The 139191-nt window shown below is 43.6% G+C and overlaps 3 protein-coding genes across 3 annotated transcripts; 2 read left to right on the forward strand and 1 right to left on the reverse strand.

Annotated features, from left to right (window-relative positions):
• Positions 1 to 12999: 12999 nt before the first annotated feature.
• On the reverse strand, positions 13000 to 75243 carry epx (eosinophil peroxidase; the record flags this gene model as incomplete). The annotated part of the gene is made up of 16 exons (XM_083764070.1): positions 13000 to 13063; positions 13401 to 13503; positions 23328 to 23492; positions 27424 to 27635; positions 29754 to 29991; positions 48801 to 48971; positions 50831 to 51089; positions 52744 to 52904; positions 57055 to 57439; positions 58640 to 58846; positions 61112 to 61241; positions 67877 to 68009; positions 69682 to 69860; positions 71082 to 71169; positions 73192 to 73258; positions 75238 to 75243. 16 exons carry the CDS (start codon positions 75241 to 75243, stop codon positions 13000 to 13002), a joined length of 2568 nt encoding a protein of 855 aa, XP_083620196.1.
• Positions 75244 to 95902: 20659 nt separating this feature from the next.
• On the forward strand, positions 95903 to 119964 carry LOC310857742 (hepatic lectin-like). Its single transcript, XM_083763600.1, has 6 exons — positions 95903 to 96009; positions 96168 to 96239; positions 97137 to 97223; positions 118265 to 118398; positions 118984 to 119087; positions 119791 to 119964. The coding sequence occupies exons 1-6, from the start codon at positions 95904 to 95906 to the stop codon at positions 119957 to 119959; spliced, it is 672 nt and encodes a 223-aa protein (XP_083619726.1). The 5' UTR covers position 95903; the 3' UTR covers positions 119960 to 119964.
• Positions 119965 to 131735: 11771 nt separating this feature from the next.
• On the forward strand, positions 131736 to 135316 carry LOC310857686 (putative protein PTGES3L). The gene is made up of 7 exons (XM_083763474.1): positions 131736 to 131891; positions 133027 to 133140; positions 133302 to 133368; positions 133835 to 133933; positions 134261 to 134350; positions 134694 to 134756; positions 135061 to 135316. The coding sequence occupies exons 1-7, from the start codon at positions 131854 to 131856 to the stop codon at positions 135067 to 135069; spliced, it is 480 nt and encodes a 159-aa protein (XP_083619600.1). The 5' UTR covers positions 131736 to 131853; the 3' UTR covers positions 135070 to 135316.
• Positions 135317 to 139191: the final 3875 nt, after the last annotated feature.

The following is a 139191-nucleotide window of genomic DNA, read 5'->3' on the forward strand; positions in this document are numbered from 1 at the left end:
CATGGGCTTGTTTTCATATAAGTAACTTTCAGGGGAGATGTGGTTAACTTGACCAATGGTTCATGTGAAGGACCCTCAGATTAATATGTTGTTAAAAGGATTGGTGTTGTTGAAACGTTTTCATAAATATTCAAGGCAATTTCTGTGACTTATTTTTGTGGACTTGGCCGCTTGTTTCTTTAAATCTGGCGACTTTTGCTGAAACTCAATGCAGTCAGAAGGAACATTCATGTTGTAAATTGAGTTTGATCAGAGCAAGAGTGGAGAGTCTTCTGTCCAGAGCATCATGTGCCTAGGGCAGTGCAAGTGTTTTGTGTCAATAAAGGACAGTTTTAATGCCAGGGTGCTTAGCTGGAGGAAATCAATAGCCTACAATATATTGGCAAATTAATAAAATTATTCATGCTAAATGATCTATCAAACTAATTGTTTCTGCTGTTAAACTATGATTTAATTGGATGATGAGCTGAGCTGATTGTGACAATAGGGTCAATATAATTGGAGGAAATAAATAAATGATTATAAAAAATCAGAAAAAACAGATCTGATATGGTATGGATGCGTGGATTATATGCCTATACATGGATGGTGGCAGTATAAGTGCATAATGGTGCTTATACAATATCTCAGAAATATGGGAAGTGTTCACTTCTAACATTCACAAAAACATGAGTTCTTGTCATTTTGTAAACAAAAGGGCAGAGCCATGGGCTGTCCTTTTATAAGGAGGGGGAGGGACTAGGACAAGTGGGTGGTCTTAAAGGAGGAGGCGGAGGGACTGGATTAGGTGGGTGGTGCTACGGTTAAACTCACGCATACCTAATGAACTGGTGGGTGTGTCCACATAAAGCTATCATTTTAACAAATACTGTACACTTTTTTGAAAAAATTATACCTCATATACACCTAAATACACCTGATGATCATGTTTAAGTGTGGAAAAAAATCACGGCACTCCATCTTTAAGATTCATTGTGGAAAGTTTCATTGTGATAGGACAAAAGAAAAGAAAAAAGCCCATTAGGGTGTTTAGTTTTCTCGAGGTATTAGCACACATCTTGAATTGATGAGAATTAAACATATTTCCACATCTAGGATTTCTTAGGACTTTTAGTATGTTATTCTAGACACCTCATAGAAATAATATCTGTTGAAAAAAAAACTATTTTAATTAGTCTGATTTTTGGGTCTAAAATGGGCTAGATTGCCTGGACTAGTAGTGATTTGATGCTACTGTATATGCTTGTCATTGTCACTTGGAAATAAAGGCGTGCAGTCCATTTATGCCTTTTTTTATAATATCATAATCACATATGCCGCATCACCGCATGCGCTCCCAAATCCAGGTGGGGTGAAATCCATTCGTGGCGGAGACGTCGGCGTATTACAACTCGTCGTGCCGTATTAATTAATACGTCGAAAGGGCATGCCTTTTGTGGAGAACCTGCAGGGCAGCAGGCCTTTTTACGCACGCAACGTGCCCGGCGATCGGCCCACGCGCCCGGGCCCGGCACCACCGCGTGCGCCTCGCCGGCCCGGTTCCGTGGAGCTCTCCGCCGTCTCCAGGCGAGCCTGCATTCCCGAGCTCTCACCTCTTTTGCGCACCGAAAAGAGCAGATCTACCCCTGGGGGGGTCCCCGTGGACCGCACGTGTGTGTGTGTGTGTGTTAGAGACCTGCAAGCCCGTACCGACGGGGCCCGGCCCGACTTTGTCGCTGCCCAACGGGCCCAGGGCCGGGCAGGCTCACGCGCCGTTATATAAATTTTCCGATGTGAATTTCACCCAGACTGGACTTGCATCAGCAGCGCGGCAGCATGCTCCATAATGACGTGACAATAACCCCTCCGCAGTGTCCGCACACACACAAGCCACAAGGCAAGCACACTAAAATCTGGTCAAAACTATAAAGACTTTGAAACAACGTGTTTTACATTCTATCTCTCTCGCTCCGCGCCTATAAACTCTCGTCCTCTCTCTCTCCTAATTATTGTTCAGCGCAGCTGTACACACACACACACACACAGAGTACTAAGTAAGTAGCCTATAGGCTACGGCTCTAAAAACATTAAATACTGCGGGAGCATTATTACCACACTGGATTTGTACATTGCAGAAACTGCAGATACATAACGTAAGTGTTCTTATTATTGTCCGTCTACTCTGGGTTTTATAATGCAGCGTGAGTCCGCGATAGCCGATCTGCAAGCTCACAACGCGTTGCGCTGATTGACAGTGCACGTGCAGCAGCTACTGTATAAAATTATATTTAAGTAGGCTACTTTTTAGTGTGATGTCTGTGTGTTATTGACTTCTTGTTCCTTAATGTGGGTTTATCAGAGCGATATAGTGCAGCTGTGAGTGAGTAGCTGCTGCTGCTGCATCCGTGCACCAATAGAGCGACCGCGGCGGCGGCACGCATGCTTGAAATATTAAATAAAAATATGTCGGGCTTCCGGGCCGGGCCCGGGCCGTTTCTGGACTGTACCAACGGGCTTAGGGCCTTAACTCCACGGGCCCCGGGCCGGGCACGGGCCTATATTTTAGGCCCGTGCAGGGCTCTAGTGTGTGTGTGTGTGTGTGTGTGTGTGTTAAATGTGGTCATTTAAATGTAGGCCTATTATATATACACGCACCATACAATCACCTATATTATATAATGTGTTATCGCATACAAATGGGCAATCAACATATAGCAGCACCCCCCACCAGCAGATGTATATAAACATGGCACTGCGCTTTGATATTGAAATGGACTGAGCTGTGATTGCGCCGTACTGCACCGGCCTGTGGCCACTGGCCTATTATGCCTATAAATGCATATCATGCCTGTTGGTGAAATATAAACATCTAAAATGGTTCAGTAATAATTAGCATAAGTTATTATTAACGAAAAACATCTAATACTATTTTAAATTGGTCTAGTAAAGTTAATAACTAATCAGAAGCAGCAACCATTTTGTTTCAAACAACTGAACTAGACCAATAAAATAGTAGGCTAGTATTTATGTTTTTCGTTAATAATAATACATGCTAATATTATATATATATTTTTTTATATATATTTTTTTTGCGGCTTACACCTTTATTGATTTTTTTTAAGGGACAGAAAGTAGGCTGACAGGAAACGGGAGAGAGATGGGGGGATGACATGCGGTAAAGGCCGTGTCGGGTCCGGGAGTCGAACCCGCGACACACCGCGACTGGATCACCAGTCCGGTGCCCAGACCGTTACGCTACGGCCTGGGCCTATGCTAATTATTATTGAACGGTAAGTACGCTGGTATGTACGCTATGGTACACTATAAGCTTTTATATCTGTTTATTTTAAGCATGCGCCGCTGCATTCTGTCAGAATCTTGTATGTGTGTGTGTGTGTGTATGTGCACACATGTGTTACACATGATGTGTGCTATATATGTTATAGCTCTAGAGACGCAGAGACAGAGACATATTTATTTAAAATCATCCTGGCACGTAGGCCTATAGACAACGGCGTCAACTCCGCGGGTGCGCAAGAGCCGAAGCACCCGCTGGCAAAATAATAAGCCAATAATAATAAGTTGCGGGGCGGGTGCCTTAAAATATATAGGCTACTTTAAGGTGGGCACCCACTGTCGTTATAGGAACCTTCTGCCCTTGCCTATAGAGCCAATGAACGGAGCGCATCTCTCTCTCTCTCTCTCTCTCTCTGTGCGCTCTCTTTCTTGCTCTCTCTCTCTGCGCGCGCTCTCTCTCTCTCTCTGCGCTCTCGCTCTCTCTCGCTATCTGCACGCTCTCTCTCTCTCTCTCTTGCTCTCTCTCTTGCTCTCTCTCTCTGCGCGCGCTCTCTCTCTGCGCTCTCTCTCTCTCTCTGCGCTCTCTCTCTCTCTCTCGTTCTCTCTCGCTATCTGCACGCTCTCTCTCTCTCTCTCGTTCTCTCTCTCTGCTCTCTCTCTCTCTCTCTCTCTCTCTCTCTCTCTCTCTCTCTCTCTCTCTCTCTCTCCCCCCATCTGCTGTGCACATGCAAAGAGCGCAGGTATCCAACATTGATAAACTGGTTCGCTATTATGCCACACATCCGTGCAGTAAAACATCAAAGTCCAGTAGGCCTATAGTCCATTTATCGACAATCCAGCAGCACAGTAGCATACAGTAGGCCTATTAATCATCATCAATGAACATGTGTCAGCCGCTGTTGTCAAACTGCCCCCCCCCCCCTATCTGTCTATCTGCATGCGCTATGACGCACAGAACGCAATGCGAGAACTCAGTCTTTTAGGCCTATACTCTGTCTGAGTGCGATTACTTTAATAAAGGTTGTACTTGTAGCCTATATTATCCGCCTAAGGCGAGCAGTGTTGGGTGTAGCGGCGCTATTAATAACGGCGTTATGTAAGGGACTACTTTTATTGGTAACGGAATAAACTAACTAGTTAGTTTTGCAATTTAGTAGTTAGTTACTTAGTTACTTTTCCAAAACATTAGTCCCGTTACTATAATGTGTCCCTGTTCATTTTGTGTGCAAGATTTAAAAATAATAAAGCCCCGACTGCCCGGAGTCTATTTCTCCTGCCTTCATATCTGTGTGATTTATCTTCCCAAGCCCCAATGCACAGCGCATAGTAGCCTACTATACATCCTGCGTCTACTACATCCTGTAAGTTCACTTAAGAAATAAAAGTATTGTTACAAGTAGCTTTTATTTTGAAGAGGAAGAGGAAGTTGTTTCGGTTGTAGCCAGCTACTATGACAGTGCCGGTGGTGGTGGTGGAATATACTCTATGCGGAATAATAATAAGCCAAAGTAAAAACAGCATGCGTCTTTGACTTAAACAATGTAGGCTAAACACTTTGGAATTACGTTATACATGGTAGATCCTCCGTGGCTGCGTCATTAGGTGAGTACTAGTTTAATGAATTGTTTAAGTTTAATAGTAACATTCATCATCAATGCCCCCCCCCCCCAAAAAATAACAGGTTACAGGATTCTCATTCCGTTACTGTCTGTCACTGCCTGCAAGGATGGCCGCCGTGCCATTTCTTATAAACTATCTAGTTCATACGTGGGTCCACGGTGGTGGTGGTTCATGCGCCGCGGTGCGCGCCGTGGAGAGGGCATCTGTGTGCGCTGTTGGCTGGTTGGAGCGCAGCGCAACAGCCTTTCTGTCCAGTCCTACATGTATAGACTGGCGATTGTGGCGAATTATATTCGTTAATAAAGAGAGAGCTGTAAAGGGGATATTGTCTATGGTCAGTTCATGGTGTGTATCATTCTCGTTTTTAACCATAGAGTTAATTAGGGCCGTAATAATGCGGCGCAATGATGGTAGGCAGTAGCCTAATAGCCTACAATGTAAACAACCTGCGCAAGCATTAAAAATGGGTTTTAATTGTCTGGTAACGGAAAATAACGGAAAATAATCTAACTTGTTACTTTTCTCAGAAGGTAATCTGTAACGGTAAGGGATTATTTTCATGGGCAGTAATCTAGTAACCTAACGACGTTACTTTAGAAAGTAACGATGCCCAACACTGAAGGCGAGTCATTTAGACACAGACAGACAGACAGACAGACCTGTCAATGCGCTATACGAGCGCGGTGAGCTTTGATGATCGGCTAAATTAATATAGCCTTGTATATAAATTCATATGTCCTTGTAGGGACCCCCCCCCCCCCCAAGGGTCCACATGGGGTGGGGGGGGGGAGGCACACGGATAGGAGCACAAGCGCTCAGACTGTATAGGTGCGAGAATATAGTTGCACACATGGCTACACACACACACACACACACACACTCACACACTCACTCACTCACTCACTCTCGTCGCTCCTATGCGGACCTCCGTGATCCCCCAAGGGTCCACGGGGACCCCCCCACCCCCCCAGGGGTTCACGGACAAGGGTCGGGCCATCCCTCCACGGAACCGGACTGGCGAGGCGCACGCGGTGGTGCGCCGATCCCCGGGCACGATGCGCGCGTAAAAAGGCCTGCTGCCCTGCAGGTTCTCCACGGGGAAAGGCAGCATGCACCCTTTCGACGTATTAATTAATACGGCACGACGAGTTGTAATACAGCGACGAAAAATAAACCGTCAAGGCGAATTATTATCAAACCGCCGCGACCTATAATAAAATACGTCGCGAACGCCGACGGATTCATAAATAGCCCAGACGAAAATAAAGCGTTGGGGCGAATTATTAAACCGTCGGGACGAATTAATATTTAAATAGCGACCTATTGAATAATAAGCCACGATGGAAGATAATACGTTGGGACCTACTTCTCCACCCCGAATGGATTTCGCTGTCTCTCCCCAAATCATATCATCAAGTGCACTCGCATAACAACAATAACAAATAGAGCACTGTTTGATTAAGCACAAACTAATACATTGTAAACATGTTATATTGTTTTTAATTGCGCAATTTTAATAACTTGTAAAGTTGGAAATCTCTCTTTTTTTTTACATACACATACCGTTTTATATTAACATTTTAGGAGTGAAAACATATGTTTAGATGCTTGTGACAGCGTGTCAGCAGTTCAGACAATGCTGCTCCGCTTGTGTACGACAGAAAAACAGACAACGGACAAAACGTACGACAGCTCCCGACCAGACGTGACTTTTTGTCCTACTCAAGTTCAATTTCAAGCTTTGCCGGAAATGGTAAATGTCGAAAATGTCGGTAATTTTGGCGTGCACCCATATTTTGGCGTACGCACGGTTGATACATGAGGGCCAAAAAGCCAAGATGGTGTGAATCGCATGTGTTCATTATTCTCACTAAGAAATGCAAAGAACAACATTTTGAATTGAGTTTGAATGTTCTGAGAGTATTGGATGCATATGGTGGTGTAATACTCCATGTTGTGTTAATAAGTGATACATTGATTGATTGTTTGAAGTATGTATTAACAGTATGCAGAATAGGTACATTTCAAGCACAACTCAATACAAAAACTGTTAACTGTGAGTGGACGACACCATAAAGCATTACACTTGTTTACAACAGGGTCCACCATTTTCAATTAATCTGAACATGTACGTACAAATGTGCACTTTTATATAACAAAAAGCAGATAATCTTAATAAAAGGAGGTAAAAAGGGGAAATAAACTATACAGTGAGGGGCAAAAGGGGGTGGGGGAAGGTCTATATTAGTCTGACAACACTGTCCATGTGTTTGATTGATTGATTGATTGATTGAATAGTTTATTGAACATAAATGTAAAATAACAATCACACCCGTGTGAAGCGAGGGGCACTATTCTCATCATTGAGGCCTCGTATAAGCCCCCGGGGTTTAATTGTTCTAATGTCTTTATTGTATCTTCTATAGGTAGAGACCTCGTATAAGCCGCCAGGGTTTCTTGCCTCCTCCTGGCACTTTCCTTTTATTTATTATTTATTTATTATTATTGTCTCCACCAGGCCGAAGGATTGATTGATTGAAATCTTTATTAACAGTTTGTAGAATTTACAGTACATTTTAAGCACAAACTCAATACAAAGACTGTCAACTGTGAGTGGACGACCCAATTAAGCATTACACTTGTTTACAACAGGGTCCACATTGTTCAATTCATCAAAACATTTAAAGACATACAAACATTTAGAGACATACAAATAGACATTTCTCTGTAGGTAAAGAACAGAACAGGAATTCATCATATGGGAAGCAAAAAAGGGAAAAGATACTATATACAGTGAGGGAAAATGGGGTGGGGGGGTGGGGGGGATTCAGATTTTACAGAGGCCAGTTTCGAATTGCAGCCATCCGTAGGTGCCCTTTGAGAGCGGTTTTGAAGGAGTCAAGGGATTCACATGTCTTAATGACTGTTGGTAGGGCGTTCCACATTTTGGTGGCATAGGAGCGAAAAGAATTTAGTCCCTTGTTTGTGCCGAATCTGGGTTGTACATGGTTTGTTGCACTCCCTCTGGTGTTGTGGGTGTGGACTTCGTTTACATTAAGGAAGTATTTAGACAGGTACATGGGTATCTTGGTGGTGTATCGAATCTTGTGGACCAGACCCATTGCAAGATGCTGTACTCTGTCGTCGACCCTAAGCCATCCCAGCCTGTCAAAGTGGGCAGGGGTGAGGTGGGTTCGGGGGGTGAGGCCAAGTAGGAGCCTGACCAGTTTGTTTTGAGAGGTCTGGAGCCTTGTTTTAAGGGCCTTTGAGGTGCTGTGGTACCAAGAGGTGGATGCATAGTCAAAGAAACCTTGTACGAGGGCTCCTGTTAAGGTCTTCAAGGTGTTTTTGCTGACCAGTGAGGAGATCCTGTAAAGGAATCTTGTTCTTTGATTGACTTTTTTGATTACGTTGGTGGCCATTTTATCACCGGAAAGATTGGCCTCCAGGATGGAACCTAGGTAGGTAATTTCATCTTTTCGTGTGATAATATTGTCACCCACTCTAACCAAGAAGCCATCTGCCTTGCTGAGTTTACTATTTGATCCGAAGAGGATGGATTCAGTTTTTCCCAGGTGTAAGGATAGTTTGTTATCAGCGAGCCAGGTGCAGATTCTACCGAGTTCAGAGCTGAGGGTCTTTTCAACCTGCAGTTTGTTCCTGTCCGAGACCAGCAGTGCTGAGTCATCTGCGAACAGGAACAAGTTGCAGTCACAAGCTGAAGTCATGTCGTTAACATAAATTAGGAACAGTAAAGGCCCTAGTATGCTTCCTTGTGGGACGCCACAGCTCACTGGGAGGGGAGGGGACAGTGTTCCGTTCACCTCCACCATCTGTTCTCTCCCCTCCAGGTAGGATTGCATCCAGCTCACTGATGTGCTATCAAAACCAATAGCTTTAAGCTTGTTAACCAGTATGGAGTGGTTCACGGTGTCAAAAGCCTTTTGGAGGTCCAGCATGACCATGCCGCAGTATTTTCCAGCATCCACCTCGTGTTTGATGTGGTCGCTCAAATAGAGGAGGCATGTGTCAGTGGAGTGGGATGTTCTGAAACCAGATTGGAACTCGTACAGCAATTTATTAGTGGCAAGATACTTTTCAACCTGTTCATAGACTATTTTTTCCATCACTTTCGAGATGGAGCTTAGAATAGAAATAGGGCGGTAGTTGCCGGGTTCTAATTTACTCCCTTTTTTGTACAAGGGGGTTACTTTGGCCAGTTTAAAATCTTGGGGGACCTGTCCCTGTTTGATGGAGAGGTTAACTATATGGGTGATGACTGGAGCTATGGAAAAGGCTGAGTCTCTGAGAAATTTGGAGGGAATATTGTCATGGCCAGTGGCCTTGTGGGGTTGGAGGGCACTCAGTTTTTTAAGTACCTCCTCGGTTGTTACCATTGGGAGGCGTACTATCATCCGACAGAGGTGCGCTGCGGGTCGGGAGAGGGTTGCGGTTAGGTTTAGGTGTCTGCCCCGGGGGAGGTTAGGGTTAGGGTGAGGGAGGAGGTAGGTTGTCGTTCGGACCAATGCTCCGTCGGACAAAAGGCATGCACTCGTTACCATTGCCATTTTAAAATCATCTTTACAAACACCAAGGTTTTTGTAGAAGGCTGTGATGTGCTCTACACCAAAACGCCCAGAGTGGGAGGGCAGTTTGCTAACCAGCTTTGTTGCAATGTTTGTAAAGAAGATGTTCAAGTGGTTGGCTACATCGAGTTTGTCAGTGATGAGGGTGTTATTCGATTTGATGTTTATGTTAGTAAACCTGGTTTTTAGTTTCCGACCACAGCCTAGTTGGTTGTTTAGTAACTTCCATAGCTCCCGAGGATTGTTTTTGATTTCCTCGGCTTTATCATTGATAAAGTTACATTTGGCTGATTTGGTCATGGCAATTACACCGTTTCTTAGCTTGTTACACTGGGCTTTTAGGTTGCACAGTTTGGTTTGGAGATCACTGTCGAAGCGCTTGCACTTGGCTAGTTTGGACTTGCATTTAAGAAGTTCAGAGCATTTGTTGTCTCTGGCTTTCATTGCAGTCAGTATGTCCGAATTCATCCATGGCTCCGAGCGGGTTTTGACCCTGACGGTTCTCAAAGGAGCCATGATGTTTAGTACTGATGTAAATTTGGTTTTAAAGCCAAGCCATGCTTCTTCGACTAGTGGGCATGGGGGGAGAGTATGTTTTGCACTCCGTCCGTCCGTCCGTCCGTCCGTCCGTGTGTGTGTCCGTGAGCAGCTAATCTCCGGCACCGTTAACCCGGTCGATGCCAAATTTTGCACACACACTCCCTGGATGCCAACGATGAACCTCTGCCCCAAAATTTCCAGAACGGCCTGTTATAGCGCCACCAGGAGGCCGCTTTGTGCAAAACAAGTTTTCGCACAGTACACCTACAGACTTTTTTACTTTTGTTGCCCTTTTATCCAACCACCAGATGAAGGCAAGCTGCAATGTCCTACATTCCTATCCTGGTGGAGACCTGTGCCCAGAAGGGCACTTTTTCTAGTTTTGTATGTTTTATTGTATTGTTCTATATGCTGCTCTAAATAAAATAAAATACAATAAAATCAAAACCCAGTGGGGATTATAGGGTTAACCTCACCTCAGCAAAAATAATACATAAATCATAAAAACCATTATTTGGCAATAGGCTACTACAACAACTGACTGACAGTATAAATGAAAAGGTAAAAAATACATATAGGAGAAAAAAAAAAAAGTGTATTTGTGGGGTGTGGAAGGCATTGCATTGTTCGTTTTGATTCATCAAATGGTTTCTAAGAGTTTATTTAAAATTATTTAGTGAAGTTAGACGTATTACACTACCATGGTGCCCCCTAGTGGCCGTTTATGGTATGTGCACCATGCACGAAAGTTAGTGTAAATCACGCATATAACTGATTTTTGCTATAGGCCTATTACTGTTTTCATATGTTTAAATTTAAAATGTAATTTGCTTTGTGTGTTGTGAGCTTGTAGGTCTGCTATTTTCACTACTTCTTAAACTTTTTCATTGATTTATTCATGGAAATTATAGTTTTGCAGCAGTGCTTCTCAAGGTGGGGTCCGGGGACCCCCAGGGGCCCTTGGGGGTGTTTCCACGGGGCCCCTATAGTGAAAGTAGTTAATGCAGCAAATAATTTAAACCACTTTATTGGTTGTGCCGCGCTGCGAGCTTGCAGTGACGGATCAACCCCTCTCAAGGCTCTGGCGCCAAATCAAAAGGCCCTACATGTGATTCAGCCAATTCATTAATTAACATGCATACGTTTACATATGACATAAATTAAACATCAAAACATTAAACGCCATTGACATTGACATTGAAAATGTATGTCATATCATGTAAACGAGCAAATCAGCTAACCAATCACAGGCAACAGGCATTCTGATTGGCCAGTATGAGATGATTCCTGATGATGTATGATGACAAGAGCACCCCTTACTTCACATGAGTGTGATTTTTCTTTAATGAAGTGATATGAAGTAGGGGCTGGAAATAATATGTCAAAATATTATATCACTATCTTTTCAGCAATTATCACAAAATAGTGATATTCATCATGATATCTTTGTTTTATGCTAATACTTTGTAGATAGATAGATAGATAGATAGATAGATAGATAGATAGATAGATAGATAGATAGATAGATAGATAGATAGATAGATAGATAGATAGATAGTAGCGAGTCTGCGTGGTGGAAGGAGGTGGTGGGGGGACAGATCTTTGCCTTTTTTTCGTTGCTCATTATGCAGGTCACACAATGACCACTGACTGACTGATATGAATAATCCAGCCAGTTCGGTCATTCGTATTATCATTTACGCTGCGCACACGCTTTTGTAAGAAAACGCTAAGCAAGGGTTGTTTTTGATGAACATCAATCCGTCCACTCCATGTGTGTGTGCGCGCGTGCATGCACGGCTGCACACTGTTTCACCCACGTTTGGTTAAAAGTAAGAACTTCAAGAACTTTGAACATTACAAACTTTGCAAATAACGTGTCGGGGTCCAAGCAATTCCTTCTGAATCTGTACTATCATGCTAATGCTATCCCGCTGCGTTCGCTCTGTCTTCTTTTCTGTCTGCCGCTGCTGACAGCAAGCAGTGACAGGGGAAAGAGCAGCGACACAGGGAGGGGCGGGCGGTGGGAGAAAACTCAGCAAAGGGGACAGATCTTTAAATGAACGCCGCATTGAGCCTCGACACGTTGTTAGCTTGAAGATCTGCTCTTTTTGGCGAACTACACCGCCGTACTACAGAATATAAATTTAGGTATAGAACTGCGACTATAGATGTGCACTTGCTGTATCAGAGCCTTTTCTTGATCACGATTGAACTGTAAAATTCTGTAGTCGCACCGGTGCTACAAATTGAAATTGACAACTCACACGGTGCTATTTTTAGTAGCATATGTGAGTACCTATAGTCGCACTGTCGAGCCCTGCTTATAGCAGCTTTAAGTTCAAGATGGAGTGCCGTGATTTTGTTTGCCCTCCCTATAACACATATGTGTCAAACTCAAGGCCCGGGGGCCAAATCAGGCCCGTGAATGAATTATCTTTGGCCCGCGGGATGATATTTAATTAGTATTAGAACTGGCCCTCTGGTATATTGCACGGACCACCATAATACTACAAGTCCCACAATGCACTGCGAGTGCATTGTCACACGTGTATCGAGAGCCCGCAAGCATGCGTCTTCTCTTCACTATTGATCAGCAGTGAAAGTATATCACCGTGTGTTGAAACACAGTCCGGCCCTCGACTTGTACCAATTTCTTTATTTTGGCCCACTGTGTATTTGAGTTTGACATCCCTGCTATAACATGATCATCAGGTAGCTGGCTAGGAGGGCGTATTTTCCTTTTGTATTATTTATTTATTATTAAAACAAAAGAAAAGAAAAAAAATTACAGAAAGTGTTAAAATGACATTATTTTTGTGGCCACACCCACAAGTTCAATATGTAGGCCTATGCCTGGTTCTCAGATAAGCACCACCCACCTGAACTTAACTCCATAAATAGACATAGAAAACAGAGAATCACGGCACTCCAAAGAACAATACAATTCTTGACACATGCTTTCATGGAGGATCCTTTATGTTCCCCTCTGGCAACAAGCAGCGCCGCTCATCATCTGCTCTCGTTTGGGCGGGAAATATCTGGAGAAAGAAAAAGAAAGAAAAAAGGTTCGGGTCAACAACGTTGAAATGAATAACACTCTTATCGGTAGTCATTTTTGGCGAGACTTCAACACGCTACAGGCTACACACAGATGCGTGTGTGGCGGCCGGGTGGAAGCGACATGTGTCCATGCAAACAAAATATTTTGTGGGTAGGCCTATGCGTTTATTTGGAAGGGACGGCTCACATTCATGGACACCACACATACATATACAATAGACTGGCACCTTGTAGAACACAGCACCATTCAAATGAATGAATGAATTAATTAATTAATTAATTAATTAATTAATGCTACCATACGGTACACGGTACCTTGTAGAGCACATGAGCATGCTGACCAACACTGCCACCACTCCGGCCACTGAGATGACGGCAGAGACCACCGAGACCACCGACACAGAGGAGCCCCCTGACGCTGTATGGACAACATTCACACAGTGATGTTAAAGAGAGCAGAGCCCCGGCGCTGAATGGAGTGGTGGAATAAGTAACACTTTTTTGAGGGGCGCTATAGCCCCTCCCCTATATTCACCTATTAAATGCCATTGACAATGAATAATAATAATAATAAAACTTTATTTGTATAGCACCTTTCATGACATGAAATGCCGCTCAAAGTGCTTTACAGAACAATGGAGAATAAAAGAAAAGCAGGGCAACGACATTAAAAAACAAGCAGTAATGCAGTACAGTGAGGACATGAAAAATAAAAAATACAAGATCAATTAAAGGCAATGTTGTAGAAGTGGGTCTTGAGCTGAGCTTTAAAAATGTCTACAGAGGCTGCCTGACGAAGGTACAGTGGGAGCTTGTTCCATGCCGACGGCCCGTAGAAGCAAAAAGCTGCTTCCCCGTATTTTTTAGTCGCCATTTTTTTGGGCAAAGCGAGCAGGACGGCAGTGGAAGACCTTAGGGGGGCGGTTTGGGACATATTTAGGCAGGCAGTCATGTAGGTAGGAAGGTGCGAGACCATTGAGAGCTTTATAGACAAGTAAAATAATTTTAAAATTATCCTAAAAACAACCGGAAGCCAGTGCAGTGATGCCAAAACTGGAGTAATATGTTCTCTCATCTTAGTTCTAGTTAAAACTCTGGCTGCTGCATTTTGGACAAGTTGTAATCTGTCAGTTGTTTTCTTAGGCAGTCGTGAAAATCATTTAGCCTGTTTAGTTTACATTTTAACATGTGGGAAGAATGTGAGTTTTGTTCATTATTTAGCATTTGAAAAAACATTGAATAAAAGTGCAGTCATCACAACCCTATTGAAACTAATTAAACACACCTGAGTACCCCTCATTCCCTCAGAGCAACACAACCTGAACAATGACTTAAAGACTTAAAGATGTCCAGGTTTACACAAATACAGTTGTTGCTGTTATTGTGTCTCTGTTGTTAATGACAATGTAATCGTGAATAGAGGATATGATTATTATTATAAAGACAATGATCATTTATACTGATAATTAATAATACTGTATTTATACTGTATTAATTAATAATACTGGTTCTGCACACAGGCCTACACATTACACAATGGGCTATGAGAAGGCTTGTGTACTATTTATGAAGACTGTTTGCAGTCATTTAGGGGGTGGGTGGCAGTTTGTGTTTTGGAAAACCAATACTGATTTACATCACAGCATCTTACAAAGAAAAACAGTTAGGCCTATTGGTTTTCCAAAACACAAACTGCCACCCACCCCCTAAATGACTGCAAACAGTCTTCATAAATAGTACACAAGCCTTCATATCTTCTCTTTAACAGTATACTACCACACCCCTGCACCTTTATTATTATTTTATTAAGGTGTGATGTGAGTTCAATTTGTACAGTTTCTGTACAAAACTGGTCAAGGCCTAACAACAAATTAGTATATTGTCAAATGTTGTTTCTTCACAGTATGAGCAGTTGAGAACTTGGTTCTGATGTTGCTGAAATAATGTAGAGCAATCCTATTTGACTCTGCTGCATTAATTAATATCCACTTATATTATTCAATACTGTTAGACATATATTATCCAGATACTCATTGCATTTACATCATATCCATAGCATATAGTTTGTGAAGTTGTGTATGCTGACACTCTGCTTTATGTTAAATCATAGTTAAAGACGGTTCCGTTTCCTTTGATTGAGTTTGACTTCCTTTCTCTTCTCCGCTGTAATGTTTTATTATTTATTATTTATATTGTTTCAGTTATTTGTTTCCTGATTTACCAATAACATAATAACAACATCATATTCAACATTTTCTCACAACAGTAAACTGGACACATTTTTGTGGTTTCATTGTAATTCTATTTTTGTTGCTGTTCAAATCAATGTTGAGGTCCGGTGAGGGAACTCCAGAGTGTCAGAGATGGACCACATGTCCACATGGGCCAGTCTTAGCCCATGTGGATCCCACAGGCAAGCCCACTTGGATCCCACATCTATCCCATATGGGGAAAAAGGTGGGTCCCACAACATTGCCAAGGTGGGGCCCACCTCATCAGGCCCAGGTAGAACCCACTGAAAGCCCACTTGGGCAAGCCCAGTTAGGGGGTCCCACATGAAATTGCCAAGGTGGCAACCCAAGTGAGAACCATCTGGTGCCCGCTGACATTTCCATGTGGGTCACATATAGTTATCCCACCTGGCTCCCACATAGGCACCTCTAAACCATATGGGACCCACGTTGGCGTTTTTAACAACACATATCCCTTACAACACCTTTAACATTTCACAAAGGATATTAATAATACGTTCCATGTGATATACCTATTGTTATAGTTCTGCTGTCAAAGAGGTGTAAACTGGTCTCAGTGCATCCATAATGTGATCATCAACAGGTGATCTGTCCAATGACAGACAACCAGTGACCATTAACACGTTTAACATCTGCATTTGAATGCATTGTCTGTGTGACTCACTGAAGCATCAGCCATCATAATTTAGCCTGTTTACTTTAAACCTGGGGGAAGAATGTGGGTTTGGTTCATTGTTTAGCATTTGGAGAATAAATAATAATAATATTCAGTTATGATTTGATATCTGTTTCCTGATTTGTGCAAAGCATGATTACCGGCCCAGGCCGTAGCGTAACGGTCTGGGCACCGGACTGGTGATCCAGTCGCGGTGTGCCGCGGGTTCGACTCCCGAACCCGACACGGCCTTTACCGCATGTCATCCCCCCATCTCTCTCCCGTTTCCTGTCAGCCTACTATCTGTCCCTTAAAAAATCAATAAAAGGCGTAAGCCGCAAAAAAATATCTTAAAAAAAAAAAAAGCATAATTACCTTGTTGGAACAATGATAATCATGTTTTCTATAATCTATGCTTTGACTCTGACAGTGCCGGTTCTTTTAGATTTATGCTCACTCCTGCTTTGACTTTACTCACATTCACATAGTCTATAGGATGTACTTATGTCCATACATCAATGTGTAGCAGGGGGGACTTTTGAGGGAATAATAATAAAATATACTCAATGCCTACTATACTACTAAACTAATATACTACTAAACTACTATACTACTAAACTTCTAAACTACTAAACTACTAAACTACTAAACTACGCCACTTATCCTCTTTAGAAATAGAAAGCACAGGTTCATGTGACCAACTATATACATACATACACCAACCTTACAGCAAGCTAGGGGATCCCCTGAATGAATGTATCCCAGCCCTTTTAAAACCTGTTGCTATGCTGTTGATGCATAGCAACAGGTCTACCTGGAAATAGTTTTTAATTAAATATGAAGCTTTAAACAAAGCAATATCACAGTAATACCAGTTTAATTCTAGAATGTTGCATAGAGTCAGTGAGGGGTGGAGCACATGCGGCAGTTTGTTACGTTATTGTCTACGTATCTTGTCAAATAAGGCTTGTAAAAAGTTGGCCTTAATTCCCCCTATGAGAAACCCTATGGATGTGATCAGTGTGGGAAACACTTCTCTCACATGTCCAGCCTTAAAACCCGCCAGAGAGTTCACACTGGAGAGAAACCATATGGATGTGTTCAGTGTGGACAACATTTCTCTAGAATAGACAGCCTTAATACCCACCAACTACAAATAAAGGTAAGAAAGCCTTCTAGCATGGAATTCTCCTTTTATAAAAATCCACTGTAGACATGTTATGAGCTACTTTCTGTCAAGAAATTCCGTGCATTTCTCTGTGTCAAAGTTTGGAAGCGATCATTTTCAATCATGCTACAATAACAGTAACTAGTCAGTAATATTTTCAAATAATTGGTGACCCTATTAAAGGTAGCGTAAGTGATATATTTTTGTTGACTTTAATTAACGCGTTAATTACGATCAATTAATGCCAGACAAATAATCGCGCAGAAAACGTATGAATAATTATAATAATAATTGAATCGCACCACCACCAACCTGGCTGCATTGCGTGGTGCCGTCAGTCAGACAACAACAAACAAACCCACACGCACGTGTGCTCCTAAATTGAAAAATCTAGTAGTAGGCCTACACAAATTATTTTAGGAGCACGATGACAAATTATGGCTCTCAGGGGCCCTTCTGGGAAATTGGACCGCGCAGTACTAGGTTTGACACCCTGAAAAGGGCTCCTGGGGCCCTTCATTGGCCGTTGATTTAGTTAAATTTAGGTCAAAAACATGATAAAAACACGGAAAAACACAAAAATGTTGCGCGCACGTGCGCTATGGGGGCCCTGCAAAAATGGGGGTTAATCCGTCCCTGAGTATGAGATGATTTCTGATGATGTATGATGACAAGAGCACCCCTTACTTCACATGAGTGTGATTTTTCTTTAATGAAGTGATATGAAGTAGGGGCGGGAAATAATACGTCAAAATATTATATCACTATCTTTTCAGCAATTATCACAAAATAGTGATATTCATCATGATATCATTGTTATGTTTGTTTTCATATAATCTATACAATCAATTTGTTTTATGCTAATACTTTGTAGATAGATAGATAGATAGATAGATAGATAGATAGATAGATAGATAGATAGATAGTAGCTCTGTTCCATACCTCTAATACATGCAACACATTAGAGCTATGGACCAGAGCTAGATAGATAGAGAGGTAATATGTTGCTCATGGATGGATAGACAGGATATCCATTTTTATCCTGCTATTCTATCATGTTAGTGTGACATTCAGTGCAGTGGCTGCTCGATGGTGAATTAGTATTGTAACATTCTCCTTGGCTTTGACTGCTTCAGTTCAGACAATAAATCAGTAGTCTACTGTAGCTGATATGTCCGATGTTCTAAGCTATAGTCTGCTATGCAGAAGGAGGTCGGACAAACTAAACCTTGGCGAGTCTGCGTGGTGGAAGGAGGTGGTGGGGGGACAGATCTTTGCCTTTTTTTCGTTGCTCATTATGCAGGTCACACAATGACCACTGACTGACTGATATGAATAATCCAGCCAGTTCCCCCATATGGGGAAAAAGGTGGGTCCCACAACATTGCCAAGGTGGGGCCCACCTCATCAGGCCCAGGTAGAACCCACTGAAAGCCCACTTGGGCAAGCCCAGTTAGGGGGTCCCACATGAAATTGCCAAGGTGGCAACCCAAGTGAGAACCATCTGGTGCCCGCTGACATTTCCATGTGGGTCACATATAGTTATCCCACCTGGCTCCCACATAGGCACCTCTAAACCATATGGGACCCACGTTGGCGTTTTTAACAACACATATCCCTTACAACACCTTTAACATTTCACAAAGGATATTAATAATACGTTCCATGTGATATACCTATTGTTATAGTTCTGCTGTCAAAGAGGTGTAAACTGGTCTCAGTGCATCCATAATGTGATCATCAACAGGTGATCTGTCCAATGACAGACAACCAGTGACCATTAACACGTTTAACATCTGCATTTGAATGCATTGTCTGTGTGACTCACTGAAGCATCAGCCATCATAATTTAGCCTGTTTACTTTAAACCTGGGGGAAGAATGTGGGTTTGGTTCATTGTTTAGCATTTGGAGAATAAATAATAATAATATTCAGTTATGATTTGATATCTGTTTCCTGATTTGTGCAAAGCATGATTACCGGCCCAGGCCGTAGCGTAACGGTCTGGGCACCGGACTGGTGATCCAGTCGCGGTGTGCCGCGGGTTCGACTCCCGAACCCGACACGGCCTTTACCGCATGTCATCCCCCCATCTCTCTCCCGTTTCCTGTCAGCCTACTATCTGTCCCTTAAAAAATCAATAAAAGGCGTAAGCCGCAAAAAAATATCTTAAAAAAAAAAAAGCATAATTACCTTGTTGGAACAATGATAATCATGTTTTCTATAATCTATGCTTTGACTCTGACAGTGCCGGTTCTTTTAGATTTATGCTCACTCCTGCTTTGACTTTACTCACATTCACATAGTCTATAGGATGTACTTATGTCCATACATCAATGTGTAGCAGGGGGGACTTTTGAGGGAATAATAATAAAATATACTCAATGCCTACTATACTACTAAACTAATATACTACTAAACTACTATACTACTAAACTTCTAAACTACTAAACTACTAAACTACTAAACTACGCCACTTATCCTCTTTAGAAATAGAAAGCACAGGTTCATGTGACCAACTATATACATACATACACCAACCTTACAGCAAGCTAGGGGATCCCCTGAATGAATGTATCCCAGCCCTTTTAAAACCTGTTGCTATGCTGTTGATGCATAGCAACAGGTCTACCTGGAAATAGTTTTTAATTAAATATGAAGCTTTAAACAAAGCAATATCACAGTAATACCAGTTTAATTCTAGAATGTTGCATAGAGTCAGTGAGGGGTGGAGCACATGCGGCAGTTTGTTACGTTATTGTCTACGTATCTTGTCAAATAAGGCTTGTAAAAAGTTGGCCTTAATTCCCCCTATGAGAAACCCTATGGATGTGATCAGTGTGGGAAACACTTCTCTCACATGTCCAGCCTTAAAACCCGCCAGAGAGTTCACACTGGAGAGAAACCATATGGATGTGTTCAGTGTGGACAACATTTCTCTAGAATAGACAGCCTTAATACCCACCAACTACAAATAAAGGTAAGAAAGCCTTCTAGCATGGAATTCTCCTTTTATAAAAATCCACTGTAGACATGTTATGAGCTACTTTCTGTCAAGAAATTCCGTGCATTTCTCTGTGTCAAAGTTTGGAAGCGATCATTTTCAATCATGCTACAATAACAGTAACTAGTCAGTAATATTTTCAAATAATTGGTGACCCTATTAAAGGTAGCGTAAGTGATATATTTTTGTTGACTTTAATTAACGCGTTAATTACGATCAATTAATGCCAGACAAATAATCGCGCAGAAAACGTATGAATAATTATAATAATAATTGAATCGCACCACCACCAACCTGGCTGCATTGCGTGGTGCCGTCAGTCAGACAACAACAAACAAACCCACACGCACGTGTGCTCCTAAATTGAAAAATCTAGTAGTAGGCCTACACAAATTATTTTAGGAGCACGATGACAAATTATGGCTCTCAGGGGCCCTTCTGGGAAATTGGACCGCGCAGTACTAGGTTTGACACCCTGAAAAGGGCTCCTGGGGCCCTTCATTGGCCGTTGATTTAGTTAAATTTAGGTCAAAAACATGATAAAAACACGGAAAAACACAAAAATGTTGCGCGCACGTGCGCTATGGGGGCCCTGCAAAAATGGGGGTTAATCCGTCCCTGAGTATGAGATGATTTCTGATGATGTATGATGACAAGAGCACCCCTTACTTCACATGAGTGTGATTTTTCTTTAATGAAGTGATATGAAGTAGGGGCGGGAAATAATACGTCAAAATATTATATCACTATCTTTTCAGCAATTATCACAAAATAGTGATATTCATCATGATATCATTGTTATGTTTGTTTTCATATAATCTATACAATCAATTTGTTTTATGCTAATACTTTGTAGATAGATAGATAGATAGATAGATAGATAGATAGATAGATAGATAGTAGCTCTGTTCCATACCTCTAATACATGCAACACATTAGAGCTATGGACCAGAGCTAGATAGATAGAGAGGTAATATGTTGCTCATGGATGGATAGACAGGATATCCATTTTTATCCTGCTATTCTATCATGTTAGTGTGACATTCAGTGCAGTGGCTGCTCGATGGTGAATTAGTATTGTAACATTCTCCTTGGCTTTGACTGCTTCAGTTCAGACAATAAATCAGTAGTCTACTGTAGCTGATATGTCCGATGTTCTAAGCTATAGTCTGCTATGCAGAAGGAGGTCGGACAAACTAAACCTTGGCGAGTCTGCGTGGTGGAAGGAGGTGGTGGGGGGACAGATCTTTGCCTTTTTTTCGTTGCTCATTATGCAGGTCACACAATGACCACTGACTGACTGATATGAATAATCCAGCCAGTTCGGTCATTCGTATTATCATTTACGCTGCGCACACGCTTTTGTAAGAAAACGCTAAGCAAGGGTTGTTTTTGATAAACATCAATCCGTCCACTCCATGTGTGTGTGCGCGCGTGCATGCTCGGCTGCACACTGTTTCACCCACGTTTGGTTAAAAGTAAGTTACGTTTGAACTTTGAACATTACAAACTTTGCAAATAACGTGTCGGGGTCCAAGCAATTCCTTCTGAATCTGTACTATCATGCTAATGCTATCCCGCTGCGTTCGCTCTGTCTTCTTTTCTGTCTGCCGCTGCTGACAGCAAGCAGTGACAGGGGAAAGAGCAGCGACACAGGGAGGGGCGGGGCGGTGGGAGAAAACTCAGCAAAGGGGACAGATCTTTAAATGAACGCCGCATTGAGCCTCGACACGTTGTTAGCTTGAAGATCTGCTCTTTTTAACTTTATTTGTATAGCACCTTTCATGACATGAAATGCAGCTCAAAGTGCTTTACAGAACAATGGAGAATAAAAGAAAAGCAGGGCAACGACATTAAAAAACAAGCAGTAATGCAGTACAGTGAGGACATGAAAAATAAAAAATACAAGATCAATTAAAGGCAATGTTGTAGAAGTGGGTCTTGAGCTGAGCTTTAAAAATGTCTACAGAGGCTGCCTGACGAAGGTACAGTGGGAGCTTGTTCCATGCCGACGGCCCGTAGAAGCAAAAAGCTGCTTCCCCGTATTTTTTAGTCGCCATTTTTTTGGGCAAAGCGAGCAGGACGGCAGTGGAAGACCTTAGGGGGGCGGTTTGGGACATATTTAGGCAGGCAGTCATGTAGGTAGGAAGGTGCGAGACCATTGAGAGCTTTATAGACAAGTAAAATAATTTTAAAATCAATCCTAAAAACAACCGGAAGCCAGTGCAGTGATGCCAAAACTGGAGTAATATGTTCTCTCATCTTAGTTCTAGTTAAAACTCTGGCTGCTGCATTTTGGACAAGTTGTAGTCTGTCAGTTGTTTTCTTAGGCAGTCGTGAAAAAAGTGCATTGCAGTAATCAAGCCGAGAAAAAACAAAGGCGTGGATTAGCGTTTTTGCATCGTCCAAGGACAAATAGGCTCTGATTCGTGCAATATTTCTAAGGTGAAAAAAGGCAATCTTGGTGACATGATTAATGTGTGAATTAAAGGTCAAATCAGAATCAATAATAACCCCCAGGTTCTTTACTGTACTGTTAGTTTCTACAGTTAGGTTGCCCAGTCTGCTTATTATTGATTCTTTCTGCTCACTAGAACCGATTATGAGAACTTCTGTCTTATCCTCATTTAGCTAACTACATGAGTTTTGGTAATTCAATGAGGGACATATTTTGAATTATCAATTTCTAATCACTGGAACATTTTTTTTTTCTTGTCCACATTTAGAGTTACATCATGGCAAGGTAACCACACAACCCAAACCTCAAAAAAGTGGTCTTATTCTTTAAAGTACCAAAAGCAGAAGCTATAGTCGTTATGCAGAATGTTCCATTTCAAGTTTTCAAATATAAAAAGGTTTTGAAAATAGCAGATCTACAAGTTTTAACTCTCTCATTTCATGACCCCCCCCCCCCCCCCCACCACACCCCCTTTTGGTCACAATGCCTTCTGGGATAGCATCTCAGAAGGGTTTTGTGTTACAAAATCGTGGGATAAAACTACTAGAGAAAAAAAGAATGTTGCGATTATAACGCGTTAAATATTTGTATCACATTATTGTTTCTGTAATTAATTAAGCGTCATGAGTTCATAAGGACAGTACTACGGTCATGTGACCATAAGGTCATGTGACCATAAGGTCACGAGGTCATGAGGCTGTGTACCTGTGCAGGTGGGAGGGGCAGGGCTCCAGCGCTGTGTGTCAGGGTCACAGGTCACGGAGGCGTGGCCTGTCAGGGTGAATCCAGGGTGACACTCGTAGAGCACCATGAGGTCACACTGCACCCAGTAGCTGGACGGGACCTTGGGGACCACCCCGCACATGGGGTCTGCATGGGGGTGAAAGGTCATGGCATTAGACTGGACCATACATGGGCAACTGGCGGCCCGGGGGCCACATGCGGCCCCTACCTTCACTTAATGTGGCCCTCAGGTTAATAGCAGAATACTGATATCATATTTATTTCAGCTGTTACAATTCCAATCATGCAGACATGACCGGAATTAATTACTCCAGTCTAAATTAATAGCTAAACTAGAAAAAGTGCCCTTCCGGGCACAGGTCTCCACCAGGTTATCCACAGATCCGTGCAGTTAGAGGTAAAAACACTTTTCGGCCAGTTATAGCGCCACCTTGAGGCTGAGTTGAAATTGTTCATGTGGCATTTCGTCCTCGGCCTAGTGGGAATGTGGGTGCACAATTTCACGGAAATCACGCGATGTGTTCATGATTTGCAGCATTTTGTTTGAAACTGAGCACTCCTGTGAACTTTGGAAGCCAATCTTAACCAATCAGGATGGAGTCTGATAAATCTGAAAGACCCGTTTCGTTGAATGGCTCTAGAGAGACTGTGTACCAATTTGCGTGATGTTTGGACAAAATCTGTAGGTGTACTGTGCAAAAACGTGTTTTGCACAAAGCGGCCTCCTGGTGGCGCTATAACAGGCCGTTCTGGAAAGTTTGGGGCAGAGGTTCATGGTTGGCATCCAGGGAGTGTGTGTGCAAAATATGGCATTGAAAAACTTGTTTTGCACAAAGCGGCCTCCTGGTGGCGCTATAACAGGCCGTTCTGGAAAGTTTGGGGCAGAGGTTCATGGTTGGCATCCAGGGAGTGTGTGTGCAAAATATGGCATCGACCGGGTTAACGGTGGCCGAGATTAGCTGTTCACGGACACACGGACACACACGCGGACGGACGGAGTGCAAAACATTCTCTCCCCACATGCCTTCGGCCTGGTGGAGACAATGAGTAGTAGGCCTATTAAGTTGTTATTGTCTTTTTTGTGTCCATTGAATTTTAATTTAGTTCATGAAGTTAACATAAATGATGCGAAGCCTGCGGAGCTAGTTCAGGAAGGCAACTCGTGAGCGCGCCTACCTGATCAGGTGACAAGTCTCATGCACTCTTTACCTGATCAGAGCATCTATTTAAACCTATCTGCATACCTGCTCATTCCTGGCTTCTTTAGGGGTGCCAACACTGCCTATGCTCAGCTTTGTGTGTTTGTGTCTGTGTGAGCACGGAATGTGCTCATCTGATTGGCTGAGCAGTGAATGTGATGTATGATGATTTATGATAAGAGTGCCCCTCACTTCACACAAGTGTGATTATTATTATTTCTTTCCCAAAATGTGTGTAGCCCTTTTTTTCACCCAGTGTCAATTATCTAATGTAATGTAAATCCACTCCCTCTGCCAACCTGTGGAGAGCAACGGACTGACCTCATGCTCCCTTCTATGCATAAAGAGGTCAAGCCGCTTCTTTTCAGCTGACGGGGGAGTTTCCCCGGTTCGAGGTAGAGTGTGGAAGGAAACACGTTATTCCAACCAGTTCCTTTCCCCTCCATCAGTGACTGACCAGGGGGAAGCAGTAGAGACCAGGATTACTGCAAGTTTTTTTAGGGATGTAATCGGTAGCATAATCGGAATCAGCCATATCAGAAAATGCCATATCGCCATTGGAACGATCCAGATTATTTAATCGGTTTTTTTTTACCAGCAAAAACTATTTTAAATGAAAAGAAAAAAAACATCATTGAGTTCAATATAAATCAAACATTTGTAGTAGTACCTCTAGTCTAGAACAAAAGCCAAATCAAATATGATGTAAAATCTTAAGTAAAGATAAACTACATTTAATTTGTGTATAGGCTATGCATTGATTGCGGGAAACAAATTTCACTGCAGTAACGTGTGTGACAAACAAAGTGTTGACTTTGATTGAATACTTTATTAACAGGATATAGAGCGTCACAGTCCCGCCCCCCTCGAGAGACCCGGAAAATAAATCCCTGTTCATTTTCCTCATAGACTTTTCAGAAAGTATTTATTTAAAGACGTTTACACCGCGGACAAAGCCAACTCTTGTCGTGACAAATCATGACAACAAACACAATTTTTCGGGCTGAAAAAAATAATTAGAAAGAAGAAGAATACGGCAGGTTACAACACTTTTTCTGTTGTTTTTCTTCTTTGTAATACTAATTATTTGTTTGGTCCAAAATATTGTTTTTGTTGTCATGATTTGTCACGACAAGAGTTGGCTTATAAGGCTTATAAGGTCTTTAAATAAAAAAGTTTTGAAATGTCTATGGGAAAAATGCATTGGAAACTATTTCCTGGGCCTGGCGTCGTCATGAAAGGGGGCGGGACTGCGACGCTCTATAGGGCCTATAGGCTTGTTTCCATTGTGGTCATCTGTAAAATATTGTGATCGGTCAGAATCGGTATCAGCAGATATGACCCTGCAAATAATCGGATATCGGTATTAATATCATAATCGTGCACCCCCTTTTTTTTTCTTTTTTTTAGGGTACCTACCCTAGGGGACACAGGGACAACATGCAAACTAGGGCATGGGAACTGGTGACGCAGAGGAGAGAATGTCCCCAGCGGGAATCGAACCCAGGACCTTCTAGCTGTGAGGAGACAGACTGAATGGAATCAGGACCTTCTAGTGAGGAGACAGACCAGACACTGTAAAACTATATGGACAAAGCGTTCTCTGGGTCTGATATGGACGTAAAATGAAGCCTGTAAGTCGCCATATTTCTAGATCTGTTTGGGCCCAGCTGGCCATTGGCTGGCCCAGACAACGAGGCGGGACTTCCCCCCTTCTTCTTCGTTGGTTTTTATTTTGACTCGAACGGGGGTGGCTCCTGATCATAGACTGTAACGGTAGCCACGCCCCTCAGAACATGCTACTTTATGGTAATTTTTTAATAAATGGGACCATCATTTTCCAAAAAGAATATTATGACATGAGAAATGAGACTTTAAACTAGTGACTGGAAGCAGCAAGTATTCATGACCATGTTTATTAAGGTAATACAGTCTAGGTCAAGTTGGGCCCAAATACATGGACCTCTATGGAGATATGGGTTTTTTTGGGCCCAATGACAGCGCCACAACAGGCCATTATATGAACTTTCAGGAAGTCCCGATTTCCTTAGTGGCTTCACAAAATATCTGTCTGACTGCCCCCCTGAGACAGACTGAATGGAACCAGGACCTTCTAGCTGTGAGGAGACAGACTAAATGGAATCCAGGACCTACTAGCTGTGAGGAGATGGCACTACCGACTGCGCCACCATGCTTGGGTTCTGGGGGTCAGGGGTCATTTAATCAGCAACCACAGGGACCACATCGCAGCTTGAGTCTGGGGTCTGAGGTCAAAGAGGGGTCATTTCATTCACAACTAGACCATGGCAAGAGTGACAACTTTTTTTAAAACAATAAACAAACAATAAATAAATTGCTGATCTACAAGCTCACAAAAAGGTCTGGTCTGGGCCACACACAAACGATTGCACGCTCAAATCAATGAATGCATCCATCCATCCATCCACCCATCCATCGCAAATATTTGTTCTTGTCTTTACCTATTACTTTTTTGTTTCTCGTCCCCAGTAATTGCACCTTTTGTCCCCAAAAGTCTTAATTTGCATTTTCAACATTTGCAGTCCCCCCCTTTTTTCTGCAAGTGTTTATTTAACTCTGAAAAGTGTAATGTATAATGATGATGGGTCCATTTGGTTCCATGTCCACTCATTTGAATTAAATGAACACTAAAGCTCTGTGTATGAATTCATGAATTACAGACTAAATGAAAACCACACTTGGGCTCAAAATGAGAATGAAACGCAATTTTTGAACAATTTCTGTGGTCGCAGCCAAGGGATTTCCTGTAGGCGGAGCCAACAGGGCTGTGCTGTAAGCAGTCAGCTATTGTACTACAGTCAATCAATCAATCAACCAACCTGTGTGTGGTTCCTTCCAGGGCGTGAGGTCCATGTGGGGGACCAGCGGGTGGGAGCAGGGCAGCATGTCCTCGGGGGTCGGGGTTCTGGAGAAGGGGTCGGCGGGGACCCGCGCGATGTGGCTGTTGTCACAGATGATCCGAGACAGAGACACGCCCTGGAGGCGTGTCCTCTGGGCGGGGCTAAAGACCCCCGGCCTCTCCCACCAGAACCTAACAATAGAATAAAAATAATAATAATAATACTGAAGACCCCAGGTCTCTCCCACCAGAACCTAACAATAGAATAACAATAATAATAATAATAATAATAATAATAATAATAATAATAATAATAATAATAATAGGATGGGGGAAGATGAGCCGTCGGGTAAGTTGAACCACCCCCTGTATCTTTAAAACTACACACATGAGTTGTCATGTGACCTCAAAATCAGGACACACCCACCATTTCAACCTGACTGTCAATATGAGAGACACATGGACAAAGTGGTAAGTACATTTATACACAAAAAAGTGTTTTTTGCTGGTCAAAGTAAAAAAAAAACTTTTCTGGAACAATCATTTTTATGTTAAAGCAAAAGCACCCAGGTCTAAACTCATGCATATTGGTGATTATGCATTGGTGATTGGGGTAAATTGAGCCAATTTTCTTAATGTGAATCACCATTCATATTTTTGTATTAAGTATTTGCTACTCAAATTATACTGAATGACCTTTAATTTGGATGTTTGCAAATGTTTGCAAATTTGCTATATTGTATTAACAATATTGCAAATATTATAAGGTTCTGAATAACAAACTTTATTGAATTGTCTTTATATTGTTTAAATAATAAATAAACAGATAAATAAGACTATTTGCAAAAGGGAAAACTGTTATTAAATTATTTTCAATAAGTGAATACATTATCTGTTCAAGTTTAAGCTCTTTACATTAAAATATCATGTGGTTCAATTTTGGATCAACTTACCCCTTACCTGGGGCAAATTGAGCCACATGACCAGTTTTTTGAAAAGATCATATTTTCATGGCCCTTTGTCATAGCTGCTTACTCATCATTTCAATTGATAGAGGACATCCTGAATGTGTAGATCATTAGATTTGACTGCCATCTCATTTTGCCTTGCTTCCAGGACAACTTAAGTAAAAAGTGGTTCATCTTCCCCCATCCTCCCCTAATACTATTTTACTATTTACATTTTTTTTTTATATATATATATATATTTCAAGCAGCGAATCTACATTGGCACGTTGTGAGCTTGAAGATTGGCTATTTTAAGTGTTTTTATAACACACACCGTATACCAGAATAATTATTCACATTCACATTATCTTATATTGCCGGGTGGGATATTACGGGTCCATTTGGTTCCATCAGTAAATGGTTACTATGTAGTACATCAGTGTCATGCACAATCTGAAGAAAGACATTCAGTAATTAGGTCTTATGATCAAAATAAGAACATTATAATGGTGTGTAAAAGTAACTAAAGTAGAGCATCTCCTAGTCTCCACGTGCATGTGACTCCGATTTTACATATAGGAAACCACTGACAGTGTGTGCGTGCGTGCATGCGTGCGTGCGTGCCTGCCTGCCTGCGTGTGTAAGAGAGTTGTATGAGGCTTCCAACAACTTGGGATGCCAAAAAACGGCTTGCGATGTGTAGTAGACAAGGGGTATAAAGGCACAATTAAAGGTATATTCAGTGATTTCACTCAAAAAACCTTAGGTTTCGTTTTTGGCTGTGGGACCCAGCCTTTCGTCCAATCAGGATAGAGTCAAAAACGAAACCTAAGGTTTTTTGACCCCCAGGGATTAACTGGGGACAGGGAGGAACTCCTTATATGGCCAGCATACTCTATAGTAGGGAGGATTATCACAACAAAACAAAAAAATAAGTGATATTTGAATTAAGTGAAATCACTGGATATACCTTTAAGGGTTAAATACAAATCAATCTGGTGCTTATTCCTAAACTCATTTCACTGGTGCCCCTTCTAAAATTCAGATTGATTTTGACTCTTAATTTTTAAACTTATAATTCAGAATTTTGAATAATGAATTCATAATTATGAATTACACTGATATAAAGTCTACAGGATTAAATATATAACACTAACACGTTACAGATGCAATCTCTTCTACTATCGGTAGCCGCCAAATATGACGAAGACGCTGTTACTTACACTGCGTGAACAAAATGTGTGTGTGTGTGTGTGTGTGTGTGTGTGTGTGTGTGTGTGTGTGTGTGTGTGTGTGTGTGTGTGTGAACTGTCTCTCTTTCTCTCTCTCTCTCTCTCTCTCTCTCGTGTGTGCGTGCGTGCACCTATCTCCGTCCCTCAGAGCATTGAACTGCCTGGCCAGCAGACAGGACAGCAGCGGCCCCACGCGGCCCCCGGCCAGCGGGGGCTCGGAGATGGCTCCCACCCACACGTCCACGTTCTCGGGGGTCCCGTAGAGGCGCAGCAGCTTCCTGGCCAGGCTCACGTTCCCCAGCACCGCCGAGAGGTCGGAGGTCGTGGCGGGAGCCGAGAGGTCACAGAACCTGCGCCACGTGCTGTACCCTGTCAGGACGGGGTACACCAGGGGGGGCAGCAGAGACAAATATTGATTACAATTTACAATTCAGGCATTTATCAGCAGAAGATTCAGAGCGACTTACAGTAAGAGAGAAAACTAGAAAATGTGCCCCATCGGTGGAGCTAAGATAGGCCAATGTGAAAAGTGTGCCATATCTTTTTACGCCTTTGATGGCAAATGGATGATTTGAGGCATTTTGTTCCAAAAATGTGTTTTGCAAAAATCCACCTGTTGGTGGCGCTATGACAGGCCAATGTGAAAAGGGAGTGATATATTCCTCAGCCTAGTAGGAAAGTGTGTGAAAGATTTCACGTAAATTACACGCTGCGTTCATGATTTGAAGCTTTTTGTTCAAAACGGGCCAATCCTGCAAACTTTGGAAGCCAATTAGGATAGAATATGAAATATCGGACATATCCGTCTTGAGCACATGACTACAGAGATACTGTGCAACGATTTGCTGGGATTTTCGACAGAATCTGGAGGAGTAACATAAAAAAATGTGTTGCCTCCTGGTGGCGCTATAAAAGGCAGGTGTGAAAAATGCAGGTCAAAGGTTTGTCCTCAAGGATATGTGCATGCAACGTTTCACGCAGATCGGTGCAGTTATAGGTAAAAAAAAGCGTATATCTGCCTCATGGTGGCGCTATAACAGGCAGTTCTGGAAAGTTTGGAGCAAAGGTTCATCGTTGGCATCCAGGGAGTTTGTGCAAAATTTGCCATCGACCAGGTTAACGGTGCCGGAAATTAGCTGGTAACAGACGGACTGTGTGCAAAACAGTGCAAAACGTACTCTGCCTTCGGCTGGTGGAGACAAATATAGTCATCAAGAATCATAGGGCGCAGACGTCACTCGCTCATCCCCTGGTTCCAAGGGGTTTGCAGAAGTTTTTCTCGATGGAGAATAACATGGGGTCATCTTGAAATCGTCTCATATAAGCATTGTGGTCCAAAAGTAAACAGACTCTCTCTGTGATATTGTCTGGGAGGTGTCTCTGTATCATTTACGTCAGTCAGTCAGTAGGGCAGAATCCATTTCTTCCGACCGACGGTCGGTCGCTTTAGCACCGTCGCTCCGTCGCGACGCACCGTCGAACGGTCCTATTTCGGTCCGTCGGTCCGTCGTTCCGTCGGTCGGTCGGTCTGTGGCTCCGTCGCTCCGTCGGTCCGTCGCTCCGTGGCTCCGTCGCTCCGTCGGTCGGTCCGTTTTTGCGTCGCGACGGACCGCCGGTCGCAGGTTTAGGGTGGATGGATTCTGCCCTTGCTGCCCAAATGGTAACTCTGTCATTTCTCTACCGTTTTGGACGGGGGTGGGTTCTTTGGAATCGTGTGGCCCCCCTGGAGGTTTCTATGGGGTCTCGAGGTTCGGGGACCCCTGGGGACCCCCAGGGACCCCCAAATGGTAATGTCACCTGTGGACACTAACTGTAATTGTCTCGCTGTCTCGCTGCTGCGCTGCGCCGCACAGACAGCAGCTTGTGTGTAACATGTGCGTTCGTGCCGTGTTGCTGGTATATTATTATTATTATATTTTTTGCGCCGCCGCGTTGTCTCGCTGCTGCGCTGCACAGACAGCAGCTTGTGTGTAACATGTGCGTTCGTGTAAATGTTCGTGTAAATGTTTTAGGTCGGCCGGTCGGTGATTTGGTCTGTCCTTCATATATATTTTTTTCTGCTCTCGTTGGACTTAACTTTAACAGTCCAATGGAACACCTCTTTGTAACGGGTCGCTGTAGTATAGTGGTCTAATTCCTCGCCTCTCTATTCTTTTTTGCTGAGGACGCTGGTTCAATTCCCGCTCGCGGCAGACCAAAATTATTATATTTTAGACAGACACACAGACAGACAGACAGACTGCCTGTCTGCCTGCCTAATGTATTGTAAATAATGTATTCATTCCATACGGCTATTTTTTTTAAATATAAAAACTTTTGTCTTTCGCGCGATTCGAACCAGCGTCGTCAGCACCAAAACATTGAGAGGCGAGTGATTAAACCGCTAGACTACAGCGGCCATACGTTACAAAGAAGTGTTTCATTCGACTTATAAAGACAATAGCACCCAGCTGCAGTCTCGCAAGGGGAGGGACCGGAAGTGCTTTTATTTCCGGCTTCCACGTGCACAAGCGCACATACACGCACGCGAAATATAATGCAATATGTAATAATCAGCTCATACATTATAAAGACATTATTGCATTATGAAGTTTTATTACAGTATGAGTCGCCTATGTGGAGGTTCTTAATGTTTAGTTGTTAACGATAGTTCAACTTAGAGCTGTAATGCTCCATCATCCGTCTGCTCCAATCAGATCTGCGTTACCTTGTCCGCACCCCTTTATAAACGGTCCTCACTTCCCTTCGCTCATCTGTGCTTCCGTTCAGGTAGTCAGGTAAACGCCCATCGATCATGTCAGATCCAGATGACAGCACCTCTCACCGCCGCAGCTCCAGGCTTGCTGCCGCCGAGTATGTCCACTGGCCAGACGAACTTATTTACGCCGCGCTCTCCGGCCACGGCATCGTTCCCGAACGGGGCCTAACCCACTCTCAGCTAGTGGATCTCCTTCTCGCCACCATCGAGTCCTCGCAGACTCAGCAGCACGAGTCCCCCAGCCAAGGCAAGAGTAAGGGTAAAAAGAAAAATGCAACCCCGCGTTCAGCCGAGCTCACCCAGGACGAACCCGGCGGCTCCCAGGCCTACGCTGGCCCCGTTCAAAATCCGCATTCGCCGCCATCTCACGACTCCACCGCCCTGCTGCTGTCAGCCATGGCCACCCTGGCCAGCGCAGTCGGGGCACTCGAATCACGGCTCTCTCAGCAAGCGCCCGTGCTCCCTCCTCCAGCGGCCGGCAGCGCCACGCTCTCGTCCTCTTTTCCTCCTCCAAACAACCCAGTGCCACCCCACCCGCGGTCCGGGTTCACACTCTCCTCCGCCCAGCCAGTTGCCCCTGCCGGTAATTATTTCATTTCTCCCTTTTCCGCCATTTCCTCTCACCTCAGAGCCCAAATAACCGAAGGGAAGGACGTTAACCTAGCCTCTCTCATCCTCCCCACTCCCGAATGCGACAGAAAGCTGGTAGGCTCCGACCAGCTCTCTGCCGTGTTCCGCGCCTCCGATCCCCGCCTTAACCGTTCCCTCGACTTCTGCGACTTCGTCATAGCCTTCGGCCTGTTTAGGGACACCCTGTGTGATGCCTTCCCAGAGCGTAGATCCGAGTTAGACTCCTACCTCGCTCTCATTAGCGAAATCAAACGTAGATACGGCGGCCCTATGTTTTACGATTATCATAAAGCCTTCTCAGCTAAAGCGGCTAACTTCCTCGCTCGCTTCAATTCTAGACTCAACTGGGCGTGCCTAGACACAGAGCTGCTCATTCTGCACGTAGGCGGCCACAGGGCCCTTACCTGCCATCTGTGCAACCAAGTAGATCACTCCGCCGAATCATGCCCCAAGTCCGTGTTTCTCGCTCCCTCCGTGAAAAAAGAAAACCGCCCAAAAACTTCGAATCCTTCCGCCTTCGACTCTCAAGATTCCTACCCCCAGGACCAGCCCCCCCCGGGCCAGAGGGACTCCCGTGGAAGAGAGGTGACCTTCTTTAACAACATGCCCATATGTAATAACTTTAACGAAAATGTCTGTACTTTCGGTAAATGCCAATTCTCTCACGTCTGTAGCTACTGCAAAGACCCCCACCCAAAGTCCGTGTGCCCGAGGCGAACCCGCCCTCCGAGGGATGCCAGCAGGGAGGGTCCACCTCACAAAACTCCAAACCATTCTAAGTAGCCACCCCTCCACCCCCATCCACATTCACGCTTTATCCGCCGCTCTATCATCTCACCCCGACCCAGTATTCACGGACTATCTTCTCACAGGCTTATCCCAAGGTTTCCGCGTCGGCGTTCTCTCACCACTCACTCACTCTCATGTGTTCCCTAATCTCCAATCTGCCCTGTCAGAACCAGAAATAGTCGCTTCTCTCCTGGAGAAAGAGGTTCTCAAAGGCTTCATGGTAGGGCCCTACCCCACCCCGCCTTTCAATCCGTTTCGCAGCAATCCCATCGGGATCGCTACGCGAAAGTATTCAGGGAAAAAACGTTTAATCATAGATCTGTCAGCCCCCCGTCACGACCTGTGCCCCAGCGTAAACTTCATGATTCCGCTCGAAAACTTTTCTCTTCATTACGCTTCCATCGACGACGCAATAAAACTCATTAAAATAGCAGGCCAAGGCGCTTGGTTGGCAAAAGCAGATATCACAGACGCCTTTAAAGTAATGCCAATCCATCCGTCCCAGTGGTCCCTTTTCGGCGTTAAATGGGAGAAACTGTTTTATTTCGCCACTCGCTTAACGTTCGGCTGTAGAAGCAGCCCCCACATATTTAACCAGCTTTCGGAGGCTCTCTGCTGGGTTCTGCTGAACGTTAACCGTCTACCCTTCGTCCTCCACCTTCTCGACGACTTTCTGTTAATAGATTTTCCCTCCCAGTTCCCCCCCACCAGCCTCCGCTCACTCAAAGAAACGTTTAACGCCCTAGGGGTTCCCCTCTCGTCCGAAAAAACAGTCGGCCCGGCCAAGTCCGTCGAGTTTCTCGGCATCCTCCTAGACTCCGTAGAAATGAAAGCTTCCCTCCCGTTGGAAAAGCTAACTCGTGTCAAAGAATTAATCCAGAGCGCCGCTTCACCGCGCACCAAGCGCCAGCTGCTTTCACTTCTGGGTCACTTTAATTATGCAATCAAAATAATTCCCCAGGGCCGCTCGTTCATATCCCGGCTGCTGGAGCTGGCTAGCAGCGTCGATTCCCTCAGCGACGTAGTTGTTCTAGACGCAGGCTGTCAGTCCGATCTCTCATTCTGGTCAAAGTTATTGCAAGATTGGAACGGTATTTCCCTCTTCTATCACGACCCCGTAACTCCGGCTCACGAAATGCACTTATTCACCGACGCGGCGCCTTCTGCAGGTTTTGGGGGGATCTTCCAAAGGGAATGGTTCTCCGACAGATGGCCCGTCGAACTAACTCAGCCACCGGTTTCTATAGCCCACTTCGAACTGTACCCCATCGCCGTAGCCTGCAAGCTCTGGGGGTCCCGCTGGGCTCGCAAGCGTATAGTGTTCAACTGCGACAATGAGGCCACAGTCTTCGTCATAAATAAAGGCCGCTCCTCCTCCAATCAGATCATGCCCCTTATGAGATTCATCACCTGGTCCTCCGTCATGCTCAACTTCACGGTCCGCGCAGCTCACGTCCCCGGCCACCTTAACAATATCGCCGACTGTCTCTCTCGTTTCAAACTCCAGGAGTTCCACCGGCGATGCCCTTCCGCCAAGCCACTCCCCCTGATCTGCCCGGCGCACCGAGAACTGGTTCTGTCCTGATGCCCCACATCCATCACCTCCGTGCTCTCGCCAACATCTATATTAAATCCGCTTTCTCCCCCGCCACCGTTTCCTGCTATGCCTCGGCCTGGCGCAAGTTCGGTCAGTTCTGCGCCTGTCACTCCATTCCCCTCTTCCCAGTACTAGTCTCGACCGTCGCCCCTTTTCTCACTTTTAATTTCAAGTTTAACCACCTCAGCCACAGCTATATGAACAGCCTATTAGCAGGGGTCCAGTTCCACGCCCGCCTTCATGACCCCTTTTTCCCTAGCCTGTTCACCAACCAACATATCAAACTCCTCCTAAAGGGCTTTCAGCGATCGTCACGCCACGCCCCAGACCAGCGTCTCCCCATTACTCTAAACATTCTCCACTCCCTCGTCTCGGAACTCAGGAAAGGAGTCTTCACTCCGTATTTAGACCTCCTCCTCGAAGCCGCCCTTCTCCTCGCCTTCTATGGATTCCTTAGAGTAGGCGAGTTCACAACCAGGTCCACGGCGTTCGACCCCTCCAGAGACGTCTGCGTCTCCGACCTGCGCTTCACCCCCACCTGCTTCAACCTATCTCTGAAACACTCAAAAGCCGACCGTGACCACAGAGGCTGCCTCGTCTCGGTGGCCAAGGTCCCCGGCAGCTTCTGCCCCTTCTCCTCCATGCTGCGCTTCCTCTCCGCCAGAAAACGCTCCTCCGGCCACCTTCCTCTCTTCAGCCTCCCGAATGGTCTCCCTCTCCACCAGCACGCCTTCACCTCTCACCTCCGCTCCCTGCTCCAAAGATGTGGCCTCCCGCCTGACCGTTACTCCAGCCACTCCCTGAGAATCGGCGCCGCCACCACCGCTGCTGCCAGCGGCGTCTCTGTCCCGACCCTGCGGGCCCTGGGCAGATGGTCGTCCAACGCCTTCTCCTCCTATGTTAGACCTTCCTCCGCCTCCGTGCTCGATGCCCAGAAGTCCATGGCGTCCTCCAGCGCGGTACCTACATTGACTGGTGGATGTGTCGGGTGGCGGGTACCTCCTCTTCTGCCCACTTCTAAACATGTTCTCCCTCTCCAGGACGCCCATGACTCACTTCCTCCTAAACGACGGTCGACCCGTCCTCCGGCCACACGGGCCTCCTCCGCCGGGAGTCTCCCTGTCTCACCACCGTCGCCAGGTGAACCAAAGTTCTCGCCACTGCTCCTTCTCGCAACCCTCTGCCGAGAGGTCGTCCACTCCTACGCTGCTAACCCCACTCTCTCTTTTCCATCCGCCTCTGCAAGGTCCCATCTCCGCAGGCTCCTCTCTCTCTCTCCTCCAGGCCCCAGGCGGTCCAATGGCGCCCTAGGGCAACCCAAGCGGTAAACGACCTCCAGGTATGTTCTTTAAATTCCTTTTGGGGGGCAGGCTCAAGAGCCCCCCCTGCCTCCGCCAGGCAGGATCCGAACCGAGGCTCTGGTCCGTCCCCAGGGGGCCCACGCCAAAGCTCCTCCACTGTCTCCTCCTCATACTGTCATCATTCTGTTATCATTCTGTTATCATACTGTCAGTCACTTCTCTGTCCATTCACTCAATCCCAGCTCCATACTGTAATCAATTCATCTGCAATAAATCTCACCTCCAACCTCCGCCCTCCGTCTTAAGTGTAAGCTCGTTAAGAGTTGAAGTTTAGTTGTTAACGATAGTTCAACTTAGAGCTGTAATGCTCCATCATCCGTCTGCTCCAATCAGATCTGCGTTACCTTGTCCGCACCCCTTTATAAACGGTCCTCACTTCCCTTCGCTCATCTGTGCTTCCGTTCAGGTACCCGCCACCTCCCCGACGACCGCCCAGCAGCAGGCTCCACCAGGTCGGCCCCAGGGGGGCAGGCTCAAGAGCCCCCCCTGCCTCCGCCAGGCAGGATCCGAACCGAGGCTCTGGTCCGTCCCCAGGGGGCCCACGCCAAAGCTCCTCCACTGTCTCCTCCTCATACTGTCATCATTCTGTTATCATTCTGTTATCATACTGTCAGTCACTTCTCTGTCCATTCACTCAATCCCAGCTCCATACTGTAATCAATTCATCTGCAATAAATCTCACCTCCAACCTCCGCCCTCCGTCTTAAGTGTAAGCTCGTTAAGAGTTGAAGTAACACATTATTACATTATAGAAAAATCTATTAAGTTATGTGCTCGTCTTTTAATTACATTATGAGCTGATTATTACATTATGAGGTCAGATGTAGAGTTGCTGGCCGCCTCAGCTCCATATAGGCCTAGCCTATTATTGCATATCATTTTATTATTGTTAGATTTGCATTTCTTCAAATATGCACACTTATACCACCAACTAATAAGCTTTCAATTAAAATATTACCTACAACAAACTACTTAAAACTTTTCCAAACCGACCACGTAATTATGTTTAAGCACAGATGGTACTATATACACCCGGCATTTAAGCGCGCACCAGCAAGTGCGTGTCGTGCACGCGCATTATATTTCGCGTGCGACCGGCGGTCCGTCGCGACGCAAAAACGGACCGACCGACGGAGCGACGGAGCGACGGAGCCACGGAGCGACGGACCGACGGAGCGACGGAGCCACAGACCGACCGACCGACGGAACGACGGACCGTCGGACCGAAATAGGACCGTTCGACGGTGCGTCGCGACGGAGCGACGGTGCTAAAGCGACCGACCGTCGGTCGGAAGAAATGGATTCTGCCCTTGCTGCATATTTGTCTAAATGAGTCTGTTTCTAGCGAAAATAGCGAAGATTTGCGTTTTCAGTTGGGTCTTCATATCCATATGAGCAGGGCAGGAATTTAACGGCGGCCCCGTTAAAGTGCCCCCCGGAAAATGACATGCCCATACGGCCACAGTGGCCGTGGTGCCCCAGTGGCCGACTGGTGCCCACAGCACTTAATTTTACCGTTTTTCCTATGAGCGATTTTCCAGTGAATACGGTAACCTTCCCCAAACGTCTCGCGCAGACTTGTATTGCCAGTTGCCAAGTGGTTTGATTATTTTGCTTGCCTATAACTAGCCCCGCTGGTCGTCATGACACACACACGCGCGCACACACGCGCCTCCTCCGCGCCACGCATACACGCACTGACAGAGTAAACAGAGGGCTTTTAGCCCACACGCTGCCTACTAGTAGTGTGTGTAGCTAATCTAGCTATCCGGTCAGACTGTCGGCAACTATCACTCAAAACAAAATAATGTTTTCACCATCGTGACCGTGTGGCGGTCCTACGTTACATGTATTAACGTTGGTCGGACATCGTCCAGCTGATTTATTTTTGTCTAACGCGAAACAGCGTGGCTGGATAGCGACAGAAATATACCATGGATATAATTAAACACATTATTCCCTGTGCACAGTGCAGATGTACTCCAGGTAAGAACAAAAAAACTGATCTGAAGCTGCACTTTCAACGTGTTGACTTATCTCCAGAGTCCCCACAATGCCTGCAGCCCCACAACTGTCACTAACCTCTCTACAATGCCATATACCAGTCTAGCCTTAAAACCTACATTTATATGTTATTGTCTCCCCCAGGCCGAAGGCATGGGGGAGACAATAACATATAAATATGTATGTTGCATATAAGTATGTTTTGCACTCCGTCCGTGTGTACGTCTGTGAACAGCTAATCTCCGGCACCGTTAACCCGGTCGATGCCACCTTTTGCACACACACTCCCTGGATGCCAATGATGAATCTCTGCCCCAAAATTTCCAGAACGGCCTGTTATAGCGGCACCAGGAGGTCGTTTTGTGCAAAACAAGTTTTTGGACAGTACACCTACAGATTTTGTCCAAACATCATGCAAATTGGTACACAGTCTCTCTAGACTAGAGCCATTCAACAAAACGGGTCTTTCAGATTTCTCAGACTCTATCCTGATTGGCTAAAATTGGCTTCCAAAGTTCGCAGGAGTGCTCAGTTTTAAACAAAATGCTGCAAATCATGAACACGTCGTGTGATCGGGTGATATAACTGTGGATTTGTGGATAACTTTGTATGCCAACTCCCTAGAGGCCAAGGAAAAACCTTTGCCTGGAATGTTTCACATCTGCTCTTTATAGCGCCACCAGGAGGCCGACATATGTAAAACACATTTTCTAATATTACTCCTTCAGATGTTATCGAAATGTCACGCAAATCGGTACACATGCTCTCCATAGTCATGTGATCAAGACGGGTTTGTTTGATTTCTCATAATCCACCTTCATTGCCTACGATCGGCTTCTAAACTTTTCAGGAGTAGCCCGTTGTGTACCCGTTTTGTACAAATCGCCACAACTACTCAACGCAGTGTCCGATTGCGCTGAAACTGTGCATGCATATTCCCACTAGGCTGAGGAAGCCTCATGGTGGTGCTACAACAGGCCAAGCCGTGTCACACACACACACACACACACACACAAAACATGATTATATTACTCCTAAACATTTAGCCAAACATCACACACACTCCTATCCTCCTGGTGGAGACCTGTGCCCAGAAGGGCACTTTTTCTAGTTCAATATATTACTTTAGTCTTTAGCACAAAATATAGGCTTTTCTAAACCAAACCTCATTCAAAAGTTATGTAGGCTGTCATTGTATTTTCTGTGAATTAACTCACAGTTTAACCCAGTGATCCTCAGCCATTTTAATTTCAAGGACCCCCAAATTAAATGTATATGAATTAGCCTAGGGTGACAGGGTCCTGGCCTGGGCCATTTCATTATGATTTTCATCACTTTTTCACCCCAATACATGTTACAGAATACAGACATGTTTACAATATTTTACAACAGTAGCTACTTATATTTTGTTATTTAAAGCTGTGATTATTTATTTAAGAAGCACTAGCTGTTCTGATCTAATGTTCGCCTTGAAAAAAACCTTTAAGCTAAAATAATCATGACCGGGGACTTAAAATCATTGTTTTAATTGATGGCCTTCATGCCTTGGCACTTGGCTTTGTGCCCTCAAAAAGTTGACCACACTAAAGGCCAAGTGGCCTTGCCCCTAAAAGGATGAAATTCCAGGCCTGCATATGAGTGAAAAGGTCGGGATAATTTGTTTATTTTTCAAATACAGTTCTTATGTGAGTGTGGATTACAATGCAAATACAAAAGAATACAGAAACCCGCGGAGGACCTGCCCTCTACCGATTGATGTCAGACACCATAAAACTGCCATTAGCTTTTCCATGTAACGCACCCCCCCCCCCCCCCCCCCCCCCCCCATATTTTTTAAATACGCCAACCAAAGTAATTTCACACATTACCATCTGACAGCAGGCGTGATCAATGGCTTAATTGTATTTATAAAGACAGGGTGATTCCCTCAACAATCTCTTCCAGACTTTGCGTGTGTAGTTCACATTTCACTAACTAATGACTGCTTCACCAACTTACAAACAAACAAAAACAGACAGCTCAGCTCAGACACGTTGTGGAACAAAGGACACAGTTATACACATATACCCATTACCTACATTGAACCAAAAAATAAAATACAAAAATAAAATACAAATATGGACACATTCAGTTTGGTGCTTGAAAGTCTGGGTTAACAACTCCAGAGAAAATCAAAGAAAATCAAAGATATGCATATATTACATACATACATTATACAATAACATACATAACTTTATCCATCAAGGTTAGTGGTATCGCTTCTGTCCAGGAACCCTATGGTCAAGGTGGTAGCTAACTGAGGGCCAACAAATCTCAAATATGGGTCCCATATTTTATAGAAGGTATCTGTGGTGGAGCGTAGGAATTCCAACGGCATGCACTGCATGTAGGGATGCACCGAAAATTCGGCCACCGAAAATATTCGGCCGAAAATGGCTAAAAATGTATTTTCGGCCTATTCGGTTTCGGCTCAAATAAGCCGAAAAATATCACCGAATAGTAGTAGTGGTCCTAAAGTTGTGAATCGATATAATTCAACTAAACTGCGGGAAAAACACAGATGTACAAGCCCAAAGTGCTGTGCATTGCGACGGGTAGATAACTTGTAGATCTGCTACTTCCAGCGCAGGAAGGGCGCATGCTTATGACGCTCTTTAAGACAGTCACTCACACAACACACGCAGCAGTCAGCAGACGGAATGCACAGACAGATCCGAGTCCGACACAACTTTACTGCACACATCTGTGCTTTCATTCACGCTTCCATAGCCTTTTAAATCTTATTTCCCATCCACGGGCACAAGCAAAGTGATATCAGCAGCTGCCTTCCACCCGATCTGGATGGTGGTGGTGTTGTCTGACGAGGGTAGCTACTAGCTAGCATGGGAGCTAACATTAGTTTAGCTCTGGTCCATATCGTTAGAAGGAGTCCTCCTTAATAACACTATAGTAGCCTACTTTCCATCCGTTCCCCAACTAAACCCCTCACACTCGATGCGTTTACACGGGCAGACACAAAGACGAATGGGAATATCATTTGGAGCAGCTACACGTCTTTGCATCAACATGTTGCTGGTTTCCATTATAAATGAATGATAGACTATCCTTGCGTCTGCCCTAGCCCAAACATTTACAATCTCGTAGAGGGTTTTTTTTCGTTATTGTGCTATTTTATAGCACTATTTATAGTGCTATTTTAATCCACTCTGTTTCTGAATCCTCCATTGTAAATGCGGTAAACGGCGCAACAGAATATTGCCCGCGCCCCTAGCGGCCAGGGTTCTCTTGCGCATTTACAATGGAGAGAAAAGCAAGATGGCCGCCAGATTCCGAGACAGAGTGGATTAAAATAGCTCATGGAAGGACCATCCCACTAAAGCTCACCCCCCATCTCAGTTGTTGTGGCAGAAAGAAGACTCCACTTTGCTGGACACTGCCACAGAGCAAAAGACCAGGTCATTTTGGATATTCTTCTGTGGAGACTACCCTGACCCTCAAGAGGAACATGACCTCTCACATTTCCAGATGTTCTGAGTAGGGACACAGGACTGACTGTGAATTAACTTGGTGTGGTAATGAGCAACAGAGACCAGTGGAAGCAGCTTGTGTCGCAGATCTCGAGGGCACTCGAAGGATGATGATGATACAGTGAATATAATTTCCCTCTTCAGTTTTACACTTAAGACAGAGAGGAGATAGATAGGATTCATATTATGGCGAAGGCTGGGTGAGATCTGTAATCGGTGTATGGTTCTTAGCTGAATCGACCAAGCTCTATTACACACAGAAAGTTTTTTGGCATTTTCAAATATTTCACACCAAACCTCGTCTGTAATTTCAACATCAAGATCACTTTCCCATTTCCTCTTAGCAACTTGTGTGTCAACTGTTGTTTTGGATCTTAACGTGCCATACAGAACACTTATAAACCCTCTTGTAAACCCATTGTCAGCACTCTCTCAATTGTAGAGGTAGTTGATAGGTAGTTGATAGTGTTGTGCGTCTGATAATGAAATCCCTCACCTGTAAAAATCTGAAAGAAATGTCTGCGATGTAGGTCATATTTTTGTTGTATTTGATCAAATTACATGAGTATAGGACCAGTCAAAAGATTTTCTAACGTTGTTATAGGTCTACCGCTATCTCTCCAATAATTAAACCCATGGTCAATAAGGCCAGGAGGAAAGTCTGGGTTCCCCTGAATTGAGGTAAGAGGTGATGTTACTTTGGCTCGACCCTCCAAAAGCCTTGCCACCTTCCATGCCTTTAATGTGTTGGAAACAATTGGGTTTTTACAATATTTCTTTGCTGTTGTAAGATCTCTGAGAAACAAGAGACTCCGGAGAGGACAATCACACTGTGCAGTTTCAATATCTAGCCAGATTGAAGGTTGATCTTCTTTTAACCATGCTGCTATAAATCGTAATTGTGCAGCTGTCTGATACCATTTTATATTGGGGAGGTCCAGCCCTCCTTCAGAGACAGACAGTTGTAATTTTGCTAGCTTCAACCTGGGCCTTCTCTTGCTCCAGATAAACGAGCTTAACCAGCCCTCAATAACCTTAACCACCTTACTTGAGAGGAAAATAGGGACCATCTGGAGTGGATATAATAACCTTGGTAGTATGTTCATTTTAATAAGTGGCACTCTACCCAAACAAGACAGTGGCAGTGAAGCCCATCGATCAAGGTCAGACTTTATGACATCTAGTAGTGGAGTAAAGTTGGCACAGTACATTTGTTCAAATAGGGGAGTTATATGAACACCCAAATAAACAAAGCCAGTGGGGTACCAGCGGAATGGGAACGGATCAGGGGCACTCGGGACAGTTTGGAGGATATCCAGTGGCATGGCCTCTGATTTGGAGTAGTTCATCTTAAATCCTGAGAAGGATCCAAATGTAGTAATAACGTCCATGACTCCGGGAACAGAGGTATCTGATTTAGTTAGAAACAAAAGGCATATAAATAGATGTTATGCTCCCTCTCCCCAACCATAACCCCAGAAATCGCAGGTGATTGACATATGAACTGGGCAAACGGCTCTATGGCGACAGCAAATAGCAAAGGACTCATTGGGCAACCCTGCCTATTAGAGCGTTGCAAAGATAAGTTTTTAGACCTAAGGCCATTTGTAAGAACTGCTGCCTGGGGGCCATTATACAGAACCTTAACCCATTTAATAAATGTGTCACCCATACCGAAAATACTTATCGTATGAAAGAGATACGGCCATTCTAGCCTATCGAAGGCTTTTTCACTGTCCAGTCACAACCTACTGACGTGGGTGGGACCAACTGGAGACATATCAGTCAGGGTCAGAGCTAGGATAGCTACACCTACATAACATAAAGTGACTGTCAATAATAATAAGGTATCTGTTTGATCTGTTATAAAGGGAGGACACTGTGGAGTTGGCTCTAATGCACATTAATATGAGAGCAATACTGTAGCTTACATTTATATTTCCAAGTAAGGGGATTTAGGTTATGAAAATATACATAGCCTAGTTAAATGGGAATGTCAGGTTGAAGGAATACACATATTGTAGTAAAATGTGTGCACTGTGCAGTGGTGCTATAATAATGATGTCCCTGTAATGGATATAGTCATTGTTTTGCACACAATTATACCAATTGCAACTAATCCCTATTCCTATTTATGAATTACCTGTCTGTCCAGAGCTGTGTTTCTGTACAGTCGGTGCCCAGACAATTAGACGGCCTGTAAGGACTGTGGGTACCCAGCTGTCAGAGGAAACTTTGGGGAAATGCATGAGAAGCAAAAGTGTGCAAAGACACATACTTTTCATGTCTAATGTAGGTCTCCAGGTGAAATTCCCCAATAAAACAGTTGGAGTGGCTACGGCCGCCCCTACAGATGATGCCCCCCCACCCATGAAGAGGGCATGTCTTGTACAGTAGCTCCTTGTCCAGAATCAGCAGGCTATACTACAGACACATCATACAACCCAATTGATACAGATGTCACATACAGCCCAAGTGTGTCCAGTTTGGGTGGCTCATCCATTACCATGTGAGTTCTTGTAGTCACCAAAATATATATAAATATATCAGTTATCTGCTCACTTGCATGTCTCTTATGCCTGTCTTTCTTTCTCAGTCAGTGTCTGTCTGTCTGACCTCACGAATTTACTTGCCACTCACTCACTGTGTGGGATGCTGTAAAGTATGATACTTATTTGCAAAGTATAATGGAACTGCATAGGCCTACTGTCTTTTTTTTTTTTTTAAGATATTTTTTGCGGCTTACGCCTTTTTATTGATTTTTGAAGGGACAGACAGTAGGCTGACAGGAAACGGGAGAGAGATGGGGGGATGACATGCAGTAAAGGCCGTGTCGGGTCCGGGAGTCGAACCCGCGGCACACTGCGACTGGATTACCAGTCCGGTGCCCAGACCGTTACGCTACGGCCTGGGCCAGGCCTACTGTCTTGACTGGTATATGTTTTGCTTCTCCCTGCACAGTGCACAACCACAGTACAAGACCTAGGACATCCCAAAGTATATTGTGTACGAAGATTGTCCACTGAGTCTTTTTTATCACTGTCCTGTCTGTACATGAACAGTGCGTGGAACGTATCTGTCCGTTCAGCAAAGCTGTCCAAGATGCACTTTTACGCACGTGAACAAGGTGGCTAACACATTTACTGTATACGTATGTAAATCTCCAGGACTTCTCAGGGTTCTCATTCTCAATGTTTCTCAAATTTCTCAATATTCAATCCATGCATTAGGTCCTGACTGCTCTCAAGCTAAAGACAATTAGTAAAACAACATACCACAGGCATGTACGTAACTACCTGGACCCGTGTATCTGTTCAACATGGAAGAACATCCAGACTGGCCTTCTGCTAATCATGAAAGCAAAGAATGGTGTCACCCTGGGAGGGGACATGAGGGCGGACAGTCCAGGACACAATGCCAAGTATGGGTCGTACACGGTCATGGACATAGAAAATGGCAATGTCATCGATGTTCAGCTGGTGCAGGTGAGATTTTATTCAGCTGGTGAAATACATGATTGCATATTGTGTTGTATGTAATTACAGTAACAAGGTGGATACAATTATTGTCTTCCCAGAGTAATGAAGTCCGCTATTCGAACAACATGGAGTTGGAGGGCCTGGTCCGCAGCCTGAAATGTATTGAGGACTCTGGTGTCAAGATCCACACCTTCATCACGGACAGACACTTACAGGTGAATAAATACCTGAGAGAGAAGAAGTCGAGAATTACACCCTACTATGACGTGTGGCATGTTGCAAAAGGTATATCAATATGATAAAAATAAACATATTGCTTGTACTTACTACTTACTCTACTACACATACTATAAAACCTGTTATTCTATTTCATTCCGCTCTATTCCCAGCTGTCTCACGGAAGGTGGAGAAACTAGGGAAGGAGAAGGGGTGCGAGATGATCCAGAAATGGCAACAAAGTGTTGTCAACCCATCGTTCTCCTTCTGGTGATGTCACCATTGAAAAGTGGACTTCTCTACTGAACCACATCCACAATAAACACAAACATGGAAACACCCTCTTCCCTAAAATGTTTGCACCGGCGAATAAAAATAAGAAATGGTTGAAATCTGGTAGGTTTACATTTTTTTATTATTATGAAGGCAAGCATATGTACAGTAAGATATACATGCTAAACTGATTATATATTGTTTTATTCCTTTGCTTTCAAGGAACAAAACCATCAGCAAAACTGAGGGACATCATCCAAAACAAAATACTTCTGAAGGATGTGGCTAGGCTGAGCCCTCTCTCCATCAAACATCCGAGATTGAGGGATTTCATTCCCTCGTTTTGAGATTCACACCCAAAAATGTGGTGTTTGGATTCAGAAGGATGCTGTGCAGGTAGTGCAATCACTTATTGTAGGTACAATATAAAATGTTTGAACATTTTATTTTTCCTTCCAGGCTGTACCTTGCAGCCATGCACCAAAATGAGAACAAGAGACGAGAACCACTACTGAGGAACTGTGAAGCTCAATACCAGATCTGGTACCCAAAATATAAGAAGGGGAAATACTCTATGAGACCAACAAAGAAGAGTAAGTCTGTCCAAATATGTATTGGTTGTACATAACAAAAGTTTCAGAGGGAATGGGCTAGAAGTGTAAATAACTAAACTAAAGGTGTTGTATATGTTTACAGAATATGTCCAAAACCTAATGGCGATCCTTTTTGATGAGGTAGTGAAGGACCCAAGAACATTTACAGCCAAGCTGCTTGAGCTGCGCATCCCACCCCCCCTGAATTCCACATATGACAGGCCAGACCAGGACACTATTACCTCGACAGGAGTGGTGTCAAGGTTCAGCCGAGGTAGGGTCGGAATCCCACATACTCCCCGTCGTCATCAGGGTTTGCAGCCCGGACCCGGCAGGCCACACATGATGGGGCGACCTTATGGTTTCCCTCTCCCAAATACCCATAGATCCAGCTTGTGAAGCACCTGTATGCCAAATACGTGCAGCGCCTGGGGAAAACGGTTGTCTGTTAGAGAGCAAACCAGAAACCAGGATTAGGTAAGTCTGCATGGGCACTAGATGTCTGTTTGTTTTTTTATTTGTTTTTGTTTTTCATAGTCACTGCTGTTGCTGTTATGATTAGGTATCATCCTATGGGCATCAATAGGTGTATTATCATATTCTGTGTGATTCTTACATTCTCATTCCTTTTACATCATCAAGGGGTCCATTGAATGTCCTGTACACCTGGAGGGCATCTTCTATAGAAAATGGGTTGAGGCATACCGGCTCCAACCCAGGGTGTAGGGACATGCACCTTGGAGGTAATTGTAGCTGGTCCATATTTTAATCCTATTCTATAATATTGTGTATATTATGCAGTGCATCATCTCTAGGACAAAGATGCATCATGCAGACCTTTTACAAACATGAACCAATACCTGACAACATATGTTCTCCTCTTCTGTTCCCATGGCTTGGCAGTGACCACATGAACACCTTTATGGACAAAGGAATGGCATTAGTAGTATCCATTGCCAGAATTGATGAAAGCTAATGGATCCAGCTTTATCAAACATCTATATAATGAGGTTTAACATTGTTAGCTGTTAACATTTCTTACCATTCAGATGGTTCCACATTTCGGCGGTTGTGGTGGACCAGTTGTACTTCATCCTCTTCATCTGAACCAGAATCTGGCTCAAACATATATGGCTGAATCTCACCAATTTGTCCTCCCTCTGCCATTTTATATTTGTAAACACATGGGCGGAGCCATGGGCAGTCCTTTTGTAAGAAGGGGGAGGGACTATGACAGGTGGGTGGTCTTAAAGTAGGAGGCGGGGGGCTGGATAAGGTGGGTGGTTCTAAGGTGAAACTAACGCATAACTAATGAACTGGTGGGTGTGTCCACATAAAACCATCATTTTAACAAATACTGTACACTTTTTTGAAAACATTATACCTCCTTAACAATAACACCTGCTGATCATGTTTAAGGGTGAAAAAAAATCACGGCACTCCATCTTTAAAGTAATCTGACATGCGTATCTGTTGAAGTAATCTGACAGGTACATGAGTATCTTCTTCCAATCAATCAATCAATCAATCAATCAATCAATCAAAAGTTAGATTGTGGATCTACTATTTTTGAGGGGCGCTAGGCCCTCCTATGCCCGGCTTTTCGTGTCTGTGTGTAAACACATACATTGAAGACAAAAGTGAGGACAGAAAAGTGAAGACGCACATTGTGATTGGCCGCAATGACATTTGTGATGATCTGATTGGTTGAGCACGGAATGCGATGTATATTATGATGTATGATGATAAGAGCGCCCCTCACTTCACACAGGTTTGGTTTTGGGGCAAAGGTTTGTCCCCACGATAAGGATGTTGGCGTTTAAGTGGTTGATATGAATAGTAAAGACAAGGCAAATTACTAAAAATACTGTCGACAGTTCTGTGTGTACGTATATGTGCGTGTGCGTGTGTGTGTGTGTGCGTGTGTGTGTGTGTGTGCATGCGTGCGTACCAGCTAAACCGTGGTCTCTCCCTCTCTGCAGGTTTAGGGATCCCAGATCGAGGGGTCTTCCTCCCTGGGCCTGGAACAGCCTCTCGGTCAGTTCCTCCACCATCATCTGACCGGCGCTCTGCAGCTTGGCCGGAGACAGCAGGAGACCCCGGAGCACCGGGTCGATACCTCCTGGCCAATGAAAACACAGTATGAGACCCCCTGAGCACCGGGTCTATACCTCAGCTTAGCATGTGCTTATACCACGTAGCGGGTAAAAATATAAACAGTTACGGTTTTTTTTTGCTCCCGATCCAATTCCGATTATTTGATATTTGTATTTTTTTTTTTTTTTTTAAGATATTTTTTTGCGGCTTACGCCTTTTATTGATTTTTTAAGGGACAGATAGTAGGCTGACAGGAAACGGGAGAGAGATGGGGGGATGACATGCGGTAAAGGCCGTGTCGGGTTCGGGAGTCGAACCCGCGGCACACCGCGACTGGATCACCAGTCCGGTGCCCAGACCGTTACGCTACGGCCTGGGCCGATATTTGTATTTTTATAGAACACTCAGTCTAATGTCATGATATGGATAAGATATTGATACTAGGAATGTAACTTTTTTTTCTTTTTACCGACGTGAGGCCGCGCGAAAAATCTCGGGTCTAAGTCGGGTATAATTGGCCTAATAATGACTTATTTAGGACCTAGTTAACCGAGTTAATCATAATAACATTATGTGATTCTTATTGTGTTGTTGTTTGGGTTAGATTTCTTTAAACCTGGTGCAGGTGAAAGTAAAACTACAATAGGTTTTAGCTTTCTCGTCATGTTGTGTCTATCTGTCAACTCTCTCTGTGCATTCTGCATTCAGCACACTCTGATAGACATGTCAAATAATTCTCCTCTTCACCAGCAGGGGGTGCTGGAGCACCCTCCACACCCCCTTCCAGCACTGATGTCAGATACCAATCATTTGAAACTATCACGGGACAACCCTAGTAAAGATGTTTAGTCAAATACATACAGACAGACATATTTTAAAGACCTGGTGATTTTTTTTTTTTTTTGCTAGCTGGTAATTTGCTAAATTAACACAGTCCATCAACCAATCACAGATTCAACCGGTGGCAACCGACCCGCCCTGTCCACTCGGGCTATGGGAACAATAGAGACAGAGCCAGTGGCGTAACGTAACATCATGGTGATAGGCCTCAGTGAAAAGCCCCCCCTCCCCCAAACGCACACTGACCCCTTTTCCGCCGGTTGGTTCCCAATGGGAACCGGTTCAGTTCTTTATGGTTCTTAGTCCATGAGCCAGAGCTCCAAAATTGGAACGTTAATTGTGAATTGAGTGGGCAAAACTATACCTATATCAAAGTGTTTGTATGATCAATATAAGTAAACTAATATGATAACCCTTCCACAGTAGTAGCTTTTTCATATTTTCTATTGTTTGCATATTTTCATTTTTATAAAATGCCTCATTTGCATATTTAAAAATGTAAGATTTGAAATACAATAAATCATTGTCTTTGTGTAAGTAATCAACTGGGAGAGTTCCATGGTGATAACAATTTAATATAGATATGCTTTTGCCCACTCAATTCATAATTAACGTTTAAATTTTGGAGCTCTGGCTCATGGACTGAGAACCAAAAAGAACTGAACCGGTTCCCATTGGGAACCAGCCGGTGGAAAAGGGGCCACAGTGGCACGCGCAAATACATCAATCTATCTATAAATGCACCATGTCTCTGTACGTCTGTCTGTACGTACGTGTGTACGGCTGTAATCCACGTAACTCGAGAACAGTCGCCCCACCGACTTCAAATTCGACACGCACATCCTACACCCCCACAGGGAGTGCAGTGCCTGGTGTCTGACACAGAACTCCAAAGGGATACAGAGAGACAGATCACAGACTACGTTTCTGTGTCTATGGAGATACAGACGCCCCAGAGCCGAAGGAGGCGTCTAGACACCTTTCTATGTCTAACTAGACTAGACAGACAGACAGACAGACAGACAGACAGACAGAGCTATATACCTTCCTGCACCACCCTCCAGGAGGCGAACAGGGAGCGGTGAAGAGGCAGTGAAGGATGCTGTGAGTCGTAGGCGTATCCGGGCCCCAGGCGGGCGACGGCGGGCGTGACGGTGACGTGCGCGAAGCGGAAGGCGGCGGCGGCGAACACGTTGGCCACGCCCGGCTGCACGTCTTTGTGGTAACCGCGGTAGGGCGGCATCAGGCGGGCGGCGCCGGCCTGGCCCAGGACCCTGGGCAGGTAGTGGTCCCACGTCAGGACCTGTGGAACACACGACACTTTTTAACGGATTAGCTGCTCGTGGCGGAACGTTCCGTCAGAAGGAATCCAACTGCTTCTGGCGTAATGTTCCGTCTGATATGCTTCATTATTTATTCATCATTTATTACCGGATCGCTGATTTCAATTTTTTTTAATTATTATTTTGGATTGGCCTTTCCTTCTTTAGCGATCCTAGACCGGGTTGCGCAACCACACTGCCGTCCACCTCCCATTATACAGGCTGACTAAAAAGCTGAATAACTCAAAATCTACGGAGCTCTCCGTGGATTGGATAAAACGTGCGATGTTCAAAAATAAGGGGCTAGGCCCTAGCCCCATATTTTTGTGCGATGTCCAAAAATAAGGGGCTAGGCCCTAGCCCCATATTTTTGTGCGATGTCCAAAAATAAGGGGCTAGGCCCTAGCCCCTTATTTTTGGGCAGACCTTTTTTTCCCAATATAAGCTAGGGCTTATAGGTTCTACCTGGTGTACAGCTCCCAGTATCTTATAGGTTCTACCTGGTGTACAGCTCCCAGTATCTTATAGGTTCTACCTGGTGTACAGCTCCCAGTATCTTATAGGTTCTACCTGGTGTACAGCTCCCAGTATCTAGGGCTTATAGGTTCTATACCTGGTGTACAGCTCCCAGTATCTTATAGGTTCTACCTGGTGTACAGCTCCCAGTATCTTATAGGTTCTACCTGGTGTACAGCTCCCAGTATCTAGGGCTTATAGGTTCTACCTGGTGTACAGCTCCCAGTATCTTATAGGTTCTACCTGGTGTACAGCTCCCAGTATCTTATAGGTTCTACCTGGTGTACAGCTCCCAGTATCTTATAGGTTCTACCTGGTGTACAGCTCCCAGTATCTTATAGGTTCTACCTGGTGTACAGCTCCCAGTATCTAGGGCTTATAGGTTCTATACCTGGTGTACAGCTCCCAGTATCTTATAGGTTCTACCTGGTGTACAGCTCCCAGTATCTTATAGGTTCTACCTGGTGTACAGCTCCCAGTATCTAGGGCTTATAGGTTCTATACCTGGTGTACAGCTCCCAGTATCTTATAGGTTCTACCTGGTGTACAGCTCCCAGTATCTTATAGGTTCTACCTGGTGTACAGCTCCCAGTATCTAGGGCTTATAGGTTCTACCTGGTGTACAGCTCCCAGTATCTTATAGGTTCTACCTGGTGTACAGCTCCCAGTATCTTATAGGTTCTACCTGGTGTACAGCTCCCAGTATCTTATAGGTTCTACCTGGTGTACAGCTCCCAGTATCTTATAGGTTCTACCTGGTGTACAGCTCCCAGTATCGTATAGGTTCTACCTGGTGTACAGCTCCCAGTATCTAGGGCTTATAGGTTCTATACCTGGTGTACAGCTCCCAGTATCTTATAGGTTCTACCTGGTGTACAGCTCCCAGTATCTTATAGGTCCTACCTGGTGTACAGCTCCCAGTATCTAGGGCTTATAGGTTCTATACCTGGTGTACAGCTCCCAGTATCTTATAGGTTCTACCTGGTGTAAGCTCCCAGTATCTAGGGCTTATAGGTCCTACCTGGTGTACAGCTCCCAGTATCTTATAGGTTCTACCTGGTGTGTGTGTGTGTGTGTGTGTGTGTGTGTGTGTGTGTGTGTGTGTGTGTGTGTGTGTACCTGGTGTACAGCTCCCAGTATCTTCCTAGCCTCCTGGTACAGTGTGTCGGGGCTCCAGTGAGGGTTTAGGACTTGCAGCTCTTCCACCAGGCGGTTGTGTTCTCTCAGGAAGAGCGTGTGCAGAGCGATCATCCCTAGATGCTCATTGGCTCGTGAATCACCTGCGATACATACATCTCTAGATGCTCATTGGCTCGTGGATCAGATGCTCAGATACATGTCTAGATGCTCATTGGCTCGTGAATCACCTGCGATAAATACATATCTAGATGCTCATTGGCTCGTGAATCACCTGCAAAGATACATACATCCCTAGATGCTCATTGCCTCGTGAGTCACCTGCACAGATACATCCCTGGATGCTCATTGGCTCGTGAATGAGATGCACAGATACATCCCTAGATGCTCATTGGCTTGTGAGTCACCTGCACAGATACATCCCTGGATGCTCATTGGCTCGTGAATCACTTGCACAGATACATACATCGCTAGATGCTCATTGGCTTGTGAATCACCTGCGATGCATATATCTAGATGCTTATTGGCTCGTGAATCACCTGCACAGATACGTCCCTAGATGCTCATTGGCTCGTGAATCGCAGATGCACAGATACATCCCTAGATGCTCATTGGCTTGTGAGTCACCTGACCAAATGATGATGTTGATGATGTAAACATAGATCTAGAGCAGGGGTTCTAAACCTTTTTGGATTTTCGGGACCCCCGGAAATGCTGTGACCATGTCGTGACCCCCTCCTCTCCCCGGCTTATTGTAGCCATAATCATATAGAGAAAATGTTTGCCGAACGCCATTTTTCCCCCTTGTTACTTGCACAAGCAGAGCGCGCAAGCAGAGCGCGTAAGTACTAGTTTCGCCCAGGACGCGTATGCACCGTCCCAGCACTTTTGATGCTTATGCACCGTCCCAGCACTTTTGATGCGTATGCACCGTCCCAGCAAATGACGTAATGACTACTTGTGCCTGATATGGCAGTGGTGCCATTACGTCACCACCATCGAAAACACGACTAGTCATTACGTCTTTTGCTGGGACGGTGCATACACATCGGAAATGCTGGGACGGTTCATACGCATCGAAAATGTTGGGACGGTGCATACGGCGCAAAGTAACCACAGTATACCGCTAATCAACTTACAAAATACATATACATACATAGAGGCAGTTCCTTTTAATCCACCCGGCACTGGTATAACTAGCTGGTATAACTAGCTCTCAATGATGACGTAATAAAGATGTGGATTAAAGGACCCAATGCCAGAGTCTAATTGGTTTTCGATGGTGACCTAATGACGATATGTTTTAGTCTTGGGAGGATTAAAGGTAATGCTCCTATGTATACATGTATGTAATCTGGCACCACTGCCGTATCAGGCACAAGTAGTCATTCCGTGATTTGCTGGTACGGTGTATACGCATCGAATATGCTGGGACGGTGCATACGCATGAAAAGTGGCGCAAAGAAATTTTTTACATGCAGAAAGTAGGTAGGTAGCAAATAGTTAAACCTGATAATTCAACATTTCAAACGTTCCTTCACAGAGAAACTGAGATTTGACAGTTTGTAGCGGTCGAAAGTACCTGCGTGCTCTGCTAGCGGCCTACTAGTGTGCAACAAGCAAGTATGCACTCGACAGAGTGCAGTTCTTGTTTACTTCCTGTTTCCGTTGAGCGCAATTCTGGATTTTTTCACCGGATGCGCCCCGTCACTACCGCCAATTGGGAATTTCAGACAGAATCGGCCACAGACAGAATTAAAACACCTCTTTATTGAAAACTATACACACTATACACACTAACACACTAGACCTCTTGTGGCTTGTTGCTTTATTATATCTTGCATTGGTACGGATGTTCGGAGCTCTAAGGTGTCTCTGCAGTGCACAGAGCACTAAGAAAAATGTCAAAATCAAAAAAATACTTTGACGAGAGTCTTAATCTGAAAGTAAGACTAGGACGTTCACGAGATCTTCCGTCAAACGGCACGCATGAGGGAACCGTTTGTGTACTATATTCCTAATATAACAAATTCCTTGGAATCTAAAGGGCCATTTCATCAGAAACTCCAGTCACTCAATGTTAATAGTATTTGTAGTAGACTAGAATGTAGCCGCCCTTCTGGCAGCTCATCCTAGAGTTACGTTGCACACTCACTCGCTGACTTATCGCGATGCGATACAAAATACCCCCCCCCTACACACACACACACACACACACACACACACTTGTCAGTTAAAGTCCCCCTGCATTGCGATACAGAAGTCCACACAGTGTACTGTGAACCCATGTGTCTGCAGTGACACTGCATTGTACACAGCTGTTTTGTGTTGCAGCGTATGCACGCGTGTGCGTGTGTGTGTGTGTGTAGTGTTCATCTTGTTCTTCTAATGTGTGTGTGTAGTGTGTAACTTCCGGTTGGCTTCTCGGAAATGTGCAATGTAACACGGAAACTCGTGAGTCACGTGGGAGAGGGCATGTTAGTGTTGCCAGGTCCGCGTATTGTAAGCGAGTGGTAGTGTGTGTAAGTAGCCTGTAGGAAGTCAGGGTTTGCAGACTTGATTTCTTAGATGTGGCAACAAATTAGCAATGGTAGCCAATAGATGCAGGATGCAGTGTTGCCAGGTCCGCGAGTTGTAAGTGTTTTTCATAGACCTGGCGACAGTGTTCCGTGTGTGAGTGTGTGCGTGCGGGGGTGTGGGTGCTTGGGGCGATAGTGGGCAGCGGTGGCCTAAGGGTTAGAGGAGCGCCCTTGTTGCCGAAAGGTTGCCGGTTCACGTTCCCTGGACGGGCAGGAGAAATATGGGTTGTCATCACTCACCCAACATTGTTGAAGTGCCCTTGAGCAAGGCACTGAACCCCCAACTGCTCCCCCTGGAGCTGCTTAGTGTCCAACAGTATAAGACTGTGGTTGTACTGGTCAGTTCCCAGGTTTTAATGTGTTTGTAGTAAACTAATGCATTGCCGTCATGAGTGTGGAAGGGAGGAGACTTTGGTGGCAGCGCAATGACCATTGTTCCACGGGTGGTGTTGAGGCTCGGCGTTCGGTGCGACATGAAGAGATAGCGGCCGAACGACGACGTCACTGCCGTGTGAACGACGGCGTTGCAGTAGTGGGTAGGGCGGTCTCGGCATGACGTAGCTGTTGACTTTGGGTCCCTTGTCCTGGGCACTTTGGTACAACTTCTCAAATGTGTATAATAGATATCAATAGCACAGTTAGAAATTTGCACCCTATGGCCAGAAAGAAAAATGTTGTCTGTAGTGTGTTTGGCTATAGGGTTTGACTGGATTGCTGAATTTCTACAATGACCATGATGCCTTGGTGCACTACCCATCCTTGTGGAGAGGAAGAGGGCTGTCTTACTGAGAGTAGTCTCGCATTACCAGACTGTTGCCTCTCGCAATTTCCAAATGCTTTCATCATACAGTCTGGAGCAACGGAAGTGCTGTCATAAGTAAAATATAAAGAAGTGGAGACTCCTTACAGTCGCGCAAATGTATCCTAATATGAATAGAAATCATCTAAGCATATATAGCTTGTTGCTTAGCAGAAAAGGAAATAAAAAAATAAGCTCTAAAGATATTTAAAAATATATTTTCGTGAACGGTTATGGTAGCTTCCTTACTCGGATTTCAGGAGCTGTAGTTCCAGACTCTATATTCGGAGATTGTGGAACAGTTGTCACTTGTCTGGCTACATGAGACTATATTGTCCAGGAAGGAAGTGAGACCAATGCCTGATGAGTCATCAGGCATTTGAAATACTAAAATATCTTAAAACACACATCACACACCCCAGCGAAGTGTCATAACTATCATTAAAGGAGAATTTCAGACTAAAAGGCTTTCTTACCTTTATTTGTAGTTGTTTCGTCCCCACCAAAGAGGTCCAGGTGCATGTTTTTTTGTGCAAAAGCCCATTATTGGCTATTTCCCCTACCATAAGCCCTCAATGGGGGTTGGGTTTTTGTGCTAATTTGCTTATTTCCATCGAAATAAGTAGTAAAGTGTGCCGCTTGGGATACTATTTACATTATGAAGAGAGGATATATACAAAAAGAAGATTTTTGAGCGATGGAAGTAAGCAAATTACCACAAACCAATGTCCCATTCAATGCAATGCAATTCAATTCATTGAGGGCTTAGGGTTTTGTGCGCTTTTGCACAAAATTACACCTGTAACAACTACAAAGAAAGGTAAGAAAGCCTTCTAGTCTGAAATTCTCCTTTAAAATAAGATCTGGTTGCAAAAGGGGTTAAGTGGCCCTTTAAGCATATCTGGATCTACTCACCCGCTTGAAAACAGGAAGTGCTGTTACTCTGGGGGGGCGTGGCCGTGGTGGTAGTGGGCGTATCAGGGGGGCGTGTCTCCTCCTCCTCCTCCCGAGGGCCGCAGGGGTCCAGGTGCGCCCCCTGCAGGCGGGGCAGGAAGGGCATGAGGGCCAGACCCGTGTCGCGGTGCCGCGGGTTCACGGCCATGGCGCCGACGCGGGACGACAGGTCGCGCAGCGCCAACGCCTGGCCGGGCGCGCTGCCGTACACCATGCTGGCGTCCACGAAGGACGTGATGGCGTTCAGCTGCTCCCGCGAGTGGTGGGGGAGGGGCCCGCACACCGGGGACGAGCGGAAGAACGGCATGCAGCTCTGGAGCCCCCAGCGAGGGTCCGAGGGGGGAATCTAAATGACACATGATAATGGTCAATTCAATCCAATTCAAACATTATTGCAGACACATTACAAATAATCAACATAATGCAAGTAGGTCGGTTGGGAGTGGCTTATTGTCGGTATAAGCCAGTGATGCGCAGGAGTCAACAGTGCACTAGACCCCTGGGAGATGGAGTCTGTCCCCGTTACAATGCCCTATAGACCCCTGGGAGGTGGAGTCTGTCCTATTACAATGCCCTATAGACCCCTGGGAGATGGATTCTGTCCCCGTTACAATGCGCGAGACCCCTGGGAGATGGAGTCTGTCCCCGTTTCAATGCACTAGGCTCCTGGGAGATGGAGTCTGTCCCCATGCGTTGCAGTGTGCGAGACCCCTGGGAGATGGAGTCTGTCTCTGTTACAATGCACTAGACCCCTCCGGGAGATGGATGCTAATTGTCTTGATTGTTATTAGATTTTTTGAGGGGCTTATATAGGTTTAATGTTTGTTTTTAGTTCAATGTTTGGTTTAAAAACATCTTTGACAATGAAGGGAAAATGTACGTCATATTGCCCCTCTTTATGTCATATTGTCTCTTTATTGTGAATGGTATTTAAACCGGAAGTGACATCGCCACCATCAGGACTGAGTGTCTAATACTATAGGATTGCCGTGTGAGAATGAGATGTAGTGTGCATATCACAGATTTTTCTATTGGCATTAAAATGACGAATTAAACATATGAATAGTGCAGGCAGAAGGCACAATCCTGCACTGTTAATTAGGCTGGCCATAAGCCAGTTAATGTTTGTGTTGGCACCGTTTCACCTAATCAACATGAGTTAGACTTTAACCCATTCTGACCGGGCACCCATTTTGGTGTTAGCATCATGTTATGCTTCAGCTATTTAAAAATAGCAGATCTACAAGCTCATATCGCGCCACCGAGTGGCGCGATACGAGCTTGTAGGTCTGCTATTTTTGAAAAATCGAAGAGCGACTGACATTTTTAGAATCTGATCTCAGGTCAGAATGGGTTCATCAGACCAGTGTGTGTCCGGCGGAAACCTCGTATGAATCTGATCTCAGGTCAGAATGGGTTAATATATATAGCGACCCTCACTTCACACGGGTGTGATTTGTTCAGGTAACGGTTATCGAGCTCCATCCCTAGTCAGGGGTCAGGTACCTGGATGAGGTTATGGCTTAGGGCTTTAGGGGTCAGGTACCTGGATGGGGAAGCAGGGCGCGTCTCGGCTGCAGCTGCGGCTGCAGTCTGCTCCCGTCCTGAAGGCGGCGCTGCTGGGGCTCTGGGGGGTGAGCGCCACGTCGTGGTCCACCCACTGGCCCCACTCCACCAGGAAGTGGGACAGGCCGTCGTCCAATGAGATGTCCTCGTCCTGCGTGTGCAAGACCTCCTGGGACACCAGGCGCACCTTAAGGTCAAAGGTCAAACTGCTCAGCTCGTGACCCACACAAAATAAAAAAATGCGTGCGTGAGTCCGTGCATGCATTAGGGCTTTATGCAACTAGTCGATCTTGTTGGTACTAGTTGACAACTTGATAATAAAAAAGGCCTCAAGATCAGCTAGAATCATAGGCGCAATAGACGCAGGGACGCAGGGGACGAATCCCCTGCCAGCGTCACATTGGTCCCCCCCAGATGAGTTAGGGGGTCCCCCCTGGCTGGGGGGGGTCCCCCCTGTATCCCCCCTGGCTCCAAAGTTATCTTAGGAGTAATACTTTTTAAATCCTGCGTTCATAAACGCGATATATTTTGAAGCATATATTTGATCCACCCCTGTTTAAATCCCAAAATGGTTTGGCCCGGTCTACTGTTGTCGGAAGTTTGGGAGTTGTTACACCGCCATCAGTGACCCAATGTGCTTTGCACTCTGTAATGATTCTAATAATACAGGAACAGGATTCAATAGGTCAGCACTTTTGGTGTCACGCACCACTTTGGTCAGACGATCAGTAGATGAATGGATTTACTTTATCCTTTTCATGTCAAGGACCCCCAAATGGACACGTATTAGCCTGCGGACCCCCCCCATTTGAAGAGAAGAGAAGGACCCCCATAAGAGAAGATTTATAGTTTTATACAGCTCGGACGGACCCTATTGCACACTAAATGAAGTGGAAACCGAGCTACACTTCCTAACCATCTGTCCATTGTACCAAGACATCAGAGACACATACTTCCCACAGATTACAACCACACACGGAGATTTTGAAAACATGACCAATGACAAAAAACTCCCATATCTGCTGGGCGAAGTACAACAATGTGCAAACACAGCAGCAAGATTTGTGAGTTGCTGTGATAGGAGAAGGATATCAAATGGAACACAACCACCGTAAAGACTAATCATTGTGTATATGCCTGCACTATACCTGCATCGAGTGATCTTGAACATAGAAGTTGATCTATTGAAGAATCTGACAAAGTACATCATTTTTGTTTTTGTTTTGATTGTATTGCTGTATTGTTGTACTGTTCTTTCTGCTTTGGCAATGTAAACGTATGTTTTCTCATGCCAATAAAGCCCTTTGAATTGAATTGAATTGAATTGAATTGTCTAGCGGTGGGATGGGACTCCAATTGATAATCAATGTTAATTTAAAAAACTGAGAGCGTCCACATGACATGCCACAAACTATCATGTAGTTGTACCTCTGGGGGTCCCCGGACCCCACTTTGGGAATTATATTATTCTTTTGGGGGATTTGGGGAAAGGAGGAGATCGACGCCGGTCACGCCGCTATTAAGCACAAGTTTGTCAACATGCAGGTAAGGCGCTGCAGGTTTTTCTTTCCTCACGAGTTGCATGGGTTTAACACTAACTATATATGTTGATGTTAAAACATCCTCTCCTGAAAACTTCCCAGGTGTTGTACATTTTATATAGGATAGGCTAACTTACAGATCAGATGGTCAGTGAGTTTTGACCTGTTCGAGGCGCTGCTGATAATGTGGTTAAACTTTTACGTTTTGAGACAAATGGGGAGGAGGAGGAATCACAGCCAGGTATTTCATAATAATAATAATAACTGTGCCAAAACGCAGTTTTGTATGTACATTGAGTCACTGGAACAACCTCTCTGTAGTCCGACCCCAAACCCTAACCATAACCCCACGTTTTTGTGGTTAGACCCCCCATCCCCCCCTCCCCTAGGGTGGTGGGGGGGACGGGGGGGACGGGTTTTTCGGCGGCGCCGCGTTCGGTCCGTGTTGCGCCTCTGGCTAGAATGCTACATTATAATCACTGTAGACAGTTTTTAAATGTACAAATATATATATTTTTTAAACTAAAAAAGAAAAACGTTCGTCGAAGTAAACTAGGCAACTAGTCAACTACTAAAAATCACTAGAATTTAAAGCCCTATAGCGTGCGCGCGTGCATTATGGGGGGCAGGGTGTGGTTATGGTAGGTGTAGGAGCCGATCTACAATAGACCATCACATCATGTACAGTATGTGCCATGTCTAACGTCCCTGTTAGTGTGCTTTGTCACCCTCTACAGACATGGGTCAGGTGGAGTTGATTGGTAGGTGTGTGCGTGTGTGTGTGTGTGTGTGTGTGTGTGTGTGTGTGTGTGTGTGTGCGTGTGTGCGAGCGTGCGTGCGTGCATGCACCTGTGTGAGTGTGTGCATGCTTGTGCGTGCATGCACACGGTACGTGTGTGTGTGTCTATTACGGGGGGCAGGGTGTGGTTGTGGTAGGTGTGTTCAGGGTTCCATCCTCGGGGGGTCCCCGTGACATCTTCATACTCTGCAGGCAGCCAGCGTGAGTAGGGGCTGTTGGCGGACCCCCAACTGGGGTGGTCCCTGTAAGAGAGGAGACAGTTAGACCCCCACCTGGCGTGGTATGAATAGAGGTGACCTTTAAAGATGGATTTTTTTCCACCCTAAAACATGATATCAGTATTATATAAGGTGGAAGAAATGTTTCAACAACGTGTACAGAATTGGTTAAAATGCCATTTTCATGTAGACACCCCCACCAGTTCATTAAGTATGTCTGGTTTCCCGGGTAGGTGGTGATGGGTGGTTATTCACCTGAACCCACAGCTGTTGTTGTATGATAAAAGGGGGAGGGGTTAGGGGAGAGGATGATATTGTTATGTCACTATATCACTGTTTTTTCATTGGCACGTTTGACTGTCAAGGTTTCAGCCTCCATGAAGAAACCCTAAATACAAAGGGAAGAAAGACATCATTGCACATAACCACACCAAGGGGTCTAATGAAGTACTGTCACCTCATAAACACATGACAAACTGGAAAAAAATACAAAAATCACGGAAAAACTAGCGAGCTAGGGATGTTATGTGTTGTTGACCTATTGTTTGTTTTTGTGATGTTATGTTGTGTTGTGTAGTCATGTGTATAGTTGTGTAGTGTAGTTGTGTACCTGTTGCTACGCTCTCCCGTCTCAGATCTGTATCTGTCACTCAGACAGTTGTGTAGTGTTGTGTTGTTTATCGTGTACAGGGACGTGCAGAGAGCGTTAGAGAGGGAGGGGCTGACATCCCGTAAGAGGGCACTTTTGGACAAAAATAGCGAAAATAGCAGATCTACAAGCTCACAACGCGTTGAGAGCTTGTATAGATCTGCTATGTTCGGGGCTCAACCCATGCACTCTTTAGCTAGTGGAGATGCGGTGTAACGACATGGATTTCTAAAATGCTTCGTTAAAGTTCAGGAGACTTTGCGGGGGGGAAAAGGAATAAAGGCCTTTCTCGGCCCCACCTCTCTCCCTGTGTTTTAGGATCCAAGATGGCCGCAGCACCAGGAGGGGGTGTCCTTACTGGGTTGCGTTCACAAATTCAAGACACCTGTCTTGCGTTTGTCTTGTGTCTGTGTTTAATAGCCACTCCAATGCATTTCCAATGGAAGCCCATATGGTTTGACCAAACATTTTGTTTGATGGGGTGGAGGGGGGGCAGAACACATCCATCAAAGCTGTGTTCAGATGTCAGGTGTCAGGTGTCAGACACAAGGCAGTTGTCTTGAACAAACAATTTTTTTTCACAAATAATTGTTTTCTATCTTTATTCGTAATCTTTATTCAACATGTAATGGAGTTGAGATGTTATGCTTTACGACCACATGTGAGAGTAGAAATTACTCTAAAACATTGTAAAATAAGGTGTGAGATCGCCTCTTTCTGTAGCATGTTGTTCAGAAGACTTGTAGAATGCCACTTCCTGTTGGTGATGTCTAAAGGGCCATTTAAGTATTCTTATGGAGGGGAGAGTGACTTGTGTAACGGGGTTGAGTGCGATTGGGGGACAGAGCTATAGCCTATATGTTATTGTAATGATTAATCATAAATGTATTCAAAAACTAAACATGACCAGCAGTGTTATAATATGTGTCCTATTATTGCTTGCTAAGATAGGAACCTGGGAACCTTGCTTATACAGGGGCGTGACGCACGGTACCTGTTGTTGGTTGCACTAGACAGAGCTGACAGGTTGTTGATACTACTCTGAGCACGGGACTTTTTATAATAAACTACTGCCCGGCTGGGCTAAACTACAAACATCTTTGGGTGATTCTTAACGAAAAGAACACACTTTTACATGGTGGCAGCGGTTGTGAACCAAGACTGAAGAAATTGCGAGTTTGGAAAGAAACTTCAATACTTCTCACGGAGGCGGGAGAGACCTGTGTGCCGCGATATGGATGGACTAAAACCCCCACAGATCCTTTGTCTGGATTCGGGAAACCTTTCACGGTCGTGGAAGACATGGAGAGACGAATTTGTGCTTTATGTGGACTTAACATTGGACGACGAGAACGCAGAGGACGTCAAGAAAAAAGTTAAGTTGTTCTGTTATCTAGTCGGTGAGAGTGGCAGAGAGCTACTGGACACGTTGATGGGAGATACGCCCAACGCTGAATGGAAGTTGGAGGACATTATCACGAAGTTTAATGATCACTGCAATCCTAGCATCAACGAGACTGTGGAACGCTATCGTTTTTTCACAAGGAACCAAGGCGGTAGTGAAAACATTGACAATTATGTCACGGAACTGAAGCTGTTGGCGAGAACGTGCAATTTCGGGACATTGAGAGACTCACTCATCCGCGATCGGATTGTATGTGGACTCAACGACGCAAGCATGAGAGAGAGAGACTGCTTCGGGAAAAGAAGCTGGAACTGGATATGTGCATTCAACTGTGCAGAGCAGCGGAGCTGTCGCGGGAAAACAGCAGAACCATCTCGGGACCGAAGATGGAAGAGGAGGTGCACGCTGTGAGCGGAGGAGGAGCAGCGCGCCAAAATTACACAAAGAACACAGTGGAGTGCAGGTTTTGCGCCAAAACACATGAACGGGACAAACGGAAGTGCCCAGCATTCGGTAAGAAGTGCAAAATATGTGGCAAAGACAACCACTTTGCAATAGTGTGTAGATCAAGCCCAGAAAAGTATAATAAACGTGTGCACAATGTAGCAGGGACTGAGTGTGACAGTGAGGAGGAATATGAAGACGTCCTCTGTGTTACTGCAACTGAGAATGTGAATGCAGTGGACACCAAAGCTAATGATACACAGCTATTTGCAGGCATGCTACTGGGCAAAGATGTAGTGAAATTCCAGATAGACTGTGGGGCTAGTTGCAATATAATTCCACTCTACCTGCTAAACCCTGACACTAAACTTGAAGAGACCAAGACAGTACTAATGATGTACAATAAGAGCAGATTGAGGCCGCTGGGCAAATGTAAAATAAAACTGAGGAACCCAAGAAATCAGAAACTGTACCAGTTGCAGTTTGAAGTGGTGGACAATGACTGCAGTGTGCCACTGCTTGGGAAAAAGGCCAGTGAAGCTATGAAGCTGATTAAGGTGCAATATGAGAACATAATGGCAATAGATAGCATTGTGACATCAGAAAAGCACACCAGTGGACAGTGGACATTGGGACAGATTCAAGCGGAGTTTGAAGATGTATTCACTGGAGATGGCTGCCTGGAGGGTGAATATAAAATGGAGTTGGACGACACAGTAAAACCTGTACAGCTGCCAAAGAGGCGTGTTCCAGTCGCTATGATGAAACCCCTGAAAGCGGAACTGCAGGACCTACAGCGTAGAGGAATTATCGCTCCAGTTGAGTGCAGTACAGACTGGATCAGCGGGATGGTCGTTGTACAGAAACCAAGCGGGAAACTGAGGGTATGTATCGATCCAAGGCCCTTAAACAAGGCACTGAAGCGCAGTCACTTCCCACTTCAGACCATCGAGGACATACTGCCTGACCTATCCAAAGCCAGGGTCTTCACTGTGTGTGACGTCAAGAGCGGTTTCTGGCATGTCAAGCTGGAAGCCGAGTCCAGCCAGCTGACAACGTTTGCGACCCCATTTGGACGGTACCGATGGCTGAGGATGCCAATGGGTATAAGCCCAGCGCCAGAGATCTTTCAAAGAAAGCTGACACAAGCATTAGAGGACCTGCCTGGTCTCTACATAATAGCAGATGATGTGCTGATTACAGGTCAAGGTGAGACACAGGAGGCAGCTGAGCGCGACCATGATGAAAAGCTGAGACTTCTCCTGACCCGATGCAGAGAAAAAGGCATAAAACTGAATGGAGACAAATTCAGACTGAGACAAAAGGAGACTACATACATAGGACATCTTCTGACAGCGGAAGGCCTCAAAATTGATCCTGAGAAGGTGCGTGCTGTCAAACATATGCCACAGCCAACAGATGTGAAAGGCATTCAGAGGCTGTTAGGAATGGCTAACTACCTGGCCAAGTTCTGCCCTCGTCTCTCTGATCAGTGTGAGATGTTGAGGCAGTTAACACATAAGGACTGTAAGTGGGACTGGACAGCACAACATGATGAATCGTTCCTCAAACTGAAGGAGACTATCACGGATGCACCAGTGCTGAAATACTACAACCCAGAGGAAGAGCTAACTGTACAATGTGATGCATCAGACACCGGTTTGGGTGCAGCGCTTATGCAGAATGGTAAGCCCGTCGCTTTTGCGAGCAGAGCACTCACAAAGACTGAGCGGGGCTATGCCCAAATAGAAAAAGAGTTCTTAGCAATGGTATTTAGCATGGAAAAGTTCCACCAATACACCTATGGCAGAAAAGTTACTGTGCAAAGTGATCACAAGCCACTAGAGACCATTGTTAGAAAACCCCTACTGAGTGCACCTAAAAGGTTGCAAAGAATGATGCTACGCATTCAGAAATATGATTTGGAGGTGGTGTATGTGCCTGGAAAACACATGTTACTGGCAGACACATTGAGCAGGGCCTACCTTCCTGAGTGCTCATCCTTTGGCTCAGTGGAAGCTGAAATAGAGACTGTTAATATGGCACAGCACCTACCTATCTCTGAAGACAGGCTCCATGCCATACGTAATGCAACAAAAGAGGACAAGACACTGCAGATGCTGATTGAAATGATGGGCCACGGATGGCCAACAGATAAGACAATGACACCAAGTGAAATCAGACCGTACTTCTCATTCCAAAATGAGCTGACATCTCAAGATGGAATAGTGTTCAGGGGCGAACGCGCTGTTGTTCCTGATATACTGAAGAGAGAGATCACCCAGCGTCTACATTCATCTCATCTGGGTGTGGAAGGATGCCTGCGGAGGGCTAGAGAGTGTGTCTACTGGCAGGGCATGAACGACCAGATCAAGACATATGTAGCCAAGTGTGACATCTGCAGGTCAGTGGACGATAAACAACAGAAGGAAACCTTGATCCCACATGACATTCCGAGCAGGCCATGGGCAAAGGTAGGCACAGATCTGTTCTCATTTGATAATAAGGACTACCTGGTCACTGTAGACTATTATTCAAACTTCTGGGAGATAGACTATCTGCCTGACACCAAATCTACCACAGTGATAAAGAAGCTGAAAACACATTTTTCACGTCAGGGGATCCCAGATATTTTATTTTCGGATAACGGCCCACAATACTCATCACAGGAGTTCCAGAAATTCAGCAGGCTATGGGAATTCCAACACAAGACCTCGTCACCGGGTTACCCCCAGAGCAACGGCAAAGCGGAATCAGCGGTGAAGACAGCAAAGAGACTCATGTGCAAAGCCAAAGCTGCTGGGCGGGACCCATATCTGGCCATTCTAGATCATCGCAACACACCATCGCAGGGCATGGACACCAGTCCGGCACAGAGGCTACTCAGCCGGCGTACTAAAACGCTACTCCCGACCACAGCAAGTCTTCTGCAGCCGAAAGTCAACGAGGTACGGAAAGAGCTGCAGATGAAACAGAATCGTCAGTGCATCTACTATGACAGATCAGCGAAAGACCTGGACACGCTGAACACGGGTGACTGTGTGAGGATACAGCCCTTTGCACCTTATACTGTCTGGCGTCTAGGCAGGGTGCTGAGGCCTATTGATGCACGGTCATATGAGGTACGGATGGACAGCGGAGGGGTGCTCAGGAGGAATCGCAGACACATCAGACGTGCCCCGATGGTGACTGTTGACCTTGGTCACCTGGGGACTATTCCTACACAATCTGACACACGCACTGTCCCTGAGAGAGACACTGGACCACACACACGCTCCGTCCCTGACAGAATTGCAGACACACACACACGCTCTACCCCTGAAGGAGGCACAGCCACGAGCACTGGTGACGCTCCAGTTACCACCAGAGCTGGTCGTGCAGTCGTGACGCCACAACGTTACAAGGACTTTGTGTCCTAATCCCACTCTATGGCCTTTGGGGGGGATTTGAAAAAAAAAAAAAGAAAAAAAAAAGAAGGGGGAACAGTTTATTGAAAAATGTGATTTCTGCATTTGGAAAAAAAGAAAAAAAAAAAGAAGAAAACAGTTGAATGCCATGTATGCCTAAGTATTTTGAAATGCTGTCTTGAAATGTTCAATTTTGCAAGTGGTGTTGAGTTATTGAAATCAAAAAAGAAAAACAACAAAAGAGAAGAGATGTTATAATATGTGTCCTATTATTGCTTGCTAAGATAGGAACCTGGGAACCTTGCTTATACAGGGGCGTGACGCACGGTACCTGTTGTTGGTTGCACTAGACAGAGCTGACAGGTTGTTGATACTACTCTGAGCACGGGACTTTTTATAATAAACTACTGCCCGGCTGGGCTAAACTACAAACATCTTTGGGTGATTCTTAACGAAAAGAACACACTTTTACAAGCAGTAAAGCACTGATAGATTTATATGTGAATGGCATAATTTATGGATTTTGTACATTTGTAATAGTGATAATTTCTGATATGAAGATACAATCCATGTATTTGTACACAATATTAAAGGGAACATAAATTGATTGAAAAAATAATTTTGGTGACTCAATCAATAAAATACACCTTAAAAGGTCAGAGGGACTGCAAAATCGTACCGGTTTCGTGGAATGACTATGTGTGCATGTCCCTGATTGTGTAGTTGTGTATAGTTGTGTAGTGTAGTTGTGTACCTGTTGTTACACTCTCCCGTCTCAGATCTGTATCTGTCACTCAGACAGTCGTCGTGACAAACAGGAAGCTGCAGCTGATTGGAGCATCCTGTCACCTGCAGCAGAAGGTCAACGTCCTCGTTGCCTAGGAGATCTGCAGACAGACAGACAGACAGACAGACAGTCTCAATTTGCATCCCGCAAATTGAGACGTTGTCTCAGGCTAGACAGGCTCCAGTTTTCAAATGTGCGCTTTATCTGTGTGTCTGTGGGAGAGCAGCGGAGCTGCAGAGGCTGTCATGACAGGGCCAGGGGGCGGGCCGTGACTGTGTGTGGCCGTGACAATGCGCAGCAGGATTCGTTTTATCTTAAAGTGTTAAGTTGTCAACAACACTGGACCTACATAGAGTTGTGAGCATGCACACAAGACGTACACATACTACAGTATAAACGGTCATTAGGGGGAGCCATAGTACTGTACATTGTAATACAGTGGGGAATAGCAGTTGATTTATTGATTGAATACTTTTATTTATTGGCAGAAATGTATATTTATTGGAAGAAATGTAATCAGTATAGAGCGTCGCAGTCCCGCCCCCTACCAGGGCCCAGGAAATGATTCTCCGTTCTTTTTCCTCAGACATTTCAGAAAGTATTTATTTAAAGACGTTTACACCGTGGACAAAGCCAACTCTTGTCGTGACAAATCATGACAACAAACACATTTTTTCGGGCTGAATAAATAATTAGAAAGAAGAAGAAAACGGCAGGTTACAACACTTTTTGTTGTTTTTCTTCTTTGTAATTATTTGTTTGGTCCAAAATAGTGTGTTTGTGATTTGTCACGACAAGAGTTGGCTTTGTACGACGCTTATAAGGTCTTTAAATAAATACGTTTTGAAATATCTATGGTAAAAATGCATTGGGAACTATTTCCTGGGCCTGGCGTCGTCATGGAAGGGGGTGGGACTGCGACGCTCTATAGGGTACAGCCAAAGGGATCACTGAAAAAAGTCCTTGTGTGAGCCGGTGGAGATCTAGATGTGTTTTGGTTTATGTGATTTTCATGATTTGCTGTGTTTTATAATTTTGCATGTTGTAGAGTTGGATTATTGTCAAGTGATTTTACTTTATTGTTTTGCTTATTTGTGTTTGAGTGTTGCATGATTTTGTAAACCTTATTTTTTCCACTGACTGACACACCCTAGACTGAACTAATTACCTGCACCTGGGTTGGGTGTGGCCCACCAATCAGCAGCCCTATATAGCAGAGACAGTGTGTTTGGAGGACATGTCGTCGGGGGCCAGTGGTAGCCATGTCCTCGACACTATGTGCCACGACCACGACCCCCAGTGTGCGCCCTTGCCGTGGAGGGGCTGCCCAGAGACGGAGATGGAAGACAGCAGATGGGCCGCAGCACTACCATGCCATAATCAGAAGGGCTCAGGTTAACACCTGGGCTTGTCTGTAAGTACCCAGTCATGGTGTGACCGTGGCGAAGCGTCAAACTTTTCAACGGTTTGTGATACAAACATGTGGGTGGTGTCATTGGGCACCACCCACTCTTCTGATTGGTCAATATGTTATAGTTTCTATCATTTGCCATAAACTTTGGCAAATGATACGACAAAAGATTGTCGTAGAGAGTTATGAATCACCTCACTGGACTCAGTTGAAAATCCTTGTCATTCAGTTGAGTAACTTAGCCCTGCTCCCAATCAATATCTGTCTGTAACTTGGACGCACGAGGGCCCGGTGATCGCTGCTTGCAGCTATTATTATAATTATTATTTCTAAGGTGTCAGGTTGGTGGTATAAACCATACCTCCAGGGTCAGACTGGGTCATGGTGCTGGTGTAGACCATCTCTCGGATCAGCTCCACCGTGCTGTACAGCAGCTCGGCGGCCCGGATGTGGCTCCTGGTTCTGGGTCCGGTTTGTTTGAACTGAGCCAGGAGGTCGCTGGGTCTCAATGCCCCTCCCTCCGAGAGAGACGCCTTCACCCTACACAACCACGAGAACTATGCTTATCAATATTATCTATTTAATAATAATAATAATAATAATAATAATAATAATAGTAATAATAATAATTTATAGCTTGTTAACACAATCTTTGCCACAAATGCGGGACCTCGTTTTTCTCTCCACAACCCGGCTCTGCGGGTTGTTTTATTCTTTTACTCACATGTTAGACAGACTACATACAGATCCGACATGCACACGTGCACGCTAATTTGTCCTTTTTCTACTCAAAATGAGGACCTTTATTTATTTTATCCCGCAATTTTGTAACCCATTTTCCACCCGTGTGTCATTTATCTAATGTGATCCTGGGCTGTACACACCCTCCACCAACATAGTCCCATGGGGACATGGGGAGAGCAACAGACTTGAACTCATGCTTCCTTCATGCCTGAGTGTTGCTCCTTTACACCTGACATGGGGAGTTTCCCTGGTTGGACGTAGCGTGTGGAAGGAACACGTCATTCCAACCAGTTCCTTTCCTCTCCATCAGGTGCCCCGGCTGGCCAGGGGGAGGCAGTTTAGAGACCAGGATTACTGCATGTTTTTTGTGAGGGTATACCTAGGTTTAGGACCTTATAAAACTTTGTCACGTGACTCCATAGCGCGTCAAAGTATTAGGCCCAAGCATTTTTAAGGACATGTCACACCAATGCTAGTCCTTGTAACAAAACAGCTTTAAGGACATGTCTCACCAATGCAACTCCTTGCAACAAAACAGTTTTAAGGACATGTCACACTGATGCAACTCCTTGTAACTGCCATTGGGGATAATGGTTGGCTAGTTGCATGCAACTATACATGCTGAATTGAAGAAAATGCTAGCACTCATGAGTGCTGGCATTTTGTTCTAACCTGGAGTGCTGCTGGTTGTCTGCTTCGGCAGTACTTTTTTCTCAGTGCAACTATACTATGGAACTAGTCACAAGAGTTTGGTTGCAATACGTTTCATGGCGAATCATTGGTGTTCACATGGGCAGATGCAAAGATGCAGTCTACCATTCATTGTCAATGGAAGCCATGACATGACGATGCAACGATGCAATGATGCATGTGGCTGCTCCAAATCAACTCACGTGTGTTTGTGAACGCACTATTAAATTAATTTCACATGACAATGTTTGTCACATGACACCACAACGTATTAAATCTGTTTAGTGGTTTAAGTGATTAAAGGCATAATAAAAAAGGGGTGTTTACCTTTCACTGGTGTGTGCGTATGCAGCGTTGGTCAGAGCAACAGCTTTGTGGAAAGCCTCTTCTACGAACTCCGACCCTAAATGACCTTCTGAGAGAGGAGAACAACACTCTAAAATAAATGACCACCAAAATGGTGGTTAGTAAAAACAGATGTGGGTTTGGGTGAGCGGTGGTCACCTTATCACCTAAACCTGGAGTATGAATAGGCGTATGACCTTCTGATAGGCAAGAATTACTTAGTTCTACAAACTTTCAGCAGCTGTCACAGATTCTCCTATAGGGAAACTGAATTTCAACCAATGTGAGATCTGTTAGGCCTCATTGACACCTGAGACACAGATGTCTCCTCTGTGTGTGGCACAGCTCGTAATGCATTTCCAATGGGAGTCACATGGTTTGATGACACAACCTTGTTGCATGGCTGTCTTCTATTCCCTGATTATGAAAGATACGCTCAGAGTCGTTAAAGGTTTTATGACATTCATTTGCATTTATTTGTATGATTATTTTTTCTTTTAGGTTTTAACACATTGTATGCTAGAGTTTTCTATTTGCTCAGGCTTGGTGGTGCTAAGCGATTAACTTTTTCGGGGCCCACAGCGAGGGGCCTCTTATAGCGAGAATCACACCGCATCAAACCGAATCAAAAGAAAGCCTAACTTGTCCACTTCAATTTAAAAAAAGAATCATGATTTTACCATCTTCCATTCTGGAGATATTGACCTTTTTCTAACACCTGCTTTTGCCTGCACGCTGCTCGCTTGAAAAAACACCAGAGATATGGAAGGTTGAAGTTGACAGACATTGACAGACAAATGAACACAAATAATATCATATACATACTACACACTGAATGAAAGCCCTGAATGTCTACTTTTAGGAGGAAAACAAATACACGTTGATCCCATGTACAGTTTGTCAGTAATTGGCTATTGAATGCAGCTTGCGCCAACCAGAGAGAACTTTAGAGAAGGCATGGACCTGAAAAAACTATTATTCACAAAATAAGGCCTATAGCGACATGTACATACTATATACCGTATGAAACAGAAGACTCTCTGCTTTCATAAGAAAAAAACGAATACTGTAATAATAATAAAAATCACACCCCTGTGAAGTGAGCAGTGCAATGTTGCACTGCTCACTTCACAACATTGCACTGCTCACTTCACAGGGGTGTGATTTTTATTATTATTACAGTATTAGTTTTTTTCTTATGAAGTGAGCAATAATAGTTGTTCAGGTCCATGCCTTCTCTAAAGTTCTCTCTGAAAAAGAGAATTTTAGACAAGGCATGGACCTGAACAACTGCATTCAATAGCCTACTGACAAACTGTACATGGGATCAATGTGTATTTGTTTTCCTCCTAAAAGTAGACATTTAGGGCTTTGATTCAGTGTGTAGTATGTATATGATAATAATTTATTTATGTTTATTTTTATATCTGCCTGTCAATCTCTGTGACTTTAAACCTTTATAACTCGCTATGATGATAACTTCATGCAGTCTTATCACTGCAATTATAATGAATAAAAAGGGTACAATCACACAACCGATAGTGATGGCTGCATTGGCTGGCGAAGACGCTATGGCGATCTCCAACAAAAGACATGTAAAGCGGCCAGTTGATCATGGCGGTCCCTCGATAATGTCATTCTTTTCATGCATCTGTCCATGACTCCTTGTGTGTTGCAAACGTTATGAAATGTATAGATACGTCACGCGCATACCGTGGTCGATATATAAAAAGCGTATGGATACATTTTGCACATTTGATGTGTTAATACCTCAATTACACCCACACAACCTGAACTTTGAACATTAAGTGGATTTTCTGTGGCCTGTGGTTTTCTCTGTGTGTTCTAACGCCTTTTGAGGTGCAATGAAAACAGGCAAAATCCCTCAACAGTGACATCTGCTGGAAAATTCTTAATATGGGATTTGTGGACTCTTACCTCACAGTCCACAGGGAAATCAGAAACTTGTTTGAGCCAGAAAACCCAAGACCACAGAAAATCTACTGAATGTTTTCAGTTTTTTTGGGTGCAATTGAGCTCAGAAAAAAAAGGAAAAAAAAAGACAATTACAAAAACGAACAACAGAACCCACCTGAGCTGTTTGGCGTTCTCAGGGAGATACAGACAGGGACACACCGCAGCATGAGCAGCAGCGGCACCTGGTGGCACAAGCAAGAACAACACTCTGGGTTGGATTTGCTGCATGGGAGGAAGCAATGCCTATGATGATAGTATACTTGTTGATTTCATCCATGCTTCCAATCAGGCTGAATTAAGTGTGTTTCTATTTCAATCAGACCGAATTAAACGTTTTTTTACAAAACATAACATAGGGCTTATGTGTCGCCTTGCTAAGAAATGATGAGACTAGTTTCAGCTGGATAATCATGATACAGAGCTAGAATTATGACGCATTGACTCTCCAAAGGTAACTGTAAACATTGGCAGTGACGTAACTTCTTATAATATTAATTACGGTTAAAGGGGTATTTCACTTAAAACCACTTTTGGAGTCATTTTAACACCTACTCAGACTTTTGTGTTTCACCCCAGACATTCTTTGTAATTGTTTGGTTGAATATTTAAATATTTTGTGTTCATTTGATACTGATTATATTGAATATAGCTTATATAGCTAACTTCTAATGAATTTTAGACTAATTGAAAACACACGTTTCTGCTTCTGGTGACAGACATTGTCCTTCTAATGAACGTTAGACTGGTTGAAAACACACGTATCTGCTTCTGGTGACTGACATTGTCCTTCTAATGAACGTTAGACTGGTTGAAAACACACGTATCTGCTTCTGGTGACTGATATTGTCCTTCTAATGAACGTTAGACTGGTTGAAAACACACGTATCTGCTTCTGGTGACTGATATTGTCCTTCTAATGAACGTTAGACTGGTTGAAAACACACGTATCTGCTTCTGGTGACTGATATTGTCCTTCTAATGAACATTAGACTGGTTGAAAACACACATATCTGCTTCTGGTGACTGATATTGTCCTTCTAATGAACGTTAGACTGGTTGAAAACACACATATCTGCTTCTGGTGACTGATATTGTCCTTCTAATGAACGTTAGACTGGTTGAAAACACACGTATCTGCTTCTGGTGACTGATATTGTCCTTCTGATGAACATTAGACTGGTTGAAAACACACGTATCTGCTTCTGGTGACTGATATTGTCCTTCTAATGAACGTTAGACTGGTTGAAAACACACATATCTGCTTCTGGTGACTGATATTGTCCTTCTAATGAACGTTAGACTGGTTGAAAACACGTATCTGCTTCTGGTGACTGATATTGTCCTTCTAATGAATGTTAGACTGGTTGAAAACACACATATCTGCTTCTGGTGACTGATATTGTCCTTCTAATGAACGTTAGACTGGTTGAAAACACACATATCTGCTTCTGGTGACTGATATTGTCCTTCTAATGAATGTTAGACTGGTTGAAAACACACATATCTGCTTCTGGTGACTGATATTGTCCTTCTAATGAACGTTAGACTGGTTGAAAACACACATATCTGCTTCTGGTGACTGATATTGTCCTTCTAATGAACGTTAGACTGGTTGAAAACACACATATCTGCTTCTGGTGACTGATATTGTCCTTCTAATGAACGTTAGACTGGTTGAAAACACACATATCTGCTTCTGGTGACTGATATTGTCCTTCTAATGAACGTTAGACTGGTTGAAAACACACATATCTGCTTCTGGTGACTGATATTGTCCTTCTAATGAATGTTAGACTGGTTGAAAACACACATACGTATCTGCTTCTGGTGACTGATATTGTCCTTCTAATGAACGTTAGACTGGTTGAAAACACACATATCTGCTTCTGGTGACTGATATTGTCCTTCTAATGAACGTTAGACTGGTTGAAAACACACATATCTGCTTCTGGTGACTGATATTGTCCTTCTAATGAACGTTAGACTGGTTGAAAACACACATATCTGCTTCTGGTGACTGATATTGTCCTTCTAATGAACGTTAGACTCATTGAAACGTCTCTGCTTCTAATGCACAATGAGGCACCCTGCATTATGCAATTATTATACCTTGTAAATTAACTATAATAATCAATGAAAATAAGGTGAAACTGTAACATACCATCATTAATGCGTCCATCAAAGATCTCCAAGAGGTTTCAGTCCATGCAAAGTATGGGATAAGTATACTGCAAGTATACTGCAAAAACAATGAAATAATATAGCTGCAAGCAGCGATAAGGCGGGACCAAGGAGATAGAGAGAGAGAGAGAGAGAGAGAGAGAGAGAGAGACAGAGAGAGAGAGAGGACAGAGAGTGTGGAGACAGAGAGAGTGGAGAGAGAGCGAGAGAGACAGAGAGGACAGAGTGTGGAGACAGGGACAGAGAGTGTGGAGACAGAGAGAGGACAGAGTGTGGAGACAGAGAGAGGACAGAGAGTGTGGAGAGAGAGAGAGAGATAGAGAGAGAGAGGGTGGAGACAGAGAGAGAGGGTGGAGACAGAGAGAGAGGGTGGAGACAGAGAGAGAGAGAGACAGAGAGAGGGCGGGGTGGAGAGAGAGAGAGAGAAGACAGAATACACTTATTACACTATTACACCACTATTACACTATTGCACTGTTACACTTATTACACTATTACACTATTACACTTATATTATACTATTACACTACTATTACACTATTACACTACTATTACACTATTACACTACTATTACACTTATTACACTGTTACACTACTATTACACTATTAAACTTATTACACTATTACACTACTATTACACTTATTACACTATTACACCACTATTACACTTATTACACTATTACACTTATATTACACTATTACACTACTATTACACTATTAAACTTATTACACTATTACACTACTATTACACTTATTACACTATTACACCACTATTACACTTATTACACTATTACACCACTATTACACTTATTACACTATTACACTACTATTACACTATTACACTTATTACACTATTACACTTATTACACTATTACACTACTATTACACTCATTACACTATTACACTAAATACACTTATTACACTATTAGACTTATTACTCTATTACAGTTACTAGTATCTCTATTAGAGAGAGAGAGATATATAGAGATGGAGAGAGAGAGAGAGAGAGAGAGAGAGAGAGAGAGAGAGAGAGAGAGAGAGAGAGAGAGAGAGAGAGAACAATATGCACAAATAAGAATCACAGGCTGAGTTGTCACCACCCGGATTTGAACCAGTGACCCTGTGGTCCAAAGGTGAGAGCTCTACCGACTGAGCTAAGCAGACTCTGTCAGTTGACTCATTCTATACAGTGACATGCAGTATAGGTATTAGCTCTGCCAACCGTATTTGGAAGACGTATTGGTTGCATGAGAGGTTTCACAAAACAGAATTTCTTTATTGGCTCATAAAAACATTCATTTTTTCACTTAAAAGAAATCTGTTACGATTTTTTGTTCGTATAAGTCCAAAGTTCAAGTGTAGACGTTTTTGTGCATTTTGATCAAAGATTCTGGGAGGAGATACATTTTAAATGGTTTTCATATAATTCAAAATGGTGGGTAATCTAAAGGTCAGAGGTCAAAAGTCAGCATATGGAAGTTGTTCGGCATGAGGAGACAAATATGTGAATCAAAGTGTCATTGCCAACGGTATAACGGTTCATGAGATATGCACATTCAAAGTTTGCATTTTAACTTAATTTTCAATTTTCAGTGCTATAGCGCCACCATTTGGCCAATGGTCATGGGCTTCACATAGTCACCGTTTGGCATGGGCCTCTACCAGATTGCCGAGTTTCACGAAAAGCGACTGCACGGTTCAGTCAGAACAGCTATTTTTGGCGGAAGAAGAAAAAAAACTACAAAAACAAGAAGTGACCAAAGTCACTGCGTGTCTTCTTGGTCCCTTAAAAATATAAAATATGTGTATAAAGTATACTGTAAAATATTAAAGTCTGTCATCCAGTGGTGGAAAAAGTACTCATGTTTTACTTATAGTAAGAGTATCAAGACTGCAATGTAGAAATACTCTGTTACAGTACAAAAGTCTGGATTTAATAATGTATCGGGTAAAAGTACAAAAGTATTGGAATAAAAATGTACTCATTATGTGGAATGTCTAATTTCAAGTTTTCAATTGTACACACATATGTTTTAAATAGCAGATCTACAAGCTCACAATGTGTCGCATCGCAACACATTGTGAACTTGTAGATCGGTTAATGTTAATGCATGTTTTGTAATTATCACAATCTACAAAGTCACTTTTAACATTTTCAAATATTGTAGTAGAGTTAAGTAAAAGTACAATCAATGTTTTTTACTGACCTTTGTGAATCTTGCCACTGACAAACACCCTAATGTATATTGAGATAAAACAACTAAAAGTAACTAAAAGTAATAGACCATTAAAAAGCCTTTTCAAAAAAAATAAACACATGAACGAGTGACTCTGCTTTAAGAACTAGTTAAAACCAATGTATCCATCCTTTAAGAACTAGTTAAAACAAATTAATTCATAGTTTAAAAACTAGTTAAAACTAATTAATTCATCCTTTAGGAACATAAACGGTCCCCAAATTGAAGCTCTGGTCATCTCTGTGTGTGTGTGTGTGTGTTGTCTCTTATAGGCTGACAGCAGTGTTCGGTGTGTGTGTGTGTGTGTGTGTGTGTGTGTGTGTGTGTGCGTGCGTGCGTGCGTGCGTGCGTGCGTGCGTGCGTGCGTGCGCATGACACCAGCAGGTATGTGTCCAAATAATCCCTTTATCTCCATCAGTGTGTGTGTGTGGTGACAGTTCAGCGTGTGTGTGTGTGTGTGTGTGTGTGTGCGTGCGTGCATGCATGCGTGCGTGCGTGCGTGCGTGCGTGCGTGCGTGCGTGCGTGCGTGCGTGCGTGCGTGCGTGCGTGCGCGTGCGTGTGCGTCCGTGCGTGCGTGCGTTTGGTGACAGTTTGGGTCAGCTCTCTGTACATCAAACACTCATTCCAGAGAGAGGGGGAAGTACTTCCATGCGTACTGACGCACATTTGGGGGGGGGGGGGGGGGGGGGGTGTAAGAAGAGAGTCGCGACATGCTTTGATCTCACCGCAACGCGCGGTGCTATGGGCTACAGTTCCAGTTCCACACATTGGAACTATCCCTCTGAGATAGAATGAGCTCTTCCGCATTCCATTGTTGCAATGGGAGTCAACGCTAGTGTCGTCACTCTCTTACTAGATCATGCTGGACCATGCTGTGAGGCGACAGCGCAACCGAGTGTGCCACCGTATAACGCACATTCACACACCGATGGTGGAGGAAACGTTGGAAAGGCAACAACCTGCTCACCGAGGAGAGCACGGTGGTGCAGCAGGTATAGCGCTGTCACCTCACAGCTAGAAGGTCCTGTGTTCTCTCTGTCAGTGCCCATACCTACAGGTGAGGTTGGCAAAAGGGCCTTTTCTGTGTGGAGTTTGCATGTTCTCCCCGTGTCCCCCTCACAAAAAACATGCCGTAATCCTGGTCTCTATACCGCCTCCCCCTGGTCAGCCAGGGCACCTGATGGAGGGGAAAGGAACCGTTTGGAATAACGTGTTTCTTCCACGTGCTACGTCAAACCCCGAAGAAGCGAAAGGCGTGTTCAAAAGGAACCTTTTTTCTTTCAAAGATGTCTGTCTGTCTGTCTGTCTGTCTGTCTGTCTGTCTCTCTCTCGCTCTCTCTCCTGAAAGACACATCTGATGGTCTCTGTGCCAGGAGGACATACAGTGACACAAACAGGTGGGCTTAGGCTTGTGTGTGCGTGTGCATGTGTGCGTGTGCGTCCTAGTATTTCTAAACTTGAGGCACAAATGTCCCCACAAGTATATATACAGACAGATCATGGCGCTCACAAGATAACTGCTTTCATTGTTTAAAATAAAAATACTTCTATAGTTTAGGACTAGGACAAGATAATTTTTTAGTCTAGGTCAGACTAAAGCTATGATGAAAAATGTTTGTCGACAATTTATTTCACTGAGGAAAACTAAAAATGAAATAGACACAAAGCTATGATGACTAAAACTAAGACTATATATACTGACAATTTTGTCAAGAAAAAAGAAAACTGGACTAAAATGTTAGGGAGGGACTAGTGGAGAAGAGATCCAGTTGAACTAAAAGACAAAGTAATTTCATGGGTTGCATGCTGAAAATAGCAGATCTAACAAGCTCACAATGCTTGAGCTTAAGTAGATCGACTATTTTCAGCATGCAACCAAGTGTAAAATAATCTGGCCCGCCAAAAATACTCAAATCTCATGATATTAGTCGACTAGTTTAGACTAACATTAAAACATTTCAGATGACTAAAATATGACAAAAACTATAAAATATTTTTTTATTCCATGGATATGGGAACTATCTTGCGCCACCCTTACTCCTTATTTCTAAAAGTATTTGCTATTTTTTTTCGACAAGTTGTGAGCTTATAGATCGGCTATTTGAACTGTTCTAAAAGGTTTTTCAAAATAGTAAAGCAAAAAATGGCAAATGTTTAGGGATAAGGGGTAAGGGGTGGCGCAAGATAGGGCCCTATGACTAAAACTAAAATCTAAATGTTGAGCTGTCAAATCAACACAGAGAACTCGCTAAGGACCTGTACCGGGGCTAGCATGCAGTGCATGCATGCGTGCGTGGTTGTGTGCGTGCGTGCGTGTGCGTGCACATAAGGGGAATTCTCAGAGTTAGGATCCACAATTCTTGGTCAATGCTCCATGAGTCAGAAAAGAGGAGTCTTTGATGTCCAGGTGTGTGTGTGTGTGTGTGTGTGTGTGTGTGTGTGTGCGGGCGTGTGTGCATGCATGCGTGATGTCCAGGTGTGTGAGAAGATACCATCACACATTTCATTAGTTATTAATATTATTATCAGTGGTGGACAGTAACTTAGTACATCTACTCAAATACTGTACTTAAGTACACTTGAGGTAACTTTTCTTTCTTTTTCTTCCTTTTTTAACTTTATTGGAGTATTTCCAAGGTGTTACGGACCAGGGTCCTTCGGATTATTATTTATCATTAGGGCCTGAACACTGCACAGTAGTGCGTTTTTGAGGTGCTAAACACACTCGAAACGTTGTGACACTTTGCACACACATCAAAAGTGGCATACAATTGCGTATTTTAATAGAGCACCGAAGTCTGACGTCACTTTCAGTAGAGGGCGTCAGTCCCCAGGTTCATGTATTTGTTTAGTTGCATTGAAATCCCCATTGAGGCGATTTGAGATCGCCTCATATAACAACTGTGTTTATATCATGTGGATATGAAGAATCAACTGACTGAGAGAAAACGCTAATGTTACTGCTGCTGAATTAGTTAGATTTTCGCTATAAGCAGACTGCATCATATATGAGTGACTGACTGTTGCAAACGATACAGAGACACCTTCCCGACAATAACGCCGAGACAGCTTGTTTATTTTTGGACCACAACGCTTATAGTAGACGATATTAAGATCACCCCATGTTATTCTCCATAGAGACATTACTTCCGCGAACCAGGGGAATCGTCGGCATGAGCGAGTTACGTCAGGACTTCGGTGCTCTATAGTCTCAACAAGGGCGTGGCTTAATGGCTCAACAGCGCCCCCTAAGGAACTTTGTGCTTGAAGCCCCACAATATGGTTTAATCTACTGTACATGAACACTGTATGAATATTGTCGGACCACCTTCATAATGAGTCGAGGCCATCATACTTGCGGTAATGACCTTAAGCACATTGACCCTGCCTCCCTCTGTTTCAGATGTGAACCCCCGTGCCTGCAAAAGCAAGGAGACCGCCCGCCCAACTTCTGGACCAATCAGTGAACGAGGTGATAGCCCCAGAGTGAAAGGACTTGTCGGACAGTAAAAAACAGAGAGATGTGTCGGGGGCCGCGGTGATTCCACTGTTAGGTCTTAGCTTATAGTATATGATCATTACTTGCGCAAGCAGAGTGCGCAAGTAATGTTTTCGCCCGGTCTCCTCCGTCGTGACAGCTGTTCCGCCATTCGATGTTTATGCAGAAAAACATCAAATCTGTGCCTGTTTTGCTGGGACCAAATGACCACAAATGACCATATCTCTTACGTCATCATTTAGAGCTAGTCATACGTATACTATATACATAATCAGTAAAAATAAAATAGCAAATTGTGCCTGATCTGCTGGGACCAGAGTACGTGGTGTGTATATGTATGACGAGCTCTTAATGATGACGTAAGAAATATGGTCATTTGTGGTCATTTGGTCCCAGCAAACCAGGCACAGATTTGCTGTTTTCTTACATAAACATCAAATGGCGGAACAGCTGTCACGGTTTTTGGCGCAAAGTAACCACAGTATACCGCTAATCAACTTACAACTACACACTTTATACAGTATAGAGTATAGAGTATATATGTATACGTATATAGTATATGCCTATATACTATACGTATGACTAGCTCTCAATGCTGACGTAAGACATACGTATACATATAATATATAGAGTATGTAGTTGTAAGTTGATTAGCGGTATACTGTGGTTACTTTGCGCCAAAAACCGTGACAGCCAACCCGCCATTTTATGCGTATGCAAGAAAAACAGCAAATCTGTGCCTGGTTTGCTGGGACCAGATTACACAAATGACCATATTTCTTACGTCATCATTGAGAGCTAGTCATACAAATACACACCACGTACTCTGGTCCCAGCAGATCAGGCACAATTTGTTATTTTATTTTTACTGGTTATGTATATAGTATACGTATGACTAGCTCTAAATGATGACGTAAGACATACGTATATATATACATATACTATATAGAGTATGTAGTTGTAAGTTGATTAGCGGTATACTGTGGTTACTTTGCGCCAAAAACCGTGACAGCCAACCCGCCATTTTATGTTCATGCAAGAAAACATCAAAAGTAGTGTTATAGGGTACTTTTGCTCCCTAGGGACCATATTCCCTCCCACCCTTTTTATTTAGGGGGGGGATTTTCATGGAGAAGGCGTTCCCTAGGGACATTATGGTTACCATTTCCGATGACGTCATTATATTGATTTTGCTGATTGGAGCTTCCGGTATCTGAGGATCTCATCAGATTGATCCTGTTTGGGTGGACTTTGCCAGTTTGTCAGTTTGAGTCAGCATATTGATTATCTACAAGACATAGCCATATGGTGGTAATGATTCTGTATGTGTGTCAACACCGTACATAGCATGTGTGTGTGGGCATATTGCACCCTCCCCCCCCCCCCCCCTTCTTCTGAGCAGGGTGTGGGATTGGCATAATGGGACAGCATGGCCCCCCGACCCCCAACTCACGTCCAGCTCCAGAGACTAATGAGGTCTCACAGATCTATTGTTGGGAGTTAAGCTGTGTGTGGTGTGGTGTGTGTGTGTGTGTGTGTGTGTGTGTGTGTGTGTGTGTGTGTGTGTGTGTGCGTGCCTGCAATATTGATTATGTTTGCAAACGACCCCGTCTCATCCACCGTGCACCGACTTCCAGCTACTTCCCTCTGGTAGACGGTACAAACTAGGCATGCCACGGTATGAGATTTTACAGTACGGTACGATGCCGATATTGATAATCTATACCTCGGTATTCCAAGGTATTTATATTTATAAAAATAAAATAAAAAGATTACCCCCCTGACCTATGTCTAGTGACTACCTCCACATCGTTATAAGCCCTTCTTTGTTCCCCAACATGCATGCCTACACATATATATATATATATATATATATATATATATCATAATATATGCCATGATTATGAATTGATTACCCTGGACCGAATGGAAACAAGACAGCAAGGACTTTTATCAGTGATCCCTTTGGATATGTGGTTGACTGTATCCTATACTGATTACACTTCTGCCAATAAAGTATTCAGTCAGTGAATCAATAGCTATTCCCCAGTCCCCATTGTATTTCACTGTACTATGGCTCCCCTTAATGGCCGTTTTGTACCCAGTATGGTGGAGCAGAGGTGATGCAATCTGCGCATGATCACAACTGTCAATGTGTGCCTCCGTGTTGACAGTCCACACTTAGTTACTACATATGGAAATATGGAATATACATTTGGATCTGGGTGTTTTTCAGCAACACTAACTCAAAGGTAGGAAGCAACTTTTCAATCTACTGCATCTGTGGGGTGAAAATATTTGTGTTAAGTGTTGTTGATGTTGTTGTAACTGTTTGTTTTTTACTGTTTGGTAAAGTTTTGCATGGTTCAGGTTGTCTTAAGGTTTTGTTTTAATGTATGACTTGGGGTATTTTTGGTGAGTGGTGATGTATTTTGTGACATTTGCATGGTTCACAGTGTCTTAAGGTTTTGTTTTAATGTATGACTTGGGTTATTTTTTGGTGAGTGGTGATGTATTTTGTGACATATGCACGGGTCATGATGTCTTAATGTTTTGGTTTAATGTATGACTTGGGTTATTTTTGGTATGTGGTGTGGTGTTTTGTGACATTTGCATGGTTCATGATGTCTTAAGGTTTTATTTTAATGTATGACGTGGGTTATTTTGGTACGTGGTGGCGTATTTTGTGACAATTGCATGGTTCACGGTGTCTTAAGGTTTTGTTTTAATGTATGACTTGGGGTATTTTTGGTGAGTGGTGATGTATTTTGTGACATTTGCACGGGTCATGATGTCTTAATGTTTTGGTTTAATGTATGACTTGGGTTATTTTTGGTATGTGGTGTGGTGTTTTGTGACATTTGCATGGTTCACGATGTCGTAATGTTTTGTTTTAATGTATGACTTGGATTATTTTTGGTAATTGGTGGCGTATTTTGTGACATTTGCATGGTTCAGGGTGTCTTAAGGTTTTGTTTTAATGTACGACTTGGGGTATTTTTGGTGAGTGGTGATCTATTTTGTGACATTTTGCACGGGTCATGATGTCTTAATGTTTTGGTTTAATGTATGACTTGGGTTATTTTTGGTATGTGGTGTGGTGTTTTGTGACATTTGCATGGTTCAGGGTGTCTTAAGGTTTTGTTTTAATGTATGACTTGGATTATTTTGGTACATGGTGGCGTATTTTGTGACATTTGCATGGTTCACGGTGTCTTAAGGTTTTGTTTTAATGTATGACTTGGGGTATTTTTGGTGAGTGGTGATGTATTTTGTGACATTTGCACGGGTCATGATGTCTTAATGTTTTGGTTTAATGTATAACTTGGGTTATTTTTGGTATGTGGTGTGGTGTTTTGTGACATTTGCATGGTTCATGATGTCGTAATGTTATGGTTTAATGTATGACTTGAGTTATTTTTGGTAAGTGGTGGTTGTTTTAATGTATGACTTGGGGTATTTTTGGTGAGTGGTGATGTATTTTGTGACATTTGCACGGGTCATGATGTCTTAATGTTTTGGTTTAATGTATGACTTGGGTTATTTTTGGTATGTGGTGTGGTGTTTTGTGACATTTGCATGGTTCATGATGTCGTAATGTTTTGGTTTAATGTATGACTTGGGTTATTTTTGCTAAGTGGTGGCATATTTTGTGACATTTGCTTGGTTCAGGGTGTCTTAAGGTTTTGTTTTAATGTATGACTCGGGGTATTTTTTGGTGAGTGGTGATGTATTTTGTGACATTTGCATGGTTCACGGTGTCTTAATGTTTTGGTTTAATGTATGACTTTGGGTATTTTTGGTGAGTGGTGATGTATTTTGTGACATTTTGCATGGGTCATGATGTCTTAATGTTTTGGTTTAATGTATGACTTGGGTTATTTTTGGTATGTGGTGTGGTGTTTTGTGACATTTGCATGGTTCAGGGTGTCTTAAGGTTTTGTTTTAATGTATGACTTGGATTATTTTGGTACGTGGTGGCGTATTTTGTGACATTTGCATGGTTCACGGTGTCTTAAGGTTTTGTTTTAATGTATGACTTGGGGTATTTTTGGTGAGTGGTGATGTATTTTGTGACATTTGCACGGGTCATGATGTCTTAATGTTTTGGTTTAATGTATGACTTGGGTTATTTTTGGTATGTGGTGTGGTGTTTTGTGACATTTGCATGGTTCATGATGTCGTAATGTTTTGGTTTAATGTATGACTTGGGTTATTTTTGGTAAGTGGTGGTGTATTTTGTGACATTTGCATGGTTCAGGTTGTCTTAAGGTTTTATTTTAATGTATGACGTGGGTTATTTTTGGTATGTGGTGTGGTGTTTTGTGACCGTTGCATGGTTCATGATGTCTTAATGTTTTGGTTTAATGTATGACTGGGGTTATTTTTGGTAGGTGATGCTGTATTTTGTGACATTTGCATGGTTCAGGGTGTCTTAATGTTTTGTTTTAATGCATGACATGGGTTATTTTTGGTACGTGATGTGGTGTTTTGTGACATTTGCATGGTTCACGGTGTCTTAAGGTTTTGTTTTAATGTGTGACTTGGATTATTTTGGTATCTGGCGATGGGTTTTGCACGGTTCAGTTTGTTTTAAGGTTTTGTTTTAATGTATAACTTGGGTTATTTTTGGTATGTGGTGTGGTGTTTTGTGGCATTTGCATGGTTCAGGTTGGCTTAATGTTTTGGTTTAATGTATGACTTGGATTATTTTTGGTACATGGGGGTGTATTTTGTGGCGTTTGCATGGTGCATGGTTCAGGTATGCCGCGGGCATGTCTGTGGCCGTTTGAGCTGTGAGGTTGGGGTTAATACTGAGTAATGTACGGTTAGTTCATGCTAGTAGGGTACATGTTTAAAGTAATCATGTATATCATATTGGCGTAACTAAATTTGAAATGAGTTGAGTGGACTATGTATTTTTAGATGAACACACTATGTTGTTCACCTACAATTATAGGGATCGATGACTAGAGTAGATTGACGGCATTTTACAATAGCTACTATTAGGTATTATTGACATTTAAAGTTAGATAGACTATAGTCTATACTACATGGTGGTATAGGCATCCATGGATTTCCAGGGAATTCAACCCGAATCTGTGGGGTCTGTACTGTGGGGTCAACCCGGGTCTGTACACAAAACACAATGTTTTGTGTTGACAATAACTACGAGGCAATAACAGCCATCATACTAGTAAATATTATGTATACTAGTTAAATTATCTAAACTCTGTGATTTGGCATAGACATTTTTCACGACACATAGGAAGAGTCTAAACTACATGCATAATAATAAAATATGGTTGAATGTTTCAAATACTGGATAGTTAGAATGGGTCATGCATGTTTTTAATACAAGCACCTTAACATCAGCATGTCTGATGGTGCGCTGTGTAAATGTAACAGGTTATCTACATGGTGTATACTAAAGCATGTAATACTGATGTACCGATGTTTTTCCAAGAGTTCAGATCGTATAGTTTAGAAAATTATGTAAGTCTATACTATACGAGGTCTTTAGATCATGGTCAGCACCAAATATCATACCAAAAGTCTGTATCTTATGTTTATCAGGTTTTATTTTGATCAGAAAATAGACAATTATGCAGATGAACATACACTGTAGCACAACATGGAGCAAAATGTACAAGACAATGAATTCAGCAGGACATCAAATATACTCAGTCATCAACTATTTCTAATATATATATATATATATATATATATATATATATATATATATATACAACGATGCAATCAGGTCATTCATAGTGGCATTAGTTATGTCTTTGATTATTATTATTATTATTTTTTGGGTCATATCAGGGTAAATCCTTCCAGTAATGCAAATAAGATGTACATAGCCTATGGATTCTTGACATTGGCAGTGATCCTACCTCAATACCGCTAGTTCTCAATACCTTAATAACCCCCGGTATAAAATCATCAGTCCACAACTTGTTCATTAAATCTTTAAAATGATTGTAGAAGTAATATCGGGGCGTAATATTCAAACATGTGTGCTCGGTTTGACTAGAATGGTCTATGCGGCAGCCGTTGCAATCATCCTTCATCTGTTCGGTTATAGCGTTTGCGAGTAGTTGAGCAACATGTATTTTCAGAATATCTGTAAGATTTGTGGGGTTTGTCCCAGCAAACTCATCCAAAGTCAGTGGCCAATTCAGGGGGTATGGCGGCGAAAGCAATGGTGTGTCGGAGGCTGGAGGGTCATGGGGAGCAGTTGAATCTGGGGATGATAGGTCTACCCTCTCAAAATACTCAGTGTCCCCCGCACCATAGCCCCAAAATGCCCTCTCAAAATGTTCATCGTTCTCCGGATCATAGTCGCAAAATGCCCGGGCATCATCATATTCATCGCTGTCCGTATCTGCAGTAGGCCTACTGATGTTATGCCACCACGGGGGGTGTATACATGGTCCATTGCGGGTCCATCCACCATGAGAGGTCCCTTCATTCGAGTTTGATTCTCCCAATGAAGAAGTAGAATCCTCCATGGTGCGTGAATGGCGCAATATACCGGCAATAAGGATATTATCTACATCTATGCATCTACTCTATATAGCCTATGCCGTGGACTCTCCAAGCTTAAATTATAAAGTATATTGATCAATATTGTTCAAAATCGTATGGCTAATAATTAACAAAAATTGATACATGTACATGTAGAAACATGCATTATTTTTTAGATACTGATTTGAAACTGCTGACGACAACATAAGTTAATAGCCTAGTTGAAATGTATCAGTGTAAATGTATTGTAGACACTACCATGAATAATCACTTAGAGGGGTGGGGTGTATAGCTAAGGAACAAACTAATTAAAAGGGAGGGCTCAGATCTAGATGTATGTATAGAGCAAAGAGAGTTAGGCTTATTCACACCAGAGGATAAGGCTTATTCACACCAGAGGATAAGGCTATAGGAGATAATTTCTCAGGAAACACCATTTGTCATCAACTATCTCCTCTCAGTATTAGTCATGGAGGCTATGGGTAAACCACGTAACCCTGTTGAACCTGTGGAGCACCAGTCATATAGCCCGTATATTACCCCTCTCAGACTAGAGGAATATAATTCAACACGGGGTAGATTTGTCTATACCCGTGATTTTGAATTATACAAAGAGAGGGCAGAGGACGAGATCATGGCCGCGGAGCTGCTAAGTAACCATATGTCGAGAATTGATGAGCAGGACTTCGAGTCGGATGGGTTAATAATCGATACGGATGAGGAATATTTTGCTAGCATCGAACCATTGGACATGACTACGAGCAAGAAAACTCCTGGACTGTCCGAAAATGCGGAATTTGTACACCTCTCCCTTACAACCCCGTCCTCCCGAGCACCGAACTCTGAACCAGAGAACTACTCCAATCCACCACCATCCCCTGCAGACTCTGGTGATGAGGACGTACCCTCCCCTCTGTCTGCACCCAAGGCATGTCGACGATCTCAGCGTCTGCTTCACCTAAAAACTAGATGGTTGAAACCCAGCTCTACCTGGTTGAAACCCCAAAGCGAATGGGAATGAACTGAACATGTCTATTAAATGTAATGTGTAACATACTTGTGTAAATACGTGCTATGTTTCTCAGTAATAAAAACAAAAACAAAAATCAACATATCTTCATTGTTGTTTTTATTTCATATATATATATATATATATTTACACTATTACCGGTGTTAGATTCTAGTTAGGTTCTTACGGCGGTAGTATACTAAACTTTGCGACTATTGTAACTAATTAGGATTATGCATTGGTGATGATCCTTCCTTCTTATGTTGGGGAGGGTGTAACGTATCCGGTACTCTATAAAAAACCCTGTTTGACCTCAAAGGTCGGCCATGATTAGTATGGCAGTTATTCTTTAGGCTCCACCTCTCCGGGGATGTTGTTAAATACGGAGAATAACCGTGCATAACTGAGTAATCCTACAACAGAGACACTAGCTGCCCGTGAAGAAAGAAAGACGACATGTACTCTACCTGCTACCAAGATGAGAATAGGAAAGTTTGGACCTTATCTGACGGCCGGAAAATTCGCCTGTCTTTTTTTCCGCTCAAGAATCATCGATGTATTGAACTCTATACATTGGAACCAGGCTACAGTATCTTTGAAGACCGGTTGCCTTACATATGCATCTATGCATCTGAATTTGAGCGATTGGTCCCTCCTATTCTTGAGTTCTGTAAGTATTTGCAATTGGATACAAAGATAAACCCTGGCTATATCAAACCATCTCGATTTGTACGGGCGAGCTCTGAAATGCCCTCGCGTGGTGACACTGAGGGCTTCATCGTTGACTGTTCTAGGTCAAATTTATGGTTGCTACTAAGATACAAATCTCAATGCGGTACCCCAGTTGAAAGACCTAAGAGTATCATGGAGAAAGAGAAATGCTTTCCAATCCAACTAGCCGTTGGTGTGGATGATTTAGGGATTCTAAAGCATGTGATGTGTGAAGCCTTGGATTTCTTCACAACTAAGTCATACATTAAAACAAAACCTTAAGACACCCTGAACCATGCAATTGTCACAAAATACGCCACCACGTACCAAAATAACCCACGTCATACATTAAAATAAAACCTTAAGACATCATGAACCATGCAAATGTCACAAAACACCACACCACATACCAAAAATAACCCAAGTCATACATTAAACCAAAACATTAAGACATCATGACCCGTGCATATGTCACAAAATACATCACCACTCACCAAAAAATAACCCAAGTCATACATTAAAACAAAACCTTAAGACACTGTGAACCATGCAAATGTCACAAAATACATCACCACTCACCAAAAATACCCCAAGTCATACATTAAAACAAAACCTTAAGACAACCTGAACCATGCAAAACTTTACCAAACAGTAAAAAACAAACAGTTACAACAACATCAACAACACTTAACACAAATATTTTCACCCCACAGATGCAGTAGATTGAAAAGTTGCTTCCTACCTTTGAGTTAGTGTTGCTGAAAAACACCCAGATCCAAATGTATATTCCATATTTCCATATGTAGTAACTAAGTGTGGACTGTCAACACGGAGGCACACATTGACAGTTGTGATCATGCGCAGATTGCATCACCTCTGCTCCACCATACTGGGTACAAAACGGCCATTAAGGGGAGCCATAGTACAGTGAAATACAATGGGGACTGGGGAATAGCTATTGATTCACTGACTGAATACTTTATTGGCAGAAGTGTAATCAGTATAGGATACAGTCAACCACATATCCAAAGGGATCACTGATAAAAGTCCTTGCTGTCTTGTTTCCATTCGGTCCAGGGTAATCAATTCATAATCATGGCATATATTATGATATATATATATATATATATATATATATATATATCGTTAGCCTCATAGGATAAATGCCTAAGTCATTTTTTGGCGAAATTGAGATTTCTGCATACAGGTGATCTCCTGGGGCTGCTGCATCGTTCTGGATCATCGCCTATGTCCTCAGCCAATCACAAAGCTCACAATCTTCAAAAATGATGATCTGCCTAAGTCACTTGTGTGATTTGAGCATTTTTACGTTGCCGCCTAACTCACTTTGTGTGACTTGGGCATTTTTACATTGCATACACAGCAAACAACAGTTACTCTAATAGACCCCCAGGTGTTTAGTATGGAGTTAACATTACTCTAACAGACCCCCAGGTGTTTAGTATGGAGTTAACATTACTCTAATAGACCCCCAGGTGTTTAGTATGGAGTTAACATTACTCTAATAGACCCCCAGGTGTTCTGTATGGAGTTAACATTACTCTAATAGACCCCAGGTGTTTAGTATGGAGTTAACATCACTCTAATAGACCCCCAGGTGTTTAGTATGTAGTTAACATTACTCTAACAGACCCCCAGGTGTTTAGTATGGAGTTAACATTACTCTAACAGACCCCCAGGTGGTTAGTATGGAGTTAACATCACTCTAATAGACCCCCAGGTGTTTAGTATGGAGTTAACATTACTCTAATAGACCCCCAGGTGTTTAGTATGGAGTTAACATTACTCTAATAGACCCCCAGGTGTTTAGTATGGAGTTAACATCACTCTAATAGACCCCCAGGTGTTTAGTATGGAGTTAACATCACTCTAATAGACCCCCAGGTGTTTAGTATGGAGTTAACATCACTCTAATAGACCCCCAGGTGTTCTGTATGGAGTTAACATTACTCTAACAGACCCCCAGGTGTTTAGTATGGAGTTAACATTACTCTAACAGACTCCCAGGTGTTTAGTATGGAGTTAACATTACTCTAATAGACCCCCAGGTGTTCTGTATGGAGTTAACATTACTCTAACAGACCCCCAGGTGTTTAGTATGGAGTTAACATCACTCTAATAGACCCCCAGGTGTTTAGTATGGAGTTAACATCACTCTAATAGACCCCCAGGTGTTCTGTATGGAGTTAACATTACTCTAACAGACCCCCAGGTGTTTAGTATGGAGTTAACATTACTCTAACAGACCCCCAGGTGTTTAGTATGGAGTTAACATCACTCTAATAGACCCCCAGGTGTTCTGTATGGAGTTAACATTACTCTAACAGACCCCAAGGTGTTTAGTATGGAGTTAACATTACTCTAATAGACCCCCAGGTGTTTAGTATGGAGTTAACATCACTCTAATAGACCCCCAGGTGTTCTGTATGGAGTTAACATTACTCTAACAGACCCCCAGGTGTTTAGTATGGAGTTAACATTACTCTAATAGACCCCCAGGTGTTTAGTATGGAGTTAACATTACTCTAATAGACCCCCAGGTGTTTAGTATGGAGTTAACATCACTCTAATAGACCCCCAGGTGTTCTGTATGGAGTTAACATTACTCTAACAGACCCCCAGGTGTTTAGTATGGAGTTAACATTACTCTAATAGACCCCCAGGTGTTTAGTATGGAGTTAACATCACTCTAATAGACCCCCAGGTGTTCTGTATGGAGTTAACATTACTCTAACAGACCCCCAGGTGTTTAGTATGGAGTTAACATTACTCTAATAGACCCCCAAGTGTTTAGTATGGAGTTAACATCACTCTAATAGACCCCCAGGTGTTTAGTATGGAGTTAACATCACTCTAATAGACCCCCAGGTGTTTAGTATGGAGTTAACATCACTCTAATAGACCCCCAGGTGTTTAGTATGGAGTTAACATCACTCTAATAGACCCCCAGGTGTTTAGTATGGAGTTAACATTACTCTAATAGACCCCCAGGTGTTTAGTATGGAGTTAACATTACTCTAATAGACCCCCAGGTGTTTAGTATGGTAACATCACTCTAATAGACCCCCAGGTGTTTAGTATGGAGTTAACATCACTCTAATAGACCCCCAGGTGTTTAGTATGGAGTTAACATCACTCTAATAGACCCCCAGGTGTTTAGTATGGAGTTAACATTACTCTAATAGACCCCCAGGTGTTTAGTATGGAGTTAACATCACTCTAATAGACCCCCAGGTGTTTAGTAGACATGTATTAAAAAATGCCTAAGTCACAGATTATTTTCTTGAAAATGGCCTAAGTCACTTTTTTTTGTTATGGAATGACTCTCATGTTTATCTTTTTGTAAAAAACATTTTGTTAACCCCTCAGGAAACCATTGTAAAAATCTGCATTAAAAACTCTTACATACTTGCGAGAAAATGTGTTTTTCCTTATTATCCGAAAATCATAAAAAATGACTTATGCATTTATCCTATGAGGCTAACGATATATATGTGTAGGCATGCATGTTGGGGAACAAAGAAGGGCTTATAACGATGTGGAGGTAGTCACTAGACATAGGTCAGGGGGGTAATCTTTTTATTTTATTTTTATAAATATAAATACCTTGGAATACCGAGGTATAGATTATCAATATCGGCATCGTACCGTACTGTAAAATCTCATACCGTGGCATGCCTAGTTTGTACCGTCTACCAGAGGGAAGTAGCTGGAAGTCGGTGCACGGTGGATGAGACGGGGTCGTTTGCAAACATAATCAATATTGCAGGCACGCACACACACACACACACACACACACACACACACACACACACACACACACACACCACACCACACACAGCTTAACTCCCAACAATAGATCTGTGAGACCTCATTAGTCTCTGGAGCTGGACGTGAGTTGGGGGTCGGGGGGCCATGCTGTCCCATTATGCCAATCCCACACCCTGCTCAGAAGAAGGGGGGGGGGGGGGGGAGGGTGCAATATGCCCACACACACATGCTATGTACGGTGTTGACACACATACAGAATCATTACCACCATATGGCTATGTCTTGTAGATAATCAATATGCTGACTCAAACTGACAAACTGGCAAAGTCCACCCAAACAGGATCAATCTGATGAGATCCTCAGATACCGGAAGCTCCAATCAGCAAAATCAATATAATGACGTCATCGGAAATGGTAACCATAATGTCCCTAGGGAACGCCTTCTCCATGAAAATCCCCCCCCTAAATAAAAAGGGTGGGAGGGAATATGGTCCCTAGGGAGCAAAAGTACCCTATAACACTACTATCAAATCTGTGCCTGTTTTGCTGGGACCAGATTACACAAATGACCATATTTCTTACGTCATCATTGAGAGCTAGTCATACATATACACACCACGTACTCTGGTCCCAGCAGATCAGGCACAATTTGCTATTTTATTTTTTACTGATTATGTATATAGTATACGTATGACTAGCTCTCAATGATGACGTAAGAAATATGGTCATTTGTGTAATCTGGTCCCAGCAAAACAGGCACAGATTTGATGTTTTTTGGCATGAACATCAAATGGCGGGTTGGCTGTCACGGCGAAAGAGACTGGGCGAAACTATTACTTGCGCGCTCTGCTTGCGCAAGTAAACAAAGGAGTGTCCATGTAGCTAGCTACTTTTGCCATGTAGCTTCCCAGCCAGCACGCCAACGTGGGTCCCATGTGGTTTCAATGTGGTATACATGGGTACCAAGTGGGCATGGGCTTGAACTGGGCAAATTATGAGGGTCCCACGTGGTCTACATGTGGGCTAACTGGGCATGGGTTGGAAGTGGGCAAGCCAATGTAGTTCCAACATGTTCTACATGTGGGCTAACTTGCATGGGTTGGAAGTGGGCAAGCCCATGTAGGTCCCACATGGTCTACATGTGGGCTAGCTTGCATGGGTTGGAAGTGGGCAAGCCCATGTAGGTCCCACATGGTCTACATGTGGGCTAACTTGCATGGGTTGGAAGTGGGCAAGCCCATGTAGGTCCCACATGGTCTACATGCAGGCTAACTGGCGTGGGTTGGAAGTGGGCAAGCCAATTCTCTGGGGATAGCTTCCGTTGTAGTTGAGCTATATTTAATAGAGAGTAACTGGTAGTGTAGCTTACTACATTTTCCAAGTAGCTTGCCCATCACTGCCAGTGACTGTGTGTGTGTGTGTGTGTGTTCATGGACCTTGCATCAGTGCCACGGGTTCACGTTCACAACTTCACAGTATACACTGTGGAGGAATGTTGTATCGCATCGCGGTGCAGGGGTGATTTGAATTGACGAGTGCGTGAGTGAGTGAGTGCGTGAGTGAGTGTGTGTGTGTGCGCGTGCATGCGCAACAACACATACTAATAACTAATAACCCATCCGTTACTACATGTGGAGTCAACTCCCGCAATTTCCTTCCAAAATTGTAGTTATAACTAATAGGGGCTAATATTGGGGCGGCCATATTGGATTTCCAGCAAAAAAGTGACCGGGTTGTCCATATAGGTTGTGATCCTAGGGGGTCTTAGATATTATTTCTGGTGGACAACCTTTGAGGTCATGGCAAATGCAGGTCAACCCCCTTTGCCCCATGGGTAGTATTTCCCTAGTATTTCAACTGTAAGAGATTACACAATGCGGAGGATGTAAACATGATTTATTGCGGGAGAGAGTTACAAGGATGGATGGGTTGAATTAGGGATGGATGAATGAACATTGATAAACATGAGAATGACAGATCTGGAATGACTGGTGTACGGCGTGGTGGAGGAGCTTTGGCGCGGGCCCCATGAGGAACGGATCCTGACTGGCGAAGGCGAGGGCTCCGGAGCCCGCCCCCGTGGGGCTAACCTGGTGGAGCCTGCTGCTGGGTGGTGTCGGGGAGGTGGCGGGTACCTGAACGGATAGCACAAGTGAGACAGGGAAGGAGGATGCGCCCTTTTAAAGGAGAGCAGACATGAGTTACGTTGATCTGATTGGAGCGGGGCCAAATGAGTTGGAATGAGGGAACTGAGTTGGATGATGGCTAGTTCCACCTATCAGTTGAACTTTCATTATAACTTACATTAGTATTATTATTAGACTATTCTTATTATTGAGGGATTACATCGACTCACGGGACGTTTGGACCTCTCTGGTGAATCTGTTGCCCCCGAGACCTGACTACGGATAAGCGGTTGAAGATGGATGGATGGATGTGTTTCAGTGAATGTCCTTGTTTAACGCTATGCTGTGTTTGTCGTATGACTGCGTGTGTCAGTGCGTGTGTGTGTGTGCGTGCGTGCGTGTGTGTGTGTGTGTGTGTGTGCGTGCGTGTGTGCGTGCGTGTGTGCATGCTTGTGTGCATGAGTGCGTGTATGTGTGCGAACGTGCATGCGTGCGTGAGAGTTCTGTGTTGTGTCACTATTCAGAGTTCTCAGAACTCTGAATAGTGACAACACAACACAGTCACTCCCCCCTCCCTGATCCAACCAATCGATGTGTAGGGCCACTCCCCCCCTGCCTGAGCCAACCAATCAATGTGTAGGGCCACTCCCCCCTGCCCGAGCCAACCAATCAATGTGTAAGTCTCCAATAACTCCAGGGAGAGTGGTGCATGTTGGGATCAGAGTGTGGACTTCGCCATGAAGAATGCTTTACTTATTCTCCTGATGTTCTGTCTGTCTGAGGCTGACGACATCCGCTGGGAGTTCCAACAGTTTAAGAGACATCTGGAGGAACAACATGCAGGTCAGGATGTTTACCTCATTTTAACAGATTTATTTTGGGACACTTTTTGAAGTTGCTTTATTCAATATTTTTTGGCGGAAAATGAAAGTGCATATACTAAGTACTTTTCCCACCACTGAATTTCACATATCAGTTTTTTTCTGTGATACTGTTTTCAGCAAAGTTTTCAGAGCTGGCTTCCAGACTGACTGCCAGTGAAACCAAGATTACAGAGCAGAAACACAAAGCAGGTACAGAGAATGTATTTAATAAAAATCACACCCGTGTGAAGGGAGGGGCACTAATAAATGATGTTAAACAAACAGTGCAAACATTAACAATAAAGAGACAATATGGCGTAATGAGTTACAAAATGACGTAAGTTCTCCCTTCATTGTCAATGGCGTTTATGAAACAGACATTGAACTAGTGGGGCGCTCTTATCATCATACATCATCATACATCACATTCCCTGCTTTGCCAATCAAATCATTTCCCTGGTGCAAATACACTCTTGTGCAAAACATGTGAAAGGATAAAGAAGTCCGCACACAGGCTCTGCTCCATTGGTGTTTTGTTTTATTTAAAACACCATTTATTTATTTAAAACACCATTAGTTTAGACACACAACTTTTCGGCCGTGAACGGCCTTCATCAGGTGAGAACCACTGACATAGAAACATGGGGTTTAAGTTAAATCCTGTTTCTATGTCAGTGGTAGGGTTTAACCCTGTGAGAACCACTCACATAGAAACATAGGGGTTAACCCTGTGAGAACTACTGACATAGAAAATAGGGTTTAACCCTTTCAGAACCACTGACATAGAAACATAGGGTTTAACCCTGTGAGAACCACTGACATAGAAACACAGGGTTTAACCCTGTGAGAACCACTGACATAGAAACATAGGGTTTAACCCTGTGCAAACCACTGACATAGAAACATAAGGTTTAACCCTGTGAGAACCACTGACATAGAAACATAGGGTTTAACCCTGTGAGAACCACTCACATAGAAACATGAGGATTGTATATTAACTCTTTGCGTACCACTGACATAGAAACATTCAGAAAACATGATTTGGAAGACGTGTAGAATCTGGCCTCAGGTCTTAATGAGTTAATGAGTGCTATTGTTTCCATACAGATCAGCTACAGAGCAGTAATGAGCAGTTCCAGGACAAACTTAACCTACTGACGAAACAGCAGGACTGCCTGAAAAGGAAGCTCTGTGGTGAGTGTCATCCATCCATCCATCTTCAGCCGCTTATCCGTAGTCGGGTCGCGGGGGCAACAGCTCCGCCAGAGATCTCCATGCAGACTTCCCTCTCCAGAGCAACATTACTAACATAATTCCTCTTGGGGGAGACGTTCCAAGGCCAGTGAGTCGATGTGTTTCCTCCAGCCGGTTCATCTCCGGCCGATAGGTGTTAACTATTTTGCCGACGTGCTAAAAGGGGACAATTTAAAACAAAGGCAGCTTGCATGCTGTAGTTTGCTAAAAAACAGACATTTGCATGCACAAGGGCTGCCAAAGTAGGCTATCTTTGTTGTTTTTTTGTTTTTTCGCCCCCTCTCTTCGAAGTTAGACTGGGCCAGATCTAAACTGACTGGGCCACGGCCCGCGTGGCCCAATGGACTCCACACCGGTGCTACAGCTGTGGGTGCGGCTTCAGTTCAGGTGGATCACCACCCATCACCAGGCAAACCAGGCATACTTAATGAACTGGTGGGGGTGCCCACATAAAAACGACATTTTAACAAATACTGTACACTTTTTTGAAAAGAATCTTCCTCCTTAACAATAAGATATAACAATAAGACCTGATGATCATGTTTTAGGGCGGAAAAACATCATGGCACTCCATCTTTAAAGCTTTAAGCCCAAACCACACCAAAGGGTCGCCATGCAACTCCTTGGGTCCAAACGGTTGCGAGGAGTTGCATGGTGACCCTTTGGTGTGGTTTGGGTTGCATGGTGACCTTTTGTTGTGGTTTGAGTTGCATGGTGATCCTTTGGTGTCGTTTGAGTTGCATGGTGACCCTTTGGTGTGGTTTGGTCGTAGAATTCAACCAGTTGAATCAGTAGGAGAAACTGCTGAATGCTAACTTGCATATGTTACCGTACCATTAACAACATACATATCTATATATCTCTATATATATATATATATATATATATATATATATATATATACCGTATATTACCAAATAGTAGCCCGGGATGTTAATATGCAAAATCGATTCGGACCCCGGGCGTTCATAAGGACCTACAGTAGGCCGTTATTTGCCATAGGCTGTTATTTATTTTTGCACTGGCCTGCACAAGGCCATTATTTGGTTTCAGTATATACAGTACATACATGTAGTGCAAATATTGTCTGGAACTGGTATTACTGTAATAATAATAAAAAAACAAAGCTACAGTACATACAGTAAAGCGTTTACAAGTATACTGTACAAAACATAATAATACCGTACAAGTGTACAGGGTTCCTACCGCCATGAAATTCAGTGAATTATTTTTAATTTTAAAATACACGCCTAGAAAAGCTCATTTGGAATTAAAATGTTTGGATATCATTTCATAAATGGCAACCTAACAACTGTTAGTGTTAGTTACTTTTTTTACATCTGTTCTTTTTTCCATGTTGTGTTGGGGGGATTGATAGCATACAATAATCCTCATTAATGCATAGGCCTGGAAATGGGGTAAAACTACATTTGGAAATGTTGTAGAATATGAATTGTTAAAAAAATAATTGTGGAAACTAAACTTGTGGGAACCCTGACTGTAGCAACCTCAATGCTACCAATACACCAACAACCTCTGCGTCCATGGGATGCATTACTGTACTCAGCAGCATGTACAGTAATAATCACGCGAAAAGATCGCAGTAAAACAATAATCCACGGACACGATCATTTTTCATGGCCCCATCCGATCTCATCCTACGTTATAAAGAGTAAAATCCACGTAGGAATCGTTGTAGAACCACTATAGTTTGTCATAAAAACAACAGGCGGGGGCCGCCATGTTGCTCAGAGATGAGCGCTGAGCGGTGAGCGGAGCGCAGCCTGGAGACCAGAGACGTTTAGAGAGAGAGAGTGACGACAACATACCATTCAGTGACTCATGAAGCTCCGTGAATAAACAGTGAACAGAGTTGTCGCAACTCTTTTATCTAAACGGCGCTGCCTCCGACAGAAAGACAGGGGAACATTTTTGAGCATGACAACTAAGCATCTAGACCCGATTGAATGGGAAACACAGACACTGTTGTATGTTGTGCGGTGTGGACCAGTGTAGGAACGTTTCAAACCAATAGGAACTGAAATTGGAACGATATAGAGAAGATTGAGATCAAAGATCAATGCAGTCATCTTTTTTAGTATGGTAAACAATAAACATTGTGTAACCCAGGTGAAAATAGCCAAGTCAATAAAATAAGGATTGCAAATGGACTTATAAATGGACTTAGGATATAAACCAGGTTAACATAAAGTAACCAAACTTCTACTGAAGAGCTTTAAATAATGAAAACTAAATAGGATTAGTCTAAAACTATTTTACTATACAGAGTACAATGTAGGGGTTTATATTTATTCTGTATACACATTCATCTACTTGTCTGTCTTTGAGAGAGCTATGCAATGCTCTGAACAAGCCAATGAACCAATTGACCAATCAGGTCTCTCAATTAATAGACTGCACTTTGGAGAATCACCAGCCCAGGTGATTCAGCTAATCAGTAATCACATGCTGCAGAGCACAGAATGTTCTGGAGAGAACAGGAGAGAGAAGCCTGTTGAGCAGACAATTTGACAAACAAGAGGAAAGACAAGATTTGATGAATGTGAACAGATTGTTTTCATTTAAAGAGAGTTTTGATTGATCCAGTCTCTTTTTGAGAGAAGAGTGCTGATTCTTTTGAGAAGTTTGATCATGGAACCTGTTAATTGTGTGAACTTTGTGAACACTGACTTGGTGAGTTGAACTGTAGCCTACTGTGTTTGTGACTGCAGCAGCAGCAGCAGCAGCCATGTTACACTCTGTCTAACTTCCATGGTAACAGTTTTGATTTAATTGTATATCCAGCTAATTGTAAATGTACTGTTAGTAGTTGAACTAAGATGAAGACAATGTTTAATTTTTTTGGGCACAACTTCAACAGTGAGAGGTAAATAGTCATAGGAACCCCAACTACAACTATTAATATAAAACAATATACAAATGTGCAAATATGTCTTTTTTTAACAATAACAGTAAAATGTTTCAAGTAAAATGAGATTAAAACAAAAACCAAACTGCAAATTTTAACACAAAATCAAAGTGATAAACTTTTTTTTTTAAATCGATAAAATCAAAGTCCAAGTATCTTTTCTAACAATGAATATCAAGTTATATCAAACATCTGTATCACAGCATCACAACAGTATACAAATACAATTATATGTACAGAAAGCTCTCGCAGAGGACAGGGGAGTTCAGGGAGTTCCTTCCTCACAGCTGGAGGCAATGTTTCTCCTGATTCAAGCTGGAAGATAACTTCTCGAATAGCAGGATCTGCTCTCTGTTTCTGCTTTATCTCTTCTTCCGGTATTTTGGGAAGGACTGGAAAACCTTCATAATACTCAAAACTTTCAGGGATAGCTGCCGCAGACATGGACAGAGACTCAACAAGTGGGATATTGGGACAACTGTCATCACTGTCCATAGCTGGACGAACTAGGTGTTTGTCAGTGATTGCACAAACCACTTCTTTCGGGACAAAAGTGGACTCATCATACCCAGGCAGGTGATGCAAGGTAAACTGACGGATCCGTTCTTGTTCTTTCTGAGAAACGAGGTCATTGGTAAGTTCTCCATGGGGCCGACGTGAAAGACCATCAGCGTCGAGATTGCTCTTCCCCGCTCTATACTGAAGCTGGAAATCGAAGGTTGACAGTGCAGATAGCCACCGATAGCTTGTAGCATCCAACTTGGCCGTCGTCAGCAGGTAAGTTAGGGGGTTGCTATCTGTTATCACGGTGAAGGTGTTTCCATACAAGTAGTCACTTAATTTTTCGGTGATACACCATTTGAGGGCCAAAAACTCGAGTTTGTGAGCTGGGTAGCGGGCTTCACTTTTTGATAACCCGCGGCTGGCATAAGCAATGACACGCATTTCCCCATCTTGCTCTTGGTAGAGCGCAGCTCCTAATCCAGTGGTACTTGCGACTGTGTGTAATATATATGGCAGCTTCGGATCAGCAAAGCCCAGTATAGGGGCAGTGGTGAGCTTATCAATGACTGTCTCGAATGCAAGTTGACAGCTTGCTGTCCATCTTCCTCCAAAAGGCTCTTTAGGATGGAAGTACTTGTTGCTGTCGTCTTTCGCTTTACAGCTCTTCCTGAGTGGTGGGTAACCAGCAGTCAGGTCATTCAGGGGTTTCACAATCTTAGAGTAGTCCTTTATAAATCTCCTGTAATATCCGGAAAACCCTAAGAAGGAGCGTAATTCCTTGAGATTTCTTGGACTCGGCCAGGTCTTTATAGCTTCAATCTTTTGTGGGTCCGTTTCAACACCATGCTGTGAGACAACATGTCCCAGGTACTTCACTGACGTTTGGAAGAACTTGCATTTTTCCAAGGAAAGTTTCAACCCGTACTCCTTCAGACGACTGAGTACGTGGAGTAGACGTTTTTCATGCTCTTCAAGGGATTCTGAGAATACAATCAGATCATCGAGAAACACGAGAACTTCTTTTAAGTTGATGTCTCCCATGCAGTTCTCCATCAGCCGTTGAAATGTGCTGGGGGCATTAGTAATACCCTGGGGCATCCTGTTAAACTCCCAGAAGCCCAAAGGACATACAAAGGCTGTCTTGTGTTTGTCTGCCTCGTCTACTTCTATCTGGTAGTACCCTGACTTTAGGTCCAGTACAGAGAACCACTTAGAACCGGTGAGGGCAGAGAAGGTCTCCTCCAGATGGGGCAGAGCGTAGGCGTCTTTGATCGTTTTCAAATTAAATTTCCTGTAATCAATACAGAGCCTGACATCTCCATTTTTCTTTCTTACAACCACGATGGGTGAGGAATAGGAGGATTCTGATTCACGGATTACTCCTGATTCGAGCAGCTCTTGCAGATGTCTTCGCACAGCATCAAGATCGTGTGGATGTATCGGACGAGATCTTTGCTTGAAAGGTTCTTTGTCACGTAACTTGATCTGATGTTTCACTTTGCTTGTGTTACCAAAGTCCAAATCATGTTGTGCGAATACTTCTGGCATGGTAGTCAATTTCTGGGAAATTCTTTCTTTCCATTCCGCTGGGACTGGAGAATCGGCAAAGTCGAAGCGTAGTTTTAAGCTGTCATCTGAAAGCTTAGTAGAAACTGGATCAGTGGAGTTCTGTTGGTGCGACACAACTTGTTGCAAGGCGTGAAGTTCAGCTATGACACTCTTAGCAGGAATTTCAATGTCATGCTGGGTTTCATTGCGTAGCACAACAGGTAATGTCTGGGATGGTTTTTGAGGTATTATTCCTCTTTTAGGTTCACAGTAAGTATTAGTTTTTAATCAATGAAATTTATTTTTATGAAATCAAAATACTTTGTTATTTATCAAATTACCTTCTTGTTTCACCTTTAAAGTATTCAAAGTAAAAGCATAATCAATTTCACTTAATCACTGGAACACATACAACATCAAATAATCACATTCACATTCCAATTCACATAAAAGTAATAATAGCCATAAATCTCCTTTAAGGTAATATAGTCCAATGCACTTCCCACTGTGAGGGGCAGTGATAATGAGTAGAAATGTGTGAGAGTCTCAGAGTTCTGAAGAGTTCACTGAGAGTCCGTCTGAGTGTAAATATGTTCAGTGTATTGTGACTGTAAAGTTCACTGTATGTCCATCCAGGTATGGTAGGTGTGTGCAATGTGTATGCAGTGGAAGTGCACTACAAATGGCTAGCACACTGAGGGTTTCACTGTGTGCTGCAGTGGTAATGGTGTTGAGTTCTACCACACCACACTACCAAAGGCTCAATCTCTTATCTGTTTAAGGGGACAGCTGTGTTGAGGATCTTGATCCGGGGAATCTTGGGTAGCTCGCCAGAGTGATATGCCAATATCACTCGAATCAATCCAATCAAAGCAAAAGACCTGACCTGTTTATAAAACAGGTCATATAATCACAAATTAGGATCACAGTTTAGAAAACAAAAATAAAACATTGTCTTCATCTTAGTTCAACTACTAACAGTACATTTACAATTAGCTGGATATACAATTAAATCAAAACTGTTACCATGGAAGTTAGACAGAGTGTAACATGGCTGCTGCTGCTGCAGTCACAAACACAGTAGGCTACAGTTCAACTCACCAAGTCAGTGTTCACAAAGTTCACACAATTAACAGGTTCCAGGATCAAACTTCTCAAAAGAATCATCACTCTTCTCTCAAAAAGAGACTGGATCAATCAAAACTCTCTTTAAATGAAAACAATCTGTTCACATTCATCAAATCTTGTCTTTCCTCTTGTTTGTCAAATTGTCTGCTCAACAGGCTTCTCTCTCCTGTTCTCTCCAGAACATTCTGTGCTCTGCAGCATGTGATTAGCTGAATCACCTGGGCTGGTGATTCTCCAAAGTGCAGTCTATTAATTGAGAGACCTGATTGGTCAATTGGTTAATTCATTGGCTTGTTCAGAGCATTGCATAGCTCTCTCAAAGACAGACAAGTAGATGAATGTGTATACAGAATAAATATAAACCCCTACATTGTACTCTGTATAGTAAAATAGTTTTAGACTAATCCTATTTAGTTTTCATTATTTAAAGCTCTTCAGTAGAAGTTTGGTTACTTTATGTTAACCTGGTTTATATCCTAAGTCCATTTATAAGTCCATTTGCAATCCTTATTTTATTGACTTGACTATTTTCACCTGGGTTACAATTGCAGGCAATGCATTTTGATTTAATTGTAAGAGGGAGCGTATCAACACACAGGTGTACTACATGTTCTGATTGAGCAAGGGGAAGCAGCGGACAAATCTCTGGGTTACTTTAGTAACCTCAGTTTATCAAGCGAATCGAGCGAGATAATCGCCTAAGGGTGGCGCCATTTCCATGGTGCCAACACAGAATAAATCCATATACTCACGAAACAATACTGATTGGGTCGTGCAGCTGTCTGTCACGGTTGTAGCTGCAAGCTCCGCCCCAGAGCCTATAAAGCAGCGCACAGCCGGACGACGTCATTCCTATCAACCAGTCCTTTTTCTGTGCTTTTTTCTAAGCAAGAAGGGTAGTAAGGGCGATTCTCTCGCTCGATTCGCTTGATAAACTGAGGTTACTAAAGTAACCCAGAGTTTATCTAAGCTCATCTCGCTCAAGAATCGCCTAAGGGTGTACATAAACCCCCCGTATCACTACCACCAGTTGAAAAGGAGGCCCGACCCGGGACCCCTCCCCCAGCAGTCCCCTGCCCGTGGGGAGAAGGAAAGGCAAGGAGGCTATCTGGACCACAGGCCCAGTAGACAAGAACCTACCTAAGGAGCTAGCCAGTGAAAACTGTCTAAGCACTCAGACGCGGGCTGATGGTTCCCCATCTCATATGCCCTAGGCTCTATCTCCTGAAGTGCGCGTGTGTGACCGTTGTTCCCAACTGTCCCATCACCTAGCGGCAGCTCCCAGAACGGCGTGAGCAATTCCAAGAGATGCCACGTCCAAGTTATAGTACGTGGCGAAAGTCGAAGGGGACGACCAACTCGCCGCCGTACACACATCCTGAAGTGATGCTCCCTTCGCAAGAGCCCAGGATGCAGACATGCCTCTCGTAGAGTGAGCCCGCAAACCCTCCGGGGGTTGTGTACCACTCTCGGCATAGGTCAACTGTATGGCTTCCACAACCCATTGTGAAAGTCTCACCTTGGTTATGGGATTCCCCCTTCTCTGAGGGTCCCATGCGACAAACAACTGATTGCCCTTCCTAAAGGCAGCAGTCCTGTCTACATACAGTTTCAGCGCCCTGACCGGACAGAGACTGTTCAGCCTCTCGTCTTCCGCCGATGCGAAAGGGGGCGGGTGGAAAGCTGCCAAGTCTACCGGAGTACATCCGGAAGGAAAGTTCTTGGGCAGGAACGACAGGTTCGGCCTGAGCGAAACCCTGGTACCGTTCCCACTAAATCTCATGCAGCTTGGACTCACCGAGAGCGCGTGCATGTCACTAGATCGCTTCGCTGTAGTCAAGGCGACCAGCAGGGCAGTCTTAAGTGAGAGAAACTTCAAACCCACCGTGTCCAGCGGTTCGAAGGGGGCTCTCGACAGAGCGTGCAGTACCAAGGTCAGATCCCAGGAGGGAACTAAGGATCTAGATACCGGCCGAGCACGCTTGACACCCCTCATGAACTGTCGAATCAATAAGTTCTCACTTATTGGTCTGTTGTCCATACCCACATGGTAGGCCGATATGGCCGCCAGATTGAGTTTCACTGAGGAGTTCCCCAAGTGTCTATCCAACAATTCTTGCAAGAAGGTTAGGATAAGAACCACCGAGGCCTGAAAAGGAACGGCCCGTTCCGGCCTCGCCGCACACCAGCGCATAAACACGCTCCAAGCCGTGTTGTACCGCTGTCTAGTCGAAGGGGCCCTGGCCCCCAAGATCGTCTCAATGACTCTAGGGGGCAAGCCTGTGGCTATTAGAGTCGACCCCTCACCGGCCACACCCAGAGGTCTAAGTCCTGTGGGCGCGGATGGAATATCTCGCGACCCGCCTGGGTAAGCAGATCCCTCCACAGAGGGAGCTGCCAAGGCTGGTCGTAGAGGAGGGGAAAAATGTCCTGTCTCCAGGACCCTCGGGCTGGAGCCACTAGTAGCACGTTCGAGCCCTGAACCCTCACCCTGGCTAAGGTGAAGGGAATCAGCTCTAGTGGAGGGAAGGCATAGAGTAGGCCCCGAGGCCACCGATGTGCCATCGCGTCCAGTCCCAAAGTTGGCGAGCCTGTCAGGGAGAAAAAGAGTGGACACTTCTTGTTCTCGTCTGTAGCGAACAGGTCTGCCACCGGAGTCCCGAACCTGTCCCAGATCTGTTCCACTACACCCGGGTGTAGGGACCAGTTGCCGTAACGGAGGGGACCTCTGGACAACAGGTCTGCACCCGCGTTCAGTAGTCCCGGGACGTGGCAGGCTGTCAGTGACAGAAGACGCCCGTCGCACCAAGTCAAAAGCCTGTATGCCAACGTGTGCAGGCGTAAGGACCTCAGTCCACCCTGCCTGTTGATGTAGCACATCGTTGTCGTGTTGTCGGTACGGACGAGGACATGACAACCCCGTATGAGCGGCTCGAACGCTTGCATCGCGAGGAAGACCGCTAGGAGTTCCAGATAATTGATGTGGGCGGACCTCAAGGTTCCATCCCATATCCCTCTGGCCGACCTGCCTTCGTGGGTGGCCCCCCACCCACTCAGGCTCGCGTCCGTAGTGACGACCTTCCTGGTCAACGGTAAACCAAGGGGGATTCCCTCCGTCAGGATCCGTCTGTCCGACCACCATCTCAGGGCGAGCGTGCATTCCCCGGAGATTGTCACTCGCCGCGAGAGGAATCTGGTGGGCACCCGTAGAGACCTCAACCAGCGCTGAAAGGGTCTCATGTGGAGTCTGCCCAACCGCACCAGGGAGATGGCCGACGCCATCAGTCCCGCCATACATAGGCAGATTCTGAGTGGCAGTCTGTGTCCTCTCTGGAACAGGGCCACGCACTTCAGGAAGGCGTCGATCCTCTCCGGGCTCAACCGAGCCGTGAAGGAGACTGAATCCAGTGCTATGCCTATGAAGTTGATCGACTGGGCGGGCACCATAACACTCTTCTCGTGATTTATGGTGAACCCTAGGGAGGACATATGGGACACCACCCGAGTGGTGTTCCATAGTGCCTCCTGTGGCGAGCCTGCGCTCAGAAGCCAGTCGTCGATGTAGCTCGCTACACGTAGACCTCGTCGCCGCAGAGGGGCCAGAGCCGTCTCGGTGCATTTGACGAACACCCTGGGGCTCAGGGACATCCCGAAGGGGAGAACCGTGTATTCGTACACCTTCCCCTTGAAACCAAACCTCAGGAACTTCCTGTGAGGTGGGTAGATAGGGATGTGAAAGTAGGCGTCTTTCAGGTCTATAGATGTGAACCAGTCGTTCATGCGTATAGAGCGCACAAGAGACTTGGCTGTCAGCATCTTGAAGCGGAAGGACTTGAGGTACCGATTGAGAGCTCGTAGGTCCATGATTGGACGCAGCCCCCCCCCCTTCTTCTTGACCAGGAAGTAGCGTGAGTAAAACCCGCTGCGACTCTGGCTCAGGGGTACCTCTCTGACAGCCTTCTTCTCCAGCAGAGAGTTGATCTCCTGCTGGAGAACCTGACCCGCTTCGCCGCGTGCATCGGAGTAGAGGATTTCTCCGAATGCAGGGGGTCTCATAGCGAACTGGAGCCTGTAACCTCTCGCTATGGTGCGGAGAACCCAAGGAGACGCTCCGCACAGTTCCCACTGTGTCAGGCGACGCGCAAGGGGGTTCTCCATCGCCAGGGGAGCGCGTCGTCGCGCAGGGCTGGCGCCCCCTGGTGGACCAGAGAAAATTTCGGCATGACCCGTCCTGCCAGTGGCGTTTAGGCCCGCCACAAGGCCAAGGTCCCGCCCCACTGTGTCGGAGAGCCCGGGGGCTACTCCTGGCAGTGGGTTCATGTCCCCCCGATGTTGTTGTTGTTGTTTTGTTTTCAATGGCATCAAGGCCTTTATTACAGGAAAATAAACATTTACAACATTTGGAACAACAACATTCTGATGAACGGCCGCACCCGTGGTGACGCTCCGCATCATGAGCCGCCGCCTCTTCCTGGGCGGTCTGAGTGTGGGAAGGACACTCGAATCCAGGCTCGGGGGGGGAGGGGAGACGTCTGGTCTCGTCTCCCCTGGGACGGGGACGGTGTCACTTGTTCTGCGGCTCCCGACGGCCTCTGCCCTGGCCTCGTCTGGGGCCATGGGTTGGTTGGCCGCGGCCACGCCCAGCCGGGCGTCTGTCACGGCTGGGGGCGTTGGCCGAGGTACCGGACGGTGCCTGCTGGTCTCCTGTCCTCTCCCGGCGGGGCTTGGAGCTAGAGCGACCACCCCTACCACCGCTGGTGCGTTGGGGTTGGCGTGTAGGTGGGCGGGAGGACTGGCGCGAAGGCTGGCGCGTACGCTGAGCCGGAGCGGCGTAGGCAGCAAGGGTCTCACGACCCTTCTTCTGGCCTTCCCAGGTCAGAGCCAGCTCCTCCAGTGTCCCCTCGAAGAGGCCACCAGGCTTGATGGGCGCCTTCCGGAGCTTCGCCTTGGTCTCTGCAGGCAGGTCTGGAGAGACGTCGAGCCATCTGTCCCTCTCCGCCATGATGGAGAGAGACATAGCTCTCCCCACCTGCTCTTTGACGGTGTGGACGAAGTCTACAGACTCGTCATGGAGACGACGAACCTCTGCCATCTGCTCTGGAGATGGGGAGTCCCCCATTTCCAGCAGCAGGCTCGTGAGAGACCCCTGCAGCAGGAGGGCGGCATTGAGGTGCTTGCCAGCCGATGCCAAATGTGTGTAGAGCCTCCCATTGGCTGCGGAAGCCTCCCTGTCCTTCCTATCTGTCAGGACTGGGTCCTTGGACAGTGGGGTGACATGGGAGGAGGAGGGGTCTAGGAGGAAGGCCGCCATGATCCTGTCGATGGCCGGCATCTTGTCGAGGCCCACCGTGGGCATGTCCTCAGTGTCCAGGGAGAGGCCCACGCGGCGCGGCATGGGGAGCGGTGTCAGCGGCTCCTTCCACATGGCTGTCAGGTGGGCTTTGAAACCTTGGGCCAAGGGAAGTTTGACTCGAGGGACCGGTTTGGCGGTCTGTCTGAGGCGTGATCCCCATTCCTCTTCCTCTGGTGGAGGGGGCGCCGCTGTTGGCCATGCACGGCCACACCTGATGGCCGCCACCATGAACACCTCCACAATGTCTGCCTTGTCCAGAGGGAGGAGATCCAGTGGAGGGAGGTTGTCCGGGTCCGCTTGGTCGGTGTCCGGTAGGTCACCGAAGCGTACGTCACGGTCCAGGATGACGTCGGGGTCAGAGGACCTGTCGTCCTCGTCGTCGGAGTACACCTCGTCGAGGACCGTGAAATCCTCCGTATGGGGATCCTGGTATGAGGGCAGGTCGTCTTGAGGATCCACCTCTTCCATCTCCTCGCCCCAGTTGTCGTTAATACGCTGTGGGGGATAGACATCACTGGCGGAGCTGCCGGCCGTTCCGGCTCTAGCAGCACCGGCGGAGCCGTAGTAAGTGTCAGGACTGCGGGCCCTTCCGGCTCTGTCAGTCCAGGCGTTGGTGAAGGACGCGGCCGGCTGGCGACGTCTAGGCGCCGGTTGTGGTCTGGCCCGTGCGTCCTCGCAGGGCTCCTCCTCGTAACGGAGGGATGGGGCCCTCTTCGTCGCTATCCTGGGCGCCTTCCTGGTCGGTGATTTAGACCCAAAGGTCAAATCCCGTCCCGTGACCGTTGCCGTAGGGCGGGCCTTAGGCTTGGTCACAGTGGAGCCGGACTTGGCAGGGATCCTACCACTGGGAGTAGGAAGGGAGGGCCAAGGATCAACGGCAGGGCGGGACAGGGTAGCTCTGAGGTCAGGACCTCCATCGCTGTTAGGGCCCCGGACGGGGTTGTCAGCGATCCTTCTGAAGTGTGCGCCGACCCGTGAGAGGCGGCGGCCCTTGTCCTTAGTAGTGAGGACAAGGCAGCATGGACAGAAACCATGTGTCTCGAAGGCCTGACGAGCGTGCTCAAGGCCTAAACAGAACATGCACGAGGTGTGCGGGTCGTCTGACGCCAGGGTTCTGTTACAGGTACGACTGAAACAGATCCGCTCACGGTCCTCCTGGGTCTGGTCGTGCCGCGTAGTGTCACTGCCAGTAGCCATGTTGACTAGTGTCGTTTTTCAACTATCCACTGAGGTGTAAAGAGGCTAGAAAAAACCAACCAGGGTCTTCCGACACAAGGAGAGAGTTTCGTAGGCCAAGCGCAGTGTTCTCCAGAGGTCTGGAGAAAAAGTAGAAGTAGCTAGAAGTCGCTAGCATATAGCCACAAAGTCGCTAGGTGTAGCCAGATGACGTTAGAAGTCACTATAAACAGCTACAGAAACACACACCAAGAGCCAGGGGCAGTCAACAGTAGCTAGAAGCAACAGGAGTAGCTGATAGCAGCTAGAGGAGGCTAGAAGTAGCCAGAGGGCAGCTAGATAGTAGCTAGCTAGTAGCTAGGGCCTTTCGGCACGGAGCAACGTGCGTCGCCGATCTAGCGCTAGGCCTTGCGGCCGTGTGGGAGCCTGTGATAGCCGTGGAACGGGCTTCCGAGCCGACGGGGTCTTACGACACAACGTGGCGGGAAAGAACGTGGGTCAGCGCGGGCCGAGGGAGTCTGTGAAAACTGCGTTTTAGCTAGTAGGGTCCCTCAAGGTTTCCGACGATAGTGTAGAGAAAACAGGGGAGAAAACAGAGCTAACTGGGGTTGCAAAGCGGAGGTTTATCAACTCACCGTTAGCAGAGCAGTGCAGGTTGACTTCCGCGGGTCGCCAGGCTGAGCTTCTTTCCGACGAGCGGCTGTGTCTTGTCTATCGTCGGCTGGCTCTTGTTCCACGGTCCAGGCAGGGCTTCGCGGCTAACGCGAGGTCTCCCGACACTGGTTAGGCTGAGCCACAGCTAAGCTAGCGTTTGTCAACAGCTAGGCTAAAGCTAAGCTAGTGTTAGCCAAGGCTAACGGGGCTATGTCCGAGAGGCTTCACAGCACTGACAGGAAAAAAGCCCCTTTTTTATTGTTTCTGAAACTTACTGCGTTTCGTTCTCGTGAGTGTAAGACCACCGGGTTTCCACCGCGAATTCCAGGGTACAAGTGAAGCACTCGTCCAGGGGGAATAATAGTCTCAACGGAGTTATGGAAGTGGTAGTCTTAGAAAATCTGTGTTAGCGCAGAAAAAGGCAGGAATGACGTCGTCCGGCTGTGCGCTGCTTTATAGGCTCTGGGGCGGAGCTTGCAGCTACAACCGTGACAGACAGCTGCACGACCCAATCAGTATTGTTTCGTGAGTATATGGATTTATTCTGTGTTGGCACCATGGAAATGGCGCCACCCTTAGGCGATTCTTGAGCGAGATGAGCTTAGATAAACAATGATTTCATTTAAACTGTAGGCCTGCGTACCGGTAGATTGCAATCGAATAAAACCATAATTTATAGGCCTACACTACACATAGCCTACTGTAGTACTGTGTGTAGTCAAGTGGCTAAACCCCACAGGTTACCGTTACAGGCCATAGAAAATGTAATGTCAAGCAGAGCCATGCAGTGCACGTGAACTGATGTTAGCATCTCACTCCATATAATTTAATAAAAGCATATAAAAAACATGAATTATACATCCAATGAAAATTTACACTTAGAATTAGAACAATCGATTGAAGATTGCCCGAGAATAACACAATTTAAATATCAACATTTTTGTTGCGCCGAGGTGGCGGTGTTTTATAGTACTATACTTGTGAGGACCTGGCTGGCGCACGCCACGCACCGAAAATGGATGATCTGCAAGCTCACAAAGCGCTGTCATGCAACACTTGTAGATACACGGATGACAATAAACATTTCACAGAATATATACCACTTTGCATTAAAACAATTGGTTGTGCATAGGCTGCATAGGCACTTGTGAAACTATAGCCTAGATTTATTTTATGGATGTGGAGGACTGGTGTTGCGCTGTTGTGAGGTGATTTTGGCGTGCGGAGATCTGCAAACTCAACACGGTGAACACGCATATAATAATATAAATGAGGGCTGAGGCTGATTAAGTTGGAAAATAACGGCCCATGGGCGCTTATATGGACGAGGGTGGTTATTTGAACGAGGCGGTTATTACGCAAAATGGTGTCAGAACCTGGGCCGTTATTAGGTAGTGGGCGGCTATTTGAGCATGGGCTGTTATTTGGTAATATACGGTATATATATATAATATATATATATATATATATATATATATATATATCCATTCTAAGCATTAGTTTTGCACAACAAATGTGTTGGGCTAAAATCACATCACAAATGTCAGCACATTTTGGGCACATTTAGCTAGGGCCGTACAAAACGAATGCTTAATGTGTTCAAGAGATGTATTGATAATCATAAACAAATTCATACTTCTATCTGTGTGAGAGAGAGGCTGTATAGTTCAAGTCAACATCTGGACTTTATTAAGAACAAGAATGTCTGGGAATACCACTGGGACAACCCTAACCCATGCAGCATTGTGTAATCTGGCGCAACTGAGCTACGTGATATTGTGTATTAGTTAGACTACAGAGAGTCTGGTAGAGGACGACACTGTGGGAGCTATTCAGTATTTTTGCTAATTCAGAATTTTTCTATATAATGATTTAATGCATTTAATAGTTTGTTTGCTTTGCTTAAGTAGTTTGTTTACAGACATTATTTCTGTTACAGCTAATGCTTTTATTTTGAAGGTGATGGGCAATTCTGGGGGCACAGCTGAGTCTACTTAATTAAGTCAGCACACACAGGTAGTCAGTGAGCACCGGGAACGTTCATGGTTTTTTACAAGCAGGTTAGGGAGAGCCTAGCACTTTGACATCTTGTGCTGTATGTCTGTCTGGAGAAGCCAAAATAAAACACCATCAAATGTTGCTGCCTGACTGGACAATGGTCTTATTCCCTACCACTGCGTACCTACAGGGCCGGATTTACCATCCGCCGCTATGTGCAGCTGCAGGGGCATGTGGCAAGAGGGGGCATATTGAAAAATAAAAAAATAAAAAAATGGACCCGCAAATCCGATCGAAAAAGCTAAAAGCTGCTCAGTTTAATTACATCCAAAATAATGTGTCACTCTCTCGGTCCTGCACTGCTGTACTGGAGAAGTATATCACTGTTTTCTGAGGGCAGGCAAATTTGCTTTTTGTAAGCGACTTCGTCATTCTGGGCTTGTGTTGTCTGAAACGTCGCTTGGGCTTGTTTTTCCATACCTGGTTGCTGGTTTCTCTCTCGAAATCTGGCGTGTGTGTGTGTGTGTGTGTACTACACGTGGTGACGCGCAAGTTTGTTTACTGTGTGAAAGTGTCATGGCGGAGCCCATATCGCGTTTCAAATGGATATATTCCTCCTTATTTCCTTCAACTGCCCCAATCCAGCACAAAGAACAGTCAAAGTAAGTTGTTGAGTCCCATGCAGAAAATTGCAGATTATGATCCCATTCCCACCGCCGCCACCGGATACCTCCTCCCCTGCTTTGCGTGTGTGCGTGTGTTTGTTTGTGAAGGTCGCACGCGCGCATCAACCTTTTTCATATCGGGGACCTCTAATTTAGTTGACATTAGAGATTAGACCCTTGACTTGGTGAGATCTGCCTCTGAAAAACTTTTGCAGGTAGAACAGTCAGTGTTTCCCAAACTGGAAACCTGGGCACTAGGGACATGTAAGCACATGGACAACTGCCCAGTTGTCCAGGTGCCAACATGTCCCTAGTGCCCAGTTGTCCTGGTGCCCACATGTCCCGGTGCCCACATGTCCCTAGTGTCCAGTTGTCCTGGTGCCCACATGTCCCTAGTGCCCAGATGGTTTTGGTGCCCTGGAAATGCCCAGAAATGGCCAGAAAATGCAAAATAAATCCATTTCTGAAATGCATTTTACTGGTCAAAAAAATAAAACCAATGTAATTTATTGCAATGGTTGCCAGTTGTATTCCAGTGAAGTTGTACTATTTGCCTATACCTTATTGTGTTCCATGTGTCCGGGGTTGGTTCGCGGGGGGGTGGGGGGCATTAAAAATGATCTGCACAGGGGCACTCATGGGGATTAATCTGGCCCTGACTGTGTAAGATTCGCTGCCCGGTGCCTCTAGTGGCTTTTTAAGTTTTTATTGTTCATGGTGTTAATTAGCCACTACAGACACCGATAACTGTGTGAGAGATGGTAGCTGGACTCTGGGCTTTGGCTCTCTGCTTCTGACTGTCACTGAATATACTGAAGATGTCAACAACTACTATGTCTTCCTAATTATTTTCCATAACGACATCACATGCTACCAGCTACTTTTAAAGGACCACTTAACCACTTTTCAACCTATCTTCATAGAATAGGTCCTCACTAATAATCAATTTCTTTCTACTCGGTCTGAGTCTCATAGGAGGGCTGTGGGCAGTTCAGAAACCGTCCTCCAGTGACATCATCGATGGGGAATACAAGCTAATAGAAACTGGAAAAAAAAGTGTGTTGTATATTTTGACTCGAGCAATTAAGGACATATAATTAAAATCACCTTTTCCATACTAAACCACGTTTAAGTAATTATGTTGATCATGTCCTCACAGTCACTGTAGTGTATTGCATTAGGCCTAATGGCCTATTATATTTATGTTTTAGCACTTTGAGCTGCATTTCATGTCGTGAAATGTCATTCATCTTGAAAATCTAGCAAGGAGTAACTTATTTTAAAGCACTACACTTCAGATAAATATATGCAATTATATTATGCATTGTTGTTTTAACTCTTACCGATGTCATTGTGCAGTTTGTGCCCAAAGCACTGTAGCCTGGGCCATGCATTGCCTTTATCATATTGGTGCCGCTATCCGTCGTCATGCAGACTAGACCGTCTTCACTCAGTTTCCAGGACTCAAGTGCGTCTTTCTTTTTTTTTTTTTTTTTTTTTTAATATTTTTTGTCCCACGATTTTGTAACCCATTTTTCACCCCTGTGTCAATCATCCTGTGATGTGATCCTGGGCTCTACACACCCTCCGCCAACCTAGGGAGAGCAACGGACTTAACTCATGCTTCCTTCATGCTTGAGTGTCCAAGTTGCTCCTTTACACCTGACAGGGGGGAGTTTCCCTGGTTGGACGTAGCGCGTGGAAGGAGCACGTTATTCCAACCAGTTCCTTTCCCCTCCATCAGGCGTCCCGGCTGGCCAGGGGGAGGCAGTTTAGAGACCAGGATTGAGTGCGTCTTTCATCCCCTGGGCAATCTCAATGCCTGTGTGGTCATTTGGGAAGAACGAGGTTTGTATAGGCAGAGGTTTTCCAGTCTCCATTTGTCCGAGATAAAGTGCACAGTCAGACTCATGTAAGGTTCCATCGTTCGACTGGACCACAGGTCGGTCGTAGCGGAAAAGTATTTCACATCGTATAGCTTCGTTGTCACATTACCACGTGTGGCTGGGTACATGGTCTTGTAGATGTGTTTACTTATATAGCGTCGGCTTGGTAGCTGGTAGCGGGGGTCTATCACTTGCAGCATCCTTTTGAACCCAGGCTTTTCAACTGTAAGGATCGGGACCTGGTCCTTTGCAATGTGAAACGCCACCGCGTCAGTTATGTTTCTCCACCGGGCTTCTGAAGTGGTGTAAGGGACGCCACGTGAAAATTAATCACCTAATGATACCTGCTTTGGCTTTGGAGCCGTGGGCTGTGATGCAGCAGCAGCCGCCCGCAATGCTTTGCACTCGTCCCATTCGGGGCTATGCTTGTGTTTATATTCCAGGTGGTTGAACAAGTTAGTAGTGTTACCGTCTCTCACAGGCACCGTCTTTTTACACATTTTACACCGGGGACTAGTTTGCTCCTCATCTGAAACAGCAAAGCCGAACCATTTCCAGACGACAGACTTTGTCTTTCCTTTTTTAACAACCAACTCCTCGTTACCGCTCCCAGATGCATCCATGTTGTTTCACTTATTTTTATTTCTTTCACTTTTTTGCGCGGCAGGAAGAGGGAGGAGGAATTACGGTAGCCTGCGTGTGAGAGAAATTTACCGTAAATGCGCTAGTAAAAGGGAAACACGATTTTCGATTAACTTTTTTGGAAATCGTCCAAATTAAGAAATTGCGATTTTGATAATAATTTGATTAATCGTGCAGCCCTATACTGAAAATCTAAACATTTTAGTAAAAAAATCTTGTTTAAAAATAAATCTGCCTAATGATGATGTCACTGGAGGACGGTTTCTAAACTGCCCACAGCCCATGAAATTTGTGCCATTTTATCATGATTATTAGTGAGGACCAAGATAAGATAAGATCTTTTATGTCACTGTATGAGACATACAACAAAATTCTGTATCAGTATCAAGTATCAAGAGAGGACGCAAAGACAACGAAAAAAACACTGAAGGGGCTAAAACTTCATGGCATAAAACTGTTAGTCCGTCATAGTCCAGTCCATTCAAGTCATCTCAATCCATTAATAAATATTAAATATTCTAATGCACTGTTAAAATGATAAGATAAAATAGAGTGCAGTACTTTCATCCGACGGAGCATTGGTCCGAACGACAACTTACCTCCTCCCTCACCCTAACCCTATAACCTCCCCCGGGGCAGACACCTAAACCTAACCGCAACCCTCTCCCGACCCGCAGCGCACCTCGGAGCATTGATCCTTCGGAGCAATGCTCTGTCGGATGATATAAGGGGACCACACAATCATAAAATTCATGTGCAAATTCATCATCAGTAGGAGGGGACCATGGGGGAATATATATACTATATACTATTGCACTTGCCCATATGCTATTGCATATATACTATATCATATTGCGTTTGCCCATAGTCTATATTGCACTTGCAAGATAGGACTGTGCACATGTGTGTGCACGTGTGTGCGTGCGTATATGTGAACTGAGCAGTGTTTTCACAGCCTTTGGAAAAAAGCTGTTGGACAGCCGGTTGGCTCTGGCCTTAATGACCTTCAGCCTTCCGGATGGAAGGGTCTCGAACAGGTGATGTCCGGGGTGTGAGGGGTCGTTGGATATCTTTAGGGCTCGCTTGTGGAGACGGCTTGAGTAAATGTCACTCAGGTGTGGTAATGGAGAGCCAATGATCCACTGCGCTGTCTTGACCACTCGCTGTAAGTCCTTCTTCTCTACGTCGGTGCAGCTGGAGTACCAGGCTGTGCAGGCGTAGGTCAGGATACTCTCAATGGTAGAGCGATAGAAGTTGATGAGCAGGTTCTGCGGGAGTGCATTCCGTTTCAGCTATTATATGAAGATATAAAGGCATGATATAAGGCATGATGCATGATATAGGTTGTTAAAGGAGAGTTTGGTGCTAGAAGGCTTTCTCACCTTTAGTTGCAGTTGTTTAGTCCTCATAAAAGTGGTTCAGTTGTTATTTTGTGAAGAAAAAAAACGCATCATTAGCTATTTGCCCCTGCCCGACCATAAACCCTGAATTGGGCACTGGATTGTAGTGCTAATTTGCTTATTTCCAACGCTCGAAAATCCATTTTTGAGCCCGGCCTCCTATGTACTGCAGTATGCAGTAACGTGTGGACCATACTTTTGACATTATGGAGAGAAGATGTATACCAACAATATATATTTCCGTGATATGTAAATAAGCAAATTAGCACTACAACCCAGCGCCCCATTCAGGGCTTATGGTCGGGTAGGGGAAATAGCCAATAATGCATTTGTTTTTCTCACAAAATAACAACTGGACCACTTTATGAGGACTAAACTACTGCAAATAAAGGTGAGAAAGCCTTCTAGCACCGAACTCTCCTTTAATGGTATGTTCACCAATTCTGAAAATTGATCAACATATGCAGGCAGTTTCTACATGCTGGGGACCCCTACTCAACATTTCTAACATCTACATGCTGGGGACCCCTACTCAACATTTCTAACATCTACATGCTGGGGACCCCTACTCAACATTTCTAACATCAGTTTCTACATGAGGGCAGCAGTGGTTCAGGGGTAGAGTGGCCGGATGGCAATTGCAAGGTTGCCAGTTCGAATCTGGGCTCCCCCAGAGTCAGTGTCGAACTGTCCTTGAGCAAGATACTGAACCCCAAATTGCTCCCGATGTGCTGGTCGGTGACTTGCATGGTTTCCCCAGTCACCTGTGTGTGTGTGTGTGTGTGTGTGTGTGTGTGTGTGTGTGTGTTGCACAATCTATGTAAAGCGCCTTGGATAAAGGTGCTATATAAATGCACCATTTACCATTTTATTTTACCATTTACATGCTGGGGACCCATACTCAACATTTCTAACATCAGTTACTACATGCTGTTTCTACATACTACATTTCTGATAATAAAACTTGAGGGTACTCAAAACGCCAGGGTTTACATTCTGGCAAGTGTGTTTCTCCAATGTTAAATCATTCTGTCATTATTCTGAGCAAGTGAAAAAAGAAGACAAAAATAGGCTAATATTTTTTGTTTTATTTTTCAGAACAAGATGGATTTACATATGGTGACAGTCTGTGTTATTACATCTCTACTGAGACGAAGACCTGGGACGAGAGCAGACAGTGGTGTAGAGACAGACACTCTGACCTGGTCATCATAAAGAGCAAAGAAAAAGAGGTGTGTGTGTGTGTGTGTGTGTGTGTGTGTGTGTGTGTGTGCGCACACCGAAAGGGAAATTCTTGGCAGAAACCAAATACTGAATATAGGTAACAGTTTTTCCTCTTGTACTGCCTTTTGTCCAGCACCTGGGCTGGAGTGGAGGTGTATGCTCTATTTGTGAAGACAAATATCCTTCGGGACAATAAAGATCATTATTATTACCTTTGTACCTTAAAGCTACCAGATTTATGGCAAAATAAATGGTTATGGCAAAACTTCACTTACATAATAATCACTATTATGGGTCCATAAAACATTTATTCAGCTCTTTTGAATGCATTAATTGCATACACTATTCGGTGATACATTTTCTGCCTATTCGGGCCGAAACCGAATAGGCCGAAAATGCATTTTTAGCCATTTGTATACATATTATATATTCTGCCGAATATTTTCTGCGGCCGAATATTCTGTGCATCACTAGTGTGAAGACATTTGCGTGTGCAACGAACATTTGCGTGTGTAACGTATATCATGAGGAGACAGTTCACTATGGTACAGTTTGTATTTTGTACATCAGTAAACATCAGTTTTTCTGTACAGGACTTGGTTGTCAGTTTCAACAAGCCGGTGTGGCTGGGTTTGACCGACAAAGTGACTGAAGGAATATTCCAGTGGGTGGATGGAACTCCACTTACCACACCTACGTAAGACTATACACTTAACCCATTCTGACCTGAGATCAGATTCATACGAGTTTTCCACCGGACACTCGTCTGATTAACCCATTCTGACCTGAGATCAGATTCTAAAAATGTCAGTCGTTCTTCGATTTTTCAAAAAATAGCAGACCTACAAGCTCGTATCGCGCCACTCGGTGGCGCGATATGAGCTTGTAGATCTGCTATTTTTCAATAGGTAAAGCATAACATGATGCCAACACCAACATGGGTGCCCGGTCAGAATAGGTTAAATTATGTATGCGTGTGTGTGTGTGTGCATGTGCGTGCGTTCGCATGGAGAGAGAGAGAGAGAGAGAGAGAGAGAGAGACTAATGTAATATTCATAAATGATGTTTGTAACGGATTCAGGAAAATCATCACTTGGCAATTTCTAAATGAATGATCGATGATAAAGTGAAAAATCTAGTGATCAATATATTATGTTTTAATTAAAAAACGCTGTCAATAAGCCATTGTGTTGTATACTTCACTATATCCAATTAATTTGCATCTAATATCTAGAATATCATTTGAGGTCATGATTTAAAAAAATAACCTAAATATTTAGTGACAAACCATCGTTGCAAAACTAGTGTACTAATTCTATGTTGTACTTCTACAGGTACTGGTCTGGTCAGCCTGATGATGTAAAAAGTAGTGCACTAATTCTATGTTCTCTATTCTGCAGGTACTGGAGGCGTGGTCAGCCTGGTTTTGAAACCAGCACCTACCCTAATGCAGGATCAGACTGTGTTGATTATTATGACGGGTCTCAGTCTGGCACTCCTACCATAGGATGGAGCGATGCACCGTGTTCTGATTGGTTCTACTGGATGTGTGAAAGATCTCTGTGCTGAAAGCATCATGTCACAATGTATCAGTTAGTATTAAACCATCATGTCACAATGTATCAGTTAGTATTAAACCATCATGTCTCAATGTATCAGTTAGTATTAAACCATCATGTCACAATGTATCAGTTAGTATTAAACCATCATGTCTCAATGTATCAGTTAGTATTAAACCATCATGTCACAATGTATCAGTTAGTATTAAACCATCATGTCACAATGTATCAGTTCGTTTTAAACCATCATGTCACATTGTATCAGTATTAAACCATCATGTCACAATGTATCAGTTAGTATTAAACCATCATGTCACAATGTATCAGTTAGTATTAAACCATCATGTCACAATGTATCAGTTAGTATTAAACCATCATGTCACAATGTATCAGTTAGTATTAAACCATCATGTTTCAATGTATCAGTTAGTATTAAACCATCATGTTTCAATGTATCAGTTTGTTTTAAACCATCATGTCACAATGTATCAGTTAGTATTAAACCATCATGTTTCAATGTATCAGTTAGTATTAAACCATCATGTTTCAATGTATCAGTTCGTTTTAAACCATCATGTCTCAATGTATCAGTTAGTATTAAACCATCATGTTTCAATGTATCAGTTAGTATTAAACCATCATGTCACAATGCATCAGTTAGTATTAAACCATCATGTCACAATGTATCAGTTAGTATTAAACCATCATGTCACAATGTATCAGTTAGTATTAAACCATCATGTCACAATGTATCAGTTAGTATTAAACCATCATGTCACAATGTATCAGTTAGTATTAAACCATCATGTCACAATGTATCAGTTAGTATTAAACCATCATGTTTCAATGTATCAGTTAGTATTAAACCATCATGTTTCAATGTATCAGTTCGTTTTAAACCATCATGTCACATTGTATCAGTATTAAACCATCATGTCACAATGTATCAGTTAGTATTAAACCATCATGTTTCAATGCATCAGTTAGTATTAAACCATCATGTCACATTGTATCAGTATTAAACCATCATGTCACAATGTATCAGTTAGTATTAAACCATCATGTTTCAATGCATCAGTTAGTATTAAACCATCATGTCACAATGTATCAGTTAGTATTAAACCATCATGTCACAATGTATCAGTTAGTATTAAACCATCATGTTTCAATGTATCAGTTAGTATTAAACCATCATGTCTCAATGTATCAGTTAGTATTAAACCATCATGTTTCAATGTATCAGTTAGTATTAAACCATCATGTTTCAATGTATCAGTTAGTATTAAACCATCATGTTTCAATGTATCAGTTAGTATTAAACCATCATGTTTCAATGTATCAGTTAGTATTAAACCATCATGTCACATTGTATCAGTTAGTATTAAACCATGTCTCAATGTATCAGTTAGTATTAAACCATCATGTCTCAATGTATCAGTTAGTATTAAACCATCATGTTTCAATGTATCAGTTAGTATTAAACCATCATGTCACAATGTATCAGTTAGTATTAAACCATCATGTTTCAATGTATCAGTTAGTATTAAACCATCATGTCACAATGTATCAGTTAGTATTAAACCATCATGTCACATTGTATCAGTTAGTATTAAACCATCATGTCTCAATGTATCAGTTAGTATTAAACCATCATGTTTCAATGCATCAGTTAGTATTAAACCATCATGTCACAATGTATCAGTTAGTATTAAACCATCATGTCACAATGTATCAGTTAGTATTAAACCATCATGTCTCAATGTATCAGTTCGTTTTAAACCATCATGTCACATTGTATCAGTATTAAACCATCATGATACAATGTATCAGTTAGTATTAAACCATCATGTTTCAATGTATCAGTTAGTATTAAACCATCATGTCACAATGTATCAGTTAGTATTAAACCATCATGTCTCAATGTATCAGTTAGTATTAAACCATCATGTCTCAATGTATCAGTTAGTATTAAACCATCATGTCACAATGTATCAGTTAGTATTAAACCATCATGTCACATTGTATCAGTTAGTATTAAACCATCATGTCACAATGTATCAGTTAGTATTAAACCATCATGTCACAATGTATCAGTTAGTATTAAACCATCATGTTTCAATGTATCAGTTCGTTTTAAACCATCATGTCACAATGTATCAGTTAGTATTAAACCATCATGTCACAATGTATCAGTTAGTATTAAACCATCATGTCACAATGTATCAGTTCGTTTTAAACCATCATGTCACATTGTATCAGTATTAAACCATCATGTTTCAATGTATCAGTTAGTATTAAACCATCATGTTTCAATGTATCAGTTAGTATTAAACCATCATGTTTCAATGTATCAGTTAGTATTAAACCATCGTGTCACAATGTATCAGTTAGTATTAAACCATCATGTCACAATGTATCAGTTAGCAGGGCTTAAAGTTCTCAGTCCTGGGGACTGATTTCAGTCCTGAGGATTTCATAGGGGTCATTTAATGGCATCAGTGCAGATTAGCAAAAAATCATTTTCAGTCTTGGGATTTTTTGGGGCTTTAAGCCCTGAGTTAGTATTAAACCATCATGTTACAAAGTATCAGTTAGTATTAAACCATCATGTCACAATGTATCAGTTAGTATTAAACCATCATGTCACATTGTATCAGTTAGTATTAAACCATCATGTCACAATGTATCAGTTAGTATTAAACCATCATGTCACATTGTATCAGTTAGTATTAAACCATCATGTCACAATGTATCAGTTAGTATTAAACCATCATGTTTCAATGTATCAGTTAGTATTAAACCATCATGTCACATTGGTGATCACCAGAGGTCTAACCATCACTATCAACGATATGATCGAGAGGCCTGAGCTATCCGACCACCTTTTGCTGTGTTTCAGTATGGCTGTCCCTGATGTTGAGAAAAATAACACTGAATATACCATAACAAAGCGTTTTTTTAGCTCTTCTGCCGCCGATGAGTTCTCTCGTCATCTGGGCCCTCCCCTGCCTGATACTCCCCCAGTAAATGATATGGTTCAAATTTTTAATCTTAAACTAGAGTCAGCTCTTGATATAGTGGCTCCTTTTAAAACAAAAAAGAAACATAACACCAGAGTAACGCCCTGGTTAAATGAGCATACACGCTCACTGAAGCAAGAATGTCGTAGAGCTGAGCGAACTTGGAGAAAATATAAACTCACCATCCACTTAGAGATTCTTAAAAAGTCAACAGTCGCCTATAACAAAGCCCTGCGTCTAGCAAGGCAGGCATATTTCTCTGGCATTATTAATGAGAACAAGAATAATGCCAGAGTCCTTTTCTCTACCATTGATCGACTTTTAAACCCCCCCCAGTCCTACAAACAGTCATTCCCGGCCTCTAAAGCTAAGTGTAATGAGTTTGCATGCTTTTTTGATAACAAAATCCTTAACATTAGAGCTGATATTATGAATGGTGCTGCTGCTAGCGCAAACCTTCAAACAGCAGCTCATGGTCCCAGGGTAGATCTCTCCAGGGGGAGCCTATTATCGTTTTGCGCAATTGATGAAGACGAACTCCGCAAAACCATATCACAGATGACATCCTCCTCCTGTTCATTGGATACAATTCCCACCACCTTTCTCAAAGAGGTCTTAGACAGTGTGATCGGAGACATCCTAAAAATTGTAAATAGCTCTCTCCAATCTGGCATCTTCCCAGACACCCTGAAGACGGCCGTTGTTAGGCCCCTTCTCAAAAAACACAACCTGGATCCCTCTGTTTTGGGTAACTATAGGCCTATTTCAAATCTACCCTTTCTGGGCAAGGTTTTAGAAAAATGCATCTGTCATCAATTGGATAAATTTATACAGAACAATAATGTGCACAACAAATTCCAATCTGGATTCAGGAAAAGTCACAGCACTGAAACTGCACTGGTAAAAGTAATGAATGATCTTAGGGTGTCTGCTGACAAGAAACATGTATCGGTTCTCTTACTCCTAGATTTAACGGCTGCATTCGACACAATTGATCATTCAATTTTAATACAGCGCCTGGAGCACTGGGTAGGCCTGTCTGGTACGGCCCTGTCATGGTTCTCCTCCTACCTCTCAAACAGAAGCTACTTTGTCAATCTAGCCGAGTTTGATTCAGACAAACACAACATCAGCTCTGGTGTCCCACAAGGCTCGATCCTTGGTCCTCTGCTGTTCTCCTTATACATTTTGCCATTGGGTGAACTAATTTCCAATCACGGAGTCAATTTTCATTTCTATGCTGATGATACCCAGCTATATCTTTCTGTGGCCCCAGATGATCCCTGTGCTTTAGACCCGCTGTTGACCTGTCTGTCTAGCATTAAATGTTGGATGAGTGAGAACTTTCTCAAACTAAATGAGGATAAGACAGAAGTTCTCATAATTGGTTCTAGCGAGCAAAAAGAATCAATAATTAGCAGACTTGGCAACCTGACTGTAGAAAGTAACAGTACAGTAAAGAACCTGGGGGTTATTATTGATTCTGAATTAAATTTTAATTCACACATTAATCATGTTACCAAGATTGCCTTTTTTCACCTTAGAAATATTGCACGAATCAGAGCCTATCTGTCCTTGGACGATGCAAAAACGCTAATCCATGCCTTTGTTTTTTCTCGGCTTGACTATTGCAATGCACTTTTTTCAGGACTCCCTAAGAAAACGACTGACAGATTACAACTTGTCCAAAATGCAGCAGCTAGAGTCTTAACTAGAACTAAGATGAGAGAACATATTACTCCAGTTTTGGCATCTCTGCACTGGCTTCCGGTTGTTTATAGGATTGACTTTAAAATTCTGTTACTTGTCTATAAAGCTCTCAATGGTCTCGCACCTCCGTACCTCCGTGACTGCCTACCTAGATATGTCCCTAGCCGCCCCCTCAGGTCCTCCAATGCTGGCCTACTTGAAGTGCCTAAAAAAAAGTGCACAAAAAAGTACGGTGAGGCAGCTTTTTGCTTCTATGGCCCAACAGCCTGGAATAAACTTCCATTCGAGCTCAGACACGCACCCTCTGTAGACATTTTTAAATCTCAACTCAAGACTCACCTCTTCACCCTTGCTTTTAGTTGAGTTTTATTTTTATTTTTATGTCTTTTTATTTATTTTATGTTCTTATATTCGGGTTTTTTTTTCTCTGCTATTGTTTTATCATTTTTACTACTTGTGTTTTTATTGTATTTTATTTTTGTGTCCTGCCCTGTGAAGCACTTTGAGCTGCATTTATGTATGAAAAGTGCTATACAAATAAAGTTTATTATTATTATTATTATTATTGTATCAGTTAGTATTAAACCATCATGTCACAATGTATCAGTTAGTATTAACCCTAGAACAGTAGACATAGTTTTTGTTACACCATCACTAAACACGTGACCGGCAGCCAATAAGGGAGGCAGGCGTTGATCAGACGCCCGCCCAAAGCCGGTCCCTCGATGATGTCACTGACACAGTAAAACACAGTCAGTCAACCTGGAGTGGAAAATAACACATATAATTATAATAGAAGGCGCTCTCTATTCCAATATATGGTTCATGACAAGTCTACTTGCACGCACGCACGCACGCACCCACACACACACACACACACACACACACACACACACACACACACACACTAATATAGAAGTGTACATTTGTACGTCTGAATAATTGTGAAAAAAGTGGACTCTGTTGACAAGTGTAATGCTTTATCAGTGTGTCATCCACAGTAACAGCCTTTGTATTGAGATATTATGCTTTCATGTGAAATGTATCCATTCTGCAAACTGTTAATACTTAATCAATCAAACTCACTCACCCCCGATACAGAGAATGTTGATGCTCCATACTCACCAGCAGGTGGAGTCATGCACCAAGATGGAATAAAGCAGAATGGGAAGCTTACGAAAGTGTCTATTAACTGAAATCAATGCTTTGATTGATTGATTGAAATCTTTATTAACAGTTTGTAGAATTTACAGTACATTTTAAGCACGAACTCAATACAAAGACTGTCAGTGAGTGGACGACCCAATTAAGCATTACACTTGTTTACAACAGGGTCCACATTGTTCAATTCATCAAAACATTTAAAGACATACAAACATTTAGAGACATACAAATAGACATTTCTCTGTAGGTAAAGAACAGAACAGGAATTCATCATATGGGAAGCAAAAAAAGGGAAAAGATACAATATACAGTGAGGGAAAATGGGGGGGGGGGATTCAGATTTTACAGAGGCCAGTTTCGAAATGCAGCCATCCGTAGGTGCCCTTTGAGAGCGGTTTTGAAGGAGTCAAGGGATTCACATGTCTTAATGACTGTTGGTAGGGCGTTCCACATTTTGGTGGCATAGGAGCGAAAATAATTTAGTCCCTTGTTTGTGCCGAATCTGGGTTGTACATGGTTTGTTGCACTCCCTCTGGTGTTGTGGGTGTGGACTCCGTTTACATTAAGGAAGTATTTAGACAGGTACATGGGTATCTTGGTGGTGTATCGAATCTTGTGGACCAGACCCATTGCAAGATGCTGTACTCTGTCGTCGACCCTAAGCCATCCCAGCCTGTCAAAGTGGGCAGGGGTGAGGTGGGTTCGGGGGGTGAGGCCAAGTAGGAGCCTGACCAGTTTGTTTTGAGAGGTCTGGAGCCTTGTTTTAAGGGCCTTTGAGGTGCTGTGGTACCAAGAGGTGGATGCATAGTCAAAGAAACCTTGTACGAGGGCTCCTGTTAAGGTCTTCAAGGTGTTTTTGCTGACCAGTGAGGAGATCCTGTAAAGGAATCTTGTTCTTTGATTGACTTTTTTGATTACGTTGGTGGCCATTTTATCACCGGAAAGATTGTGTGCATTGACACAGTAACTCCTGCACAGTCGATAGTTGGCATTGCTTGTTTTCACAAACTGTATACAGCTGATATACAGTAGCCAACATAAAACTGAAGGTAGACCAGACCTACTAGTAGTTCCCAAACTGCAGGGGGACAGCGGTCCCATAGGCCACGGACCCCCCATTTGAAAACATATGCCAGTGACCCCGATAAGGGAGGATTTTTACAGCTCTAGCAGTGATTCCAAAACATAAATTTCACGGACCCCCAGTCTCACACGCATTATGCTACGTATCCCTGATTTAATGGCATTTATATCTCTGGTTTATATTGTAAAACCACTGTTCATTTAACTCTGAGAGTGTACAAATGGAACCAAATGGACCCGTTATGGTTGTTTTGTCACTGTTTGTTTTACATCATCATTACATCACCTATCATAGCAACGTGAGTTAGAATTCCCACCTTGATGTTGTAAGATGAGCGCCCCTCACTTCACACAGGTGTATTTGTATGTATCCTGATTCATGGGCCCCCTCCCTCGACAATGAGATGCTGCATCTCAAGGGGCTATCCCTTCAATAAATTAACATATTGTGTATGTATATTGTTAATAATATATTAGTATATTACTAGACCTGTGCCCGTCGGGCACCATTCTACTTGGGAACGAAGAGTGCAAACTGACTGTGAAAAGTGAACTGACCAATCAATCTGATCAAATGGCAGGTTTGGGGGTTGCCATGGCAATTAATTGGCTCAGGCAGAGCCTGGAAATTGGACAGGTGTTGGGACCCAACCAGAGCCTTTTCTGGGATTCAGATTTTACGGGGGCCATTTTCGAATTGCAGCCGCCCGTAGGTGCCCTTTGAGAGCTGTTTTGAAGGAGTCAAGGGATTTGCATTTGATAATGACTGTTGGTAGGGCGTTCCACATTTTGGTGGCATAGGAGCGAAAATAATTTAGTCCCTTGTCTGTGCCGAATCTGGGTTGCACATGGTTTGTTGCACTCCCTCTGGTGTTGTGGGTGTGGACTTCGTTAACGTCAAGGAAGTATTTAGACAGGTACATGGGTATCTTGGTGGTGTATCGAATACTGTGGACCAGACCCATTGCAAGATGCTGTACTGAGTACAGGCTGGAATGGCTTACAGAGTACAGTGTACTCTGTAAGCCATTCCAGCCTGTCAAAGTGGGCAGGGGTGAGGTTGTTTCGGGCGGTGAGGCCAAGTAGGAGCCTAAACAGTTTGTTTTGGGAAGTCTGGAGGCTTGTTTTAAGGGCCTTTGAGGTGCTGTGGTACCAAGAGGTGGATGCATAGTCGAAGAAACCGTGTACGAGGGCTCCTGATAGGGTCTTCAAGGTGTTTTTTGTTGACCAGTGAAAAGATCCTGTAAAGGAATTGTTCCGTTCACCTCCACCATCTGTTTTCTCCCCTCCAGGTAGGATTGCATCCAGCTCACTGGATGATAAGACGAGTTTTTTGACAAAAATAAATAAATAATAATCTTTCTGCTAATAATATTTATTATTAATATAGGCCTAATAATAATAATGATAATACTAATAGGCCTAATAGGTATATGACAGACAGACATCCTCAAATCACTTCACTGGCTCCCCATCGCATCCCGGACCGAGTACAAGATTTCCCTGCTGACACATCAGTGCATCCATGGTACCGCCCCCCCCTACCTCAAAGAACTCATATCCCTTCAGTCATCATCACGTAACCTCCGCTCTTCGAACACCAACCTCCTCAAACCCGTCAAAACCAAATTGCGAACCATGGGCGACCGGGCCTTTTGTTCAGTGGCTCCTGACCTATGGAATGCTCTTCCGGAACAGCTCAGAGCACCACAGTCTACAGACACTTTTAAGAGAGGACTTAAAACTCACCTTTTTAGTAAAGCTTTTCCATAAATTTGTTGTTAACTGCCCTCTGCCTTAGCCTATATGTTATGTTTTCCTTTTATTGATTTTTGTTTTGTTTTCATTTCATTGTAGCACTTTGAGGTTCACTAGAATGTAAAGTGCATTATAAATAAAATCCATTATTATTATTATTATTATTAGACAGACAGTGACTAGATCGGTAAAATGGAGCATACATTCGTATGTTGGTGAAATATAAACATTTAAAATAGTTCAATAATAATTAGCATGTATTATTATTAACAAACGGGATTAGAGATGACCAAAAAATGCGCTATTTTACGCATTAAAAATAGACAAATATTGTCTATTTCCCATAATACAATGCACACTATTAACTATTAAACATAACAATATTACAACGAGGAAAAAGAAGAATTACACACATTGTTTTCCATAAGAAATATGGTTTTATTTTAGCAGTGAAACGGGAGGATTATTAAATACAATCATCTTGCCGACGCGGGTCACGCGTCCTGCTGTCAATCAGTGCGTAGGCTATGTGACATTTTGTATGACATAAATGATTGACTTGTGTATGCTGCATAGACTTTAAATGCTTTTTAACCAACTTATTGTTCTGTGTGTGTTTTGGTGAACTACATTGATTGGCCTTGCACAGCGGGTCCCTCCATGTTCCTAATCATGTTGTAATGCTGTTTTTGTTTTCTTGATTAAAGTCTGTTCCAAAATAATGCTTTATGTAAAGCGCTTTGGGTATTTAGGAAAGCGCTTTACATTTGAGCTGTTATTCTTAAGAATGCACAATATAATCGGTAGCATATCGGAATCGGCCATATCGTCCATACAAAATGCAGTGGTGGAAAGTAACTAAGTACTTTTACTTAAGTACTGTACTTAAGTACAATTTTGAGGTATTTGTGCTTTACTTGAGTATTTCCAATTTCCAGTACTTTTACTTCTACTCCACTACATCTCAGAGCCAACATTTGTACTTTTACTCCACTACAATTATTTGAAAACTTTAGTTACTTTAGTTACTTTGGCGATTTTAATTTTGATTAGAAAACATGCATTAACCACTTCAACCCAATACATTTTGGCCATTTGAAAATAGCCGATCTACAAGTAGATCGGCTATTTTCAATAGACTTTGTACACATTTTGAACTTGTGAAGTGGGACATTCTGCAATATGAGTACTTTTACTTTTAGTACTTTAAGTACATTTTCAATTCCGTACTTTTACTTGTAAAGGAGTAGTTCTAAATTGCAGTATTGGTACTTTTACTTAAGTAAAACAATTGAGTACTTTTTCCACCACTGAAAAAATGCCATATCGGTATCGGATTGGTCTCAAAATAATCCCGATTATTTAATCGGTTTTCACCAGCAAAGAAAAATAAACTCATCAATGAGTTCAATATAAATCAAAAGTGTCTAGTACTTCTAGTCTAGAACAAAAGCCAATTCAAATATGATGTAAAGTAAAAAATAAACTTTAAATTTGTATTCATTTAATTTGTGTACTCATCTCATTCAGTTGTGAAAACAGACACTTGGAAAAGAGTAGTATAGGCTATTTATTGGGCCTAGGCTTGTTTCCATTGTGATCGGTCAGAATCGTTATTGGCAGATATGACCACTTTTTCCGACTATCCTTGGGATTGTGGGTGGGGGGAGGGTGGGATAGGGGATTGAGTTTTATTTTCATATTTAATTATGTCTGTTTAATACTTGCCCCTGGGCTTCTGTTATAAAAAAGATTTTGAAAAGAAAAGACCCTGCAAATAATCGGAGATCGGTCATAATGTCATAATCGTGCACCCCTTATTATTATTATTATTATTAATACTTGCTTGCAATTTTCAAATTGTTGCTGATCATGATGTCTGGGGTGGGTGGGTCTTTCAGTACATTCATGATGTTCAGTGATATTATAGATGGTAGGTTTGTTTCCCTGCCCATATATCCCTGTTTCTACAGGCGTTCGGGTGAATTTCACCTGAGTTTAGTGACAGAGAAAAATCCCATACACCCAGGAATGGGTGGACCAAAGGAGAAGTTCCCAACTCCATTATTTTAGGAGTATTTTCAGGGGTGCTAGCCCCTCCTATGCCCAGCTTTCTGGGTTTGTGTGAACACAAACATTGGCTAGTGATTGACTGATCACCCCATAGCGATGATTTAACCATTTCTGACCGGGCACCCATTTTGGTGTTGGCATCATGTTATGCTTTAGCTATTGAAAAATAGCAGATCTACAAGCTCATATCGCGCCACCGAGTGGCGCGATACGAGCTTGTAGGTCTGCTATTTTTGAAAAATCGAAGACACTTTTAGAATCTGATCTCAGGTCAGAATGGGTTAATAATGAAACTGTCAGGATGTAATAGACATTTTTAGAATCTGATCTCAGGTCAGAATGGGTTAATTGACTGAGAAAAGTACATATTGAAGCTAAAAGTCAGGGCAGAAAAGTGAAGACGTAAAAGTGAGGACGCAAATTGTGATTGGCTAGAATGAGATTATATAATATGATGTATATATGACGATAACAGTGCCCCTCACTTCACAGGGTGGGATATTTATTAAAAGAATACCCACGTATTTCATCGATTTTTTCCCCCTATGATAGGGCCCCCCCCAGGATATGATTTATTTTGTTTTTTTTGTGAAAAGTCATGATGAAATATTAAAGAAGAGTACCTCAAGTTGCCATGTATTGCTGTATATATTAAAATATACCCGTGTTTACTGCATGGTTTGACAAAAGTTACGTTTAGAAAGCAATATGGGAACCCATCAGCAAAACAAAGTGAAAACAGCACCTTAACAATCTGTCTCGAGAGATATATAAGCAACATATTAATGATGCTTTTATGATTTGCTTTTATCCACACGCAATCAGTCAGCTTTGAAGTAAACACACAAGTGATTCCTCAGCTTTCCCGAGAGTTCCAGAGCCAACCCCGGGGGCGGGGGTTGAGGGATTAATTTACCCCAAGCAGCTGGTATACAACTATATATATACTATAAATAGTGCCACAGGGTTGCAGTTGAACAGATACAGTATACCAGGCGGTTTGTACCACCTCTATTCCGTTCATACACTCTCAGCAAAGAGGGAATACCATACAAAAGCTTCTACCTTCTGAATTGTCAACAGTCTACAGAACAAAATGAACAGGGCTCCAAAGATTGCCAGGCCAGAGGAGAGGTAAGTGTTGTGAATTTGTCACTATGTAATGTGAAATCTTGGTTTGGGGTCTCTTGTCAAGACTCAAGAGACACCATGTGCTTCTAGTCCGGCAGCCGACAGGCTTCTTTTGTTTAAAGTGGGGAATTTGGTATAGGCCTAGTCATTTTTTATAAATGTTTTTTTTGTGGCTTTCGCCTTTATTTTATATTTTATATGAAGGGACAGACAGTAGGCTGACAGGAAATGGGGAGAGAGATGGGTAAAGGCCGTACATGCAGGGACATGCAGTAAAGGCCATCGGGATCGGGAGTCGAATCCACGGCACTAAGCCACGGCCCAGGCCTGGTATAGTCTTTTTTAATGGCCTAAAAATATTGTCTATACATACAATCATGAATCCACTTGCTGACCGGTTGTCAGTATTGAGCATTTTTTATAGGGGTTTCGGTAACACTTTACAATAACGACCTGTTATAAAGCATTTATAAACATTTATAATCGTTTGTAGATGAGTAATAGTCATGAACAATCATTGTTGACATCCGTAAATGTTTACCTAAACATGTATAACTATGTTTAAACATCATTTATATGTTATTAGTAAGGTATTAGTAAGTAGTAAACTATTCACATAGTTATAAATGTTTAGGTAAACATTTACGGATGTCAACAAACAGTCTGTTCATGATTATTACTCATCTACAAACTGCTTATAGATGTTTATAAATGCTTTATAACAGGTCGTTATTGTAAAGTGTTACCGGGGTTTCTTGTGACCCTACCATTAACATCCTATGGCAGGCCAAAATGTCAAAAATGTCAAACTTTCCTTATGCTTTAAGTAGCATGTGACACAACTAGAGGGGTTTTCATGGTTCTGAATCCATTCCAAGCATTAGTTTTGCACAAAAAAACACTCCTTGAGGTCAAGACAAATGTGATGAGTGAGGTCAGCACATTTTGGGCACATTTGGGCAAGTCAGCTGCCGGACTATTCTAAATCTAAGCAGAGTATAGTCTAGCTTGAATACAGTCATAGAGTGCTCTTGAATAAACTTTCATGAAGTTATCATCATTCATCATCACTCATACACCCAATGCTTGAGCTTGAGTAGGCTATACCAAGAATAACAGTGTTTTTGTTTCCTAATAGTCAACCAGCAAAGATGGTATGGTTTGACAGGAAAAAGTATGTCCATGTCAACGTCTGGGTGCAGAGACCAAAGGAAGTCCGGGTTGATATTCAGAAGGAGAAAATTGTTCTATGGTGAGTAATATATTAGTATAGTAATATAGTATATTGTATCCTCTGTAAATCAATTGTAACCTAATACTCAGCTGTGTGTATTGTAATCCCCGTGTGTAATAACATTATTGTATCCTCTATGTATGTGTGTCTGTTGTGTCTATCTTGTGTACCCACAACAGTTGCAAAAATGATCAAGATGACTGGATCTACAATGAGGTGAACCTCTACGCCAAACTCATGGTCGCGGTAAGAATCCACTTTTTTGTATTATCCATTATATAGTCACAATACCAGCTGTAGTTCACTTGATCTTAAATTGAAGCAGTATTGCATTGTTTTAAAAATATAAGGTTTTCGGGGTAAATATCCACTTAAACCCTGGGATCCATATTCTGAGGGAAAACATTTGCAGAAAATAGCAGATTGACACGTTTACAATGCGTTGCAACACCTTGTGAGCTTGTTGATCTGCTATTTTGAGCAAAAACAAAAAATACACCAGTATAGAGCCTTGAGGGACTCTGCTCAACCATATGGGGGATCACATACGCACTTATGTGTGTGATCCTAAAAGCAAAGATTTAGGTCAGGTGACATATCTTCTTTGCATATTATACAGACATTGTATCAAAATATGAATATAATAAAGAATATTAATGAAACTTTTAAAAGGTATCTACGTTTCCAGCTAACCCCCTTTTTTTCTCAAAAGGATTCCAGAGAGAGGGTGTATGATCGTACCATAAATTTTTTGCTGAGGAAGCTCAAGCCTGATGTGGCATGGCCTCGACTGCAGAAAGACGAGGCCAGAGTATGTGCTTTGAAATATTTACAAGACATACTATGAAAAATATGTATATATACTGTATATATATATATATATATATATATATATATATATATATATATATACTATATGTGTTTTAAATAATGTACTAGTACTGTACTGCCAGTGTTTGCCGATCTAGAAGCTCACAAGATCAATGCGATGCCATTTTTTTCCTTCTTTTTTTGGCTATTTGTCATATCCCGCACCGCCAGTTCTGCTTACCAAAAGTGGCCCACTAGGTTAGGGATTATGAAGTATAGGGTTTATAGCCAACACAGTCATCAGGTCTTTCTCCATGTTTCTCTGTAGCCCAGCTGGATCAATACGGACTTTGACAACTGGAGAGACTGGGAAAATGAGGAAGAGGATGGAAAGGAAGAGTGTGAGGGTTATTTGGATGTGAGTTGAGATAAAGGGATCAGCTGCATCTCGATGTACTATAAGTACTGTTAGCTATCTCCGTTGGATCTCATTCTCGATACACTGCATGGCTGTAGCTCACTTGCTCTCAATGTATACTGTAGCTATATCTCAGTTGATCTGAATATTATGTATCTCAGTTGATCTCAATGTGCTGTAGCTTTATCTCAGTTGATCCCAATGTGTTGCATCTGAGATTTATCTCAGTGTGCTGTTTTTCACATTTTGTCTAAGTTGAAGTGGAACTGTATACAGCAAAATACTCATTGTTACATTTGTATCAGTATTTTACAGTGTATAAAGGTTTGGTCTTCCTTTTCAGGCATTGGCGGAGATTGGCAGCAAAAACATTGTACCAAAACCTAGTATGGATGATTTCTTTGATGTAAGTGTAGTAATGTATAATATAACCCCTCCCACCACAGTACTCCAGCCTTATTATTGTTTATTGCATTATTGTTAATAAAAATAATAATACATATTGTATAGTTTCTGAAAGAAATACTTGACATAGTAAGTAACTGTAATACTATTATTACCCAATTTGTAAAATGAATGATGCATGTAGATGATAGTGACATTATTACATAATTCATATTATGTTACGCTTTACCCCCAACACAAATATATATTCCAATATGATCCTATCATGAAATAATGACTGTGATCACCTTCTTCTTCTCCCTCAGTCTGACTGATTGTTGTTTCCCATACATCCACGGTTGTTTCTGGATCTGCATATGGCTGGATCTGGATCTTTGTTGGCTGCCATGATAGTGCACTGATAATGTCTCACCTAGAAGATCATGTGCTAAACTTTGTACATATTTTAATTTGAACACTTTTGTGCTGATTTTTACGTTATTACTTATGTGACATTTTGTATGACATTATCGCTTTGTGCATGCTGAATAGAGTTTCAATAAAAACGGAAATGTAGGCCTATTGGTTTTGGTGATTTAGCCAGACATTGCAAACCAGAGACATGAACAGTTGATTGGCCTTGCACTACCCTGTGCAATTCTCTAGCTATAGCTGGGCCCTCAATAATGGTGCCAAGATGCTGTGAGAATTCAGAATACACTAGAAACAAAATTTCAAGAATTCTTTCTGGGTGCCTGAAGCTCACCAAGTCTGTGCAGCATTTGAGCCACGGACCACCATTTGATGACATTTAGCCTCTCAGAAGGGTCCATTTGGTTACATGTGAGCCAGGTCTACCCATTGACTTTCAATGGGGTATTTTGTCTAAGTTTATTGTGCATTACGTTGCCACCAACATTCTAATGCTAACATGCTAACATGCTAGCATGCTAACATTTTAATGCTAACATGCTAATGCAAAAATGATAATGCGAACATGCTAACATGCTAATGCTAACATGCGAATGCAATCATGCTAACATGCTAATGCTAACATGCTATCATGCTAATGCTAACATGCTAAGATGTCTGAGCTGTAAGGGTCCATTTGGTTTCGTTCAGGGGGGCGGCCCGGTTCCGGCAGGCCGCCCGCTTCTGAAACGGTTGAGAAATGACAGAGTTACGTGTTTCCCCGATTTTCTCCATTGACTTTTAATGTGTGTGTGTGTGCGTGCACATGTTTGCATGTGCGTTTGTGTGTGCGCGTGTGTGAGAGGTGGTCAACTTGGTCTAAGTGCATGGAGCAAGTTTCAAGACTGTAGCAATAGCATGTTGAAAAAATTGCTGACTCATTCAGGCAGTTCACATGGAGTTTTATGACACATTATGATGGTACACCTGTCGCTTTCAGGGCTTCACGTACCGTATGAATCTGGGCTGTGGTTGTGACATTGGGTGAAAGAGGACGAGTGTGGCTACAAAATTACTGAAACCCATTTGTGTAAAGTGAATATTTTGGCTGTTAGGACGATTTGTTCGGAGAATTTCGCTACAGTCTTCACAGTGTCTTCTCCCTCTGTCCGGGTCTCTCTCTGGGCGTGCGACCCTCTGAGTCGAGATTATTGCTCAGACCACACACACTTTGAACTGCGATAGCGGGCAAACCGTGCAAGATATTCGAATTCCGTCTGAACCACGACAAAGTCGATTGACTCGTGTGCTGTTTGACGTTTAAATCGTGTTTCTACGTAACAGTATGCCAGAGCAATGTGGCTCCAAAGTAACGTGTCGTTTTCTGTTTTTACCCGCGTTTCCCCATTGACTTTGAATGGGGATTTTTCACGTTGTTTATTGCGAATTACGTCGGCACGGTAACGCGAATCGGAAAGAAAAGCACAAGCACACCATTACCGGCCGAGCCGCACGTTTTGATGTATATATTGCGGGGCTTTGGTAAACCGTGCGGCCGGCCATAGAGGTCAAAGTTTCGTGTATTGATAATTACGATTACGATGAGTAAGTATGTGTTGCGGATTTCAACCTGTGTTTCTGCCATTGCATGGCAGGCACCCAGAATGAATAGTATTGCCTTGCGAGTGCCTTGGGGGTGAACTTGAACTTTTCACTGTGATATGGGAGGTTTTAATTTAGGGTATCTGGGCAGCGTCTCTACCCATTTGCAGAATCTGCTTCCAGATATTCTGTTTCATTGGGTTTTAAGGATGCCCAGTTGGGTATGGAGATCACTGTCAAAGCGCTTGGCTAGCTTGCACGGGAGGCATACTATGATCCGACGGAGCATTGCTCCGGTCCGAGGTGCGCTGGGGGTCGGGAGAGGGTTGGGGTTAGGTTTAGGTGTCTGCCCCGGGGGAGGTTAGGGTTAGGGTGAGGGTTTGAGGTAGGTTGTCGATCGGATCAATTACAATTTACAATTTAGGCATTTAGCAGACGCTCTTAATCCAGAGCGACTTACATTTAAGCAAGAACAACAATCAATGCTCCGTCTCTGGCTTTCATTGCAGTCAGAATGTCTGAATTCATCCATGGCTCCGAGCAGGTTTTGACCCTGATGGTTCTCAAAGGAGCAATGTTGTTTAGTACTGATGGTTTTGAAGCCAAGCCATGCTTCTTCAACTAGTGAGCTCCTGAACAAATTGGACCAATCCAGACTCTCCAGTTCAAGGTTAAAGGCCTCGCTAGAGTAGGTTTTGAGGTCCCTAGATATGACTGTTTTGTGACAGCCAGACTTTAGTTTTTGTTTTTTGCGGGTACAGAAAATCATAAAATGATCGCTAAGTCTGCATACAATAACCCCTTTCTTGGAGATTCTGGATTTAACCAAGGTCAGAATGAGATCAATGACAGTTTGAGAAGAATCACGCACTCTAGTGGGTTGGGTAATTAGCTGACTGACACTATGCAGAATACACAACCTACTGAATGACTTGAATACAGGTGCTTCCTTACATTGCATGTCGCTATTGTAGTCGCCAATCAGGATTTTTCTCTACATGTTCCTCCACAGCTAAGCACCCCTCAAGAATATCATAGAACTCATGCTGGTCAGGCGGTCTATAGACGGTCTATAGACATTTTTTTTTAATTAATTCAACCCACACAGTTTCAATTTTATCATGCTGCAAGTCATTACGAGTAATGTATTCAGTATATTGGTGAATATACATGCACACACCACCACCGTGTTTGTTTCTGTCGTTTCTAATGACTAATTTCTCATTTTCTATTTCAATCTCTGGGTCCTTGCTAGACTCACCACGTTTTGTTTCAGAGAAACTCAGGATGTTTGCCTTACCGTTTTGGAATATTTGTCTGATTTCTGCCAGTTTGGGACCAAGGCTGTTGACATTCAAATGAAACAGGTGAAGACCATTGGCGGCGACAATAGAGTTAATGTCTCCGGTGTTGAAGTAGGCTGAGGTGTGAATAGGGGAGGGTGCTGGTCCATTGTCTTCTGTAGCCCTGGGTTGACTGGGGGTGTGTGTGGGGGGGGGGGGTGTTCCTCGGTCAGCTCAGGTAGGCCTAGGTTGTGAAGGTAGGCCTCGAGGGCTGGGATGATCTCTGCCGATGGGGGTCCGCTGTTGGTTGTCTGCAGAGGGGAGAGAGTTCCCGGTCTGATCTTGTAGTTGTGTTCTGTTCCGTGGTGGAATCGGTGCCCTGGGAGCCGTGGCGCGTTGCGATGGTAACGGCCGGTGTTTGCGGAAGTAGGCCTAGTTGTTGCTGCAGTCTCGCCTGTAAGCCAATAACCGTCCCGGGTTAAAATGAATGTCTCCCGAAAGAAACAGGAAAATAATAATCACAATTCTGTGATCCATTTTGCCAGTCGGGGGTTTGTTCTTGCGATTCGGGTTTGCTGTTAACAAGGCGTGAATCACCGCCGACCCGAAACAAATCCGAGCCGTTTAGGAGGAAAATGTCTCTTCTTGGTGTAAAATCCATGGTGAATTATAGTGTGCGTCCCGTACTCCATAGGATGAAGAGGGGGAAAAAGGCGGAAAATGCAGAAATCCTAGCCATATTGTTGTCTGGAGAGAGCTGTGGAATGCGACTGCTCAGGTCGGGTGCTCAGGGTGTATTATGCCAAGCAGCCCAAACTAGCAACCGGCACCTCATCCATCCCCTTTTTCATGTTGCTTGCATTGTCTCTCAAAACCACGTGTACTTTAGCCAGCGGGATCTTCCAATTATCCAGCATGTCTCTCATTGTGTCTTTAAACAAACCACTGCTGTGTGATCCCCTGCACTGTTTCACATGCAGCACTGCGTTGTTGAAAGCATAGTTCTCCGCACTCAGCCAATGTACGGTGTGGCTAATTAGCAACATTGGGCTGACGTCAAAGAACCAGATATCAGTAGTAAAACTCATGTGTTCAACATTTTTTAACTGCTCTAGCAACCGCAACTTCACTCTGTTCTGTAGTTGTGTTAAAACAGTTTAT

Source organism: Protomyctophum parallelum (assembly GCF_964188405.1).
Source record: "Protomyctophum parallelum genome assembly, chromosome: 4".
Lineage (NCBI taxonomy): Eukaryota > Metazoa > Chordata > Actinopteri > Myctophiformes > Myctophidae > Protomyctophum > Protomyctophum parallelum.

What these genes read in the sequence shown, in the direction of transcription:
- LOC310857742 (XM_083763600.1), top strand. Translation starts at nt 95,904, where the DNA reads ATGAAGAATGCTTTACTTATTCTCCTGATGTTCTGTCTGTCTGAGGCT. An exon ending in CCTGAAAAGGAAGCTCTGTG is followed by an intron (nt 97,224 to 118,264) that starts GTGAGTGTCATC and finishes TTTATTTTTCAG; the next exon opens with AACAAGATGGATTTACATAT. An exon ending in ACTCCACTTACCACACCTAC is followed by an intron (nt 119,088 to 119,790) that starts GTAAGACTATAC and finishes TCTATTCTGCAG; the next exon opens with GTACTGGAGGCGTGGTCAGC.
- LOC310857686 (XM_083763474.1), top strand. Translation starts at nt 131,854, where the DNA reads ATGAACAGGGCTCCAAAGATTGCCAGGCCAGAGGAGAG. An exon ending in ATTGCCAGGCCAGAGGAGAG is followed by an intron (nt 131,892 to 133,026) that starts GTAAGTGTTGTG and finishes GTTTCCTAATAG; the next exon opens with TCAACCAGCAAAGATGGTAT. An exon ending in ACGCCAAACTCATGGTCGCG is followed by an intron (nt 133,369 to 133,834) that starts GTAAGAATCCAC and finishes TTTTCTCAAAAG; the next exon opens with GATTCCAGAGAGAGGGTGTA.